General features: G+C 40.2%; 3 long non-coding RNA genes, 1 other non-coding gene and 1 pseudogene across 6 annotated transcripts; 4 read left to right on the top strand and 1 right to left on the bottom strand.

Annotated features, from left to right (window-relative positions):
• Nucleotides 1-18129: 18129 nt before the first annotated feature.
• Nucleotides 18130-41506, bottom strand: LOC106730718. The gene is made up of 5 exons (XR_001367179.2): nt 41421-41506; nt 41172-41321; nt 40454-40602; nt 22862-22922; nt 18130-18834 (listed from the first exon to the last, which is right to left on the bottom strand). It is a non-coding gene; the product is annotated as an uncharacterized LOC106730718 (long non-coding RNA).
• Nucleotides 41507-44431: 2925 nt separating this feature from the next.
• On the top strand, nt 44432-44555 carry LOC116657357. The gene has a single exon (XR_004312476.1). It is a non-coding gene; the product is annotated as a small nucleolar RNA SNORA18 (small nucleolar RNA).
• Nucleotides 44556-75148: 30593 nt separating this feature from the next.
• Nucleotides 75149-83671, top strand: LOC116657060. The gene is made up of 3 exons (XR_004311987.1): nt 75149-75160; nt 76696-76711; nt 81555-83671. It is a non-coding gene; the product is annotated as an uncharacterized LOC116657060 (long non-coding RNA).
• A 5265-nt stretch (nt 83672-88936) lies between these two features.
• On the top strand, nt 88937-100139 carry LOC116657300 (annotated as a pseudogene).
• Nucleotides 100140-100311: 172 nt separating this feature from the next.
• LOC106730772 lies at nt 100312-124945 on the top strand. Of its 3 annotated transcripts, XR_004311984.1 has the most exons (9): nt 106742-107020; nt 108170-108289; nt 108560-108782; nt 109541-109675; nt 114781-115106; nt 118149-118282; nt 121052-121161; nt 124453-124566; nt 124753-124945. It is a non-coding gene; the product is annotated as an uncharacterized LOC106730772 (long non-coding RNA). The 3 variants fall into 3 exon arrangements; XR_004311985.1 differs by lacking the exons at nt 106742-107020; nt 108170-108289 and adding an exon at nt 100312-100837 and having other exon boundaries at nt 124756-124945; XR_004311986.1 differs by lacking the exon at nt 108170-108289 and having other exon boundaries at nt 106744-107020; nt 124756-124945.
• The last annotated feature ends 7453 nt before the right edge of the window (nt 124946-132398 follow it).

The following is a 132398-nucleotide window of genomic DNA, read 5'->3' as shown; positions in this document are numbered from 1 at the left end:
CACTGGGGACCTTAAACAGAAGGAAGCAAGGATCTGTGGGATCCTACAGAAACAGAGTAATAAGGCAGCTGAGTAAGTGATAAGAACAAACGCTTGCTAAGGCAGAGGAGCAGGGCAACAATCCTGACAGAGGGAAGGCACTGACAGACGGAACCCCTGTGGAACTGAGTCGCATCAAGGATCATTAGTACAAGTGGCAAACATTTTGTAAAATAACCCAAGTCCAAGGCATACAGTTACAAAAGTTTACAAGGGGCAACATTAATGTTAGAACTGTCATCAAACAGTGACTAGATCTCAATCAATTCTTATAGCTGAATAAATTTTAATTACTTCCATTTACTTTCAATAACTTGCTGCTTAGTGATGAGTTTTCCAAAAGTTTTCTTTTCCTATGCCTGTCAGCTGTGAAAGCTGAGCTATTAAAACATAAACAGATGGCCAAAAAGACATTAGTACAGACACTCCACAACAAGGTAAAGAATAAGCGTGGTTGTTCAAAGTGTCCAGGGTGTGAAGCCTGAGGAAGGGACACTTTGGGACCACTGTAGCCCACAAGGATTTCAAGAAACACAGGAGCTCCACTTCCCCTGGAAATCCCTGCTGTTCCTCCAGCCGGAGCTTCCCAGAAAAGCTGGCCAGGTGGATGGGTCTGCGGGGCAGTCCCTCACCGCCACCACTCTATCTAAATAAACGATGGTGAAGCTTCCAACAGGAGCACACCTTTTCCTCGTAACAAAAGGACAGCCCTGCTCTGACACGATTATTCTGACAGTTAACACTAAGTCTCAAACACTATGCTACTCTTTCTTAAGTTTAATAAAGTTATCATGTTTTATTCGTATGTTGTAATAGATGATGATATACTGAGTCTGCAGAATGATAAATAAGTCATAGGCATATATAAATTGGTTTGATTCAGCTATGGTACAAAGCGTATTCTAAAAGAAATCCTAATTAGCACATAAGTCCTGAATTTAAATTATTTAAATTTTTCTTGATGAAAGACATATTTTGTTTGAAATTTACCAGAAAGTAATTCCTATCTTCACAGCATCACTTTCAAACTATTATGTATTAGGAGAACTGATCTAAAGGAAGTAAAAATTAATATTAAACAATATAGACTTTCAAGTCTACCAATTCCTTCCTGTATTCCAAAAGTACCAGGCTAATCCCGAGTAAATACATCATTATTTTTCTTTCCAGAATTTCCACAGGAAGTATAAAACAATCAATCTCATGCTATAAATATTTCTTTTTTAACATTTTTTATTGATTTATACTCATTTTACAATGTTGTGTCAAATTCCAGTGTTCAGCACAATTTTTCAGGCATACATGGACATATACACACTCATTGTCACATTTTTTCTCTGTGAGCTACCGTAACATTTTTTGTATATTTCCCTGTGCTATACAGTATAATCTTGTTTTTATCTAGTCTACAATTTTGAAATCCCAGTCTATCCCTTCCCACCTTCCGCCCCCCTGGCAACCACAAGTCTGTATTCTCTATGAGTCTATTTCTGTCCTGTATTTAAGATTTGTTTTTGTTTGTTTTTGTTTTTGTTTTTCAGATTCCACATATGAGCGATCTCATATGGTATTTTTCTTTCTCTTTCTGGCTTACTTCACTTAGAATGACATTCTCCAGAAGCATCCATGTTGCTGCAAATGGCATTATGTTGTCGATTTTTATGGCTGAGTAGTACTCCATTGGATAAATATACCACTTCTTTATCCAGTCACCTGTTGATGGACATTTAGGCTGTTTCCATGTTTTGGCTATTGCAAATAGTGCTGCTATGAACATTGGGGTGCAGGTGTCATCCTGAAGTAGGGTTCCTTCTGGATACAAGCCCAGGAGTGGGATTCCTGGGTCATACGGTAAGTCTATTCCTAGTCTTTTGAGGAATCTCCACACTGTTTTCCACAGTGGCTGCACCAAACTGCATTCCCACCAGCAGTGTAGGAGGGTTCCCCTTTCTCCACAGCCTCTCCAGCATTTGTCATTTGTGGATTTTTGAATGGCGGCCATTCTGACTGATGTGAGGTGATACCTCATTGTAGTTTTGATTTGCATTTCTCTGATAATTAGTGATATTGAGCATTTTTTCATGTGCCTTTTGATCATTTGCATGTCTTCCTTGGAGAATTGCTTGTTTAGGTCTTCTGCCCATTTTTGGATTGGGTTGTTTATTTTTTTTTTTCATTGAGTCGTATGAGCTGCTTATATATTCTGGAGATCAAGCCTTTGTCGGTTTCATTTGCAAAAATTTTCTCCCATTCCGTAAGTTGTCTTCTTGTTTTACTTCTGGTTTCCTTTGCTGTTCAGAAGCTTGTAAGTTTCATTAGGTCCCATTTGTTTATTCTTGCTTTTATTTCTTCTAGGACAAAATTTTTGAAATGTATGTCAGATAATGTTTTGCCTAAGTTTTCCTCTAAGAGGTTTGTTGTATCTTGTCTTATGTTTAAGTCTTTGATCCATTTTGAGTTGATTTTTGTATATGGTGTAAGGGAGTGTCCTAGCTTCATTGTTTTACATGCTGCTGTCCAGTTTTCCCAACACCATTTGCTGAAGAGACTGTCTTTATTCCATTGTATATTCTTGCCTCCTTTGTTCAAGATTAATTGACCAAAAGTTTGTGGGTTCATCTCTGGGCTCTCTATTCTGATCCATTGGTCTCTATGTCGGTTTTTATACCAATATCATGCTGTCTTGATGACTGCAGCTCTATAGTATTGTCTGAAGTCTGGGAGAGTTATTTCTCCAGCCTCTTTCTTTCTCTTCAGTAATGCTTTGGTAATTCTAGGTCTTTGATGGTTCCATATAAATTTGATTATGATTTGTTCTAGTTCTGTGAAATATGTCCTGGGCAAATTGATAGGGATTGCATTAAATCTGTAGATTGCCTTGGGCAGTGTGACCATTTTAACAATACTGATTCTTCCAATCCAAGAGCATGGGATATCTTTCCATTTTTTAAAGTCTTCTTTAATTTCCTTCATCAATGGTTTATAGTTTTCTGTGTATAATTCTTTCATCTCCTTGGTTAGATTTATTCTCATATATTTTATTACTTTGGGTGCTAATTTAAAGGGGATTGTTTCTTTACTTTCTTTTTCTGTTGATTCATTATTAGCGTAAAGAAATGCAACTGATTTTTGAACGTTAATTTTGTAACCTGCTACCTTGCTGAATTATTCAGTCAACTCTAGTAATTTTTGTGTGGACCTTTTAGGGTTTTCTATATATAGTAACATGTCATCAGTATACAGTGACACTTTTACCTCTTCTTTTCCAATTTGGGCCCCTTTTATTTCTCTCTCTTGCCTGATTGCTGTGGCTAGGACTTCCAGGACTATGTTGAATAGGAGTGGTGATACTGGGCATCCTTGTCTTTTCCCAGATTCTAGAGGGAAGCTTTTGAGTTTTTCACCATTGAGTACTATGCTGGCTGTAGGTTTGTCATATATAGCTTTTATTATGTTCAGATATGTTCCCTCTATACCCACTTTGGCAAGAGTTTTTATCATAAATGGGTGTTAAATTTTATCAAATGCTTATTCTGCATTGATTAAGGTGATCATTTGGTTTTTGTCCTTTTTCTTGTTGATGTGATGTATTCTATTGTTTGATTTGCATATGTTGAGCCACCCTTGTGTCCCTGGGATGAACCCCACTTGGTCTTGATGTATAATCTTTTTTATGGGTTGTTGGATTCTATTTGCTAAAAATTTGGTGAGGATTTTGGCATCTATGTTCATCAGTGATATTGGCCTATAATTCTCTTTTTTTGTAGTGTCTGCCTGGTTTTGGTATCAGGGTGATGGTGGCTTCATAGAATGAGTTTGGGAGTATTCCCTCCTTTTCAATCGTCTGGAAGAGTTTGAGAAGGACTGATATGAGTTCTTCTTTGTATGTTTGGTAGAATTCCCCAGTGAAGCCGTCCGGTCCTGGACTTTTATTTGTAGGGAGGTTTTTAATTGCTATTTCTATTTCCTTTCTAGTGATCGGATTGTTCAAGTGTTTAGATTCTTCTTGATTCAGTTTTGGTGGACAGTATGTTTCCAGAAACTTGTCCATCTCCTCTAGGTTATCCAGTTTGGTTCCATATAGTTTTTCATAATATTCTCGTATGATATTCTGTTTTTCTATTTTATTTGTTGTAATTTCTACATTTTCCTTTCTTATTTTGCTAATTTCTGCTCTTTTTTCTTCTTTGTGAGTTTGGCCAGAGGTTTGTTGATTTTATTTACTTTTTCAAAAAACCAGCTTTTGGTTTGGTTGATTTTTTTCTATGGTCTTGTTAATCACTATTGTATTTATTTCCTCTCTGATCTTTATTATTTCCTTCCTTCTGCTGCTTTTTGGGGCTTTTTGTTCTTTTTCTAATTCATTCAGGTGGTGGGTTAAATTGTTTATTTGAGATTGTTCTTCTTTTTTGAGGAAGGGCTGTGTCACTATAAACTTCCCTCTTAGCACTGTCTTTGCTGTGTCCCATAGATTTTGAGTGGTTGTGCTTTCATTGTCATTTGTTTCAAGGTATTTTTTAATTTCAGCTTTGATTTTGTCATTGACCCATTGTTTTTTCAATAACATTTTCTTTAATCTCCATGGTTTCCTTTTTTTCTCCTTTGTTTCTCTGTTGTTGATTTCCATTTTTATAGCACTGTGGTCAGTAAAGATGCTTGAGATAATTTCTATCTTCTTAAAATTGTTGAGGTTTCTTTTGTGCCCAAGTACGTGATCAATCCTGGAAAATGTTCCATGTGCTCTTGAAAAGAATGTATATCCTATTTTGGGGGGGTGTAATGCTCTGAAAATATCCACTAAATCTAGTTTTTCTATTGTATTATTTAATTTCTCTGTTCCCTTGTTTATTTTCGGTCTGGAAGATCTGTCTAGTGATGTTAATGCAGTGTTAAAATCTCCAAATATGATTGTATTCCCATCAATATCCCCCTTTATCTCTGTTAGTAATTCTTGTATGTACTTAGGTGCTCCTTTATTGGGTGCATATATATTAATGAGTGCAATATCCTCATCTTGTATCACTCCTTTAATCATTATAAAATGTCCTTCTTTATCTTTCTTTATGGCCTTTGTTTTAAAGTCTATTTTGTCTGAAATCAGTACTGCAACACCTGCTTTTTTGGCTTTTCCATTTGCATGGAATATCCTTTTCCATTCTTGCACTCTCAATCTATATGTGTCCTTCTCCCTAAAGTGGGTCTCTTGTATGCAGCATATTGCAGGTTCTTGCTTTATTATCCAGTCTGTCACTCTATGTCTTTTGACTGGATCATTTAGTCCATTAACATTTACAGTAATTAATGATATATGTGTGTTTATTGCCATTTTGAACTTATCTTTGCAGTTGAATTGGTGTATCCTCTTTGTTCCTTCCTTCTTCCTTTAGTTCTTTGGTAATTTTCCTTTGTATTATCATGGATTTTATTTAATTTTTCTGACTCCCTTGTAAGTTTCTGGCTTGTGGTTACCCTTTTTCATAAATTTATTAGCCCATTACTGTAAGTGTTTTTATTAAACTGATAGTAACATGATCTTAAACCCATCCTACCGTTAAAAAAATTTTAAAAAGAAAGAAAAAAATATATTCTATATTTCCCTGCCTCCCTCTCTCACTCTCAGTGATTTTTATGTCTTCTTTCATAATTTCATATTTATTTTATTTGTAATTCATGAGTTATCACCTTTCCAGTTGTGAGTTTCTCATTTCTGTAGCATCCTGCTGCTTTTCTATTTAGAATAGACCTTTCTATATTTCTTTTAGCATGGGTTTAGTGTTGCTAAACTCCTGCAGCTTTTTCTTGTCTGTGAAATTCTTTATTTCTCCTTCTATCCTAAAGGATAGCCTTGCTGGATAAAGTATCATAGGCTGCAACTTTTTTCATTCAGGACTTTGAATATATCTTGCCACTCCCTTCTGGCCTGTAGTGTTTGTGTAGAGAAATCATCTGAGAGCCTTATGAGGTTCCCTTGTAACTCACTCTTTGTTTTTCTCTTGCTGCCTTTAGAATCATTTCTTTATCCTTGACTCTGGCCATCTTGATTATGATATGTCTTGGTGTGGGTCTATTTGGGTTCTTCCTGTTTGGGACCCTCTGAGCTTCCTGTACTTGGATACCTTATTCCTTCTTTAAGTTTGGAAGTTTTCAGTCATGATTTCTTCAAACCTTTTCAATCCCCTTTGATCTTTCTTCCCCTTCTGAGACCCCTATTATGCGAAGATTGAGACACTTTATGTTATCCCATAGGTCCCTTATGCTATTTTCATTATTTTTTGTTTATCTTGTAGCTCTTCTGAATCGGTGCTTTCTATTGTCCTGTCTTCTAGGTCACTAATTTGTTCCTCTGCATTATCTAGTCGGCTTTGCACAGCTATTAGATCATTCCTCATCTCTGTCAATGAGTTTACCCATTCTACTTGGTTCTTCTTTATAGCTTCAATTTCATTTTTGACATATTTTATATCTCTAAACACTATCTCTTTTAATTCCTTCAGCACTTTGATCACTCCTATTTTGAAATCTTGATCTAGTAGGCTATCGATATCTATTTCATTGATCTTTCAGGGGATTTCTCTTGTTCTTTTAATTGGGAAAGGTTTCTCTGCTTCTTCATCTTGCTCATACCTCTCTGGCACTGTGGTTCATGGAGTATCAGTTTTCTATTTTGGTCCTTAAGGAGTTTATCTATCTAATGCCTATTTAGGAATAAGACTTAGGAAAAAAAGAAAAAATAAGAGAGAGAGAGAAAGAATTTTAAAAGAAGAGAGAAAGAAGGTTTGAAAACAGTGTATAATGAATAATAGAAGGGCGAGTTGAAGCAGAATATCAATCAGGTTGAGACAACATTTTAAGACATTTAAAAAAAGGGGAAAGATGAAAAGATGTATTTGAAACCTGTGTCTAATCAATAACAGGACATCAAACCCCAAGAGAAATAGAAATGAATTAAGAAGTAAAAATTAAGAGGGTAATAGAAAATAGAACAGGTGAAAACAGATTTTAAAAAGGGGGGTTGTCAGTGTTCTCCTGGAGTCTGTGTGCTTTTAATGTGAAGTTTTTCTGTCTTTGTCCTGTTTTGGAAGCTCAGCTTGCTGTTTCCAGAGGTCCTCCATTGGCACCCTCTTCTGTGCTGCTCTCAGTACCTGTTGGCAAGCAGGTCGCCCCTCCTCCCAACACTGGGTCAGGTGCAGCTCTCCTTTGCTGTGGGTGGGTGTGTCACTGCCCCTCCGGATGCCGCAGTCAGATGTTGCAGACTGGCCAGGTAGGAGGGCGGGTCGCGCCTCCTGCCAGCACCATGGTAAGGGGCTGCATTCCTGCCCAGAAGGCAGGGGTCTGCCCTCCCTCTCCCGGTGCCGGTAGCTCCACTGCTCTGTGCGGCTGCATGCTCCACCCTAGTCGGCGCTCTGCAGGTGGGCTCGAGGAAGACCGAAGGACAGCCTTGTCCCTGCTCCAGGCCAAAACTCAGCTTGTTTGTCTTTGTGGAGCAAGTTCTCTGAGTAACCAGGATGGAAGAATCCTATCTGCCTCAGGCTCTAGACAAGTCTCAGTCTGGCCTTTGAGGCTGCTAAGCCCTTTGGTGGGGATACAGGTTTCGCCCCCGCCCCCACCTGGATGCTAAGCGCTGGAGGATATGGTGGCTGTGCCTGAGCCCCGTCTCTCTTCCCCAAAAAACTGTCCATAAGTTTTCAGAGATGGGGGTATGTACCCTTCCCCACAGGGCACATCAACCGTGTTGTTTTATGGAGGGCCCAGGTTGTTCTGCCCTGTACACCCACAGCCACGGTGTGCAGCCCCTTGCAGTCCCCTGGGGCTGCCTCCGTGCATCCGCCTCCATCCTCTGCCCAGCTTGGGCAGCCTGGTCCTGCCTGCTGCTGTTGGCCCGCATCTCAGGACTGGGTGTCGGGGGGACCCCCTGTTCCTGTTTAACTTAGTTCTGTCAGTCAAGGGCTCCTCTGTACAGATCTGAGCCTTGGAGGCTCCCCCTCCATCCTGCTGGCCTCTCAGTTGGAGAGGGAGACCCAGCAAATGAGCGCCAGTCCTCCTTTGTCTCTCTCTTCCCGCGGGACCTGTCCCGCTCTGCTTTGCCTTTTGTTCTTTCTTTTTTCCTTTTCTCCTACCAGATTTTTGTCATCTTTATCTTTTGAAGAGGGCGATGTCCTGTCAGAGTTCTGCAGGTGCTCTGGTTGGCTGAGTGGGTTTGTGGATGTGAGTCTTGGTGCATTTGTGGGAGAGGGTGAGATACAAGAGTCCTTCTACTCAGCCATCTTCTCTCTTCTATCTAGAAATATTTCTTAATCTCTTACATCCATCACTTTCAGCTAGATTAAAAAAAAGTTCAGACAGACATGTGGGATCAAAAACCCAGATTTACTAGAATTATTTTCCTTATTTGCTCTAGCACGTGTTAACACATTGAAAATAAGTGTGCTCTGAAGTAGACTATTATGGATTCAGTTATGAAAATTGTTCAGTATATATGTACAAATGCTACGAATCATCACCAGTTTATGGAGCTGTTAAAAGAAATAGATGATGATGAATTTAATGACTATGTATTCCTTACCAATGTTCACTGGAAGTCATGGAAGAATTTAACAAAGGTTTACTGTACTGTTAACTCTAATTCAAGATTTTCTTGAAATAAAAGGTGCACTTGCCAATATTCAACAGAGAGAAAACATCATAGTGTGATTTACACTTCTCACCTATATCACAACACACACAACTGAGCTCACTTTAAAAATCCAAGGTGACAGGAAAACCTTGTTTTTGACCTAGCTAGACAGGTACTAGAACTTTTATTAAAATTTAAACTATTCATAATATAATCAATAATGATTTTTACACACTTTAACATGGTCAAATACACATAAGATTTTACTGACAGCAGAATCTACAAAAAAAAATGAAGAATGCTTTGTGATACGGATAAATTTAGAGGTGATTTTGTTTATATAATAGCCCTCAATAATACTGAGTTGTTACAAGAGTTAGTGGATTTACTCAACTTAGATACAGTTTTGAAACTAATATGCTCTTGCTTCAGAGTCAAATCAATTATTCTAATAAGATGAGTCAGTCTTGTCAACACAGATGCAAATCCAAAAAAAAAAAAAATGGGGTTTTCTGGTATTTACTCATTAATTGGAAAAATTTTAATAGTGTTTGTAATCTACATTTTTAACTGCAATTTTAATGACTGTAAATATAGATCAAGCATTTCAAATGAAAAGTTAGCATCTGAATGGAGACACACCGCATGTATAAAATACACACTGGATTTTGAAGGCCTCATAAAAAAAGATGCAAACTATCTCTAATATTTCTATATAAATTACCATGTTGACATGATAATACTTTGGACAACTGGGCTAAATAAAATATACAATTAATATTAATTAACCTATTTATCTTTGCTTTTTTAATGTGGCTACTTGAAAATTATAAATTACATATGGGATAAATTATTTCTGTTGGACACCACTGCTAGTCTAAAAAATATCTAAGACACTACCTGCCGAATATCATAAAGAGGTAACAAATATAACAACTTAATTATAAGAAATCAACTTTAACTGGACTTATTTTCACTGGCTTAACACATTTAAGTTTTTGCAATTATCCCTATTTGTCAAGAGTCAATTTTAGGTCTTCTTACATTCACTATGAAGGACATTTACTGCTAAGATTATAAACTGCATACTGCCTGAATCTACTGTGCTCTGTGTTAGCTGTGATAATGAAAGGAAAGCACCTGCTTCTATGGGTCAAAACTTCCAGGAGCACCAGGCACGTGGTAGAGGGTGGATACATGTGAGCTTCCTTCCATGGAGGGCCCAAGAGCTGCTTCACAGCACTCTCTCCTCTAGCTGCCCCCATCCTCCTGTTTTGATTTCTTCTTCCTCCCTGACCCAGAGGTGAAAAGAAAATAAGTAACAAAAGTAGGAATTAAATAAGAATTTAAATGCTGTCTGTTTGCCTTAGTCTTTAGCTGAGACATTGACTCAACAAGCTCTAAAAGGTCTCTTCCTGGTTTACCATTGTGTTGAAGCTACTAAATCAGAATTATGCTTTCCTCCAACACCTGAAAACAAATGTAGCCACTCTTCTTAGTTTGCCCTTCAGAAAGGTCACACCAGAACAAGACATACAAAAAATTAATGCAACTTGGATGTTGTGTTTCAAAAGCTTCTAGATTTGTCCTCTGAAACATGGAATGCTTTTTCCCATTTTGAAAGAAATATTGTTATATGTTGTAAAGTGAAAATACACCTGGTTCCCAAAATGTAACTGAAATAATATAAAAAGCGCCACCCTTTTTCTTCTTTCCACTGAGAAACTGGAGCAGACATCCAGGTTTTGGTGCCCCTTCATATAAACAGGACTTCAGAAGTCTATCAAACAAAAGTCAGGAACTACCTATATTATGCGACCAATGTTTTGGCTATTAAATTAACACCTAGGCAAGTTTTAATTTAGTGATTTTAGGTGATCCTTCTGGAAAAGATGAGCTCTGCTTCTAACAGACCACTTGTCAGGTAAGGAAAATATTTTCTTCTGTATTTAGTAAGAAGAGAGAACTGTGTAAGAAAATATAGGCAAACTGAACACTAAAGACAAAAAAAAAAAAAAAACCTAGAAATCGTATTAGGCAACATATTAGAGACATTAGACGAGGAAACCAGATATAAAAAGGCAGGAGGAGGACCGGAAACTTCCTCTACGCCCAACACCTTGAGACAAACTACACCATCATCTTAGCTACGTACAACTAAGCCTCAAACCAAATTTCTTGAGTCAAATATGATCCTAAAGTAATTTTACATTACTTTAAACCAAAGGTTAACAAACTCATTAAATGTAGAGTATTACATACTGTTAAGGGCAGAAGATGCACAATTAATTTGACTACCTTGTGCTGAAAGTGTATCTACCAGGTAGCAGGTAAATTTTCATAGGAAACACAAGTTATTTACACTATTATATAATTAGGTTAAAAATTGATAAAAACCACAGCTTAAGTTATTTTAAATTCTGCTTACCCTAATAAATAGCAAAACTGTCCAATTTTTTTTATTACATTGATTCTTTATGTGTACATCTGTAATTCTGATTTTTTCTAATTTCTAGCATCTAATCATACCTAATCCTTTCTATGTTTCTTTATATAATCTCCCCTAAACTCATCTTTTTTCTCCTCAATCTCAACTAATATTCTGTTCTATACCTTAGTTACTTCCTTTGGGGTGATATCCCCCACCCCCCAAATACAGTGACTTTCAAATCCACAGATACCTGTATCTGAATTAAGCTACAGTGCTTGATGGTCTGCGCAATGTCAACCTCACCTCAATTTTCTTCTCTCTCACCTTTCCCCTCAAATCTTCCCTTTCCCTTCAGCATTACCTGCTTTACGTTTAGATTTACGCTTTCGTCCCATACACCACCAACTCCCTTACCCTCCTCAGTATTTGCCAAGTAGCACCACTTAGTTGTTTTAATAGTAAAAATTATTCCCTACGTGGTCACCCCTATCTGTACCCTTTTCCCCGTTCTCCAAAAATTAAAACATGCAGCACAGCTCAATCACTTGCTTGTCCTACAATTTAATGTAGATTTACTTCCTTTTAAAAATTCTAATTTTAGAAGCACTTGTTTCCTTCCTATTTTTGCCCTGCACCTCATGCCCCCTCTAATTGTAAAAGACAAAACACCAATGGCTCCTAATCAAATTATTGTCAGTGGCTCCTAATCAAGTTAAAAAATAAGCCACAAAACTGAGCATCCACCACACCCAATATGTTTGTACTAATTGTAATATATATGCAAGTAAATCTAAAATAATACACGTATAGTTAAAAAAGAAACATTTTAGAAGAACCTAGAGATGAAATAAACTTTTTAAAAATTTCTTGCTATTCATGGTATCTTCAGAGCATTATTAAACTAATACCTCAAAGTACAACCTACACATAGGGTGATATTTAACACTAATGATAGTGGATGTAATTTCCTACTTCATATGATCTCTTGAAATTTTTGCCCCATTTATCAGATCTGACTAGTATGTGTTTTTATCAGAGAGCCAATATCTTTACTTTGCAGTACACGTCTGATGATCTCAGAATAACGTACATCAGCTTGCCTCTTCCTTGTTCACCAGTATTTGCCTTACTACTGTTACTGTTAGGTTGGAGGATTTTTTCCTGTGCAAATCTTTAAAAATATGTATCCATTTGATGAGGGTTGATTTGGTAATATCAAGTAAATCCACATAGCTAGGCAGACAGAAACCATAACACACTGGCCAAGGCCAGACGTCAGCAAGGGTGAGGACAACACGTGAAGCTCCGAGGCAGGACCCTCCGCGTTTGGTTCACGCCACGTAACCGTCTCTCCTACCGACCACTGGCAGTAGGAAGACTAAATATTTGCAAAGCTTTTTTTTTTCTCTTCAGATAAAAGGTTTTAATAGAAGTTCTGTTATTTTCTTCCCATAGCCCAAGTACATTATTTTAGAGACCACTGCTCTAAAAACCAGTCCCCTAACACATAGCAGGGTCTCAATGAATATTTACTGAATAAAAATAACTCACACTATTCTGATTTTCTTAAGATGTTGCTCACATTATGTTCGAGGACCTTGTCTCAAATACAGGTTTTGAAGGTAAAAATCTGGGGGAAGAGAAAGGTACTGCTTATAATGCCAAGTTTTCTTCATAAAGGATCTATATCTTTGCTTTGTCTCTTTAAAACATTTATTTCTAGATACAGTTTATAGTTCTTGTCATTATATGAACACTTTTTTGTTTGGTCATTTCTGCTTTTAACTAATGAATGATAATGAGAGAAAACTATTAGTTTTTGTATATTTATCATTCACTGTTTCAAAATTTCTTACTAATTCTACTTGTACTGAAGTCCTCGTGTTTTCTGGGTATTCTATTATGTAATTTGAAAGCAAAAATAATTTTTCTTTCTTTCCAATATTTATAGCAATTAGTTATTTATTCTTTGTCTTATTTCAATAGTTAGAACTGCCAAAGCAATGTTTAAAAATAGTGACAGTGATGTAAATGATGACAGAAACATTTGTCTTGTTTCTGATGTTAATAGAAAGGGCTTTAATATTTCACCAATTAGTACATGACAGCTGCTTTCTTTTTGGGGGGTACTATCATATTTTTATAGTTTCCTTTTATTTCAATGTTATCAGTTTCTTAAAAGTCAGAAATGGTTTATTTATAAATGTACTTATGCTTCTAATGGTACAATAATCTGAGTTTTCCTCTGAAAATGAATATATAAATAAAGATGAATATGCACACTTATGAAATTAAATCAGTAATTATATAATTTGTGTTTTTGACACATCTCACTGGATTAGATTTGCTTTAAGTTAAACTTACAACTATTTTAATTAGCAAAATTGACTTCTTTCTGGAGTTTCTATCAGATTTTTGTCTTAAGGTTTTGAAAGTTTTGTAATAGTAATATACTTAATGTTAAATTTTAAGTTTGAGGCCACGCTCTCTCATATAGTAGCTCCCAACCATGTGGCAATTTAAACATAATAATTAAAATAAAATAAAATAAACACTCAATCCCTCAGTCCCACTAGCCACTCTCTTTTACAGTAAGGTGACTCAGGTATACGTATTTATATAAACACTCTTTTCCCAGATTCTTTTCTGTTAGAGGTTATTACAAGAAACTGAATCTAGTTTCCTGTGCTATACAGTAAATCCTTGTTGTGTATCTATTTTATATACAGTAGTGTGTATCTGTTAACCCCCTACTCCTAATTTATGCTTCCCTTTCCCCCTTTGGTAACCTGTAAGTTTGTTTTCTATATCTGTGAGTCTCTTTCTATTTTGTAAATAAGTTCATTTGAATTATTTTTTTAGATTACACATATAAATGATACCATATAATATTTGCTTTTCTCTGACTTAACTCACTTAGTATGATAATCTTTAGGTTCATCTATGTTGCTTCAAATGGCAATGTTTCATTCTTTTTATGGCTGAGTAGTATTCCACTGTACCTACATCTACACTACATCTTCTTTATCATCTGCCAGTAAGACACTTAGGTTGCTTCTATGTCTTGGCTGTTGTAAATGCCCACTAGTGACATTTAATTGCTCATCTGCTACCAAATTGTACAGTACAGATGTCATGCCCAAAACAGAACTCTCTGTTTTAAAATTCTGAAGCTTTTTCTGTGCCTATTTTTAGTGCTACTGAAGCTACCCGAGTCGTAAGGCTCCATATCAGATTCTTGAAGAACTCAGAAAATATTCTCAGACCAAACCATTTTTTACTTACTTGAAACAAGAAGCAATCAATGCAAATTAACCTGATATTTTAAGCAACAGGAAAGAAACAAGTCCTTTAATGTGCTGGCTACAAAGTAATCTTTATACAGTAAGTCATGTGTAATACTAGTATCCAAAAAAAACTTTTATGTAAAAAGTAACCCTCAAGAAATGGCAAGGGAAAATAAATCATTATGTTTTAAATTCTTTTTCATTCCCCTGTTTAATGATAATATCATCATAATAAGATATCTAGAGGAAACTTTGACCTCTAGTTTTATTATAAATGATAAGATACAGATACAGAAAAAAAGAAAACAGGCTGATGTTCTAATGACTTCATCTATTTCAAACCAAGAATAGTTAAAATCTAAAGAACTCTTTTAGAAAATGAGGTTACTTTTAAATTCTCTTTTATTCAATTCTAATGTATTGCCATCAAATAAGCCAATTCTGGAAAATGAGAATATCTGCAGAGAAAATCCATTTCCTTTGTTAAAAGCAGACAAGCACCAGCTTATTAAGGAAGAGACTTTTGTTTGCAGACCATGTATTAAAAGGTTTCTTTCTACTAAAATTCCAAAATACTTTTTTTAAATTTTAAAAATTCTTCCTGTTATCTAATCTTTATAACATTGAAATTTTGTGTCCAAAAGTTTACAAGGCTAGTCAACAAAAGATCTTCCAGTTTGTAATCACAACCCCCTCTGAATATGATTCAGTATCAATTTAAGCCCACAAATAAGAGTTTTATTTTTATTAATTTTAATTAAAACTGCCATTCATTATAGGTGTTTAAAATCTGAACTAGAAGTCCATTTTCTAGACAAATCAATTGACTCACATTTCATAATTCCCTGTTTGAAGGAGTGCTTTAAATCATTACCCTGCCAATGAGGAAAAATTCTGGTAATTTAGTTTTAATATCCCTTTCATACCTTTGAATGCTCAGAAATTCAGCTATTATAAGTTGACAACGCTATGTCAGGTGTCAAAAATTATTTGTTCAGTATTTTTTAAATATACTAAATCTAAATGTCTGTCTACATAAGAAATCAAAGTCCCTAATTTTTAATTTTTTTGATCCAGTACTGTAAACCACATACAATTCCATTTGTGTTGACCAGAGGAAGGGAGTTGAGATGGGAGGAAAGGAAATATCACTGAATACACAGTAAACTAAACACTTGCCCTTGTGTGAAAATCTTTGTGATTTTCATTTTTACTCAAACCTTCATTTGTCTCCCAAAGCAGTGGGTCTGTGTCAGATCAGAATTATTCCCTTTGGTGTTGTTTTCCCTCTTCTGAAATAGTGACCTATTTTATGCTATCCTGCTTGGTTGATACATGCCACTCCTGGATGCCCTCCTTACATCAGAAGTGAAGCGAGCTGCTCTGTAAGGGTATCCCTCTTGGGAGGTAAATGGAATAGCTCACAAATGCTATGATTTTAGGTCTGCAGGAAAAACGTTCTGCAGCCCTTCAGTCCTCCAAGAGGATCAAGAGGGCACAGTAATATAAACTGGGTATAACCTTCCCCATTTTTGTAAGATAGTTAACAAAACTCAATCTTTCAAACATCTTCTCCCTGCTCTGCACCAGACACTGAGTACTGTGGTTGATACAAAGATGTGACATATGGCTCCTGCAGGCTCCAGGGACATTTACAAATAACTAACATGCAGCAGGAAATTACAAGTACCTCAAGAACTCTGAGTTTAGGGGAGATCACATCCAGCTACAATTGGAGCTGGAACGGGGGTGAGGGGTGGTGCAGTGTGGACAGCTCAGTGATAACTTCATAAAGGATCTGCACAGATACACAGGGCCTCTTGGAAAAGGGAAGATAAGGACAGAAAAACTGTCAGCCTCAGAGCATGTTTCAAATTCCTCAGAGCACAGAGCACTTGGAAAAGGTGCTTCAACATTAGCTATAGTCAAAATCTTTTGACTACAAGGATAATAATTAATAATCAAACAAGTTCAACCTAATATACCAGCATTTTACCTCTGAAGCAAACCATTCAGTCTAACTATAAGAAATTTATGCACAAGGAAAATTTACAAATTAAAGTGAAAATACTAAAGTATGCTGTAAAATCACACACACACAGACACACACCCCATGCAGGAGAAAGCCTTTTTTCTCTTCATCATAGTGAGGTGTGGGAAATGTGAATTTCAACTGCAGCCTCATTAGTCTACCACTCTCACAGGTTCCTTGTAGGCTGTCAGTATCATGCTAGAGGAACAAAAGTCCCTGGCATTTTGTTCTAAAACCACAAATGGGATGGTTCTGGGACCAGCTGCAGCTCCCTGCATTTCAGAAGTTCTGGGTGTCCACACACTCACAGCTCTGTACAGCTTCACAGAAAAGACTGGCAACTGGCCCAGAAGCCTCTGACATTGTGTCTATTCCCCAAGATTCAAGATCTGCCATTTAATTCCAATTCGGCTGTGAAACAACTTGTACTTTAGCATGCTAAAACAAAATAAATTAAATATGAAATAAATTAAATTCCATTTCTAGTTAAATAAAGGTATTCCTCTAAAATGCAATATACAAAGACATTAAAGTAGATAATCCTTATCTTCAAAGAGAACTATGAATAGAATTCCACTCCATTAAGAAAACTCTAAGGTAATTCTTTAAATTTCCCCAAAGAGTTGCTATTTCCTCATAATCTCACCAATAGCAAGAAAACCCACTGCACACAGAGATTTAGCTGTATTTACAAACTTCCCCAATAAGCATTTTATGCACATTGCTAACTGAAAACCAAGAAGACTGAATGCTTTCAACATCTGGTATGAGCAGGATGCCATGACCTACACTGATGACTGTGAGACAGACACTTCAAGAACGATCTTAATTTCTGCTGTCTAAGGAGAAATACTTACAACCTTACAGAAACACACAGTTCTGTCAATTAGGTAGACAGGGAAAGGGGGGGAAACAAATGAAAACACTTTAATAGCCTGGCTAACACTTAACTTTTATAGGAAGGAGTGTTTTATGAGAACAAATAACAATAAACTGAGCACTGGACCTTGTGTGAAAATCTTGAGGAGACTTTCACTTTTACTGACATTGCCATCTGCCTCTAGCTTCTCTCTCATCCAGGTCTGGACACCTTCTGCACAAAGGATCACCAAAATGGTAGTGATCTGGATGGCTAGCCCTCACGATGATTTACTCAATCATTACAACAATGTTAAACGTATAAAAATATCAACTTGGGAAACCACCAACCTTTCTTTCCTTCTTTTTGATGGACAGCTTTCTACAATAATGAACTAAGGATGATACAGAAAGTATCAGCACACAACTTCAGTACAAAGTATGAGTCAAAAGTGGGGTTTGGACTTTAAATCCCCATCCCTGCCCAGTATTACCTGCGGCCTTTGTGTGACATTCAAGGGCTGTGTGGCAGCAGCAACAACAACAACAAATCCAAAGAGATCCTTTAAATAGCTTGTTTTTTTTTCTCCTTTCAGTATCAAAAACTTTTTGAATTCAGTAAAGTGACTTAAAACAAGTAAAGAATTGTTCATAATTTACTACACAAGGGAAGAAATTTGCTTCACACTAGAGTTAAAACTGTAAAGCACACTGAATTTTTGAGCAGACCAAATGGACAGTGGGTTGTTAAACATCACTTGTAATCTAAATAACCTAGTTCTACGTAGTCACAAAAACAGATACTAACTTTACTGTCATTTATATGAAACAGATAGGTAGACTTTATTACAAGGAGAGAACAGGGCCCCTGATAGCTTTTTAAAAGATGTGATACTTTAAACAAAAATTAGTCTGAAAAGCTACACACAAAATTCTTGATATGTGTCTACTGAGGAGGAGAGGAGACCGGAACTGTGTTGGGAGAGGGGAGACTGTCAAAATAATTTTTAAACAAAGAAGTTATAATTCTAAGATTATATAACAAAATGTTAACTGGACAATAGGAAAATGGTTTTTTATCTGAGGTGGGGCATGAGTTTTTAATCCTTTAATTCTTCAATTGAAAACAAAACAAGAAAAAGAAAAGGACTTACAATGAGCAACAACAAATAATAGTAACCTTTCATCTCCCTGGAGCCTACGGGGGTGGGAAAGAAGAGGCAGCTGAGAGGCTGAAAGGGCAAAGCAACGTGAAATCGGAATGAATAAGGACAGGCGGTCCTGGTGTCCCCCATTCTCTGTGAGTCCCCACAGAACTCACAGGCAGCAGTGGCCTGTCTCGACTGCTTTAGAGGCTGGGGCAAGTGGGAAAAGTGAGATGAGAAAACACTTGCACTCACATGGTAAAGGAACACTGTTTTCAGAAAATAGTAATATTACCAGTACGTACTGTAGCTACTGCAATCCTTACACACCATGTGCTGAGCTTTTTCTTGCTTTTCTGACTTCTTACAGTTGATTAAGGGTATTTGTGCATCTTTGTAATTTTTTTTTTGCATGACCATTGACATACCTTACAAAAATCAAATGAAAATTTATTTTAATCTAAATATTGCTTTGGAAGGTAAAGTAGTAAGAGATGATAATAAAATTAGATTGTTATTAAATCAGAAATGAGAAAGAATTCTTCCTAATAGCATTCATTCCTGTAAGAGCATTCTGTCATTTAGTGATTTATTAAGCCGAGTACTTAAAATATGCTCTTCTTTTGCAGCAATGTATGACAGTCAGCTTTTAGTTATACACAAGACTGGGTCCAGGCAAGGAAGGTGTTATCTATGCAAATCAGTTTCAACACCAGTGATATTACCACTTGTCAACTGCTTTGCTAGATCCTTCTGCTACAGCTTTTTTCTTTTTTTAAAGTGTTTCTCAGATGGCTAACCCTGAACTCAGGCTATTATCAAAGACAAGTTCTGTAAACTAAATTACTCAGTCACTGCCCACAGGGTCACATGCCCTGCTTAATACAGATATGAGAATCAGACAGTGAAACAGGACCACCTCCCATCCCTCTCTCATCAGTATGGCTGCAAATCTTTTATTTGAATGCCTGCACAATCACTCCACTCATAAGAAATAGGTTTGTTTAGAAAAAATCCAAACAAAACACAACTCATGTTAACCTTATATAAACTGTTCTTTGTCTACATGGACAAAGACAATCAAAGGTTGACTACAGTCATAAACATTAACACTTTCCAATTCAGATTGAATAAATCATTTTATCACAGTAAGCAAAATGAAATTGAATTGAGGGTTCACATGCATATGCTCTGCACACAAATTCACCTACATCTTCACCTAAATGTACAAAGTCATAACCGACCACTACTTGAAGACCCTTATAAAACAAAAACTAAAACTCCCCAGTTTCTAGAAAGCAGCTAATTTGTAGAAGGCAAGGCCTAATTGAAAACTCAGAACAGTTAAAGTGAATGCTGATTTAATAGCACCAAAATAACTCTGCTCAAAGTGTTAAGGTGACATTTTTGTCACAAGGCTTCTTAACTGTACAAGGAGAAACACTTTCCTTGGGGAAAGCTAGGGGAAAGTGAGGAGGATCAACTGCAAACCCAGCCTCTGTCCCCAGGAAAGCTGGAAGCATGAGAGGCACTACCAACCTCCACACAACTCTGACTTTGGTCATGGTTTTTTCCCACATTTTTTTCTTTGTAATAAACATAGCCAACACTTGTGAGTACAAGGGTCTTAAGTTTACAAAAGTAGACTAAAATGAATTTTTAAAAAATGATTAAGTATAAACTCAAAAACTAGACTGCTTGGGTTCAAAAGTAGGCTTTGTCACATGCTGGCCAAGGGAGCCCAGGTGAGTTAACCTCTCTGTGCTTCTGTTACCTGTAAAATGGAGGTAACAATACTTATACTGTTGGTTGTTAGGTGATTAAGTAATCCATGGCTCAGAATGCATGAATGCATGAATGAATGTTAGCACTTTTTATTCATATTTTCCTTTATATGCTTAGCTACTTTTTTTTTTTTTGGTGGAGGGGGAGGTAATTAAGTTTTGGGGGTTTTTTTGTTAATGGAGGTACTGGAGATTGAACCCAGGACTTCATGCTTGCTAGGCACATGCTCTACCACTGAGCTATATAGCCTGCCTCCCTGCTTAACTACTATTTATTCAGAATCCAAACAACATAATTGCTTAGAAAGTCATCATATTAAATCCATAATTTGAGATAACACATTGCACAGGTCAGGAAACACCCCATATTTAATTAAAAAGTAAACTCCAGGGAGGCTATAGGTTCAATACCTAATCAGCTTAATTTCCTATGCTTATATGTATTTATACTGCACCATGAAAAACAAAGAAATATTTGTAATGAGTACCATCAGAATCCAAGAAAAGGCAATATGCAATGGTAATAAATGCATTACCACTTTCAAATCTTTGAAAACTGGTTATATTACATATAGTTCATTTACACACATACTGTAGTCTCCAAATGTACTAAATGCTCATATGTCAATGTCAGTGACACAGTAGGGCTGCTTTACTGCTGACATTAAGAGTAACAATGTTTTGGCTAATACTCAAAACATCAGTCAGAAGTTAACAGACACGTATAAACTGGCTAACTTAAAAATAGATATTTCTCTCATCCAGTTTTAGATTTTAACTAGACAATTTGGTCTAAAAAGGAAAAGTGCCAATATACACATCACAGATTTTTTAACAACAGCAAAATTTGGAAAAATGGCTTAAATGGGATGGTGTCATGAAGACTAATAGGATATATAACTCAAATACACTACAGATAAACTATGCTTCCTAGTGGAAAAAATACTCAAGACTTCCCTACAGACAAGTGGGCTAAATCACTAAAAAAAAAAAAAAAAAACCCAAAAAACAAAACAAAACAAAACAAACAAACAAAAAAAACCCCAGAATCCTTGGGAATCAGTACCCAGGATTACATGATAAAAGAATATTAGCCAATCAGTTATGTAAAGTGAAGGTCTAAATGCAGGCTCTTCTCCTCATCTGTGTAATCTACTTAATCATGTATCTCTGCACCATGTCAAGTTTCTAAATTTAAGATTGCTTACAACTGGAAGCATGCTGCCTACAGAGACTAGAAAGTTTTCACTTTCTTCTTTTCTTTTCCTTTTTCAGTTTTATTAGGTAGAACTATCACAGCTTGATTATTTCTCCTAAACCTACTTAGAGAACTGCTTGTTGTCTGCTGTTAAGGACATTAATCTCTCCAATTTTTTAGTTTGTCAGGTCTTTTTGTTGACATATGACCTTCAAGATTTAGGCTGTAGAGCACTATGAGAAAACTGGAGAACAGAATTATATAATTTTTATTACATTATAACTCTCACCTCTCAAAATCTAAGAGAGGAATCTGTCTCTTCAAAGTGCAGAATTTAAGTGCTTCTACTTTTCTTCTTTAAAAAAAAAAAAAGTTGTCTGTATAAAGTATTCTCAGGTTCCCCAAATCCTAGAGATTTCAAAACCACAACAATCACAATTAAGATATGCAGTTAACATTTTCCAAAGGTACTGTTAAGTGGACATGGAAAAAAATACTCAATTCCAGGACTGAAAATAAGATGCTCTCTTCATGCAATGAAGGTTTGTAAATAACAGTGGGGAAACAGTCCAAATAAATGCAATATAGATTTCAGCATGTGCTACTTGGTATGATTTCCCATCTCCTTGCTGCTGGGCTATTAACTTCTAAAGTAAATTCAAAGTGGATTTTCTAAGTTAAAAAAGTGACAGAAATAAATGTGCTACTACAGGCACACAAAGGCTGATCTTTATTTGAGTTTGTGTTAGAAGAGTTATTAACATAGTTAATATTTAAGTAAAGTCATTTTGGAGGAAGTGCTCCGGCATGGAACTGGGGTTGGGAGTGCTAAGCCCCTAGAAAGCAAAAATTTCTTAATGGAATGAAACATTTTGTATATTTTAGACAGCATTAATAACCCCACAGTGAGATCATTCTCAAGGGAATTCCTTTATCTGTAAATATTCTAGTGTTTTGTTTTCAGAAAAATAATGTGTTATCCAGGATCTGATTCAAAAGTCAGTAAAGGTAAGGGTGGCATAGGTAATAGGTGGAAACAAAATTGGCCACCTGTTGATAAGTGTTGAAGCTGGGTGGTAAAAATACAGGGTTCAATTAATTATACTCTCTACTTCTGAGTATGCTTAACTTTAACCTAATAAAAGGAATTTAAAACAATCATAAGACATTAGAGTTCCTTATTTCATATTCTATTACTAGCAGACTGTCAAATATTACTAGTAGATTGCCTTGATCATCAAATTAATTCTTCTGAGTATCAACAAAAAAGGGTCCCCCCTCTAGATATTCCTCAGTTCCATCACTGAACAGGGATTCTATTAGGAGGGGGAAGCCCTATGGAGAATTATGTACATACTATGATTAAGCAGTGGTGCTAAATAAACCCAAATAAATCAAATTTTGACAAAAAGCTTAAAGGTAAATTGAAAAAAGCAAGTTGGGTAGTGAAGTAAGGATAAGTATGTCACCTACCTTCCACAGAGGACACCTGAACAAGTCAGACAGACCCAGGGGCTTTTGCTGGACCGGCACACTAATAAAAAGAAAAATACACAATATACCAATTGTATCATGTTATTTGCCAGTTTCTCCCCTAATCTATAATATCACATCCTGTGGTTAAGTTATAAATTCCATGGCTGCTGAGGCATACTGAAATCACAAATCCCTGCTCTGTGAGTGCATTTACACAAAGTGACTGCCTGAATTAAAGTTACACCAAAGAGAATTTAAACTCATGTCCACAACAGCTGCTCATTTTAATTGTTGACTTAAATAGTTTCACCACAAATTAAACACATATACACTTTTCTCCTCTATTACTTATTCCCTTTTACCACACTCTCCAGTAAGTTAATGACACTCTTTTTTTCTCATTAAAAATGTTTTAAAGTCTAATTTTTCAATCACACCTTTGCCACGCAGATCATATACTTCCACAAACAAATGACAACTCTTTCAGTTTCTTCAGTGAGAGGCATAACCTAAGGATACAATTAGAAAGACTAAGCCCAGTTCTTCCCAAATTAATGTCTCAGTTGGATTAAATGTAATTCTAATATGACAATGGCATATAATTCTTGCTGAGGGTACAATCAGGACGTTATTTTTAAGGGGTATGGAAACTTTAAAAATATTGATTGCAATTTTGCTTGCTGTTTACTCATTCAATTCCTTTTTAAAAAAGTCCAATAAACACAACAATAATTTTTTAAAGGAAAAGGATATAAAAATCACCTGTAAAGGTTTTTCTAAACACATATGCTCTACTCAAGCAGGGATATCTACATTGAGATTGGGACAGAAGGATGAAGGACATGTCTATTTTGAGAAAAGCAACTTCCCAGGTGACTCCCTAACACAACCACTTGAGAACCACCATTGGGCCTCCTAGGGGCAAGGGAGGGGCACCAAAGCACAGTCACACACTCAGGATTATGACAAATCCACTGCCTGTCACACAGTATGTGCTCAATAAACAGTTGTTGAAAGGAGGTTTAAATTTCTTAGTTTAAGATACCAACCTCTTCCAAGAGCTGATCTCTACTATATTAGTCTTGCTTAATCATACATCACAAGAGGCCTTTCTTATTAAGAAAAATCAGCCAAACCTGGAAATAAAGTGAATCAAGAACTACAAGCACTTTCCATGTGTGATAAAACATACTGTACAATAAATATCCCAAAGATATTTAATTACAATATCATTGTTTAACCTGCTGTTTACTATTGATTAGGACCCAAATTCTGTAATGTTACAGGTAAACTTGTAGATTTTATTTGGTAGAATTTCCGTCCGGCAGACTCCAAAGTTTATGGTTTTACTACCTGAAGGACGTTAACCAATTTTGTATCTGGTCTAGTAATTTATTTCAACATTCATTCTTCAGTGCCTGCATACATGTAATTTCTCAAATGCTCTTGGAATTAGCTTTACCATCCTGCTGGTTCCCTCATTAAGGCAGACAAATAAATTTTTGACATACATTCATTCTATGCTTGAGAGGGAGGAGAGGGCAAGGAAGACTAGGAGAGTGCAGTGATGCACTGCCTGTCTGGCCAGAACAGGGGCACTAACTATTTTTCAATAAGAAAGCTTTCAGTGGTAAGTTTCTCCCTGTAGTTAGCCCAGGGCCTTGCCTTTCCCAGGAGCATTAGCACATTTACATTAAACGATAGCAAGGGGGAGTGGAGGGGGGCCGAGAGTCAGGGTTGGGAGATGGGGAGGATTGTTCAGTGGTACAGTGCATACCAAGCATACCTGAGGTCCTGGGTTCAATCCCCAGTACCTCCATTAAAAAAAAATAGGGCCTTCCTAAAGGCATTTTGAGATTTTTACTCAATTAGGTCCAATTTTGTTATATGTGCATGTAAGCCACATGACAAAGGCTAACAAGTATGCCAAACTGCTAACAATTATTTTAAGCAGATACAAAAGAAGACGATTGTGAGGGGAGACTGGTAGCTTTTTATTTGTACATCCTTGTGGTATTTGATTTCTATCAACAAGAATATGATGTTTTTACAGTTTGAAAACAAAGTCCCACGAACTTCATTTTTAAATGAAAAATACATTAGAACACAGCTTACTTGAAACAGCTGTTCATGATCTGAGATAATTTGGAGGGTTGAAAAACTACAAATATTATGTAGTTCTGTTCCTCCAGCAAATCTTTTTCATTTAAAAATTACTAAAAAAAAAAAAAATTGTACTCAATCCAAAAGAAGTTAAATACTATCCTGAAATAAATAATTATGTTATAATAATAGTAAGTTTAGGCCCAAGCTTTTAAATATCTAGAAGTTTTTATTTTTTTGTGTGTGTAATTATGGGAAGATTTTTCCCCCTCCTTTAAATGAAGAAAAGAATCTAGAGCAAAATCACTGTTAACTTTGGTGTGTTTCCTACCGAGTGTTCCTTTTTCCCCCTTATGGTTGTAAATATATACAAAGTATATACAGTTTTGTGATCTAATTTTACAACCATTATAACAGACTAAATCTAGTCTTATATCAATTATAACACAAAGTTTTATTAATTTTTTAATTTCTCAATTTCAAATTTTATAAAAGGTACCCTAAGCTAAGGGGAGGAAGGAATGGGGAGTAACTGCTTAATAGGTATGGGATTCACTTTGGGGTGATGAAAATATCTGGAAACAAGATAGAGGTGGTAGGTGTAGATGTATTAAATGCACTGAATGAAACTGTTCACCTTAAAATGGTTAATTTTATATTATGTCAATTGCATTTCAAATAAATAAATAGGCACTTAAGATAAGGATGAGGAAAAAGAATAAAAAGAAATAAAATAGTACTGACTTTCTAAAACATTGGAAGTAAGTGTGCCTTTAACCAAATCTCAAAAAAGACCTCACTTTCTGAGTTAAGAAACCCAGTTTCTTCTATCATGAATATTTACAATAAGAAAATTAAGACAATATGTGTTAGGACAGCTGATCTTGGCTATTTAAATGACAGTACTCTCTGAAAGCTTAATAATTTCCCACCAGAAACACATTTGAAGGCCAGGAAGCTATAGTGATGGTTATTATGGGGCATTCTGAAGCCATTTATTACAATGCTTTGGAGAATATTCACTCTGTATATATACACCTTATCCAGATTTGTACCCAAAAATAGAACAAAAAAATATTGGCTTTAAACTCTCAATTTTTAAATTTATCTTTTTACTTTAAAATCTCAAAAAACTAAGAATAGAACAGGGAATACCATGAATAAAAGTATACTACAAATAATCTTACAATCATTTATTTTAATCACCTTAATGGGAAATATCTTTTTTTCATGAAATCTTTAAATTTTTATTTAATTTTCTGATTACTTCAGAACAAACTAATAAGAAAAATATGAAAGCCTGAGTTTGGGAGAGAAGAGCTGAGTGTTCAGGGCGGGTTTTGATCTCACTTCCCCATGGACTTAGGACCACTGCACAAAACGACCACCACTTCTATATGAGGCACAATAATAATCATCCTCGTCCTTGGACCAGAGCCCAGAGACGGTCAGGGAGGCCAGTGTTGCTAGACTTGGAGCCAGAGGAAATATCTTAGCATAAAAGGTAGTCTCAATTTGTAGGCTTGAGACAAGTTCCAAGTTTATCTGTAGAATGAACACATTTCCTATTATGGAAACTGCCTTAGAATTTTCCAGGCTCTTCTATAAAACACTACAAGAATCATAGTATAACTGAAATATTATATTGTGTGTGCATGTGTGTGTATATAATAAAACTATAGTCAATAAAGTGTTTTTAAGTTATAAATACACTATCTATTCAGCAAAACATAAAAATATTAAACTGAAGCTTTTTATTGTTTTAATCTTAAATGCTGGTACTTGAAAGAAAGAGGATAATAAGAATGGAACCTTGTAGAAGTTCTAACAGGTGTCTGAGAACTTATAAAGGCTCTTTTTATCATGCCTAATTACACTTCAAGGTGATGTCAAGGCCAGGAAGCCAGGCAGTATATTTCTCCCACGTTACATGTGGCCACGACAGGGTTCTGGATCTCATAAACAGGCTTGTCTTCTTTCGATCAGATTATAAAATGCCCTCAAAGTTACTCTCCTCCAGCCATCTCTCCCATATACTTAAATTCTTCCAACCCCCAGCTCGGTGTCTCCCTTCTCAGACCCTGGCCCTCGCAGCCTTGGTGGCTGGTACTGTCAAGCTCCCTCCTCTCCCCTCCTCCTGCTGCAGCCTCAGGAGCCTCCCCAGCCCTGCTCTCCTCCTCATCACAAGCCCTGCAAGTCAGCAGCTCCCCTTGGGAGGGAGTGGGGACTCCTGATCCTCTCATGAGCTAGGGCCATTCCCCACAAAGGAGAAGCGGGGAGAGAGGTGCAGGAGCCCAGCCTCCAAAACACACTCACACTCATGTCCTTTTCCTAAAGACTCCCCCAACCTGAAGCTTTAACTCTCCTGGAAATCAGGGGGTGAGAACTGCTGGGTCACAGAGGCAGAGGGAAGGCAACCAAGTGATCTACCTTCCAGAAAACAGTAGTCTGCTCCTTCATCAAGAGATCGAGAAGGGCAGAAAACCAGGGAGCTCCATGCTTAAAGGGGCCTATTTACACACTGAACATTTTTGAGTGGTGTTCACAAGACGAAGCAGGCACCCTCACTGAATGTAACGTTCCCCCACATAACCACTGGTCTTCAATATCCTTAGTATTCACTACACAGAACCAAATAATACAGAATACATGTGCTATCCAAAGCCCATCACAATTCTCCTGGAATTCTAAAGTTTTTCTTATAAAACACCACACACCAGTGCTTATGATACAACTTAGTCACTGTCTCTACACAAAAAACAGTTCAAGCACCCAGCAATGACAGGTAAGCCACTTATAGTGCATCCATTATTCAACAGCTGCTTCAACTGGTAGAGAGGCTCCTGAGTTTCTTAAGGATGCAGACAGGGAGGATCTGAAGACCAGAATTCCAGTCCTGTCTCCACCATTACTAGTGATACAATGGAGAACTTCACTACTATTCTAGGTCAATTTCTTCACCGTAAAATGAGGACTAGGTAATTAGCAGGTCCCCTCTAATCATAAAATTATTCAAAGAAGATAAAGCAAAAAGTAGATTAAACAATCATGTCATTCCCCCATAGATATAATTCTGCCAACTCCACTCTCCTAATTTTCTTTAAAGGCTTAGTTAGCAAAAAGATCAGTTGCTAAACAGTATAATCTTCTAAAGGCAAACACATACCTATCTCATTGTCCATCAGTAACAGCAACTCATTGCAACTGCAAGGGTGGGAAGCCTGTGGAATCGCTGTACAAAACCAGTACAGACATGCTGCTACAGCAGTGAGACTTGGAACACTGTCCCACCCACAACACAGAGGATGTTTTAAAGTGCAACACTCTTTAAGCTTAGCAACTTAGCAACTCTTAAGAAGATTAGCAACTCTTAAGAAAACATCTGTAATATGTGTTTTTTTAAAGGAAGTTCATTTTTATCTGGTTGGTATTTATCTAGTACATACAATGTGCCAACCACCACTACACACTCGTTATAACTATTACTTCATTTAACTCTCTACAATCCAAGGAAGTGCGTACTATTCTTTGGCCTGTTCTATAGATAAGGAAGCTGAGGCACAGGAGTTACACACCTTGCTAATAAATTAGTAAGTGACAGAACTGGGACTCAAACTTGGTGTCTGAAGGTATAGACTGCTGCAAAACAGTAAGTCCAGAAACTTGTCATTTTTGCTTTAAAAAGAGTCCATACTATGTGCTTCTGTGTATGTATTATATACCCATATATAAAATGTTTTAAAGTCTAGGAGGGTGTATAGTAACTGTTATAAGTCATGTAAAAAGAATGGGATGGGGGATTAGAGCCACATGGACCTACTTTCAACTATACACTTTGAATTTTTTCAAAAAGCATTACTTCTATAATAAAAATAAAATTTTAATGTCTTAAATTAAAAGATACTGATATTAAAATGTTGTCCTAATGAAATAAACTTATTCTAAATTATTAAACATGTGGTAAGATCCACCAAAATCCAAGATTACAACTCAACAGGTTTGTAAAAACATGATCAATGAAAAAATGTTTGCAGCAGCTATTCAAAACACTGTCTCTCTCTCTCTCTCTCCATAAAAGCATCAGTAGTAAAACAGTTATTCCTCTTGAAATCGGAGGACAGGGCAGAATTAGCATAAAATTCTATAAATATTCCAGTACATATGTAAGTAGAAACATATTCCAGGAGTAACCCAGCTTGCCCTCCAACTGACATATTTTTAAATCTTTGGGAGAAAGGCATGTAATCTTCTTTACACCATGGATGCTCTTTGAACCGAATGTTCACAAGCCTGTTCTATGCTGAAAGTTCTGAATTCTCTGCTATCTTCAGCTCGAATCTTCTGAAATCACAGGGGGAAAGAGTGGTAATGTCACATAGAGAAAGCAGGGACTCGGCCATAACGTAGTCCAGGGAAGCCAGCTACACTGAGAAATGCCAGAGGTGCCAAAGCAGCCTGAGGGCAGCCAGAACCACTGCCTGTTGCTCAGTCACTGGAACCCAAGGCTGCTCATTCTGGGAGTGGGTGCTGGGTTCCCTGGATCAGGAGAACAGGAGAGCTCTCACACAGAGCAACGGGAGGTGCCCAGGGCCCAGGAAGGGAGCCAAGGCAGAGCCTGGGAGACTAAGCATGAGCCCCACACCCACAGTGGTCAGAAGTGGCTGGCTGGGACTCACAGAGATCACACAACCCAGTGTCCAGGGCCAAGGCAGGAAGGCAGTGGTGAAATAAAGCTTATCTTGGTCAGAAAGGCAATCTTCTCCACCTTCCTCCTTCCTGCCACCTTCCTGGCAGTTTTCTCTTGCCTCGGTCCCATTCTTATTCAAGGCGAGGAATGTTGATCTCTCCTGAGTCATTAGATGAGTAAATTGTTTTCTGGTGAGGTCACAGTTCAGGATTTCTCATAGCGATTCTCTCCTGTTTAAAGGCCCTGCTACAGATTAAAGATGACCTCAAAGTCCTTGACACGCCTCCCATCAGAGGCTCATCTGTGCCTCTTCCATGCAATCTGGGCAGGCTCTGCCATGTGCCCTGATCACCTGAGTATGGCTGAAGGGACTGCATGTCAGTTTGCAGGTCTAGGTTTTCAGGAAATGATGGCTTCCTCTTTCTACTGCTTGGAATGCTTGCTCTTGGGAAAGCCAGCCACCATGTAAGAAGCCTAATCACCCTGAGACCAACATCCTATGAGAAACCAGATGACACAGAAAGACCTTGCAGAATATGATACCACAGAGGCTGGGGAGGGGAGGGGTAGGTAGGAAAGGGAGAGGGGCAGAAATGGAGACCAGGACACACAGGCACAAGACATGTGAGTTAAGAAGCCATCCTGGAAGTGGATGCTCCAGCCTCAAGTTCTCCAGCTGATACCACACCAGCCAAGTTCCTCCTGAACTCCTGACCCACCATAAGATCATAAGCAAAATAAAATGGTTGCTGTAAGTCACTAAGATGTAGGACAATTTGTTATGCAGCAAGAGATAACAGGACACCTGGAGAAGGAGGGGCATCAGTGATAGAGCTTCCAGCATTCACCTCTGCCAAACAACTCGCTGGAATGACTGATGCTGCTGTTTAGCAGAAGTGAGGATGAGAGCCTTCAAGAGGTTCTACCCCACAAGAATCAAAACTGAAGACCAGACTATCCTCTCTGCAACAGAGGTAACGAGAGTAAAGCATGCCAGCCCATCACCAAGCTGCCACCATCCTTGAAACTGGTTCTTTCTTTATCCCATCAGTATTTTAAACCCAGATTTTAATACCATATGACAACCTAATTCTTTCTTGAGCAAAACCACACTCATAATGTTGCCCTACGTTGTAAAAACAAACTTCAAAAATCTCAGAGACACTATTCCCAAATTCTTGATAAAAATTCTTTAAAAAATGTCATTGGCACTTGCAGGAATTCCTTTTCTCTTCATTTAAAGCTGTCCTTCCTTCCTTCTGCCTCTCTGGTTTATGCTCTTTAAGAAGCACTCTGGGAAGCCTCACATTTATTGAAGGCTAGACTTGAAAAACTGACTGTAGGTAATTCTGAGTTGAGAACAGCCTACTCCATCTCTGTTTCCAGTTCTCTCTACTACGAGCCCTGACGTGGTCCTCAGCCAGCCTGGCTTGATCCCCATCACACTCTATCAGCAGTGTCTGATCCCAGGCCTCTGTAGCTGGCTCAGAGCCCCCATCCTGACCAGACTCCCAGGATTTCTGAGGAAGTACGTACACTTTTAAAGTTCTCAGAAAAATGGTGCATAGCTAGCCCAGGAGGAGGAAGCAGGAGACGGGCACAGTGACCAGGACTCTGCTCTATGTCATTTTGGTTGAACTACACTGAGGCCTTGATCCCTGCCCTTGGCCTCTAATCCTGCCAAAAGAACTCCTTCCTTCTTTAATACAAAAGTGTACCAAACTGACTTGGTTACCCTACTAGGAATGTAACTGTTACTCTGTGGACTCAAAAGGAACACATCAGAGATCATGTGGGATAATGAAGCAAGCACAGGCTCCAGAACCAACAGTCTGAGGCTCACCTGCTGGCTGTGCCAGTTGCCAGTCTCTTACTCTCCAGGCCTTAAGGAGGTGGTTCCAGAGCCTGCTTCTTCATCTGTAAACAGATGACAGACACCACCTCTGCCTCACATGGCTATGGTGAGGGATTCATGAGAAAAACGGTATCCAGTACACGACAAGAGGCCTAGCAAAGAGAAAGCACCAGTGACTCTCAGTTCCCTTCCCTTAAAACATACTAAAAAGAGTAAAATGGCTGTCAGGGTTAATTTGGTGACTGTGATTCTATACAAAGCAGTTAACGTATGTCCACATATACCATGACTACTAATTCTCAGAACTTCTCCCCTGAGTTTACACTCATTAAAAGGACCTGCAGCTGACAATTCCTTTTCAGAGAAAAATTCCAAGTATCTAAGCCAAAGTCAGCAAAAATCCCTCAGAAACTCCTCTTTTATCTGACCTAAAATTAAATTATATTGAAAACATCAAATGAATGAGATAAAAGTCTGTTTTAATAAGCTTAGTTCAAAATTGATAACAACTATAACTACCTTAATGTCAGAATCATTAAATTTTATATGTTTAAAGTAAAATAAATACTTCAGAAGCACATTTTGAGAGATGTGCAAGAGGGTTTAGACAATGAGATACTACTCAGATAAAACATGTAAGCAGAGAAGCAACTTAGGTGTCAAAACTATACTGAAATATACCTAACTGAGAGATATTCAGAACAGAGATTAAATCATGGTGCACCAATCTAACCAATCAAAATATACCTTGGGTATTCCAAAATCCATATAGTGGGGTTTCAGGCCAAGTCATTAAAAATTTGTTTTTTCCAACTTCTAACTTTTGTTTTAGCAAAGAAGTAAACAGAAATGATTTCAAATCACACCAGATTTAAGATATGGTGATCAGCTTATTTTTACAGATAGTAGGTTTAATCCTCTACTCTAAATAAGTCAATTCTTCTCTAAGGGGCACTGTCCTTGGCTCTTAGAGGCTAATTTGAGATTGCTTTAGCCTACTTTCCTAACCTTTTCCATATCAGTACACACATGAAAAATGGTAACATCTGTATAGAGCATGTGCACAAATTGAAGCATTATCTCAGGGCCAGAAGTGACCTGCTTGGAGGCTCCAGGCAACCCTAAGTTGAGGGAGTCATTATCTCAACATATACATAATCCTTTCATGGCCCTTCTGACAGGAAGCTGTGTTGGCGTGGTTATCCAGCAACTACAGGAGGAGGTCCCCCTTCTACCTCAATGCCCATTTGCTAGGACAAAAGACTGGGAGTCATCAACCACCTAAGATGGCCAGCAGCATTATCTAGGAATCCAAGATGCGCCCCTGAGTTTATGCTACTCACTAATGTGCTCAGACCTACCAGAGAAAATGGACACCCAAATCCTTGTTTCTATCCTGTGTATAACTGTCTTATCCAACTGCCATTCTATAACCCCAGGAAGCAGCCAGTTAACAGCAGGACAGGAAGGAACCCTGAACATGAATTAAATTAAAAGAAAAAAGCACTAGAAACAGCTGGGTCTGAGTACTCAGTGGTAAAAAGCACTGATCAGTATGTAAAAGGAATAGCCAGTTGCTTAAAATGAACCTGGACCTAGACCAGAAACACTTCCAAGGCCATTTCCAGCTCTCTAATTTCAAGGTTTCCCGCACAGAAATCTAAGTACCATAAATTATTTCATGTCCACAGCCTTAAATACATTTGTAAGATCACAGTAGATGGGAAGATAGGAGCTGGCAGATGAATAGTTTGAAGTATTATTATAAAATCACTTACTCATTACTGCTCAATTAAAAAGTTAAAAAACTTTTCTTCTTCCCTGATGATACCTAATAATACAAATATATGTGTAAGGCTATTAGCTGCAGCATTGTCTGAAACTGTAAAATCCTGGAAACAACCTAAATGCCCAAACATAGGAGAATGTTTGAATTCACTGACATCACAAATGGAATACTATGAAGCTGTTTAAAATAAGGAGAATTACTACAAACATGGAGTGATAAACAGAATATACCATTAAATGAAAGAAGAAAATGCCAAAAGAGTATACTTAGTTTGCTACCTTTTGTGAGAGAAAATAAGAAATACTCATGTACCTGCTTTTTATTTTTTTCTTAATAAAAAGAAACACAGGAAGGATAGATCAAAGGAACTGGTTTGTCTACCGGGATGGGTAAGCAATGAGAGGAAGGATCAGGTAGTGACACTTCTTGATACAGTACTTTATAGTTTTAACCCTTTAGAGTTTTAACTCTGGGGACCATATTCATGTTTTATACACTTAAACAGTAAAATCAGCAAGGACAAGGTGAGAAAAAATCTAAAATGGATATCAAACACAAACAAATGAAGCTAACTGTAAATCAAGTAATTAAGTGTATTAAAAGAGGGAAGGAAACTAACCCAAACAACTTCTGAACATAACACTTTTATATACTTGTCAGTATATAGACAAAAAGAACTATAAACAAATATTGATCTCTAGTTAAAAGGTATGGGTTAGCAGTTTGGAACTAATTTCTCTGCTTATGGAACTGAGCAAACAAGTAAGAATGTTGAGGATAATGGGAACCAGATTCTCATTGATGGGGACAGAAAGAGCAAGACTAGACCTGTAGGGTTGAACTGGAGTTCATGTATCAGTATGAACTCATGGTCACACACACACCACACACACACACAGAGATACAGACATGTCTGTTTATTTATGTTTCTTAGCTCTTATTTGCTGAGAAATCTTAGTTTATAAATCTTACCCCCCACTAGAAAGAATGAGGGCTACCTGGAGAAGTGACTGATTCCAAGACTAGGGCAGGCCATGCCTGGGGCACCTTGCTGTGCCAGGAAGAAAGGGCTCCAGGAACAATGGCAGCATCTCAAAATTACGACTTAAAGGGGCTCCCACTAGCCAAATCTAAAACAATTTGAGCCTCAAAATAAGTAACAGAGTATCACAGTATAAAATAAAAATCTATGAGTCCATGTTAATAAAATAAATGAATAAATAAACAAATGGGAGAGAAAGGAAAGCTCTTCCCTAAATACACTGAGAAATGAGTTAGAAAACCTACATCTTGGAATCATCCCTAGTAACAACTGATTCAGTCAAGAACCATCAATGGATGCTAAATTACTGGGTACAAGTCTGATGAGGAACAAGACATTCCTAAAATCTCAAAGCATCTTGTGTAAGTTACTTGTTAATAATACAGGGGAAAAGAGTAATTTCACAGTGGAATAACATTACAAATACTACCTTAATAAAATAATAGAAGTTAACATCACCAGGAATGAGACAAGCAACCTCACATGCCTCTTGACACGGTGCCCTGAGAAGACACATTACTTCTGTAGTACGCCCACCCAAACAACCCATAACCTGAATCTAATCATAAAGCAGCATCAGGAAAACTCGAATTGAAGTACGTTCTATGAAATAATTGGCCTGTATTCTTCAAAAATACCAAGATGTGAAAGACAAAGAAAGGATAAAGAACTGTTCCAGATTAAAGGAGACTAAAGATTGATCTCAACTAAATGAAAAGCATGATCCTGGATTAGATCTGTGGGAGGTGGGTGGGAGGACAAAAAAGGGGAAATAGCTATAAAGGACACTATATAAAGGACATTACTGAAACAATTGGAGAACTCTGAATATGGAATGCATATTAGGTAATACTATTGTACTAGTTATTAAATGTTATTAAATGTCCTTGTTTTGACCAATATCCTGTACTTACTGAAAAGAAAGTCTTTGTTTTTGGCCGGGGGGGCGGGGTACCTAAACTATTAATGGATGAAGGCTGCATTAGGTCTGCAAATTACTGGGCAGTGGGGAGGGGGTCAGGGGCTGGGGGTGGGAAGAGGTGGATAAAAAGAAGATGCACACATAACACAAGTGTGGGAAAATACTGACAACTGGATGGGAGTTCTCTGTACTATTCTTAATGTTTCTTTAAGTATGAAATTGTCTCAAAATAAAAAGGTTTTTTGAGATTAAAGAAATTTTATTCTTTACTTCCAATTAAGAACATGTTTTTTTTTCATTATAAAACACAAGGGAAAAGGTTAAATTACTATCATGCAGAGCCAAAGAGTACCACAAACCTGACATTAATTTCCCCTTACTGATGGATGATGAACTAATCCAGTAAAAATAGTACAACATGTTAACTGCAGTAGTCCAAGTGGCTTTACAACTATGTTTCTGTTACATACCCAGCGTCTGGCTTGTAATCTGGCTTCCCAAGCAGAGTCAAACCCTTGGGCTTATCTGCTCTCTCTGCTGACTCTGGTAATAGCAACAATACTTTGCTCTGTTCATTGGGGAAGGTAAATCTGAGTGAAATTTTACTCAAACACAGTACTGCACAATTTCAGTTTGAGTTACCTCTCTCTCTGGAGGGTAACTAATCAGACCCATTTCTTAGCATTTTGCCCTAAAAACCAGATTAAAATATTTCATTTAAAAATAGACACCAAGTTAAATATGACAGACCAACTTCTTGCTTCATTCTCTTCTCCATCCTAACTTCCCACTAAACCGGACAATAAAGAAATTAAGTTGATATTAACTCCCAAAGATAAAGAAAACATGTGAGGCCAGAAAAGCAGATAAAAGATTTCAACACACTTCTGAGAGTCAGGAAGAAGTTAGAGGAGCAGTAACAACCTAAGTAGTGTGAAGGAAGCTACAACCTAAGTGCCGGCAGAGGGAAGTGCAGGTGGGAGGGGGCTCTGGGCTCAGGGACACTGAGCACAGCAGACGGCAAAGGTACAGATGGGACTGAACACAAGGGGTCCAAAGGCTGTGATGAACGACTGATTCACAGAACTTCCTACATCCTGATGTCAGAACATCAGTGGCCAAGTGTACAGCCCCCGGAAGGAAGACTGAAAAACTAAATGTTGCAAAAAACAAAAACAAAACCCCACAAAGATGTCTTCCTCCAATGAAGAAGGCAGCCTGCTCCCTAACCTCACAGTGAAGCCCACTGCAGACAAGCCTCACCCTTACAGACAAACTTACAGAGCTGTTCAGACAAAGATAAAACAAGACCCTTGAAGAAAACATCTCGTCTGAGAGAATCATTTTGAAAAGAAATAGAGGAACCCAGAGGAAACAGAAACAATGCAAGGAGCACAGAAAAGCTTCAAAACAAACTCTAAAACCCAGAAGTAATAAGAAAAGATACAGCAAAACAACAGAAACAGAATGGATGGAAAAGCAATGGTCAGAAAAATGAGAAAAAGCCCTTAAATAAAGAATATTATTATCAAAATTCAATAGAAAGAGTGGGAGGGGAAAAAAAGGAAATAGCTCAGGAACTCGAACCAAAAGGCAAATAAATAAAAAGATAAGAAAATTACAGGTTCCACCCAGGACGCTCAACATTCAATTAACAGGAGATGTACAAAGAGAAAGGCAGTAATGAAGAGATTAAGTATGGGAGGATGAGTGTAGTCTCCAATGTACAAACTGAAAAGTCCCCTAAGCATCCATGACAACAAGAGAAAAACTAACCACGTGAAGACACATCGTTCTGAAATTCCAGAACACCGAGGCTAGAGGGTATATCCTAAAAGTTTCCAGGAAAAAAGCAGAAAGACCTATATGAAGGAACAGTAATCAGGAGGGCATCAGGTTTCTCAACAGAAGCACTGGAAGCCTAAAAACAAAGGAACACTGCTTTCAAAACTCTAAAAGGAAAATATTTTCAAATTAATAGTCTATAGTCAGTCAAGCATTGAAGTAATAAAAGTAAAATCAAAATGTCAGACTTGCATGGGGTCAAAAATTTGCCTCCCCTGAGAAGGGAGCTAAATGATGTATGCCAGCAAAATGGTCTAATAAACCAAGAAAAATACAGACCTGGGATCCAGGAAATAGGAGATCCAACACAAGAGAAAAGCAAGGGAATCACAGGATAAAAACTGTCCAGCTGGCCCAGAGAAGACTCAGCTCAGATGGGAGCCAGAGTGCTCCGGGAAGATCTTCAGGGAAAAAAAAAAAAAAAAAAAAAAACTAAGAGATTATGTGTTTAAAGTGCTTGGAAAATAATACTCATAGACATTTGACAGATTTATAGGTTATACTCGGGAGAAAATGTATGGAAGGCAAAATGCAATTTTTTTTTAAAAGACAGTTATTAACTCAAGGAAAAAATAAAATACCAGACAAAAAAAAAGCAATCACCATATTAATCAAAAATTATAATCTAATTATACTGAGAAATGGAGAGGGGGCAGGGGGAGGGTAACACAAACACTCATGTCCTCATTTACCATAGCAAGATGTCAAGAGATGATACCTAAAATGGATAAATTAAGAAATAACAGTATATTACTTAGATGGATGTAGGTAAATATGTTGAGAAAACTAAATCGAGCTGAAAGTGGTTGTCTGTGGATAGGAGGACTGGGGGTGGCAGAGGAGATTGCTGTTCTATTTTAAACCTTTTGATACTATGACTTAACTTTCAAAAACATGAATTATTCTTTAAAAAGTAAATTGATGTAACAGTCATATCAATTCATGAAGTTGCCCAAACCATTTTTTCATCTTAAAAAAGAAAAATGCCTAAACTCTATTATATGAAATAAAATTACAATAAGCAGTTTATCATTTGGGGCCAGGCACTTACTGAATTCCCTGAACACTGCAAGGCTAATTTGCAGAGCTAATGATATGTTTCCTCTGCTAAAGAATGTAATTTCAAACCTGGTCAAAATTTGTCATCTGTATATTAACAGATCCAGATGCCTACAGAGCCAGAAAATAGAGGGCAACTGGTCCTGCTGACTTCCTACACAGAGTCAATTTCTGACCCGTAAGTCTGATCCCCTCACTGGCTCAAGCACTCTATTCTATTTTGAAATGGATTTCTGAGATCAGTTTTCAATATCAAATGGAAATAAAATATAGAAAGAAGGTATGTGAAATTACATAGTCTCAAAAACTGTAAAGCACTAGACACATTTGTAATCATTCAATCACAAACTCAGACCGGTTCAGACCCACTTTGGTGAAAACCACCTAATGAAGCTAGTATGCTTTATCTGTCCTGCAGTCTTCAGCTAAATGCTGGAACTGTGCCCGGACTCCAAATGAGAGGAAACAGTATTGGGGACAAGGATTAAAACTACTGAAGTCAAAGCAGACGACTAAATCAGAGTCAAAATGGGCCACTTTTGCCTTTAAATGACCAGATACAAATTAACTACAGAAAAATTTCCAAGAGTTGATACTGTTTCTAAAAGAACTCTCCCTAGGAAGCTGATGATACAGAGAATGAACACAAAAGCCATGAATCACTTCTGAAAAATTCCAGCATCTAATATTCCCATCTATTTAACATAGCAAGATCTGATGCAGTTCCACACTTTTGCCAACAACCTGAGTAAGTGAATCCATGGTTAAACAGGATTTTCAAAAGAAATGAATGTAAACACCATACAACTATTATTTCAAAACAACAGCAAGTGTATGCAATATAAGAAAAGAGTATATATATATTTTAGAGGAAGCACCACCTTCCATAAATAAATAAAACAATTAAGAGGCTTAGGGAGCTCTTATTATCAAAGACTTCAGTTAGAGTGCAGGTCTAGTATCTACAGTGCACAGTTCTCTTCCCAGTTTTTTATGGTTATATAATAAAGGTTGCACTAAAGCACAAAGTAGTGGTGGAGGAGGCAGGGAATTACCACAGTTGTACTTACTGGTGTGCTAGGAAGCTATTCTTTTAAAATCAATGGGTCTTTTTATGAAGATATGGAAAGAAAAAACATAAACTGGGCACATGCTTATATTCTGCATAAAGGGCTAGAAACCCAATATAACAGAATATAGGCACATAAACTCCAATAACTGTTTTAATTATTTAACAAAAACCAAGAGTTGGAAAAATTTTTTTACAACCAATAAGTACAATGTTTAAATCTAATCCACACTTCCCCCAAAATACCTATTAATTACTCAAATAAAAAATACACTAAAGCCTGAAAAAAATTCTTAAATGAGGTTCTTAAAAAACTATACACAAACAAAACATTTGAAATAACTGAAATGAAATTGGTGCAGTTAAATTAGATTGGAATTAAATTCTTACAGCATGAATTTGAGCTCTGGCAGCTGCTTCACAAACCTAAGGTGAAGACTGAGTCTTTAGTTGTACAGAACAATTTCTCCAATCAACATTTCCATACATATTTAACAATTTCCCCAATCCACATTTGCATCCATTTCACAATTAACATTCAAAGTAATTCAGATGGGAAGTAGAGTTAATCTCAATTTTACTGGGTAACACTAAAATAAAAGAAAAAATCAATCAACAATTTAAGTGTCAGCCCCAGATTATCTAAGTTAAGTTGTTTTTTAAAAATATTATATGAGAATATTTCTCCAATGTATTATCTATCAATTATCCCAGGGAACCAATCTGTGGCAAAAAAAAAAAAAAAAAAAAAAAAATTGCTCCCTAGAAATTTCAGCATGGTCTTCACAAACTTTGACCAAAATCTTACCATCCCAACATTGTGCAACAAATGTTGAAAACAAAGAATGAACAATAATCTATTCTTTAAAAAAAAATATCTGAGCATGTTTAGAAGGACAAAGATTTAAAGAAGCTAAAACAAGTGTACTATCATAGTTACATTAAACCTGAAGGGACATGACAGCTAATCACCAGCCTGCTCATCCTGGTGATGACATAATATAACAGTCCATAAAGGTCTTCAAGGCGGGTCAAGGATAAGTAGGCAAGCAGATTTCATGACTCAGGGGATGCTACTGGTATTCAGTGGGCAGACTCCAGGGATGCTACTAAGCATCTCACAATGCACAAAAGAATCCACTCCCTCCATCCAAAAAAGAATTATCTGGGCCAAAATATCAAACATGGTGAAGGTGACAAACCCTGGGCTAACATTACCTGGACCTCTGATGCTGTTACACAAGTTGAGGGTGAAGTCATCCAGGATCCTGGAGAGGGACACAAAATCTGCTACATTGCATGGCGTGGGGATCATCGGGATCTGCTGCAGTCATCTTTTAATCTAGCTTCATCAGCATTTTTAATACCTTGGAAAAATGGTTGCATACAAATTAAAAAACAAGTCTCAGAAAAAAATCAATGGAATAAAGCCAATATTTCAAGGGCTACCCCTATGTATTCAATACTAACTAGAACATAGATATGATGTTCCTCAATAGTCAGATGACTACATATCTCTAGTTATAAAAGAGACACAAAAAAATAGTATTAACCAAAGACTATTTTGTTTACATTCTCCTAAATGCTTCTAGCACCAATTCCCCACCAAAAGTGTCTCTTCAGTGTTTTTTCTGTAAATTAAAAATAACGGGTATCAAAAATAATCACAGCACTATGGAAAGTCAAACAGAAATTTTCCTGAATCCTATTTGTCCTCTTGACCCATTACTCTCTTCCAAGAAGCCAGAGTTTCAGATCATTACAAGGAGAAAAGAAGAAAATGAATTAACGTCCTGACACAGCATTTTGATAAATTATATAATAGTGAAAATGTTTTTGCTTGTTTGTCCATACTTCAGAAAATGTTATTAACTTCAAAACTATCCTCAGCACACTTGTACGCGCTGGGGACACAGCCAGTCTCTTCAGTGCATACCAACAGCAAACAGCTCCACACCTTCATCCTTGAGTTGCTCTGACGGGGCCTCAACATCATCAGTGATAAGAACACCAATTTATCAATCTTGAGGCCTCATGCCAGCTTGGGTCTTGACGCTCTGCTGGCAAATGAAGTTCAAAGCCATACCTAGTGGGAGTTTTAAAAGAGAAGCCATCACATAGTTATTCAGCCACAAGCTTTGACCACAAGCAAGAGCTCCAAGCATTGCCAGACACTTTTACTCACCTGTGAGGGTCCTGCCTCCTTTGTGAGGTAAGTTCGCCACAGCCTGCAACAAGCTCTTCTTGTCTCTATGAGCATTTAAGTGCCCCTATAATAGTAAGGTGAATTCAAAATATCTAAGGGATATACACAGGAATCATTACAAACAAAACAGTTCAAAATATGTATTTATAAAATGGTTAAGTCAGAAAACATAAGCCATCATAACCAATGAAAATTATCATAACAGAGCGCTGCCCAAGTGGAAGTATAAAGGGTATTCCCAATTCAGAAGATTAGTTTAGCATGAGGACATTAATATGTAGAATCATTTTAGCAGGAATTAGATAGGTAAAATCATGTGCTATTTAGGCATCCTATCTAACCATTATAATGTAACTCATTACAGAATCAGTTTCAGACATTTACAAAGGAAGCAGATGTATTAAAATCTCCCTTTAAAACATTACATGCTTTCCCCCAAAAATTATCATTTTATAACTTTCATGCCTGATCCTTGCCTAAGGTTCCCCTCTCCTGTCTTGCAAACTGGGAGAACTGTGATGTCATATGTGGTCTGGGGCTGAAGCCGCTTTAACACTGGGGAGGTGACTGTGGGTGGCACTTTGACCACTAGGTGTCTCCTGCCCCCACAGGGTGACACACAATCCGGTAGCTGATGACTTTCCCAGGTGCTGGTTTCCAGGTGACTCTTGTGTTTTGTTTCTTCATCCAGTTTCAAGGTTTTCTAATCTTCCACCACTGTGAGATAAAAGGAAGATGACAGTGTTACACCATGTGAAAGAAAATGTTTATGCCCGCCTCCCTCATTTATGTGAAAAGACACTATCTAGTTTCTTAAGTGTATACACTATTCTGTTACTTAGCATTGTGATCTCTCATAAATTCAGGATGGTGTGTAAGCCTAATCTCAGTGAGACCACAGAAAGATGTTTTCTCTTTATCTGGCTGATAAGTAAAAAATGGAAGTAAACATTGCAAGGATTTCCTATTTGCATTCCAAGAAACTTTAGTAAAGAAAATATCCATTTCTGGAGATAAGCTTTTAGAATTTTTATTCTATTTCCATTTGTAAAGAGTTCCCATAGCAAACACATTGTGGGGAATACTAAAAATTGTGAATACAGGGTCAGAAATATTACTTGAGTCTTTTCAGAAAAAGGTACAATGAATAAATGACTAGTCAGAGTGTCTATAGTTAACTCTATTCTTTGTGATTGCCATGAACATGTTAACACTATTGACACAAAGGAACAGGAAACTCTGACACAGAAAAATATCTCAAGGGCCCTGGAGATAAACTGCGATATGCTGAGTGGGTGTAGGAAGCACTATAAGTAAAAAGTGTTTGATTAATATATAAAGTATTTATTAAGTTACCTTTTAATAACAATCAAAAATGGGTGACCAAATCCACAAATAGCTAATCCATCCCTTTTTTCATACATAATTAGAGCCTATAAGCAGGAGCATTTCATTCAGTTCAGTCATCTCAGCATTCAGAGGTCATAAGCATCTGCCATATGGAGAGACTAAGCTGAAGAAAACACTGGGAAGAACTTGCCTTGATTCTAAAAAAAATTTTCATGCTCAAACAGGCAAGGACCACTCAAAACAACTAAAAAAATCCCCAAAAATTTTAAAATATATATACACACATATATATGACCATTTTTCAGACACTGGACATCAGGCAGCACAGGACTGGGACCCCTGAGTGATGAAACAAATGAGAATGAGCCTGACCACTACCCTGACTCACTGCTTAAAGGGCGTTCCCAGCCCCAGTACAGGAAGGGGGAACCCAGATGGAGCCTGGTGGTCTCCCGTAATTGAGGAGGTGGTTTTTTGAGTCTGCAGTCCAAGGCAATTAGAACTCACAGAGTAAGTCCTGCAGAGGAGATGGAGTTACAGAGGAAACGTTTCCTTGAGTCTTGAACCCAGTACCAATCAGGGCACAGGAATGAAGACACTACCAAAAACTAAAGAAAGAACCACCTAAAAGGAGTAGAAGGAACAATTCCTGGAGTTCACACAGGGCCAGAAACATTCCCCCTCGCCAGAGTACAAAACCTCAAAGTCCCCAGAACGTTATATAAAGCACTAAGTAGGTTATTGCCCCAGGAAGGGAGCAAAATGAGCCCTGAACTAAAGGTTTCTCTGGTCTAGTGCAGAGTTTAAAAGAAAGCTTCAAGAATATCAAACTTTCTCCAAATAAGTTAACTGCATCCCAGAACAAAGCTTAAGGATACTGTGAAGAACATAAAAATAGCTGGCACCCAATAAAGTAAAGCTCATATTGTTTGACTTCTAATAAAAATTACCAGGAATGCACAGAAAGAAAAAAATAGGATCCATATTGTGGACTGAATGATTGTGTCTCCCCACTATTCCTATGTTAAAGCCTTAATCACCAATGTGATAGTATCTAGACCTTTGGGGAAGTTATTAGTATTAAATGAGACACTAAAGGTAAGGCCCTGATCTGATGGAACTGGAATCCTCATAAGAGGCAGGGAAGACATTAGAGAACTTGTGTGCTCTCTATATCTCTCTGTCTCTCTGTCTCTCCCCACATACACAGAATGAGGAAAGGCCATGTGAAACCAAATTCTAGCATCCAGAACTTTGAGAAAATAAATTTCTTGTTTAACTCACCCAGTCAACATTATTTTATTAGGGCCATTAGAGGTAAGATACCCATAATAAGAAGAAAAATGAATCAATAGAAACAGAACTAAAAACAAATGTATGGTTACCAGTCGGGGTGTGGAGAGTGGGAAGGGATAAATTGGGAGCTCGAGATATGCAGATAGTACTATACATAAAAGAGATAAAAAAAAGAAGTTTGTACTGTACAGCAGAAGGAACTGTATTCAATGTCTTGCAGTGACCTATAATGAAAGAGAACATGAAAATGAATCTATGTGTGTATACTGATGACTGACCTATTCCACTGCACACCAGACATTAGTGCAATACTGTAAACTGACTATACTTCAATTTTTTTTAAAAAGGACACCTGATGGGGCTTTTTGTGTAGACCTACACTGTTGGAAATGACTCATAGGGTAACTGTGATTTCCTTTCCTCACAGAACTATGTGTTAGGTCTGTGGGAAAGAACTACAAGACAGAGCTGGTAAATAAACTATGAGAAACCTAACAAGCTTTTTTATCTTAGGTGCTGGCATATCCCAACAATCAGTACTGCTCCAGGGTGTGATAAGCTTAGGAGTAAATATGATTTGAACCTAATCCGTGTTCAGAGAGTGTCTAAAATTCAGAACCAGGCAGATGTTATCTTCCCAGACCCCAAGTATGTAATAGTCCTAAAGTAAATTGCTTGAGGAAATTGGATCCCAAAGATTACAAGGGAGGAGTTTTTGAAGTGTGTCTATGTTCCACTGGAGATCAAAGAAGCCCACTTTTTAAAAGAATTATGAACTGACTGACATGACAACTGCTGACTGAGCAAAAAATCTTTCTTAAAGGGCTTTCTTGAAGATTAAAACTCAAACATTGGAGGAGCGAAGGTGATAGGGTGATGGGCAGTGGAAGGAATCAGAACATGTGAAATTCTTAAAAAATGTATTGACAAATAATTTTGCCTATGTTACACAATACTTTACACTTAAAGAAAAGAAACTGAACTAGAAATAGCATGTGTGACTTTACACTAAAAAAATTATTCAAAAGGGACACTAAATAGCTATTATAACCATATTCCATATGTTAATGATAGTAGAAAAATATTAACCATACTAAGTAAACACATAGAACATATAAGAAAGGTTCAAACCAAATCTCTGGAGGTGAAAAATACAATATCTAAGATGAAAAATGCACAGGATGGTATTAACAGCAGTTTAGAAACTGCAGGAAAAAATACTAATGAACTTGATGGCATGATAATAGAAACTATCCAAAAGGAAACACAAGGAAAGAAAGAAAACTAAATAACAGCACAACAGTGAGTTGTGTGGTAACTCCAAGCAGACTAATACATGTAGAACTGGAGCACCTGGAGAAAGTAGGGGTAATAAATAAAATATTTCAAGGAATAATGGCCTCAGTACCATACTGCCCAAGACAATATACAGATTCAATAAAGTCCCCATCAAATTACCAACGACATTCTTCACAGAGCTGGAACAAGAAATGTTAAACTTTGTATGGAAACACAAAAGACCCCAAATGGTCAAAACAATCTTGAAAAAGAAGAACAGAAGTGGGGGAATCATGCTCCCTGACTTCAGACAACAGTACAAAGCTACAGCAATCAACAGTATGGTACTGGCACAAAAACAGACACATAGATCAATGAAACAGGACAGAAAGTCCAGAAATAACCCACACACTTATGGTCAATTAATCTACAACAAAGGAGGCAAGAATATACAAAGGAGAAAAGACAGCCTCTTCAATAAGTGGTGCTGGGAAAACTGGACAGCTACCTGTAAAAGACTGAAATTAGACCATTTTCTAACACCATGTACAAAAATAAACTCAAATGGATTAAATACCTCAATGTAACACCAGATACTATAAACTCCTAGAGCAAAAATAGGCACAACACTCACAGATATACATTACAGAAAGACATTTTTTGAACCAGCTCCTGGAAGTATTGGAAATAAAAGCAAAAATAAACAGATGGGATCTAATTAGGCTTCAAAACTTTTGCACAACTAAGGATACCATCAACAAAACGAAAAGACAACCTACAAAAGTGGGAGAAAATCTTTGCAAATGATGTGACTGATGGAGACTAATTTCCAAAATATACAAATAGCTCATACATCTTAATATCAAAGAAACAAGCAACCCAATCCAAAAATGCACAGAAGACCTAAACAAACAATTCTCTAATGAAGACATACAAATAGCCAACAGACACATGAAAAAATGCTCAGCATCACTAATTGTCAGAGAAATACAGATCAAAATGACAATGTGATATCACTTTACAGCAGCCAGAATGGCCATCATTGAGAAGTCTACAAATGACAGATGCTGGAGGGGGTGTGGAGAAAAGGGAACCCTTCCACACTGTTGGTGGGATTGTAGATTGGTGCAGCCACTATGGAGGTTCCTTAAAAAAGTGAAAATAGACCTACTGTGTGATCCAGCAATCCCACTCCTGGGAACATATATGGAGAAAAATAAAGTTCAAAAAGACACATGCACCCCAATGCTCACAGCAGAAATATTTACAATAGCCAAGACATGGAGACACCCCAAATGTCCACTAACAGATGACTCAATAAAGAAGATGTGGTACATATATACAATGGAACACTACTCAGCCACACAAAAAGAAGAAAATAATGCCATTTGCAGCCACACGGATGGACCTGAAGATTGTCATTCTAAGTGAAATTGGCTGGAAAGAGAAAGAAAAATGCCATATGACACCATTTATATGAGGAATATAAAAAATAATAATAGTAATAAGGCCACCAATGTACTAATTATCACTTTGACTTCTTGAATATGTGTAAGCAGATCTGTCCTTTATGATTGGATTACCATATTCTGTTGATTCTTATTTTGTAGTTGGCTTTATTCCTTTAATAACTATGTAAGTTTAAAAATGTAATCTCTTCTCAGAATCAGTAAGTAGTACATATATGTAAGCTAAAAAAAGTACAGTATACTGTATCTATGTGTCTACATGCAATATAATGGGTATGTGCAGTCGAACTGTAGTAATTGTAACTAATAAAACTGGAAAAGGAGGGAAGAAAAAAAAAAACAAACAGACAAACGGATCAATGAAACAGAATAGAGAGCCCAGACATAAACCCACAAACATTCGGTCAATTCATCTTCAACAAAGAAGGCAAGAACATACAGTGGAGAAAACAGTCTCTTCAGCAAAGCATGTAGGGAAAACTGGACAGCTGCATGTAAATCAATGAAGTCAGAATACTCCCTCACACCCTACACAGAAATAAATTCAAAATGTCTTAAAGACTTAAATTAAGACAAGACACTATACACCTCTTAGAAGAAAACATAGGCAAAACATTATCTTACATACATCTCAGCAATGTTGTCCTAGGGCAGTCTACCCCAGCAATAGAAATAAAAGCACAAATAAACAAACAAATGGGACCAAGCTGAATTTATCTGCTTTTGCACAGGAAAGGAAACCATAAGCAAAACAGAAGGACAACTTACGAGATGGGAGAAAATATTTGCAAAAAATGAGGACTGACAAGGGGTTAATTTCCAGAATACAGAAACAGCTCATACAACTGAATAACTGAAAAACAACCCAATCCAAAAAATGGGCAGAAAATCTAAACCAGCATTTCTCCAATGAAGACATACAAATGGCCAGCAGGCACATGAAAAAAGGCTCAATGCTGCTAATTATCAAAGAAATACAAGTCAAAACTACAATGAGGTATCATCTCACACCAGTTAGAATGCCCATCATTCAAAAATCCACAGAGGAGAAATGCTGGAGAGGCTGTGGAGAAAAGCCTCCTACATTGTTGGTGGGAAAGTAGTTCTGTGCAGCCACTGTGTAAAACAGGAGGGAGATTCCTCAAAAGACTAAAATGACACTTGTCAAAAGCTTTTGATCTCAGGGGCAGGCTAACAGACACCCAAAGGGCCAGGCCTCGCCTGTTATTCTGCCCAAGCTCGCCTGTGCCCCACAGGGTCTGGGGTGGCCTCCATTCCCAGGGCAGGCCCACCCATGCTGGAAGGCCATGGCCTGAGGGCCAGTCTGAGGTGGTCCAGGGTGGTCCAGCGCCCTCCCATCTCCCAGGGCTGCTCCAACTTTCCCAAACTCGCATATGAGTGATGGCCAAGAAAGAAGCGGGGTTCAGTGACTACTAAACAACTGGGGCTGCGGGCCTGGGACCTGCCTTAGGGTCCTAACAGGACGCGCAGCCTGGACTTCACCCACGCACCCCTCCCTGTGCACCTCCCCAACTGCACAGCCCAGGCCTCACCCGCCGGCTCCCCAACCTGCTCGCCCAGACCAGCGCCCCCTTACCTGCTTGGCGATGGCAGCAAAAGCGACAGCAAACGGCGGGTGGCCCAGACCCCAGGAGGCGTTCCTCATTTGGGAGCTGATTCAGGAGCACCCGGCTCCCGCCCAGCGTTCACACGCTCTGGGTGCGCTCCCGTGTCCGCGTGCATGCGCGTCGGTGCGCTCCCCTCCCCCTCCCGCCCTCCGCACGGAGGCTAGGCCAAGGCTCCTGCAGTAGGATCCCTGCGACTGGGGCCTGGCGGTGGGGCGATGAGGCGGGCCCACCTCGCGGCCAGGGTCAGCCAAGCCCCTAACCCCAATGCCCCCACCCCGCCATCCACAGGGTCCCGGCACCCAAATAGAATCACCACAGGTTCGGGCCAGGCCACACACCCCCAGGCCCACACCCCCTGCTCAGTCGCTGCCTCCCAACCCCCTGCCAGGCCTGGTCTCCGACTGATCTCACCCCCAAGACAAGGCTCCTTCTCCTCACACCGAAGTCCCCACCTCCAGACTGTGCCCCACTAGCTCCTAAGCTACAGCCCCCACAAACCTAGCTGACCTCTTATGCCTTACCCCAGGTCCCCCACCTTACAGAGACAGTCCCCTCACCCTTCACCCTGGGATTACCCCCCACCCCTCAGCTGGGTCCCCCCACTCCAAGTGGCCCTCACCCTGGGCGGGACCCCCTAATCCCTCAACTGAGTCACTTCCACTCCTAGTGACCCCTCACCCCTCAGCCTGTCCCCTTCACCGTGGGATCCCCCACACCTAGTGCACCCCTAACCCAGCTGACCCCCTCACCCCTCACCCTTCACCTAATGGGGTCAGGGCCATCCAGGCTCTGATCACCAGGGCGTCAGCTGCCATACAGGGATCCTGGGCAGCGTGTGGGCACACAGCCCTGAGTTCCAGGCTCCCGGGCCTGGGCGGGTGGGGCTGGAGGATGTTCCAAATCCCGCCCGGGCGCCCTGCCCCACTCCCGTCCCCCCTAAACCCCCCTCCCAGTACCTCGTCTGAGACAATGGGTCAGGGTGCTCTCGGGCTGCACCCCGCTCGCCAGTGGGCCCTGGGTGGTTGATGGTGCTGCCGGGTGGGAGCATGCAGCCTGGCCCTAGGATGGATAACAGGCAGCAGCGGCGGTGACAGCGGGGGAGGGAGGCTGCCCTGGGAGATCCAGTCAACTTGCTACCATCCCCCCCCCCGCTGCCTGGCCTGGAGCAGCCTCTGCTACCCCAGCTTCCTGGAAAGAATTCCTCCCTGTCAGCCTGCTCCTGGGAGGCAGGCTCGATGTGGTCAGGGAGGTGAAGCTGCAGCGGCGGTGGCCATAGCGGCAGATGCGGCGGCTGGACTGGGGCTGCCCCATTCTACAGCAGGGATTCGCTTCCATTTCCTGCTGTCCCTACTCACACTTCAAGAAGCCTGCCTCCCAGGAGCAGATTGACCCCTATCCTGCGTCCCAGGAACCTGGGGCAGTAGAGGGCGCCACCAGTTCAGGCTGCAGGAGAGATGGAAGCAAGTCCACCAACAGCATCTGGGACAAGGCCTTCTATCCTCACAACTGCTGTGGCCACCACCAATTACTCGACCCCTGACCACACCCCGCAGGCCTCCCAGGAGCAAGCTAACCACCAAATGTGTGTCCCTCTAGTGGGGGAAGATGCCCACAGTCAAGCCAGGGCTCAGGGGACATGGGAACAAATCCAGGGGTTCACACCTGGCAGTCCCCCTTCCGCCTCAGCAGCCACCACTCCCTGACCAAACTGCGAAAGGATCCTGAGATGGCTGACCTGGGGATGTGCCTCCGTTCAACCTGGGGCAGCAGACACTGCCCCCATGGCAGGGCACAAGGAGTTGGGAGCAACTTCACAGGCTCACACAGGGTACCTCCCTTATCCTGCTTCCACAGCTGCCAAAACTGCCTTCACCCCAGCTCCCTCACTGGACCATCCAGGGCTCTAGGGAGCAGTCAGACCTAAAGATGAACCTGGGGCAGCAGAGGTGAGATGCCCTGCAGGTGAGATGCCCCCAGGTCAAACTGCAGGTGGGATGTGAGCAAATGACTGGCTGGCAAGGGGTAGCCCCTCTCCTCCTTCCACCACCGCTACTGCTGCTGCCATCCTCCCAGGCCCCTAAACATACTGAGCCCCTGTTCTTACTAAAGTCAAATCGAGGGAAAATATCTTAACATAATAAAAACTATGACATCCCTAAATCCACCACAATAACCTACATTAAAAAGCTGAAAGCCTGTGTGCTAAAATTTGCAGCAACACAAGGACGCCCACTCTCACCACTTCTATTCAATATACTTTGGAAGTCCTAGTAGAGCAATTAGACAAGAAAAAGATATAAAAGACATCCAAATTGGATGAGAAGAGGCAAAATTGTCCTATATGTGGATGGCATAATACTATATGTGGAAAATTCTAAAGGCTCCACACAAAAATGACTAGAGCTAATAAAAGAATTCAGCAACATAGCAGAATACAACATCAACATACAGATACCAGTGACACTTCATTACACGAAAGTAATACTCCCTTTTAAAATTGCATCCCAAAAATTAAGACTCAGGAATAAATCTGATCCAGGAAGTGAAAGACTTACATGCGGAGACCTACAAAACACTGAGTAAGGAAATTAAAAGAGGACTTAAAGAAATGGAAAGATAGCCCAGGTTCTTGCATTGGAAGAAGTAATATTATGAAAATGGCCATACTACCCCAGAGCAATCTACAAATTCCTATCAAATCACCCAGGACATTTTTCACAAAACTAGAACAAATCATCTTAAAATTTTTATGAAATCACTAAAGACCCAGAATGACCAAAGCATTACTGAAGAAAAAAGAACAAAGCAGAAGGAATAACCCTCCCAGACTTGAGACGCTACTACAGAACTACAATCAAACCAGCATGATATTGGCACAAAAACAGACTTATGGATCAATGGAACAGAATAGAGAGCCCAGACATAAACCCACAAACATTCCATCAATTCATCTTGGACAAAGGAGGCAAGAACACACAATGCAGTGAAGACTTTAGCTTCAGCAAATGGTGTAGGGAAAACTGGACAGCTGCATGCAAATCAATTAGAATACTCCCCCACACCATACACAAAAATGCATGCAAAATGGCTTAAAGACTTAAATAGAAGACAAGACACTGCAAGCCTCTTAGAAGAAAACATAAGCAAAACATTATCTCACATAACTTCTCAGCAACATTCTCCTAGGGCAGTCTACCCAAGCAATAGAAATAAAAACAAAACCAAACAGGACCTAACTGAACTTACAAGCTTCTCCATAGCAAATGAAACCATAAACAAAATAAAGGGGCAACCTAAGGAATGGGAGAAAATATTTGCCAGTGATGAGACTGGCAAAGGCTTAATTTCCCCAATGTATAAGCAGCTCACAGAACTTAATAACAAAAAACAAACAACCCAATCCAAAAATGGGCAGAAGACCTAAACATGCATTTCTCCAATGAAGACATACAAATGACCAGTAGGCACATGAAAAAATGCTCAATATCTCTAATTATCACACAAGTGCAAATCAAAACTGCAATGAGGTATCACCTCAAAACAGTCAGAATGGCCATCGTGAATGATAAATGCTGGAGAGGCTGTGGAGAAAAAGGAACCTTCCTACACTGTTGCTAGGAAATGTAGTTTGGTGAAGCCATTATGGAAAACAGTATGCAAATTCCTCAAAAAACTAAAAATAGACTTACCATATGATCCAGCAATGCCACTTCTGGGTATATATCTGGAGGGAATTCCAACGTGAAAACATACCTCCACCCTAATGTTCACAGCACCACTCTATACACCAGCCAAGACATGGAAGCAACCTAAATGTAGCAACAGATGACTGGATAAAGAAACTGAGATATTTTTACACAAAGAAATACTACACTGCCATAAAAAAGAAGAAAATAATGCTATTTGCAGCAATGCAGATGGACCTAGACAACATCATTCTAACTGAAACAAGCCAAAAAGAGAAAGAAAAATACCATGTGATATCACTCATATGTGGAATCTAAACCAAAAAAAAAGAAGAAAATGGAAAAAGAAAGAAAAAGGACACTATGAACTCATCCACAATACAGAAACAGACTCATACACATAGTAAACAATCTTATGGTTACTGGGAAAGGGGGTGGGAAGGGATAAATTTGGGAGTTTGAGATTTACATATGGTAGCCACTATATATATAAATAGATTTTAAAAAAAAACTTTCTTCTGTATAGCACAGAGACCTACCTATGTTCAATATCCAGTAATATCCTATAATGGAAACACTGCTACAGCTGCCACCTGAGGAAGCAAGAGAAGAAAGGCAAGGAGAGTCCGTTACCCCAAGCTAGAACACTGTCCTCTGGGAGTCCTTGCCCGTGGTCAGACACTGTCCACTCAGGGCACTGTGCCTTCCTCCCAGGAGCTGGCTGACCTGAGGACGTACCTCCAGTGAACCTGGGGCAACTGAGGCCTCCCCAAGTCCAGGCTGCAGGGGAGATGGGAGCAAATTCACAGGCTGGCACAGGGCAGCCCCCCATCTCCTGCCCTCGTGGCTGCCACCACTGCAGTCTTCCCCACTCTCTGACCAAACCACGCAGGCCTCCAGGAAGCCGGCTGACCTAAACAGGTGAGTCCTGCAACCCTGGGGCAGTAGAGGCTTCCCCTAAGGCCAGGCCCTGGGGAGATGGGGATAAATTCAAGGGCTTGCACAGGGTAGCCTCACTCCCACCACTGCCACCATGGCCCCCTGAGAGCACTATGCCAGCATCCTGGGAGCAGAATGACCTATAGACTTGGATCCAATGAGCCTGGGGCAGCTAGCCCACCCCAAGGCCAGGCCACAGGGGGAGATAGGAGCAAATGACTGGCTGGCAAGGGGTAGCCCCTCTCCTCCTCCAGCCACCACTACTGCTGCTGCCATCCTCCCAGGCCCCTGAACACAATGAGCCCCTGCTCTTACTAAAGTGGGTATGGAGGGAGAGGGAACATATCTCAACATAATAAAAGCTATTTATGACAAACCTACAGCCAGCATCATACTCTACACTGAAAAGCTGAAAGTCTGTCTGCTAACATCTGGAACAAGACAAGGATGCCACTCTCACCACTTCAATTCAATATAGTATTGGAAGTTCTAGTAGAGCAAATAGACAAGAAAAAGATACAAAAGCCATCCAAAATTGGAAGAGAAGAGGTAAAATTGTCACTATATGTGTATGACATAGTAATATATATGGAAAACTCTAAAAGCTCCACACAAAAATGACTAGAGCTAATAAAAGAATTCAGCAACGTAGCAGAATACAAGATCAACATATAGAAATCAGTGGCATTTCAATACATGAAAATAATAAACCTTTTAAAAATGCATGCCAAAAAAAAAAAAAAAAGATTCAAGAAAAAATCTGACCCAGGAAGTGAAAGACTTACATGCGGAGACCTACAAAACACTGACTAAGGAAATTAAAGAAGACTTAAAGAAATGGAAAGATAGCGCAGGTTCTAGCATTGTAAGAATTAGTATTGTGAAAATGGCCACTGGCCAGAGCATCTACAGATTTAATGCGATCCCTATCAAATTACTTAGGACATTTTTTCACAGAACTAGAACAAATCATCCTACAATTTATACGGAATCACTAAAGACCCAGAATTTCCAAAGCAATACTGAAGGAAAAGAACAAAGCAGGAGGAATAACCCTCCCAGACTTCACACAGTACTACAGAGCTACAATCAAACCACCATGGCATTGGTACAAAAACAGACCCACGGATCAACAGAACAGGATAGAGAGCCCAGACATAAACCCACAAACATTCCATCAATTCATCTTGGACAAAAGAGGCAAGAACATACAATGCAGTCAAGACAATCTCTTCAGCAAGTGGTGTAGGCAAAACTGGACAGCTGCGTGCAAATCCCTGAAGTTAGAATGCTCCCTCACATCACACACAAAAATAAATGCAAAATGGCTTAAAGACTTAAACATAAGACAAGACAATACAAATCTCTCAGAAGAAAACATAGGCAAAACACGATCTGACATATATCTCAGCAATGTTTTCCTAAGGCAGTCTACCCAAGCAATAGAAATAAAAGCAAAAATAAACAAACGGGACCAAACTGAACTCACAAGCTTTTGCACAGCAAAGGAAACCATAAGCAAAACAAAATGACAACCTATGGGATGCGAGAAAGTATTTGCCAATGATGCGACTGACAAAGGCTGAATTTCCAGAATATAGAAGCAGCACATACAACTTAACAACAACAAAAAAAACCAAACAACCCAATTCAAAAATGGGCAGAAGATCTAAACGAGCATTTCTCCAATGAAGACATACAAATGGCCATGCCGACTGAAATAAACACACAGCCTAAAAGTTAAAAGTTACGTCTTATTTGGCGGGAGGACTCGAGCCGGGATGACAGCCTCTCAGATCGCTCTGAGGGACTGCTCTGAAGAGGTAGGGGAGGAGCTAGGATATAGAGGAGCTTTACAACAAAGACCAGGTAGTCAGAACAATAAAAGATTACTTGTTATCTAAAGAAAACCAGGATCTCAAGTTAAAGAATGTAGTGCTTTTCTATGTATGGGAGGAAGCAAACATTTGGGCTTACTGAATTCATTCCTTTGACAAGCACCTAGCTATCTAGGGCCAGCATCCGGTCCTATCTTATTCTGAGTCTGCTCAGAGGGCACCAGTGTGAGTGGCTGCAGAGGCTGGGCTGCAGGCCTGTCCCCCACTGGGGGGTGGCGGCAGCTGCTGATGACTTGGTTTCAGTATTCTTTGTTTACTGATATGGTTGCAGTATTTTCACTCACATTGCAGTATTTTCAGTTCACAGCCAGTAGGCACATGAAAAAAACTCAATATTGCTCATTAACAGAGAAGTGCAAGTCAAAACTCCAGCGAGGCTTCACCTCACACCGGTCAGAATGCCCATCATTCAAAAGTCCACAAACGAGAAATGCTGGAGAGGCTGTGGAGAAAAGGGAACCCTCCTAAACTGTTGGTGGGAATGTAGTTTGGTGCAGCCATTGTGGGAAACAGTAGGCAGATTCCTCAAAAGACTAAAACTAGACTTCCAAAAGCTTTTGATCTCAGGGGCAGGGCGACCAGCTCCCAAAGGCCCGGGCCTCGCCCGTTATTCTGCCCCAGGTTGCCTGTGCCCCGGAGGGTCTGTGGTGGCCTACTCGCCAGGCAGGTCCACCTAAACAGGAAGGCCTGAGGGCCGGTCGCAGGTGCTCTGGGCCCATCTGGCGCCCTCCCACCTCCCGAGGCTACTCCGCTTTCCCAAACCTGCCTATGAGCTGCTGAGGAAACGCGGGGATTCAGTGACTACTAATGTGCAGAGGGGGGGAGGGCACCACGAACCAGGGCGGTGGCCTCGGACCCGCCTCAGGGCCCGAATGGGACGTGCGGCCCGGACCTCACCTCCGCACCCCGCCCTGTGTGCCTCCCCAATGCAGCCCAGGCCTCACCCGCAGGCTCCCTGACCTGCGCGCCCCCTCCAGCGCTCCAGGCGACAGCAGCGGAAGTGACAGCACGCGGCGGCCCAGACCCCAGGCCGTGTTCCTCCTCAGGGAGCTGGTCCAGGAGCTCCCGGCTCCCGCCCAGCTTCCCCTCGTTCTGGGCGCGCTCCCGCGTCCGCGGGCGCCCCTCCTCCTACCGCCCGCAGTGGGGAATCGCCACCTGGTTCTGCTGCAGTGCGGGGACTTGGCGAGTGGGGCCCAGCGGGGCCGACCAGGGCCTGAGCGGGACCGGGCGGGGCTGGGTGGTGGGGCAGTCCGCCCTGGGGCCAGGCCTGGGCTTGGCAGGGTCCCCATCCACAATGCCCCCACCCCTGTCACTGACCGGCCTGGCAGTTAACTAGATTCACTACAGGCTTTGAGCCAGGCCGCACTCCCTAGCCCGACTCCCCCTGCTAGCCTCCCCACCCCTGCTTGCCTGTCCCCCAGCCCCCGTGACTGCTCCCCCAACACCTGCCAGTCCTGTCCCCAGCCAAACCCCCAATACGGGGCTCCTTACCTCACACCGATGTCCCAGCCCTCACACTCTGCCCAGCTTGGTCCTACCCCATGGCCTCCACACCCCAAACTGACCCCTCATGCCTCACCTGGTGTACCCCCACCATTCCAAGTTGGTCCTTTCACCCCTCTCCCCGTGATTATCTCCCACCCCCAGCTGGGTCCCCTCAACTCCGAGTGCCCCTCACCCTTCATTGGGGTCACTTTCACTCCAAGTGGCCCCTCACCCCTCAGCCTGTCCCCCTTCACTGTGAGCTCCCCTGTCTCTCTGAGTGCACCCATATCTGGAGCTGAGCCCCTCACCCCTTACCTCTCACCCTGCTGGGGGCAAGGCAGTCTAGGCTCAGGTCACCAAGGCGACAACCGCCAGAGGAGGATCTGGTATACTGTGTGTCTGCACAGCACTCTGTTCAAGGCTCCTGGGCGCAGTGGGCCGGGCTGGAGACTGTTCCAATTCCTACCCAGGTGCCCTGCTGCCCATGCCTTGCGCCATGTCTCAGTAAGCTGGTCAGGGTGTCCTGGGCTGCTTGCTGCTGGTCTGTGGGCCTTGGGTGGATGATGGCGCAGTTGGTGATCCAGACCTCCCCACTCCCAGAGCAGAGGCTCTAGGCCCAGGGTCCTGCAGGTGTAGGGAGGGAGTAGGGTGCAGCAGAGCCCTAGGATGGAGAGCAGGTGGTGGGCTGTGTGCATGTTCTGGGCTAGGCCCAGGTGGATGCGGTGACCCTATTTGTTTTTGCCCAAGTAGAGGGAAGAGGGGCAGGAGCTTTGAAAGTGTCCACATTAGGATCCCAAAGCTGGAAAGCAAAGGGGGCAGCTGCACCGGCCAGGGCAGCTGCACTGGCCAGGCCACCTTGGAACCCACCAGGATGCTGGTCCCTCACATTCAGGAAGACTGACCATTGATAGGCCAGTGAAATATCCTCCCCCAACCCACCCATAGTGTAGTTTACAGGCAATTGAAGGGAATTTGACAAGTAATTTTAATCACCAATAACTGTTACTTTCTCTGCAGGAGATCAGGCCCACAGTCATGGTGAATGTGGCAGGGGTCTGCCTGAACCCCAGCCTGGGGCAGAGGAGGACCTGCCCAGAAACATCCTCTTACCTCTCACCAAAGGCACTGTAGTAGAAAAGAATAAATCTGGCTCCATTTTAAGTCCGTTCCTTTTCCTTTAACCCCGTGACTTGTTTTCTGGGCTTGGTCTTGCTAGCTCAGCACCTTTTGTAAAACAGTGTTGCCTTTAGCCTGAAATACACAGGAGAGTCTATTCTTGGGGCTCTGACCTTTAAGGATATTAACACTTTTGCATTCTTATAAAGATAACAAGTTGCAGAATAGAAAATAAGTTTGTTTTGTTGGAGGTTTTACAGGAACACCATGAGCAGCCCCAAGTGGGCAGCTGCAAGAATAAAGGATTCCAAGAAGAAAGAAATCCTACACCAAGAAATTTGCAACAACAAATCACACCCCCCTCCCCTTTTTAGTAGAAAAGGAGCCTTAAGTCTGATTTGGGGAAGATGGTTCTACAGGACATTAGTCAGCCATTATCCTGGTCTGCTGGCTTTCCAAATTAAGTCTCTATTCCTTGCCCCAATATCTTGTCTCCCAATTTATTGGCCTGTCATGCGGTAAGCAGAACTCAGTAACAGAAACAGGAATTGCATAAAGTAACACCTTAGAATTTCTTTTAAACCTCCTCCATGCTTAAGTTCCAAAATGCCACCTTTGCCTAAGGGGGCGAAAGGAGCACATGCTTTATCCTCCCATTCTTGAAGTGAGTTGGCTGCAAGTACACCCAGCTATGATGATGCCTGGGGATAGCAACACTATTTTGCAAACACTTGCCTGAGGAACAGAAGCCTCAAAACCTGCTTCTCAGCACCCCCCTTTAACCCCAGTCTGCAGCTCCCAGTGTTCAGATCGATTAGATTAATCCAAACATTCAGTTCCATGTTGATAGGGCTCCTGGACACTTTCATCTACACATTCTAAAAATTTGTAAAAATGAAAAGGAAAATGGGAGGATTCCCAGCTGGAAAACAAACAAAGAAGACAAGGAGAAGAAAGAAAAGATACAGACTAGGGCTTAGTTTCCTCGCAAAGTACTTAAGTCCCTTCATAAATGTCACATGTTTCCATCATGATTGCAAAATATAAACACCTTGGGTTTGCCGTGTTAAACAGCAATCAGGCCATGGCTACCTGAGCGGCTCCTACAGGGATCCAGTAACCACCTTCCTCTGGATGCAGCCCCGAGAAGGTGTCTTCCCAGTGTTATTGAATCTAACCCCATTCTGCTCACCACACGACAGGCCAATGGGAGATGAAGTGTTGTGGCAAGGAATAGCTACTTTATTAGGAAAGCCGGCAGACCACAAGGATGGCAGGACTAATGTCTTGGAGAACAATCCTAACTCCAGTCAGAATACAGGCTCCTTTGATACAAAAAGTGAAACAAAACAAAGCAAAACAGAAGTGGTATGGTTGGCTGTTGCAAACTTCTAGCTGTAGGAATTCAGTTGTTCTTGCAGCCGTCCATGTGGGTCAGGCCATGGTGTCCCTGTAAACCTCCAACAAAACAAAGGTTATTCTCTATTTTGCAACTTGCCATCTCTACGTAAGTGCAGAAGTGCTAACATCCTTAAAGGTCAGAGCCCAGAGAATAGGCTCTCCTGTATATTTCAGACTAAAGGCAACATTGTTTTACAAAAGGTGCAGAGCCAGCAAGCCTTTTGTAAAGCCTAGAAAACAGGGCACAGTGGCCAAAACTAAAGGAACAGATCCAAACATAGGGTCAGATTTGTTCTCCTCTATTACACCAGCTCAAAGTTGGATAAACTGTTTCCAGGAGGGGCCGTGGCCAGGAGACCCCAGATAATACCTGATCTGGTCCCTCCCAGAGACTTGGTCCACGCAAGTCAAGGCTCGGAGCACGCGTGGTGGGTACGGAGGGTGAGCGCAGGTTCCCACAGCCTGGCCACAGCCTGAAGCCACCCTCCAACCTTCTGTGAAACTCCGGGGCGCACTTGCCTCTTGCCCCTCGCCCAACTTCCTGCTACACACAGGCGCACAGTCAAGTTGGTTTTCAATTAATCAGAGACATTAGCAGGGGGCGGGGCAGGGGGATGGGGAACCTAGGGCTGGGCAGAGATTTTTCTGATTTGTTTACTGAAAAGATGAGGGAGAAAAGGTCCCCACCCCATCCTCAAAGCACCTGGCCACTCTATCACCATATTGGCCTCTTTGCCAATGATTTTTTCACCTCCATTTTTTTTTTTAATAAAGTTCTTTTTCCTTTACAGGATTCTGGGAGCCTCTGGAAAGGGCCGTCAGGGTGGGAGTCACTTGCAGCACTTCGCTGAGTGCCGAGCCCCTGACCTGCAGAGTGGAGCCAGCTCTCCTGGAGACAAGGAGCACTGGGCTGCAGCAGAAACGGAGTGAGTGAGCCAGAGTTTTGAGGTTCTTTTGAGAGGTTGTGGTGGAGGTGGGGAGATCCCGGGAAAAGATGTTCCAGAAGAGGCAGGTGACTGCGCTCTGTGAAATAGAAATAAAAAGATGCAGAGTGCAGTGCTCCCAGCGATGCCTGCCAGAGTGCCAGCCCTGAGAGATCCAAGCTCGGATTTGGGGAACCTGGGGGCTTGGGAGAGGCTGAGGGTTCCAGAACTTTGTTTATAACTCCATCCCTTCTTAAAATTGTGATTGTTGTCTTGAGGCATGTTTTAGGGAAGGAAAAAAGTATACTTGGCTGTGTGTGTTCTTTCCTACCTTCCATTTTCCCCAACAAAGTCAGCTCTAACTATGCACATGATGGATCCATAGGGGCAACCATTCACCACCTGAGGTGCGAGCCTCGGAGATCCAACACCGAAAAGACCTGGGGCTATGGTGGGGACCCTCTTGGAAAATTCAAAGACAGAGGCCACGTAGGGAGACCAACATGATGTGCGAGACTGGGGTACATCCTTCTGAGTCTCCCAGGGGCTGTAACCCAAGGGAAGGAGAAGCAGAAACTTGCCTTTGGACCCAAGGATCTTGCCGACCTCAAGGGCGCCCAAAGGAGAGTCCTTCTTGGCAGCTGACCAAGGAGGGACCCCGGAGGGAGCTCCACGTCCCCTATGCCCCCTTTCAGGGAATCCCATGTGAAAGTGAGAAGGCCTCTTTTGGTCAACCAGGTGGCCCCAAGGCAGCCAACCCAGGAGCTGAACTCTAGGGCCTCTGCCCCAGGTGAATTATACTGCACCCCCTAGAGGCTTGGAGAGTCTCCAGGATCTTTGAGGAGTAACCTACTCTGAGATCAGGGAAGCAGCAGTATCTAGCAACAGTCTTGTGCATAGGCCTGAGGTGACAGTTGCAGCCCTATAATTCTACACTCCAGTGCACTGTGCTCCAAGGTCAGAGATCAGTCCTATCTTGGTACAGTCCCATCAACAGGACTCCAAGGTCAGGGGTGCAGACCTATCATCATACAGTCCACTGCACAGGGCCCCAAGGTCAAGGATACAGCCTGTCCTGTAGCTGGAACAGTCCTTTGCATAGGGCTGTGCAGTCAGGGATGGAGACCTGTCCTGGGACAATCCTGTGCACAAGTTTCTGAGGTCAGGGATGCATCCCTATTCTGGTAGTCCTGTGCACGGGACTCCTGAGGTCAAGGGACTATCCTGGGACAGTTATGTGCAAAAGGCTGTGAGGTCTGGGATGCAGCACTCTCCTGGTACATTTCTGTGCAGAGAAACTGAGGTCAGAGGTGCAACCCTATCCTGATACATTCTTGTGCACAGGGCTTTGAGGTTAGGGATACAATCCTATCCTGGTACATTCTTTTGCACAGGGCCCTGAAGTGTAGGATGCAGCCCTATCTTGTGATAGTCCTGTGCTCAGGGCTCTGAGGTCAGGGGTGCAGCCCTATCATGGTACAGTCACAAGCACAGGTCCCTGAGGTCATGGATGCAGCCCTATCCTGGTATAGTCCTATGCACAAAGCTCCCAGGTCAGTGATGAAGCCATATCCTGGGATAATCTTAGGCACAGGTCTCTGAGGTTAGGGATGCAGCAATATCCTGGTACAGTCCTGGGAAAATGGCTCCAAGGTCAGGGATTCAGTCCTAAGCTAATACTAGCCTGTGCACAGAGCCCTGAGGTCAGGGAGGCAGCCCTACACTGGTACTGGCATGTGAACATGGCCTTAAGGTCAGGGATGCAGACCTACCCTGGCACAGCCCTATGCACAGGGCCTTGAGGTCAGGGATGCAGCCCTATCCTGTTACTGTCCTGTGCACAGTGCCATCAGGTCAGAGATGAAGCCCTATCCTGGTACTGGCCTATGCACAGCGCCATGAAGTAAGGGATGGAGACCTATCATGGGACAGTCTGGTGCACAGGGACTTGAGCTCACGAATGCATCCTTATTCTAGTACAGGCATGTGCACAGGGCCCTAATGTCAGGGACAAAGCCCTGTCTTGGTAAAGTCCTCTGGACAGGGCCCTGAAGTCAGGGATAGAGCTCTGTCATTGTACAGGCCTATGCACAAGGCCTTGAGGAAAAGGATGCATCCCTCTGTTGGTAGAGTCCTGTGCACAAGACCCTGAGGTCAGAGATGCAGCCCTATATGTTGCTGTCCTGTGCAAAGAGCCCCAAGGTCAAGGATGTAGCCCTATACTGAAACACTACTGTGCACAGGACTGTGAGGTCAGGGATGTAGCCCTCACCTAATACTGGCCTGTGCACATGGCCCTGAGGTCTGGGATGCAGCCCTATCCTGGGACAGACCTCTGCAGAGGGCCTTGCGGTCAGGGATGCAGCTCTGTACTCTTAATATCCTGACAACAGGACCCTAAAAGTCAGGGATGCAACTCTATCCTGCTTGCTCTGTGCAAGCCCTTGAATTTATCCCCATCTCCCCAGTGGACTGATTTTAGGGCAGCCTCTGCTGCCCAGGTTTGTAGGACTCACCTGTTTAGGTCAGCCGGCTTCCTGGAGGCCTGGGCAGTTAGGTCAGGGAGCTGGGGAAGACTGCAGTGGTGGCAGCTGCCAGGGCAGGAGAAGGGGGGCTGCCCTGTGGATTTGCTCCCATCTCCCCTGCTGCCTGGACTTGGGGAGGCCTCTGCTGCCCCAGGTTCACTGCAGGCGTGTCCTCAGGTCTGCCTGCTCCTGAGAGGCAGACACAGTGCAGTCAGTGTGCAGTGTGTGTGTGTGTGTGTGTCCGCAGCGACAGCAGGAAATGGGAGCAAATCTCAGCTCTAGCATGGGACAGCCCCAATCCTACCTTAGCCTCCACTGTGTCCCCTGACCACACCCTGCCCGCCTCTCAGGAGCAGGCTGAGAGAAGTGCTTATAGGAAGCTGGGGCAGAGGAGGCTGTCCCAGGACAGCCCCCATCCCCCTGCCGCCACTGCCTCTGCCTGCTGTCCATCCCAGGGGTAGGCTGCACACAACCCTCCCCCCCCCGCCGTCGCTTGGCAGCACCATCAACCACCCAAGGCCCACTGACGACCCTTATGAGGCTTGGGACTACCCTGTCAGCTCAGACCAGGTGGTGGACATAGGGGATAAAGTGTCTGGGCAGGAATCGGAACCGCCCCCCAGTCCCGCCTACCACGCCCAGGAGCCTATGACACAGGGCCGTGTGCCCGCACAATGCATGGAATTCGTGTCTGGCAGCTGTCGCCATGGAGATCGGAGCCCAGACCGCCCCGCCCTCGCGAGGTGAGGAGTGAGGAGGTCAGCTGGCGTAGGGGTGTACTCGGGGTGTGGAGAGATCCCGCGGTGAAGGGGGACAGGCTGAGGGGTGAGGGTCCGCTGGGAGTGGAGGTGACCCAGCTGAGGCGTGGGAGGTAATCCCGGAGTGAGGGTTGAGGGCACCATCTCTGGATGGTGGGGGGACCTGGGGTGAGGCATCAGGGATCAGCGTGGTTTGCGGGGGCTGTAAGTTAGGACCTAGTGGGGCAGAGTCTCCGGGCGAGGACTTCGATGTGAGAAGGAGCCTTGTCTTGGGGGTCGGATGAGGGACCAGGCCTGGCCGGGGGTGGGGAAGCAGTGACTGGGTCTGGGGGTAGCGAACAGGGGGAGTGGGGATCGGGGGTGTGTCCTGGTCCGGGGCGGTGGTGGTTCTAGGCGGGTGCCGGGACCCAGTCAGTGGCGGGGAGGGGGCAGTAGGGATTGGTTTCCCACCCAGCTGGGGCAGCAGGGAGGGCCCGCCCCCACCCCCGCCCCCGCCCCACCCCTCAGCTCCACTCGCAGCGTACGGCACCAGCGTCCGTGCTGCGGGCGGTAGGAGGAGGGGCGTGCGCGGACCCGGGAGGGCGCCCAGAGCGACGGGAAGCTGGGCGAGAGTCGGGAGCCCCTGGACCAGTTCCCCCAGGAGGAACACAGCCGTCGCCTCCGCTGCCGCCGCCAGGCAGGTAAGGGGCGCTGGTAGGGGCTCGCAGGTCGGGGAGCCGGCGGGTGAGGCCTGGGCTGCGTTGGGGAGGCGCACAGGGAGGGGTCGTAGGTGAGGTCCGGGCCTCGCAGCCCGTTAGGACCATGAGGGAGGTCCGGGCTGCCGCCCTGGTTCGTGGTGCCCCCCCCACCCCACATTAGTAGTCCTTGAACGCTGTCTCCGCTACCGCTCTTACACGGGTTTGGGAAAGCGGGAGCAGCCCTGAGGGGTGAGAGGGAGTACCTCTGACCAGCCCTCAGGCCATGGCCTGGTCGCGGGAGGCGGGTGCGGTGCGGTCGCGGGGCCCCAGCAGCGGCTGCGGTAGGATGGGGGCTGCCCCGTGCGAGCCCCTGGGTTTGTTTCCTATACCCCTGCGTCCTGGACTGGGGTGACCTCTGCTTCCCCGTGTTCACGGGGCGCATGTCTCGCAGTCAGCCTGCTCCTCGGAGCCGGACGCGGTGTTCTCAGGGTTTGGGGGCAGTGCTATCCGCGGCTGCGGCGGGGAGAGGGGTCTGCCCCTGGGAGCCTGTCCATTTACTCCCATCTCCCCCGTGGCTTGTCCTGGGCTCAGTCTCTGCTGCTCCACGTTTGCGGGACTCAGGTTACAGGTCAGTCTGCTACCCGGAGACGGGCCCGGTGCGGTCAGTGCAGGGGCGGCTGTGGCGGCAGCGACAGCGACAGCAGAAATGGGAGCAAATCCCCGCGCTCGCATGGGGCAGCCCCAATCCCGCCATCGCCGCCGCCTTCCCCTGACAGCACAGCGTCCGCCTTCCAGGAGCAGGATGACCTGTAACCTGAGACCCGCAAACCTGGGGTAGTAGAGGCCAAACCCAGGACAGATTGCGGGGGAGTTTGAAGCAAATCCACAGGCTCACCTGGGCAGACCCCTAACCCGTCGCTGCCGCCGCTGCCTCCAGCCACACCCTGGGAGCCGGCTGACCTGGGGATGTGCCTGGGGAGATGGGGACAAATCTACCAGCTCACCAGGGGCAGTGCCCCTCTCCCTGCTGTTGCCCCAGGTTCACAAAACGCTTGTTTCCAGGTCAGTTGGCTCCTGGGAGGAGGGCGCAGTTGGGTCAGGGGACAGCGTCAGCAGCCTGTAAGGAGTTTAGGAGGACTAGGCTCTGGCCCACTCTCCTAAATCACTCTCCTTTCTTTTGTTTCCTCAGTGGATGTAGCAGCCTTTCCATCATAGTTTATTACCAGATAATGAACATAGGTTTCTGTGCTATACAGAAGGATCTTTTTTTTTAAATCTATTTTTATATATAGTGGATAACAACCTATCCTCTTTCTCTGGTAACCGTTAAGACTGTTACTAGGTCTGCAAATCTGTTTCTGTTTTGTAGATGAGTTCATAGTGTCTTTTTTTGGGGGGGGTTGCACGCATGAGTGATATCATATGGTATCTTTCTCTTTCTGGCTCACTTCACTTAGAATGACGATCTCTAGGTCTATCCACGTTGCTGAAAGTGGCATTATTCTATGGCAGAGTAGTATTCCATTGTGTAAATATACCACAATGTCTTTAACCAGTCTTCTGTTGCTACATTTAGGTTGCTTCCATGTCTTGGCTGTTGTATAGGGTAGTGCTGTGAACATTAGGGTACAGGTGTCTTTTCGCATTGGAGTTTTCCATAATGGCTACCCCAAACGACATTCCCAGCAACAGTGTAGGAGGCTTCCTTTTTCTCCACACCCTCTCCATCATTTATAATTCATGATGGCCATTCTGACTGGTAGGAGGTGATAGTTAATTGTAGTTTTGATTTACATTTGTCTGATAGAGATATTGAGCATTTTTTCATGTGCCTGTTGGCCATTCATATGTCTTCATTGGAGAAATGCGTGTTTAGGTCTTCTACCCATTTTTGGATTGGGTTGTTTTTTGTTATTAGATTGTATGAACTATTTATATATTCTGAAATTAAGCCTTTGTCGGTCGCATTATTGGCAAATATTTTCTCCCATTTGTCGTTTTGTTTATGGTTTTGTTTGCTGTGCAGAAGCTTGTAAGTTCAGTTAGGCCCCATTTGTTTGTTTATTTTTGCTTTTATTTCTGTTGATTGGGTAGACTTCCCTAGGAGAAGATTACTGAGAAATATGTGAGATAATGTTTTGTTTATGTTTTCTTCTCAGAGACTTAGTGTCTTGTCTTATCTTTAAGTCTTTAAGCCATTTTGAATTTATTTTTGTGTATGGTGTGAAGGGGTATTCTAACATCATTGATTTGCATGCAGCTGTCCAGTTTTCCCTACACCATCTGCTGAAGAGATTGTTTTTACTGCATTGTACGTTCTTGCCTCCTTTGTCAAAGAGGATTTGAGTGAAAGTTCATGGGTTTATGTCTGGGCTCTCTATCCTGTTCCATTGATGCATAAGTCTGTTTTTGTACCAAGACCATGCTGGTTTGATTGCAGCTCTGTAGTAGGGTGTGAAGTCTGGGAGGGTTATCCTTCCTGCTTCATTCATTTTCTTCAATAATGCTTTGGTAATTCTGGGTCTTTTGTGATTCCGTGTAAGTTTTAGGATGATTTGTTCTGGTTTTGTGAAAAATGTCCTGGGTGATTTGATAGGAATCTGTAGATTGCTCTGGGCAGTATGGCCATTTTAACAATATTAATTATTCCAATGCAAGGATCTGGACTATCTTTCCATTTCTTTACGTCTTCTTTAATTTCTTTGATCAGTGTTTTGTAGGTCTCCACATGTAAGTTTTTCACTTCCTAGATCAGATTTATTCCTAAGTCTTTTAGTTTTTTGGAAGCAGTTTTAAAAGTGATTATTACTTTCGTGTAAATAAATGCCACTGGTTTCTGTATGTTAATGTTGTATCCTGCTACCTTGTTGAATTCTTTTATTAGCTCTAGTCATTTTTGTGGGGAGCCTTTAGGGTTTTCCAGATATAGTATTATGTCATCCACATATACTGACAGTTTTACTTCTTGTCTTCCAATTATGATCTCTTTTATTTCTTTTTGTTGTCTAATTGCCGTACTAGGACTTCCAATACTATATTGCATAGAAGTGGTGAGAGTGGGCATCCTTGTCTTGTTCTAGATGTTAGCAGACAGGCTATCAGCTTTTCAGTGTAGAGTATGATGCTGGCTGTAGGTTTGTCATAAATAGCTTTTATTATGTTGAGATATGTTCCTTCTATACCCAGTTTAGGAAGACCAGGGGCTCAGTGTGTTCAGGAGCCTGGGAGGATGGCACCAGCAGTAGCGGTGGCAGGAGGAGAGGGGCTACCCCTTGCCAGCCAGTCATTTGCTCCTATCTCCCCCTGTGGCCTGGCCTTGGGGCAGCCTAGCTGCCTCAGTTTCATTGGACCCACGTCTTTAGGTCAGTCTGCTCCCAGGAGGCTGGCATGATTCAGTCAGGGGCAGTGGCGGGAGTGAAGATGCCCTGTGCAAGCCCTTGAATTTATTCTCATCTCCCCAGGGGCCTGGCCTTGGGACAGCTTCTGCTGCCCCAGGGTTGCAGGACTCACCTGTTTAGGTCAGCCGGCTTCCTGGAGGCCTGCACGGTTAGGTCAGGGAGTGGGGAAGACTGCAGTGGTGGCAGCTTGAGGGCGGGAGAAGGGTGGCTGCCCTGCACCAGCCTGTGGATTTGCTCCCATCTCCCCCACGGCCTGGCCTGGGGGCGGCCTCTGTTGCCCCAATTTCTCTGAAGGTGCATCCTCAGGTCAGCCTGCTCCTGAGAAGAGGGTGCAGTGCCCTCAGCGGGCAGTGTTTGGGCATGAGCAAGGACTCCCAGAGAACTGGATTCTAGCCTGGGGTAACTGACTTTCCTTCCTTTTCTTTGGCTTCCTCAGGCGATAGCCAAAGCGGTTTTTCCATTATAGGATATTACTAGATTTTGAACATAGGAAGGTTTCTGCGCTATACAGAAAAAACTTTTTAAAAACATCTATATACATATGTAGCTAACATATGTAAATCTCAAACTCCCAAATTTATCCCTTCCCACCTCTTTTCCCTGGTAACCATAAGATTGTTTACTATGTGTATGAGTCTGTTTCTGTATTGAGTTCAGGTGAGTTCATAGTGTCCTTTTTCTTTCTTTTTTTGGATTCCACATATGAGTGATATCACGGTATTTTCCTTTCTCTTTCTGGCTTACTTCACTTAGAATGATATTCTCTAGGTCCATCCACGTTGCTGCAAATAGCATTATTTTATTCTTTTTATGGCAAAGTAGTATTCCATTGTATAAATATACACCAATTTCTTTATCTAGTCATTTGTTGCTACCTTTAGGTTGCTTCCATGTCTTGACTGTTGTGTTAGGGTGGTGCTGTGAACATTATGGTGCAAGTGTCTTTTTGCATTAGAGTTCCCTCCAGATATATTCCCAGAAGTGGGATTGCTGGTTCAAATGGTAAGTCTGTTTTTAGTTTTTTGAGGAATCTCCATGCTGTTTTCCATAAGTCTACACCAAACTACATTCCCACCAACAGTGCAGGGGGATTCCCTTTTCTCCATACCTTCAGCATTTATCATTCATGGACTTTCGAATGATGGCCATTCTGACTGGTGTTAGGTAATAGCTCATTGTAGTTTTGATTTGCATTTCTCTGATAATAGTGATAGTGAGTATTTTTTCACATGCCTGTTGGCCATTTGTGTGTCTTCTTTGGAGAATTGTTTATTCAGGTCCTCTGCCTATTTTGGGGTTGGGTTTGTTTTTTGTTATTCGGTTGTATGAGCTGTGTATATATTCTGGAAATTAATCCTTTGTCAGCCACATCATTTGCATATATTTTCTCCCATTCGTAGGTTATTGTTTTGTTTTGCTTATGGTTTTCTTTTCTGTGGGGAAGGTTATGAGTTTAATTGGGTCCCATTTGTTTATTTTTGTTCTTATTTGCATTGCCTGGGTAGACTGCCCTAGGAGAACGTTGCTAAGATTTATGTCTGAGAATGTTTTGCCTGTGTTTTCTTTTAGGATATTTATTGTGTCTTGTCCATCTGCATCTTAATCGTAGACTCTAGACCTGTTCTTCAGTTTTGAATTTTGAGCTTCTTGGAGAAAACCTACTCTTAGCTCACATGTCAGATTCAACATGTCTTAAACTGAATTCATAATCTTTTTCATGAACTGACTTCCACTTGCAGCATCTCTACTTACTCAGTGGGAGAATCATTCTTCCGGTCCTGGATACCCAAAGCCTTGGAATGGTCTTCAATTTCTCTGTCTTGCACCATCCTCTGCATTTTGTCAGCTCCCAGAAATGCACATTCTTGGTTTCAAATGTCCATTCTGATTTCTGATACTCTGATGAAGAGCTTTCATCCCTGATACATGAATTTTTCCTTCTGTTAAACTCAGATGCTCTCTCCCCACCTTTCAGTCCACCTACAGTTTTCGACCCTCCAACATCTAGAGTCAAGTCAAAGACTTACCACAACCAGATCTCTCAGCCAGATATTCTCGGCCCCCGATCATTTTGGCCTTGCCTTATCTGTTCCAATCATTATGTACCTTAGCCTCCTAGGGTAACCTGTGCCTTATTAAAAGCCAGGAGTCTCCAGCCTTTTCCTATCCAGTCCTCAGTTAAAACAGCTTAGAATTGCCCCAGGAACCAGTTGGAGCCCCATCCCCTTCATAGAGTCTTCCCTATTTACTCCAACTCCTTCTAGCTCCTCTTTGTATTCCTGTACTGTTTATGATCGGTAGCCCGTAATCTTGGCTTTGAGTACTGACTTGGTAACATTCCTGGGTGGTTTCCAATGTGCCTCCTCGCTTAGCTGGTAACTGGAGAAGGCTCCTGCGTTCAGCCTTCTTAACCTGCACCCTGCTTATTAGCATTGGGCAACAGCAGGCATCCAGGCAGTGCTTACCTACTTGATTTATTCACAGGGGTGATGGTGTGGAGTATAGCTAATAACTTTTAATTCAGTGTTACAATTGAAAATGAAGAAGGCCTAGAAAACCCATAAAAGTGTATCTCTATGTTGAGTTTAGCATTTAACCTCAATGATTTTCTTAACTGTGCATTTACATTCACATACTGTTGAGTGCTTGTAGGTTTCCCTGAGGCAGGTAGGTGAGATGTTATGTTTGACTTTCACATTACATTTCATATTGGATATATTTGTGGAATGAGAAAACTTTCTTTTATAACTACACAGCCGGAAGCCCAGAGAGACTGAGACCCTCATCCAGGGTCACCTGGTCGGTGTTGGGCACAGGCCAGGACCACGGTTCACATCTTCCAGCTGATGCTGCTTCTCTTCCAGTGCTTTTTCATTCCAGTGCTGGGAAATGTAGCCCCATCAGCCACATGGCCAAGTCACATTGCTGCCCCCTTACCTGCCAGTGATGGCAATGCTAGGAAAAGTGGCAAAAGAAAGGTCAGAAATAGAAGGGATAAAAGACATGGAAGAAATGGATCCTCAACCTCCTTCTCCCTGTTTGAGCACCTCACAAGTGTCCCACTCTGACAGTGCTCTTCACTGTTTATAACATAGTGTTTATAATCAGACTGATCTTGCATAAGACATGATTTTACCTTGGTCCCTTTCCTGCTAGTCTTCACTGTCAGGGACAGAAGGTGCCTGACTGTGCTCTGTTTGTCATGTAGGTGGGAGGGAACACGGGAAAGGGAGCAGGTTGAACTGAAGCCGAGCTTTTTACAGCTCTGTTGTTGTAGGATCAGAGCAGTTCCACTCCTGCTTTCATCATCTCTCCGCCTCCGAATCCCAGCCATCCCCTCCCCACATGCCACATCCTGGGGGAGGACAGGTGGTGGGTAATGCCCCTGCCTTACTCCACTCTGACTCTCACTGACAAGCCACGTGCCTTCTGTCAACAGATCTTGTTAACACCACTTTTAATATCTATCTGGAGCCCAGCCACTTCTCATCATGGCTCCTGCCTCCACTGCTGCTTCCTTGCCCTGGGCCACTGTCCTCTCCTCCTGTACAGCCCTCCTCATTGGCTCCCCTCCTTTCATCTCTGACCCATATTGACCATTCTCACCTGGCAGTCAAGTGAGCCTTTGAAAACCTAAATTAGATTGTGTCATCCTTCTGCAGTGCCTCCCCATTTCACTCCGGGTAAAACCACAGTCCTTACAAAGCCCTCCGAGGCCGTACAGGATCTGCACTGCCCTCTCCCCACAGCCCCAGCCCTGCCCCCACCCTGGAACACACGAGGTGAGTGCTAGCCTCAGCGCTGGTTATTCCATCCACCTGGGCCTTCTCACCTCCTAGTCCTAGTTCTAACCTCAGTCCTCAGTTTGGCTTGCTCTGATACTTAATAATCCATCACCCTCACCCATCCTCCCGACTGTCTATACCCTGCCCTTTTTCTTTCTTCCATGGTTCCTCTTTCCTAACGTGCCACTACTCTTCTGCTCTGTTGTGTGAATTGTCACCTCCACCCCGCGCCCCAGCTGGACTCCAAGCTCCGTGAGGACAGGACTTCTGTTTTGTTTATTGATACATTCCAAGTGTCTAGACTACTCCTGGGTACGTAGTTGACACTCAGAAATTATTTGCTGAATAAATTTAAAAAAGGATATTTTAAAAATGAATCATCCTTTCAGAAACAGCGAGGAAAGGAAGCGACATGGAGGGAGGTGGTGCAATAAATAATATTTGCCTGTTCTCTGTGTGATATATATGCAAGTGTTTTTTAGGCTTAATTCAGTATCCCAGTTTTTTAATTTAACAGCTGTATTAAGGTATAATTTACAGGCCATAAAACTCACCCATTATGATTGTACAAGTCGGTGATTTTAGAAAATTTCTAGAGTGGTGCAACCACCTCCTCAAAAAGTCCCCTTCTGTCTGTCCATATGCAGTTAGCCCTCCCCCCAATGGCACCCTGATTTTATTTGTTTTTTATTTTTTGGCTCCCAGGTCTCAAAAGAATGATTTACACAGCAATGCTTTGTACTTTTAGAAATTACACATTTAAATATGAAATAAACTGTCATTGCTGAATGTAGGTAACAGTAGTGAACATCAGTGAGAATAATGGACTTGTGTGTCAGGCTGGCTGTGGTCTTATCCAGCTCCACCATTTACTAGGTCACCCCAATTTTTTTTCTGCCTCAATCTGTTTATCAGTTATATGGGGGTAACAACAGTAGCTTACAGAGTTGCTGTGAGGATTAAATAAACAATGAAACAAAATTTAGTATAGTGGCCAGCTTACAGTTAATCCCTGGTTTGTAAATGTGTATGCCTACTGCAGAATATAAAAGCAGGTTAATTTCCAACAGAGAAGATCATTTCTCAGCATTTTTTGAAAGGTAGTTGCAGAGCCATTTTTACTAAATTTTCTGTGCTCGTCTTTGACAGAGCTTTGACACCAGGGAGATAATTATCTACTTTTGTGTTAAATTCATGTTGACTATCAGAAAGTGTTCTGAGTTATGTTTCAGTCTTTATGTAGGGAGATACTGTGAGACTTCCTCTAAATGAGTGGGGGAGGGGCATTCATTGTAGCTCTTGTAGCTTGATAAGCCTGCACTAAATTATCTTTTTAACTTTTAATTAAATCAATCAATTAATTTTTGCAGGGTGGTGGTAATTAGATTTTTATTTAGTTAGTTAGTTTAATTTTTAGAGAAGGTACTGGGAATTGAACCCAGGACTTTGTGCATGCTAAGCATATGCTCTTCCACTTGAGCTATACCCTCCCCACTAAATTATCTTTAATAAGATCTTTTTCTCTGTTTTGTTATTTCTTTTATGTACATATACACAAAGCAGGGTCATCAGAAGCCTCTCGATTCCACAGATGATAATACTGAAAAACACTGCCCAGTGACAGTGAATCCTTGGCATATGAAAAAAGCTTTTAAAGTCATGAGTGAATTAAGACTGTATCGTTACATTAACATACATGTAACCATGGATCTCTTAACCTTTATTTTTCAGTTTATAATGAAGATATTCACCACATGTCAAGGTTGCTTTGTTTTATACAGGGAATATTTAAAGTCTTTTCCACAAGTTTTTTAAATAAGGAAGAGAGCAGGTAAGTTATCAGAAGTGTGAATGATGTAATCTGCCCTGTCTAGTATGGTAGCCACCAGCCAAATATGGCTAGCATGAATTGAGATGTTCTGTAAGTGGAAAATACATAATGGATTTTCAAGACTTAGTACAGCAAAAAGAATGTATACTGTTTATTACTAAGTTTTAAAAATGTTAATCACATTTTGAAATGATACCATATTGCATATTTTGGGATAAATATAATTATTACTGGAATTGATTTTATTTGTTTCTTTTTATTTTCTTAATGGAGTTACTGGTAAATTGTGACTTGCATTACATTTCTATTGGGCAGTGCTGGCTTCTAACTTACTGCAAGGAATATGAAAAGAAAACATTTACTAAATTCTTTTTAAATTGAGGAGTTGATTTACATCATGTTAGTTTCAGGGGTACAACACTGAGACTCAACATTTGTGTAGATTGTATTCCATTTAAAGTCACCATAAAATAATGGCTGTGTTTCCCCATGCTGTACAATACATCCCTGTAACCTACCCATTTTATATGTAGTACTTTGTACCTCTCAACCCCCTACCCCATCATGCCTCTCCCCTCCTCCTTCTCCCCCTGGTTACCACCAGTCTGTTCTGTATACCTGTGAGTCTGTTTCTGTTTTGTTATATTCATTAGTTAGTATTATTTTTTAGATTCTACATATAATTTAACACATAGAGTATTTGTTTTTCTTTCTCTGACTTATTTCACTTAGCATAATACCTTGTAGGTCCATCCATGTTGTTGCAAATGGCAAAATTTTATTCTTTTTTTTTAAGATTGAGTAATATTCCATAAGATATATAAGTATGTTTATATATATACACAAACATATATACCACATCTTCTTTATTCATTTGCTGATGGGCACTTAAGGTCGCTTCTATATCTTGGCTTTTATAAATAATGCTGCTATGAACTTATGGATGCATGAATCTTTTCTAATTAGTTTTTTGGTTTTTGGATATATATACCCAGGCATGGAATTGCTGGATCTCGTACTTTAATGTAGGATCAGTTGGTTTCTTGTTTAGAGTAAAAGTATAATCACCTTCATTTCCAACATGTGCTATTTCATGGCAAAGTGTTCTATTTTTCTTAACATGTTTTAATGATTTATAATCATTTTACAATGTTGTGTCAAATTTGAGTGTAGAGCACAATTTTTCAGTTACACATGAACATATATATATTCCTTGTCACATTTTTTCTTCTGTAAGCTACCATAAGTTCTTGCATATATTTCCCTGTGCTATACAGTATAATCTTGTTTATCTATTCTACAATTTTGAAATCCCAGTCTATGCCTTCCCACCCAGCATCCCCTTGACAACCACAAGTTTGTATTCTATACCTATGAGTCTATTTCTGTTTTCTATTTATGCTTTGTTTGTTTTTCAGATTCCACATATGAATGATCTCATATGGTATTTTTCTTTCTCTTTCTGGCTTACTTCGCTTAGAATGACATTCTCTAGGAGCATCCATGTTGCTGCAAATGGCATTATGTTGTCTGTTTTTATGGCTGAATAGTATTCCATTGTATAAATATACCAACTCTTCTTTATCCAGTCATCTGTTGATGGACATTTAGGCTGTTTCCATGTCTTGGATATTGTAAATAGTGCTGCTATGACATTGGGGTGCAGGTGTCATTTTGAAGTAGGGTTCCTTCTGGATATAAGCCCAGGAGCAGAATTCCTGGGTCACATGGTAAGTCTATTCCTAGTCTTGAGGAATCTCCATCCTGTTTTCCACAGTGGCTGCACCAAACTGCATTCCCACTAGCAGTGTAGGAGGATTCCCTTTTCTTCACAGCCTCTCCAGCATTTGCCAGTTGTGGATTTTTGAATGATGGCCATCCTGACAAGTGTGAGGTGATACCTCATTTTAGTTTTGACTTGCATTCCTCTGATAATTAGTGACATTGAGTATTTTTTCATGTGCCTATTGATCATTTGTATTTCTTCCTTGGAGAATTGCTTGTTTAGATCTGCCCATTTTTGGATTGGGTTGTTTGCTTTTTCTGATTAAGTCGTATGAGCTGCTTATATATTCTGGAGATCAAACCTTTGTCAGTTTCATTTGCAAAACTTTTCTCCCATTCCATAAGTTGTCTTTCCCTAAATTGTCTTTTTGTTTTACTTATGGTTTCCTTTGCTGTGCAGAAGCTTGTAAGTATCATTAGGTCCCATTTGTTTATTCTTGCTTTTATTTCTATTGCTTGAGTAGATTGTCCTAAGAGAATATTTTTGAGATGTATGTGAGATAATGTTTTGCCTATATTTTCTTCTAGGAGGTTTATTGTATCTTGTCTTATGTTTAAGTCTTGATCCATTTTGAGTTTATTTTTGTGTATGGTGTAAGGGAGTGTTCTAGCTTCATTGCTTTACATGCTGCTGTCCAGTTTTCCCAACACAATTTGCTGAAGAGACTGTCTTTATTCCATTGTATCTTCTTGCCTCCTTTGTCAAAGATTAGTTGACCAAAAGTTTGTGGGTTCATTTCTGGGCACTCTATTCTGTTCCATTGGTCTATATGTCTGCTTTTGTACCAATACTGTGCTGTCTTGATGACTCTAGCTCTATAGAATTGTCTGAAGTCTGGGAGAGTTATTCCTTCAGTGTCTTTCTTTCTCTTCAGTAATGCTTTGGCAATTCTAGGTCTTTGATTGTTCCATATAAACTTTATTATGATTTGTTCTAGTTCTGTGAAATATGTCTTGGGCAATTAGATAGGGATTGCATTAAATCTATAGATTGCCTTGGGCAGTGTGACCATTTTAACAATATTGATTCTTCCAATCCAGGAGCATGGGATATCTTTCCATTTTTTAAAGTCTTCTTTAAATTCCTTCATCAATGGCTTGTAGTTTTCTGTGTATAATTCTTTCACCTCCTTGGTTAGATTTATTCCTAGGTATTTTATTACTTTGGGTGCTATTTTAAAGGGGATTGTTTCTTTACTTTCTTTTTCTGTTGATTCATTGTTAGTGTAAAGAAATGCAACTGATTTTTGAACATTAGTCTTGTAACCTGCTACCTTGCTGAATTCTTCAATCAGTTCTAGTAGTTTTTGTTTGGACCTTTTAGGATTTTCTATATATAGTAACATGTCATCTGCATATAGTGACAATTTTACCTCTTCTTTTCCAATCTGGATCACTTTTATTTCTCTCTTGCCTGATTGCTGTGGCTAGGACTTCCAAGACTATGTTGAATAGGAGTGGTGATAGTGGGCATCCTTGTCTTGTCCCAGATTTTAGTGGGAAGCTTTTGAGTTTTTCACCATTGAGTACTATGCTGGCTGTATGTTTGTCATATATAACTTTATTATGTTGAGATATGTTCCCTCTATACACACTTTGCTGAGAGTTTTTATCATAAATGGGTGCTGAATTTTATCAAATGCTATTTCTGCATCGATTGAGATGATCATGTGGTTTTTGTCTTTTCTCTTGTTGATGTGATGTATTACATTGATTGATTTGAGTGTGTTGAATCACCCTTGTGTCCCTGGGATGAACCCCACTTGGTCATGATGTATAATCTTTTTTATGTGTTGTTGGACTCTGCTAATATTTTGGTGAGGATTTTGGCATCTATATTCATCAGTGATACTGACCTATAATTCTTTTTGGTAGTGTCTTTGCCTGGTTTTGGTATCAGAGTGATGTTGGCTTCATAGAATGAGTTTGGGAGTTTTCACTCCTTTTCAGTGTTCTGGAAGAGTTTGAGAAGGACTGGTATGAGTTCTTTGTATGTTTGGTAGAATTCCCCAGTGAAGCTGCCCAGTCTTGGACTTTTATTTGTAGGGAGGTTTTTTATTGCTATTGCGATTTCTATTTCATTTCTAGTGATCAGTTTGTTCAAGTGGTGAGTTTCTTCTTGATTCTGTCTTGCTGGACTGTATGTTTCCAGAAACTTTTCCATCTCTTCTAGGTTATCCAGTTGGCTTCCATATAGTTTTTCATAATATTCTCTTTTGCTATTCTATATTTCTATTTTATTTGTTGTAATTTCTCCATTTTCCTTTCTTCTTTTGGTTATTTGGGCTCTCTCTTTTTTCTGCTTTGTGAGTTTGGCCAGAGGTTTGTCAATTTTATTTACTTTTTCAAAAAACCAGCTTTTGGTTTATTGATTTTTTTCTATGTTTTTTTTTTAAATCTCCATATTATTTATTTCCTCCCTGATCTTTATAATTTCCTTCCTTCTGCTGCCTTTTGGAGTTTTTTGTTCTTTTTCTAGTTCTTTCAGCTAGTGGGTTAGATTGTTTATTTAAGATTGTTCTTCTTTTTTGAGAAAGGCCTGTATTACTATAAACTTCCCTCTTAGCACTGCCTTTGTTGTGTCCCATAAATTTTGTGTGGTTGTGCTTTCATTCTCATTTGTCTCAAAGTATTTTTTAATTTCAACTTTGATTTCCTCATTGATGCATTGATTTTTTAATAGCTTATTGTTTAATCTCAATGCTTTCCTTTTTTTCTCCTTTGTTTCTCTGTTGTTGATTTCTAGTTTCATGGCATTGTGGTCAGTAAAGATGCTTGAGATAATTTCTATCTTCTTAAAATTTTTGAGGATGCAAAGGGTTCTTTCAAACTAAAGCAATGAGTCATTTTAAGACAAAAGATATTTCATATATACATAATTTTGCTCTGTATTAATCTACTTTTTGTTCTCCATAAATTTTTTCATGTGCCTATTGATCATTTGTATTTCTTCCTTGGAGAATTGCTTGCTTTAGATCTTCTGCCAGTTTTTGGATTGGGTTGTTTGTGTTTTTCTTATTAAGTCATATGAGCTGCTTATATAGTCTGGAGATCAAGCCTTTGTCAGTTTCATTTGAAAAAATTTTCTCCCACTCCGTAGATTGTCTTTTTGTTTTATTTATGGTTTCCTTTGCTGTGCAGAAGCTTGTAAGTATCATTAGGTCCCATTTGTTTATTCTTGCTTTTATTTCTATTGCTTGTATAGACTGCTGTAGGAAAGCATTTTTGAGATGTATGTGAGATAATGTTTTGCCTATATTTTCTTCTAGGAGGTTTATTGTATCTTGTCTTATGTTTAAGTCTTTGATCCATTTTGAGTTTATTTTTGTGCATGGTGTAAGAGAGTGTTCTAGATTCATTGATTTACATGCTGCTGTCCAGTTTTCCCAACACCATTTGCTGAAGAGACTGTCTTTACTCCACTGTATGTTCTTGCCTCCTTTGTCAAAGATTAGTTGACCAAAAGTTTGTGGGTTCATTTCTGGGCACTCTATTCTGTTCCATTGGTCTATATGTCTGCTTTTGTACCAATACTGTGCTGTCTTGATGACTCTAGCTCTATAGAATTCTCTGAAGACTGGGAGAGTTATTCCTTCAGCCTCTTTCTTTTTCTTCAGTAATGCTTTGGCAATTCTTGGTCTTTTGTGGTTCCATATAAATTTTATTATGATTTATTCTAGTTTTGTGAAATAAGTCCTGGGCAATTTGATAGGGAGTGCATTAAATCTGTAGATTGCCTTGGGTAGTATGACCATTTTAACAATATTGATTCTTCCAATCCAGGAGCATGGGATATCTTTCTATTTTTAAAAGTCTTTAATTTCCTTAATCAGTGTTTTATAGTTTTCTGTACATAAGTCTTTCACCTCCTTGATGAATGAACAGAAAAAGAAAGTAAAGAAATAATCCCCTTTAAAATAAATTTACTTTTATAAGATAAAATAGCTTTGAACAGGCTACTAATCTGAAGTTGTAACTGTTTTTATTGTGCTTACCAAGAAGCAAAGTTTCAGTTACCTTGATTGCTGTATTTTGCCAAACACCTTTTTTTAACCTATTCTTTTGTATATGAAAATATGATTTATCCACTGTGAGTAGGAAAACTTCAAGCTATTTTTACATTATTAGTAATGAACTTACAATAAGCATCCAACCTCCCATACCGAGACCCCTGGTGATCAACTGAATGCATTAACTGGATCACCAGCTGATATTACAATGTGTAATCTGTGGCTAGGTATCATAGATTACTCTGTGTAAATTTAATTTACTCTTATGAAGATCAAAAGCTCATTAATACTTCATTCTTTCCAATTGAGCTAAAAGTTTGAAGCAATTAGTATTTGAAAAAATATTTTATTCCATTAATTTATTTTTTCACTATGTAATCTGTGTTGGTTCCCTTTTAAGTATTGATAGAGTGTATTGTAAAATAGAAATGTATGGACTATATCTTAGGTTTTCTTGTTGTTGTTGTTATTGTTTTGGATTACTATTCCCTAACAACTTCTATTCCCTAACAGTTTATACAGCAACTTAAACAACAATAATGAAAAAGTAGCATCTAAGTGTTCATTTTATCTGCTTTCCAAATGAAGTGACCAAACACTTCAAGAGGATCTAGATTTTTCCTGCAAGGAAGAAATGAGAAAACATTTTTAATGATTAACAGAAGAGAGTTTTGCCACTTCTTAGTGAGGAAGACATTGCGCACTAGCTGCTTTAGCCTGAAGGCAGTTAATAGTCACACAGATGTGTCAGAAAGAGGGCTCCTGGCAGGGTTTGTCATGGCTAATGAATGAGTAAGTGTAAGTGCAGGTTTTATGTACTTCACCAAGGCATTATGTTATTTTTATCAATTATTATATGCAAGTAATTGTAAGTCTGTGTGGTTACACAGCTTCTTTTATATCCAAACATTATTCATAAAGAAAATACTCATGAATGGAAAGAGATGGTAAACACTGGTGGAAAACAGCCAAAGGTTTTTGTTTTTGTTTAAAACTCTGACATAATTTGAAATTATGATATATTACTAAGTCTTTTCCTAATAATAGCATGTTGACAAATGTTAATGTGAATAGACAATATGTAATGCTACATATCAAAGATTAGGGAGACTTTTGTATAATGAGTTAGAATCATTATTTCATTAATATCCCTCCTTGGTAGCACATCAACTCTTTTGACTCATTAATGCAACGTTGAGGATTTTCGAGTGATGGTAAAAAATGGAGAAAATAAAACTACACTGGCCTTAAGAAAGAATGTCTTTATAAATGCTTTAGTAACACGCTTCTAACACTAGTAAAATGGAAATTGGAAAAGTGATTAATTTGTAATTAAGCCTTTTAGAAAGTAAAACTTTTCGACTACTTTTTGATATTCCTTTTCCTTCATAGAAGAGAATTGCAAAATGTGTCTTAAGAAAATAACATACAAACTTTTTTTATCAGCGAGAATTTTTTTCCAGCTTTACTGAGGTACAATTGACAAATCAAATTGCATTATTTAAAGTGTGCAACATGATGGTTTTACATACTTATTATACATTGTGAAGGGAATCCATAGTTAATTAGCAATACCACCACCTCACATTTTATCTTTTTTAAAAAATGAGAACCTTTTAAGTTCTAGTCTTCTAGCAAATTTCAGTTAAATACAGTGTTGTCAGTTATAGTCCCCATGTTATACACTAGGTCCTCAGACTTTATATTATACAGACTTCATTTATCTTAAGTTGGAAGAACTGAAGATGATTAATTGGGGGCAAACTGGTGACACCGTGAAGATGTTTTGCTTCTTCAGAAAAGTTGCTAAGATTTAAACTAAGCTTATTTTCATTATGTGAGGAAGCATCCTTCAGAGACAACACACTACCTTCTGCCTTGCTCTAAGTTAACTAGAATTCATGTCTCTGTAAGACAACCCTTAACTCCTTCTTACTTCATCTCTTTATTGAGATATCCAGGGAGACATATAACCCCCAGCTCTTCCTATTGTGACCCCTGTTTTCTATATATTAGGTTGGGAATCTCATTGATGTCAAATGTGTCCTAATTCTGGTCTAAAATAAAATAAAATTGTTTAGCAATTGGAAAGCTGTGACTTAGCCACAGCCCTGTGGCACAATTTAGAAGAAATTTCATAGCTACAATTTATTGAAGCTAGACATTGACCTAAATGCCTTATATTCAGTGCATTATTTACTTCTTACAATAAGCTAATTTATCAGGTAAATAAATACCAATATTTACCCATTTTAGAGATGAGAAAATGGATATTTTGAAAGATTAAGTTATTTGCCTGAAGTTACACAACTAGTTATTGGCAGCATTGAGATTAAAATATTATAAACTCCACTTTATTGTAACTACTGATATCAAATTTAGTTTTTTTAACAAGCTATATTGTCCAAAATGTAATCTACATATTTTTAATGCAGAAGTTTAACTGTAGACTTACTTCAACACTGGAGCATTGTCTCCAAAGTTTTAATATTTTAAATAAAAGTATCTAGCACATGTATAGTTTTTACATGAAGGGAACAGAAATTAACTGTGATCCACATAAACATATAAAATAAAAGTTTAATGTGATTATTTGAAATAATTTTCTGCTACCTCTTATTATTTCCTTTGGAATAAAGTAGAATGTACACATAAGATAGAGAAGAAAAAAATTTAAACTAGGAAATAGTTTATATTAATTTACCTGAAAGAGTTACATTTTACTTCTTCACAACTTATTGTCTTCACTTGTCTTCAAATAAACTTATACTTGAAGTAAAAAATTTCACAATACCTACACATAGTAAGTACATGATAAATACTAATTACTCAGTTGATTACATATGATCAATTAGAGTAAACATTGTGTGCCAAGTGACTACCCAAGGAATTCTAGAGATCAATTAAAATTTTTATGTAGTGCACAACACAAAGCTTTATTATGTATTACTGTGACATTATACCTTGGGTTATTTATTGTGCTAATCACTAGGGTTGCAAAAATAAAAATGTACAAGAATCTCAAATATAGCAAGAGTTGCAACCAAGCAAATCACCTCACAAAAATAAATATGAAGTTCAGAGGAATGATCTTGGAGGCAGGGAAGTATATTAAAAACCTCATAGAAGAGGTAATGCCATACCAAATTCCTACTCACCCTGGAAACCAAACTGGTTTTGAGGTTGAGTAGGGATTTGGCAAGGCCATATACAATTGAAAGCTGTGTGTGTGTGCGTATATATGCATAATTACTGTGTGTATGTGTAAAGTTATGTTAGGGGCTGGAACATTGTGTTAGGCAGAATAATGATCTCCCAAGATATCCTGGATCCTGGAACCTGTGAATGATACCTTATAGGGCAAACAGGACTCTGCAGATGAGATTAAATTAAAGATCCCTGAGATGGGAGAAGTTACCCTGGAACACCCTCATGAGCCTACCTGTGATCACAAGTGTCCTGATGAAAGGGAGGCAGAGGGAGATTTGACTATGAAAGGGGAAAAGGTGATGTGATGAGGAAAGCAGAAACTGGAAGATGTGTTTTGAAGGCGGAGAAAGAGCACAAGCCAAGGAACACAGGCCATTGGAAGCTGAAAAAGGCAAGGTGATTGGATTTCCCTCTCAGCCTTCACAAGGAAGCATCCTTGCTGATAATTTGATGTCAGCTCATGTATCTGATGATTTCAGACTTCAGGCCTCCAGAACTGTAAGATAATGAATGTATGATTTATTAATACCAACAAGTCTGTGGTAGTTTGTTACAGTGGCAATAGGAAACAAACACAAACATGAGCTCTCACCCTGAAAAGCCTCACTAGAATCACAAACCTGACTCTAGCCCCAGGGGTTATCTTAGACTCAGTCTTCAGCATTATAAATTTGACTAATGTTATCATTCAGATGCTCACTTCATATTTTATCACCTATATGCTTTAAAGTCACTTCTCTTTGTTTATAGTTCAATCTTCAACCTGATTTAGAGTTACAAATATGCATTTCAGTGTTCCAGGAAAGACCACATGGCCCAGGGTTCTTTCTTTGGAAAATTACTGAATTCATACATAATAATGTAACTGTTTATTTCTAAGATCCTTAATGAGTCACATGCTTAGATTTGAATTTCAATAATACAATTTTAGCATCAATTCAGAAGAATAAAATAGTGAATGAGAAGTGGTAATAAGAGGACCAGTGAGAAAGAGACTAGATTACATATAGAAAAGGTTTGTCCTATATGGGAGCAATAAAAACATACTCTAAAGATATTTTGGATCCAAAATCAATTTTGTGATTGGATTACTGGGGGTTTTAGAGCCAAAGATAACTCTGAGATTTATAACTTGGTCAACTGAGTCATGAGGTAACTGAGCTAGAAAATACATGTGTAGGAACAGGTATACAGATTTAAAGCTAAATGTAGGTTTCTATTGGACATCTACATGGAGATTGATATTTTAAAATGTAAATGGAATGCAGTAGGGAAGCCAGTGTGCCTGTATGGAGTTTGGAGATAAGTGAAGCCACCTGGAGGTCTTTTGGAATAGCATGCTCCCAAAGAGCATGGAATAGGAAAGAGTTCCAGTTCCAGAATCCTAGGAAACATAAACATTGAAAACTCTGCATATAGAAGATCCAATGAGAGAGACTGAAAAAAAAAATCAAGGGAAAGTACATAAAGAAATGATGATGTTGAACCCAAAGGAAGAATTGTTTAGAGATCTGTCCTCTCTTGCATACCAGAGAGAGAGAGACAGTAGAGATAAGTGATTGCAAAGCAGTGCTGACATTCTGGGTGAGATTATAATTCACAAATCTGTATTTGTTTTTCTACCAATATTTGAGTTAATGGAACTAAAAAATCAAATGTAATGGGAATATATACATCAAAAAGGGTATGAACTTGCAGGATTTTATAAGACACTTCATATGCTCTCCCTTTTGTACTTTAGGCTATTTATTCTAAATTTTATTTTATTATAATTATATGATAGTAAGTGCATTTAAACCTGGCCCTCAGTTACCATGAGGCTTAAAAATAACTCTACTAATTCTTTGTCATTAAAAACAAATTCTCAGCCATTTGGTTTTATAGTATTCATGCATATTGGTGGGTCTTCTCACTGCCTCTTATAAATAAAATGCTATTAGGTTTCTGGTTAGAGGTTAAGAATTTTCATTCTCTGGAAAATGAAATTAAAAGAGATGAAACACATTTATACACACTAGAAACAAGGATACCAGTTCTGTGAAATGTGAAGTTTCTGATGCAATCACTAAGAAAAAGACATTTAGAAAGGAAAATGTTATCTACATTTGCATGCCCTTTTAACTTGGTCATGGTGTCATTGTGGTTATTACTCCTGAGTAGTAAGGTTATTAATCTCCATTTGAATAAAAATCAGGAGCCAGACTTGTTTGTATGAAACCAGAAGGCATTCTAAAATTCATATTTTCCTACTTCATATCTCATAGATAAGGAGATTCTTTGATTTAATCAAATGCTAACAAAAATGACTGTTTTCTGTAAGTTTTATTCACATACAAAGTTTAATTTTGGTAGACCCTGCTTTTGAACTAAATATAGCCTTTCTTACAAATCGTAAGTCACTCCAAGTTGAGCTGTTATAAGATATTAAATCAATTTTAATTAATCTCCTCTAAGGATGTAAAAATGAGATATATCTTTTCACTTGCTTTTTTTTTTTTTTTGGTCCATAGTCAGTTTACAGTGTTGCATCAGCCTCTGGTGTACAGCATAATGTTTCAGTCATACATATATATATATGTATTCCCTTTCATATTCTTTTTCATTATAGGTTACTACAAGATATTGAATATAATTCCTTGTGTCCTTTTCACATTTTTAGCATATGTATCACACCAAACCTTATTCCATTTATAAAGGACTTAGATCTTATTTCCAGTGTTGAATCATGGAATTCTAAAGAACCAAACACTTCTCAACACCGTTTCCCCTCCTCACCAATGACTTGGGCAGGAGCAGTTCAGGGTGCAGTTCGGGATATGTGGTGATTCTCTCAGAGATTTCACTATTTTTTCCATCAAGACCCTCTTGATGCACAAGCACTTGCTACATGACTTCAGTAAGTGTCTCCTTTCTTAAGATATTTAAACATACTTTACTGAATTAGAGACTATTGATAGGTCCCAATAGAGTGGGTGGTGAATAAAGAGCATCTCTCTTTGGCTTCCAAGAAAGTTTTATAAAGATGTTTGGTTTCCTTGTCTGACTTACTTTCTGGTTAGATGATACACTGAGTGGTGATGGTTCTGTACCTGCCTGTGATGGGGACAGTTGACTGCTAGTGTGTTGTGATGGCTGCTCTAAGCTGGTGTTATAGATTCTCTTCAAATCCAGGATTTGTCAGTAACTACTCATGTAAATTGGGGCAAAGATTAAATTTTGTGTACATCAGTTTTGTCATTTGTAAGTGGGGATGGTAGTACTTATGCATGAGTAGTTTAGAGATTTATGAAACCGTGAAAATAAAGTGCTTAATACAGAGCCTAAGTTAACAGCAGGCATTTAGTAAGTAATAGCTATACAAATTATTATATAATGATATGTGTATTATATGTTATATAAAATTATATATTACTAGTGATTTATGGAAATGTAGGCCTGACAAGTTAATCATGGAGGAAGCCTCCTTTATTTCTTGCTATATTTTTTAATCTTCTAAGCCCAAAGCCTGGCGTATCTGAGGACAGAAACATAGTAAAGGCTGTTATGATTGCATCAGTTGACTATTTTGATTCTACTTTCACAGCATATAATACAGTATTCTGATAGCTCACCTTTTTAATGCAGACCTTGGGAATGATTTCAGCAGTTAAAAAAAGAAAAAGAAAAGGCAGGACTTGTGCTAACATCTTTAGGTTCTTGTATCATTGACTGAAGTCTACAGATAATTGAGCAGAGTCTTTGTGCTGGAAAAGGTTGCAGGCACTAATATCATGCTGAGTGTTTTGTGAATTAATTCCCCATCACTTGAAATTAAAATCTTTTAATGTAATAGTACAGACTGGCCTACTGTCATTAACAGTTACTAAGGAAATTTACAATCTGCCCTCATGAAAGAGAGAAGACAATACTATTGAGCACTTATAATGAGCTATGTATTTTCATTTATAATAGCTCAACTAACTTACTTATTAAAAACTGTAATGCAATATTTTATACATTAGATGAAGTAACAGAAAATCATAGAAGTTAATGAACTTTTCCAAAATTGGACACATAAATGAATAGTGTACCTGAAATTCTTCCCAATATAATATTTCAAGTTTTAGGCATTAAACATTAACATAAACAAATTAAAATATGAATTTGTTATTATTCATTTTACATATTCATAAAATGCTTGCAGCCAGTTCATGACTGTTAGAAAATAGAAACAAATAGTTGGATATTAGAGGTAGAACATGTTTTGCAGGGAGAGAGTATATCATATCTCTTTTCTTTTTCTCTTTTGTAGCTTCTTTTAAGAGGAATTAGGAAAACAGTATTTTAAGATGTTTATCTGATTTCTAAATGATATCTTATGTCTCAAGAAATAACAAAGTCTTAGAAATTGTAGAATGTGTTAATAAATACAAATGCATCATAATCAGTAGTGTAAGAAAATCATGCTCCTGATGTTACATATTCTGAGGGTGATTGAATGTTTCTTGGAATTATATAGTCTGTTTAGAGATTTATGTTATAAGACACAAATTTTTAGTTTCAGTTCTACTAACTCCAACTTGGTGACTTAGAAAATAGACATATACATAGATAGATAGCTAGACACACTAGCCTCCTCCTCGATTAGATAGATAGACACATAGACAGATAGACAGAGAGACACACTACCCTCCTCCATTAGATAGAGACATATATAGACAGTCACACCAGCCTCCTACTCCTCCTCTATTAGATAGATAAATAGATAGATACACAGAAAGACAGACAGAGAAACACACTAGGCTCCTCCTCCTCCTCCATTAGATAGCTAGACAGACAAACTTCCTCCTCTTCCTCTGTTAGACAGTTACAAAGACAGAAGCAGACAGACAGACTAACTTCCTCCTCTTCCTCTGTTAGACAGTTACAAAGACAGAAGCAGACAGACAGACACACTGGCCTCCTCCTCCTCAATTAGGTAGATAGAAGGATAGAGAGATGATAGATAGATACAGACAGACACACATACAAACAGACAGACACACTAGCCTCCTTCTTCTCCTCAATTAGGTAAATAGACAGACATACTAGAATCCTCTTCCTGTATTAGATAGATATAAAGACAGACAGACACACTAGCCTCTTCCTCCTCCTCAGTTAGGTAGATAGATAGTTAAGACACACTAGCCTCCTCCTTTATTAAGATAACTAAACTGATGCATAGATAGGCTGAAAGACAGATAGACACTTTCCTCCTCCTCCTCAATTAGATTGATAGACATACAGATAGACAGATAGATAGATAGACAGACAGACCGACACACTAGCCACCTCCTTCTCCATTAGGTAGATAGACAGACAGAAAGACACACTAGCCTCCTGTTCCATTAGATAGACACATATATAGATAGACACACTAGCCGCCTCCTCCTCCATTGCTGGGACCTGTGGTAGTTCTATTTTTAGTTTTATAAAGAACTTCCATACTGTTTTATAGCAGCTGTACCAGTTTACATTCCCATCAACAATGTACTAGGGTTCCCTTTTCTCTGTATCCTTGCCAACATTTGTTATCTGTAGACATTTTGATGATGGCCATTCTGACAGGTGTGATGTAGCATCTCATTGTGGTTTTGATTTGTATCTTTCTGATGATTAGCAAAGTTGAATGTCTTTTTAGGAGCCTGTTAAACATCTGTTTATCTTCTTTGGAAACATATCTATTCAGATCTTCTGCCCATTTTTTAATCAGTTTTTTTTTATATTGATGGATATACATTCTTATAACTACCACAGAGCCCAATACACAGAAATTTGCCAGCTCTCCCAGAAGCTTCTCCATGTGCTCTGACTCAATCATAGCCCCTTCCTTTCCTTTAAGTAAGTCCTTTCCTCTAACTTACTGTTACAGAAATCACTTCCTTTTGTTTATGATTCTCTTACCCAAGTATGTCTCCCTAGGTACTTGTGTTTAATCTTAACCATTTACAAAGAGAGTTGCTGTTCCTTGTAAGTCTGTTTTGGTCTACAGATTTATTTTTCATACCTTCCTTGAAATATACCTGTTTGATCTGTTTTTCATAGTCTGGATTTGACTGATTGCATACAGGTGGTACAGTTTAGCACATTCATCCATCCTTTTACTTCCCTCAAGCTGGCAACTGGATCCAGAGGCATGATTAGGCTTGATTTGATCCTCTGTCAGAGTGTGGTGTGTTATTTCATAAAGAGTCACCTAGTGTCTTGTCTCTTTTTTATGATGTTAAAAGCTATTGATATTTGATGCCTCCATCCATTAATTTATTGGAAGTTGAAAAGTGTTATTAGTCTTTGAATTCTCTCATTTCTTTTTCATTTACTAACAGAAGTAATTTTATAAAGAGATGCTTTCCCTTATTTGCTATTTGATTCCTTAGTGCTACAATACAGTTCACTTAGGAAAATTAGTAATGGTGTATTTTTCCAGCATTCACTAGTTTAGCTATGAGGGCCATATTTGAAAGCCAAAACCCTAAAAACTGTTGATGATAATTAAGCAGCTGTAATTTAAAATTTTTTTAATTGGAGAAATAAAAATTTGTCAAGCATATCAAGATTACAGATTTTTCCAAATAACATAACAGCAATTATTAAACTTGACTGTCTTATACAAATGCCTTTCAGAGGTAGAGCTTGTAAATGCTATTCTCACCATTGGTATTTTTACACAGTAGAAACTATACAGCAGTAAGAATGTATAACAACAAGTTATGCATCTTAAATACATACAGTTTTCAATTGGCTACTTACACATCAGTAAGAGGTGGGGGATGTTTCTTTTTTGTTAATTTTTTTCAGGCCCTTTGCCTTTCCCATATAAATGTACGTTAGAACTGTATATAAGCATAGATATATGTTGAGGTAAGCCTACTCTTGTGTGTAAGAAGAAAATCATGCTTGTCCTAGATATATGGTTATGTAGTCTTTATATGTAAATATTTATCTTTCTTTCATACAGATTACATATGATGTGAATATTTTATTAATGTAACCATACAGACTTCTCTATATTCCTAATATGTTTTTCCTTCTGTGTTATTCCAGTAGTGCTGCTTGGCTCATTAGACTCTGTTGCAGAGGGCAGCCTTGATGAGCAGGATAAAGCAACAGCTAAGCCGAAGGCCCTGCCAGGTGTGACTGATAATGAAATGACAGGGACGGGTGAAAGTGAGAAACTAGCTGTTCTCTAGTATGTAAGAGTCTGTGACTAGTTGACTTCATTTCTAGGGAAATACATATAATACATAATAATATATATAATAACTATCAACAATAAAACTTCACATTTCACATTTTCTCCCTCTTTCTGTTTAATCTGAACTTGCTAATGGTGACACTTAATGCTAGTAGTCTCAGTGAAGTGTGTTTTTAAATAAATACTTTTAAAAAAATGAATGAGTGCTGTTGGCACAAAGTATAGTGCTGTAAATGAATATTAACTAATTTTCTGTGACCCCCAGAGTATTCAGTTAAATTTTCCATGTGTAGGATAATTGAGACTTTGGTTTTGGGCTTTTCCATAGTTCTCTCTGTACAGGAAAAAGCTAGCGCACATCCCCAAATTCTGAAATGTCTAGGACCATCCAGACTTCACCAATGGTTGTAAATGTCTTTAAGACAATGCCTTTTCAGACTTTTTGAAAAAACAATGGAACCCTATTCTCCAAATGGAATCTTAGACAGTACTCTCTTTATAGCTAAAAATGATATTTTATCAGTATAAATATAAATGTTTACATTTGTGACATTTACTTAAAAAATTAGTGATAACAATTGAAACAGACCACTACTGTTAAAATTGGGAGTTATAGATATTTGTTATAATCTTATATCATCAGACTTAAAATATGTTTGTATATTTTGTTTTTGTTGTATAATACAAAAATATTCTTGGTTGATCCCTTAAATAGGTGCAAATGGGAACTTTTCAACTTTCTTTGCAAGTCCCAGTTGACTAGTTTGGTCAACTAAACCAACCCAGACTCTTGAAAAAAAGATCAATAGAAATGATAAATCACTAGCCAACTCTGAACATCTGCTTGCATTTTATTTTTATTTTATTATTTTTTTAATTCTTTAGTCAAACTATAATATGCTTGTAGAAGAATTCATGTATCATCATAGTGCAGATGATGAATTTTCAAATACTGAACACAGCCATGTAACCAGCAACCAGATCATGAAAAACAAAACATGATCAAAAGCACAAAGTCCACACAGATCTCTTATTTCTAGTCACTGCCATTCCAAGAATCACCATCTAGTTTTATCCACTTCCATTTTAAAATGTAAATATAAAAGTTAATAAATTACAGCAGAAATTTTCCATCAAGACACATCAGTCACTTACTTGTTATCACCCAATTGAATATTCTGCCATGATGAAAATGTGTGCTGGGCAAGTGCTCCTCAGTCTCACCGCTGGTTAAGTACATGTCACATATGTTCTGTGATAGTCCGCTTACACTGTTCTCAGTGAGCAGATATGAGTTCTTGTAAAAGACAAATATAGAGCTACAGCTTTTCTAGTCAGTGACCCATTATGGGAGATTCATTTATGCACAGGACGGCCAGAGGAACTTGATTCTGTGATGTGCATGAAAACAAAGCTGGAGACCAAGTTACCATGCTGGTGGTCTTCAAAATATTAGTTACATAAAAGGCACATCTGAGTGTGCAGATTACTTTCTATTACAGTTTTTATGTTTTAAAATGAAATTCCAATGAAATATCTGTGGACCCCATGATTTTCTCTGAAAACTATCATTTTGTTAAACCCAATATGAAAACCACTGCTATAGATTATAAGAAAAACTCAGAAATAAAAATGCTGTTACTGAATTTGTGAGTTCAAGATTTGCAGATACTAACTACTATGTATAAAATAGATAAACAACAAATTTCTACTGTATAGCACAGGGAACAATATTCAATATCTTTTAGTAGCCTATAATGAAAGAGGATATGAAAATGAATATATGTATGTATGTGTATGACTGAAACATGCTGTAGACCAGAAATTGACACAGCATTGTAAAATGACTATACTTCAATTTTTAAAAAAGTCAAAAAGAAGTATTACTGAAAGAAAAAGTCTATTAAGATGATCTGGGCAGCCATATAATGCTAATTTTTTAACCTTATTTCTTAAATGTTCTTGATTCTGAAATAATTTGATGAGTCACTTACTAGAAGAGTGTACAGTATGAGTTTATTGTCTTGTGGCCTTGGATTTGTATTCCCAGCCTTGCCAGTTAGCAGCTGGGTGACACTGGACAATTAATGCCTCTAAGCCTGTTTCCTCTTCTCTAAAATGAGACCGTGGGATGATCAGCTGCAATAAGGTACAGTGCCTAGTATATTGCTGAGATTCAACAAGCAGTGCCAGCTGTGTGGTTCTCATTATGTGCATCAACCTCTATTAATAGTACAGATTATGTCAAAGAACCTGAGGGCATGCATATAAATTCCTATTGGCTGTGACCTGTTAAATTTACCTAGTATTTCAAAAATACACTTGAAAAATCTTCAAATCAGTATATGAACTTAGTTTAAAAACTGAAAAGATCAGTGGGTAGGTTTTTTTTAATGATTTGTCTTCTGGGATTAAGCAGGCCTGGTTTAGGTGATATGTTGTCAAAGATTATCTTTTTTATTAATATGACTCATGAAATTCCTTGTGCTTTATTGTCTTTAAAAAGTTGATGACTATAAAATGAGGGCCAGATCTAGCCTTTTGCTTGTTTTCATCTGTCTCATGGGCAGGTGCTGTTTTGTGCTGTGGCCATGTGACTGGTGCAGTCACTGGATGTGACAGTATTCTACACATTGGGACCCTTACCACTGCACAGTAGAATTTGACACTTCTCAACTTGTAAATGGGAAAAAAAGGAAGCTTTTGACCTGTAATAATACACAAAATAATGACACAGTATTTTCTCTTCTAATGTAAAAGGTGAGAAGTCAGCCCTTTATTTTTCTCTCTATAAAATACATGAATAGAGATAACATACATGACCCTGGGATTATTTTTAATATAGGTTAATGACTCAAATTAGGAGAAACATACCTTTCTCCTGCTCAGTTGTCTGAGCAGTCCCTGATGCCTCTCTGCCTTCCATTTCTAATTTCTGACTTTTAGGTCATTTGCTTTTCTGCGTGTTTGCTCTGCTGTTGCTTTATGCTAGAACCCCTTCTTTCTGACACCTCTCACCTGTTAAATTAGGTTGAGTGCTCAGTACTGCTGTGCTAGTTACCATTGGGGTCACTTATTTTATCCATACTAAGCGATACTTACACCCCCTGGTATTTCTGTAGAGGAGAAAAAACACATTGTGCCTTTTTCTTTTGTTCATAAAATCAATTCTATCCTTCAGTCAGGCTACTCTGAGTCTGAATCAATGGTTTAGGGGGCAGGCAAGACCTTTTCCCTTAAGTCCTACTGAATATCTCTGCCACTTAGAGACTCTGCTCTAATGATATACCCTACTTTTTTGTTTTTAGTTTATTTAAGCAACTCTATTCCTTTTTGGGCATGCTTCAAATAGCAGTGATGACCTTATTACTGAGTCCAAACTCATTCTGATTGCTACAAAACAGGCCAGTAAATCAGGAGACAAGGTGTTGGGACAAGGAAAAGTGATTTTATTCAGAAAGCCCACAGACTGAGAGGATGGCCAACTAATATCTTGGAGAAACATCCTTCTCCAGTCAGAATACAGACTGCTTTTATATGGAAGGAAAAAAAAAAACCCACAGAGGAGGGGGTGTGGTGTGGTTGGTTGTTGCAAACTTCTTGCTGTAGGAATTCTTTGTTCTTGCAGCTGTCCAGTGTGTGTCCCTGTAAACCTCCAACAATACAAAGGTTATTCTCTATTTTGCAACTTGCCATCTCTGCATAAGTGCGGAAGTGCTGACATCCTTAAAGGTCAGAGCCCAGAGAATAGGGTCTCCTGTAGATTTCAGGCTAAAGGCAACGTTGTTTCACAAAAGGTGCAGAGCTGGCAAGACTAAGCCTAGAAAACAGGGCACAGTGGTTAAATCTAAAGGAACAGACCCAATGTAGTGTCAGATTTTTTCTCCTCTGTTACAACCTGAAGCATTAGATAGAAAGATAGCCCGTTGTAAGGCATTCTTACACAGTCACATGTAGGACTTGGCTATGTCTTAAGTTTAGAGTTGAAAATTGTCCCTCAGAATTTTATACTATGAGACTCACAGGTTATGTAGAGGAAGAGGAGGCTGTATATACTGTCTTATTTTTATGTATTAATTATTTAGTCATAGGTATCAGGAGAAAAGGAGACTGATCACCCTGCTTCTCTTCTTTTTTTCCACTCTTCTATGATAACTTTTATTCTTTTCTCTAACTTTCAAAATTCCACTGTTAGTAATGAAAGGTACAAAATGAGTTAAGAAAAGACTTATCAAAATCTTAAACCATTATTGTCATTAGGTCCTTTGAATTCTTTTTACCAGAGTTTGTCTCTCGGTGGGAAGAGGAGGAGTTTAATAAGGATGGAAGAGTGAACAGTGACTTCAGGTTTTCTCTTGTGGATGACTGGGTGAATAATCATGCCATGGCTAAAACAGCGGATCCTGGGAATAGAACTGGTTTTGTTGGGGAATATAATTAATTCACTTGGAGTTATGTTAGATGTGATTTACTTATAGAACAGTCTGAATGTCTATTTGGAAATTTAATATTCAGAAAAGAATTAAGGACAAAAGATAGATTTGTAAGTCACATGCATATGGGTAATAATTAAGTGAAGAGTCTTGATGAAATTATCCAGCCCTCTTCCCTAAAAAGAGAGCTTTTAAAAAAGAGGGCTAAAGATGGAGTCCTGAGATGAGGGATGTACCATAAAAGATGGAGAAGTAGCCATCAGAGTGGTGGAGAGAGGAAGGCGCTGTATGGAAGGAACAGTTCCCAGGAAAAGGGCTGTGTCAGATGTCTCACAGGGTGAAAAAAATTACAACAGTTGAAGAAATTTAAAGGCTGGATTTGGCCACTAGGAAATTACTTTTTTGTTACAGCAGCTTTAACACAGGATATTGGAACACATATTGGATGGCAAAGTTGGAGGATTGAATTTCTGTGGAAGAAACACAGAAGATGAGGTGCTTGGTAGCATCAGGAGGCAAAGAAAGAAAGAGAGGCAGAGGAGAGAGAGAATCCTTACAAAATTATGTCAGTTTGAGAAATTTAGGAGTAGTTTTATCCAGTGCAGAGATTTGTTATGGATGGTAGGAAGAGACAATAACTAGTGGAGTGAGATTTTACAACGACCACGTCAGGACACATCTCTGCCTGCTGACAGGGGTTACTGAGCCTGCTGTGATTTCATGCTGGTGGGCTGTGCCACGTGCTAGCAAGTTTATATTTCACCCTGTCTTTATCACATCAAATTGTCCCACAGAGCCTTGTTCACCATTTCTGGTAGATTAAGGGATGATATTAGTGTTTTATATTTTCATGTATTTGTGTGGCCATGCTAGAGATTACATTTATTTCAACAGGTGTTTCTTATGGACAGAGCAGCAGTGACATTAAAACTCTACATCAGACGCATTGTCATGTAGCCCTTTCTTGGGAAGATGCAGATGAACAAGGAACTGAGAGTGATGCAGGGGGAAATACCGAGAGCTCACTGAAAGAGCATCCTCAAGAAGATGAACGGTCCTCAAAAACATCTCTACCACGGAATGTGGTAAAAGCTTCCTTTGAGACCCTCTCTGAACAGTTTCCAGTGTGGTGTAGTTTAAATACAATTTACTGTACTGATTGTTTCTCAGTCTGTAAATTTATAGAGTTTGCTCAAATGGAATCTGGGAATCTTTGGTTTAACTATAAATTTAGAGCTGAACATAGGGTAAAATTTCAGTTCCTACTATAGTATGTCTTCCCAAGTTAAGAAATCATTTAAGTATTTTCACATTATTTATGCTTTTCCATGAACATATGCTAAAGTTATTTTTTAAATAGAGAATGGTATTTGGGATCAACTAAATAAATATTTAGTGTGTGTGTGTGTGTGTGTTTGTGTACACACATACTCATATATTTGATGTGTGCAGGGGGGATGGAGAGAAAATATATAGATATAGAATTCAGATATAAATACCTAAGAAGATTTTCTTGTACAAGCAGGTTTACAGTGGGAAACTGGGATTATTATATGTGCCATTTTATTAACTGTCAAACAGAGACAGTGTAATTTTGGTGGTAGTAGACATTAAATTAAGCAATTTACATAAAATTTTTGGTTGCTATTTTAACTTTTCTCCCCTCTTAGATCTGCCCACGGTAGAGGAGCTGATGACCTATCAGAATAGATTCCTTTGGGGTTGGTGGTTTTGATTTACAATCTGTCAGGTAAGAGTTTTTTGGAATGGATTGTGCAGGGTGTTTGTTTATTTCTTTGTTTTGTCACTGGAAACTTCTGGGGTCATTTGTCCTGTGTAGCCACCCCTAGTGAATGATTAATTGGTAGCTAGTATGAGTCTACGTGTGAGACACTCCTCTCTTCCCTTAATATTAGTCTTTATCAAATTGTTTATCAAAATTCTTCTAGTGCTAAATTTTTTTTTAAATAGATGTTACTAAAAATGGTAGAAACATTAGGTAGGTAATCTTAAAGCTTTTCACTGAAAAAATAAAATCTCATCAGCTTTAATAGCTCAGGGACAGTTGATTCAAATGGTGAGAGAGAACATGGATTTTATTCTGTATATGAGTCATCCATTTGCTTCTTTTTAAACCAGTTAGTTTTGCACTTAATCACAGACCAGCCATCATCCCCCAGGGTGAGTTCTTTGGTCACAAGATAGAGGCTTTGTGAAAACGTTCCAGCTCCAGTAGCTTTTAATGGAAGCTTGTGGGACCTTGCTGTCGTTCACCAGCGCAGGGTACCATATCACAGTAACCTTGTCATAAGACAAATGTCACATCCATTATCTCATGAGATCTGCACAAAAAGTAGGTCAGGCATCTTTATCCCCATCATTCAAGTGATGAGACTGAGGTGAACCAACTTAGTGGTGGGGTGCTCACAAGAACCGGATGATGACAGCTAACACTTTTACCCCTCGCTTACTGTGGGCTTGATACCGTGCTAGGTTCTTTACATATTAGATTTCATTTAATCTTACAGCAGCCCCATGAGTTATATATATTCCATTATCACCCCCATTTCATAGATAAGAAACCTAGACTTAAAGAGGTTAAATAAATTGTGCAAGATCACATAGACATAACTCAGCAATTTACTCTGTGAAATATTTCTGTGAAAAGCCTTTCATCCATTCCTGTGTTATTTGTTTGTGTTTTCAACAGACAAGTTTTTGAGCCCCTCCTTGAACCCTATGCTCATCATGAAATCCACCTGCAGTGATTTCCTGGCCTTGTTTGTACTGAATGTGCTAGTTGAGAGAAAGAGATGTGCTGTGGGTTACCGTAAACCCCATCTACTTGACTGCTAAGTCTAGCGTTCTCCCCTGGCCTGTGGTGCTAATTAGTGTTTTTACAGGGCCGATTGGGCTCCTTTATCACTGCTGTTTGTGGCTACACTTGTGTCACTGAAGAGAGTTTTCTACACATCTTGTGTCTTTGTTGGCAAAACTGACACCACTTTAGTAATGTGAATTCTAAATAGAGGTGTTTACATTTGTGTTTAAAAGCTGAAAACAAGTATACTCACATTAAAGGGATAACAATAATTATAGGAATGTCAGTAGTAGAAAGTTGAGTACGCATATCCAAAATCTCTTTAGTAAACCATAGGATAAGTAATCCTAGCTGCTGTAACAAATAATCCTTAAAATTTTAGTAGTTTAACATCATCAATTACTTATGTCTTGCTCACATCCTAATTCCCCGTGTCTCACTGGGGTTGAGGGTGGGATTCTGCTCCACATAGTCATTTAGGGACCCAGGAGGCTTTCTGTCATCAATACATGGTTTTGAGGTCCTCCTGGCCTCATCAGTCAATAAGGAAAGGAAATATATGGTTAGCATGTTTCCTTTTAACTGCCTAATCACAGAAGTGTTAACTCCCTTCAGCCCACATTGTGTTGGTAAGAACCAGCACATCCAGCTAAACTAGGTCCAAGAGGGCTAGGAAGTGTGGTTTGCTTGTGTGCCCAGAAAGAAACGTGAATGCATTTGGTAGGCATCTAGCCAGTCTCTACCAGAAACTTCCCTTCTAACAGCCAAATATCCATTCCACTCTTCCGTGAACAAAGACATACTCAGCCCTTCCCCAAAGCAAACAGCCCAGAGCCCCATTCAGAATGGTATCCACCTGGAAGACCAGGATTTCCAGGTGAAGCACAGTTCTCTGTCAGGTTTCAGTGTAGCTCCTCATTGTCTACTAATCAGTGAATTAAAAGGCAAGTTTCATCCTCCCTTCCCCACCCCAATGTGATGGTGAGACTAAGACTACTCCTAATCAGAAAGGAAAAGGGTGAGGAAGCTACAGCAATCAGTAGTGCAGCTTTGAGGTCCACTGAAAGGCCTTATGAAGACCCCCTACCTTCAAGTTGGGCATTTTCCTTAATTAGGCCATTATTCTGCTCTTATGGAGGAACTACTTTATAAATATATTGTTCCGTGTAGCTCCTGGTTCCAGTGGTCTTGTGTTTCTTCACCACTGGCTTCAACTGAAGTGGGTAACAGGGGGAGGGGATGCCCATCTTTGAGGATACACGCTTTTCTCCATCCAATTTCTGCCTGCACGTAGGTGGTTGTAAGGCTTCCTGACAAGTCTCTAGCCTTTTTTTTTTTTTAAGTAGAGTTGTGGTTTCTTTGTCATCTTTGTCATTACAGCTCCTTCAGAAAGTTTTTTAGGCTTCTGACCTATTTGGATCCAGTCAGTCCCATGTGCTAGTAACTACATTTAAAGAAAATTAGTTTTTTTTTCCTCTCTCAGTTTAATTGCAGCTATCTGGTTATTATGAGGAACAATAATGTTAAGTTTGAAGATGACACCTCTAACGTGATATTGGCATTGCCAAGGAACTGAGTTACCTCTTCAACCAAGAATTCTCATGAAATCTTACTTCTTCATAGCATTTTTCAGTGCTGAATCTTAACTGTTTGAGTCCAGATGCAGAGAGTGAACCTAAGAGGCCCTGAGTTTCTAGACTCTGTTCCCTTGGATTCCTTTTTTAAAGACCAGCTCATTCTGTCTTGAGCTCATTTTTTTCCTGCAGTATCTTGTCAGCAGTAGCCAGTAGTTGCTGGCACTTCAACACTCCCTGTCCTCTCCTACCGTTCTCAGACTCTGCTGAGGACCCTAGGTTCAGGAGCCAGTCGTTGGCCTTAGAAACCACTGTGGGTGACAGCTTAGCAAATGTTTTGTCACTTTTCATAAAATGTGAGTTTGCCCCCTCTCCAGCCTCTAGTATCAGTTTCCTTGCCACCCAGAACCTAACCACTAAGCCCATGACATGTATTTTAACTTCTGGTCACCGTCGCCTCACATTCTAAAGGCTGGAACTTGTGATGGTCCCGTGTAGACTGGAGGTGGAGCGGAGTGCGGTTCAGCTGGTGCGGGGCACATATGGGGAGCAGTTAGTGAGCGGCCGGCCGGGTTCTGCCACCATGAAGAAGGAAGAGCTCTTAGGTTTTCTGATGATTCCAGCTACTTCTCAGAGTTATTTCTAGCAATTATTGAGAAGCCAAACTACCTTATATGAATTGGTAGCCTCTTAAACTTTTCTTTAATCTTATTTTGTAAATTACAAAATTAGGTGACCTCATTGACCATGATTAAGGTAATTTGAAAATGACAATATCTGTATTTTTTGAGCTCCCATAATATGCTGATGTTTACCCATATTTATAACATCTCCTTAAAGGATATTTCTCATATTTTAAAAATGCAGTGTTCTGAAATGTCACATTGCATTTAAGTGTTTTAAGCCACAGAAATGATTTCATTTAAAAATCCTAGTGATTTTGTTTTAAGACTTCATATACTGTGATGAAATTCATGCATTTTAACATTTATATTTTATGCTTCATCAATATAAATTAAGGTTGCTTCTTTAGTTTCTACTGGAAATGTATGAAATGTTTTTCCTGCCTCAAATGTATGCTGACTTTATAATATGGATAAAAGATATATTACAAAGGGCCACTTAGAAATTCATTTTTTATGTTTCTTAAACAAAAGCAATCTCAGTCTTGTTTGGTTTGGCTTTCCTTTGAACTATTTCTTTGAATAAACCATGAAATCCCTTATATTATACTGTATTAATATTATTATCTGAAATTTAAAACAATTATGTAACACCATGTGAGTATACTCTGTTAACCAGAATTGTAAGTAATATATTTAACATTAATGACCTAATCTGAGAGTTACAGGTATTAAATATATTTTTTAGTATTATATGTTAATAATATAAATGTTTCCATGTATATCATGTGTATACATATATAATAATAAAACTAATATTTGAGGAGTCATATAGGGCTCATTCTCTGTGTCCTGTTTTGTCTATAGTGACAAGAAACTGGCTGAGAATAAAGAAACTGAATTTGTTAATGCTTTACCCCTTAAGATGAATCCAAATTTTATGTCTCAAGAAACAAAATGTGAACCAATTTTTGGACAAAAATGAGTAACTTATAGTTTTACAAAAGTCAACAAATGAAGGTACAGAAAATAACTGTCCAAGAGTAAATACTGTGGAAGAACAAATAGATAAAATGTACCTTGATATTTTGAAGAAAAAAATACCTGTTTGTCCTTGATTATTACCCCAGGATGACAAAATACATAAGGTAAGTGTCTATAGTTTATATTGATCAGACATAGTGATCAATGAAGTTACATAAATACTGCTGATAGGTATGTACTTTGTGAGCCAGTGGGACTGATTACAGAGTAACCTCCACGTGGATCCTGGGCATCTGTGAGCAGTAGCTGTTACAACACCCTGTTGTCCCCAGATTTAAAAATGCCACTGTAGCATTAGCTTTCTTTTAGAAGCCACTCTTTACATTTTTTATTTTTTAAGTACACATAGTCCAGAATTTGAGTAGCATAAGAAAATTAAGTTTATTCTGGTGCCTTTTATTCAATCTTACCAGTAGTCTGTGTTGTGCAAAAGGAGGTGAGTTGGCATTTCATATAAATGCTGTTAGCAACTGTTGAGAAACTTATACATCTCTGTTCCTTGTTTCTGTGTTCTTGATTTATTCTGTTTTATAGACACGTGACCACAGTATTCCATTTTTATTTTATGGTTTTGATTTATGTGTTTACCATAAACTAACCATAAATTATCTCCAGTTCCTTGTGGAAAAAAGCAGAGTGCTGATCAGTTTTTACCTTGAGAAATCTGGAGAAAAAAGATAAGATTTTAAGTCATTTCAATTATGTTCTTCCCCACTCTCCTCCATGATCATTCTTGTAATTACATGTCTTGCTTTCTGGCAAGCCTATTTTGTTTTATTATTTTGCTATTTTTGCTCCTGACTTTGAAGATGTGCTTCAGAATACTAAAATTCTGATGAATTAGGCTTGGAGAACTTGAATGTTGTGGCTCACCTTCTACAAACTGTGTTCTTCAGTAAGCAGTATGATTTTGCCATCTGTTAAATCATATTTACAACTGTCACTGATCTTTAAGTACTGAAGAATTTGTACTTGTGCACAGACTCTTAGATCTCAGCTGTGTTCCGGAGAAGCAGGGGCTGGTTGGTACACAGCTACCACACAGGAAGGCCAGACATGCCCCTCCTTTATTTAGAGAAAACCCCAGAGTGGATTATGTGCATCAGTTAGGAGCTCAGGCTAAGGCAAACCCAGTTCACCATTCAAGACATTTTCTACTCTTGAAAAAAAACTTCAAAGGACACTGCGAATAGCAAATACTTGAGATCCATCCCTGCCTCAAATCAAGCCAGGAAAAAAGGTAATTATACACACTTTTCATAATAAAATTCTGTACATATAACATATTATTTCATTTTCCTTATTCTCTACTTTCCCTGTTTCCTTGTCTCCTTCTGAGAACTTTCCTTATTTGTAGAAAAAAAATTAATCTTAAGGTGCTACATTCCATCTCTGAAAGACAGATTCAGTTCACTTCAGTTCAGGGAGTTTGTCATCACTAATTCTAGGTTTTCCTGAATGAGACCCAGAAAGTATGGGAGGTGAATATAAGATAGGAGAGCCAAACCCTCCTCATCTGGTTGGCTTTGTAATATCCAAAATGTTTGCCAGAAAAGAGCTATAATTCAAAATGCAAAGGGTAATATACAAATGAAGGTGGATACAGAGAGAAATATCTGGCTGTGAGTTCAGTCTAGTGTTGGAGAGACCGGATGTTTTATCAATCACCTGCATGCATTTATACAGCACCTCTGTTAGTTATTTCCTGGTGGAGTCATCCATCTTGGTGGGAGGAAAGGGCAGTTTCCCACGTAGGAGCCCATGCCACTATTAATAGGAGTAGGAACTCTCAAGTCAGACCAGCGGGGCTGGGAGAGCAGTAGAGCCAGAACTAATTCATGCTTTCCTTTGTGGTTCAGCCAAATAGGGAACCGAGCCCATCGCTGCTGCCTGCTGTGACGGAGGAGAGCTAGCCTCACTGGGAAACTCATTTCCAGCTTAAAGTGCCTCCCCTGCCTTTCCCTGCAGCGATCCATCCCGGGACCACCTGGACTGTATTAGAATTCTTTCAGCAGTGAAGTCTCTCCTCTTTTGTCTGTGTGGCTGTGCATCCCCTGCAGCAGCCTGTGTATGTCAGATGTAAGGCTCTTCTCTGTGTATGTCAGATGTAAGGCTCTTCTCTGTCCGCGTACAGGAGAGCAGCAGGAGGGGTGGCTGTTCTGTACGCACAGGAATCAGGTTCTGCTGGCTTAATGCAGCATCCTTTTCTCCTGTTCTTAATGTGGAGACCTCAGATCCTTTCCCCTAACAGCTGCCTGTGTTCTCTTACTTTCTTTTCCTTTTCTGTGGAGCAACTGCTTGTGCTGCTGTCATCTGTTCATTGTTGTTAATAACTAACCCTCCGCTGGATCTAGTGCTTAATGTTAAGAAAAACACTCGGAACATTTCCCAAATTTTAGAATCATCAAGAGGAGTGTGAAAGTTTTTCATTAATGTTTTAGGAGTATTCATCCTGTCTGTACCTTTGAGAGCAAGAGAATGAAGTTTTGTTTTTAATATTACTTTATTATATTTATTTTAGATAAACTAACCCCCAACATTTTTGAAGTTTACTTTATCCAAATTCATTCATATAACAAGTGTTTTTGGGCACCGACCTGGGTCTAGGCACTGTTGGATGCCCTCCAGGTACATTGGTAAGCAAGACAGTGCCACCTCCCCTCCCCCATCTCATGGAGCTGTCATCTGATGAAGAGAGACAGACACTTAACAATGAGCATACAAATGAGTAAATAATGTTACATGTTAAGGGGAAATAGAAAGCAGAGGAAGCGTGTCAGTGGTGGAGTCCAGCAGGTCACCATTTGAAATAAGATAATGTTGGCCTCGGTGAGAGAGCCCTTTGAATGAAGACTTGTAAGAGGAATTGGGATTGGCTGTGTGGATGTGTGGGGGAAGCATATTCCAGAAAAGTGAAACAGTCAGTGCAAAAGTCCTGAAGAGGGGGGAATGCCTGGCATCTTGGGGATCAGCATAGAAGCCCACATGGCTGGGGCAGAGTGGGCAGAGAGGTGAGGGGGAGGGGAGATCGGGCATCACAGGGACAGGCACGGTCAGCTTTTCTAGGGCATGAAGCAGCCTTGGGCTTTCACTCAGTGTGGAAAGGTGAGCGCCTGGGAAGCTGTGAGCATGGCAGTGACTTCACCTGATGCATCCTTTAGACAGAGTCCTCGGGCTGATGTCATTGGACTGTATTCACACAATACAGGCCCACACCATAGGGGCACAGGAAGAAGCCCGAGACCAGTTAAAAGGGGATTTGAGGAATCTGGGCTGGGAGTGATGGGCTCGATCCAGGGTGGTGGCAGTGGTGGTAATGAGGAGCTATTGGATGGGGTTGTATTTAGAAGACAGAGTCAAAAGTCTAAAAGGTTTGTTCGGGGTTGTGAGAGAGGCATCATGGATGATGGCAGGGTTTGTGGTTTGAGCAGCTGGAAGAATGTGGTTCCTCTCCAGCTGGGATGGAGGGATAGGTAGAGTGGGCTTGGAGGTGGAGAGAGGACCAGGAGTTGAGCTGCTGAGATGCTAACTTTGAGATGGATGTCTGTTCTGTGTGCAAGTGGAGATGGCAAGGAGGCGGTTAGATGAGAGAGTCTAGGGCTGAGAGGGAGGTGTGGACTGTAGGTATCAAGTGTTGTTAAAAATGAATATTTTTGAAGCCATGGGTTTTTTAAACTGAACTATAACGGGCTTACAGTATTGTGTTAGTTTCAGGAGTACAGCAAAGTGAATCCATTTTTTTGCAGGTTATATTCTGTTATAGGTTATTACAAGACATTGGATAGAGTTCCCTGTGCTGTGTGGTAAATCCTTGTCGCTGAACTATTTTATGTACAGTAGTTTGTGTCCATTAATCTCATACCCTTGATTTCTCCTTCCCCCCACCTCCTCTTGTTAACCACAAGTTTCTTTTCTGTCTGTGAGTCTTTCTGCTTTCATATATGTTCATTTGTGTTATTTTTGAGAGTCCCCATGTAAGTGATACAGTTTTTGTCTTTCTCCATCTGACTTACTTCATTACACATTATATTCTCTGAGACTTGACAAAGCTTATCAAGGGAGCATATCTGGAGAGAAGAAGAAAACCAAGGCCTGAGCCCGGGGCGTGCTGACCTAAAGAGGGCAGGAGGGAGAGGGCTAAACTGCAAGGACAGAGCAAGGTTGAGGCAACCTGAGCATGTGCACTCCTGAAGCCACGTGGGGAGAATATATAGAGGAGAGTAGATCTGCTGTGTCCGCTGCTGCTGAGAGAGATGAGGACTGACAGCTGACCTTGGAGTTTAGCAGGAAGGAGGCCATCGGCACTGGACAAGCAGTTTCTGTGGGCAGGTGGCTGTGAAAGGCAAACTGGGAACAGAAGAAGTGGAATTGGCTACTTCAAGGTATACACTTCCTGGAGGAAAGGGTGTAAAAGGTGGGGGGGGGCAGTAATTGGCAGGAGGGTGGAGTCAGCAGGAGCCTTTTATTTTGCCTTGTTTTGAATTTAATGAGAGAAATCATGGTATGAATGAACAATAGAATGTTTGCACTTTTTGGAAAGATGCAGTAGCCGGGAAGAAGTGCATGATGAGGGGAGTCGTAGAGCAGAGTCCTCGAGTGGAGGGGCTGTAATGGGGTCCAGGGCACAGTGGGAGGGTTGGCTTCAGGTAGGAACATGGGCAGTTCATCTGTGGAAAAGCAGAAAGGAGGAGGGGAGAGGTGGGTGTGGGTACTGGTAGGGGCAGAATTGGTGAGGGATGGGGGTGATTTCCTCCGGTTGCCTCCACTTCCTCTGAGAAGTAAAACATGCTGTGATGAGGCGGCAGTGAGGATGGGGCCAGGATGCTGGAGGGGAGCAGGTGTGGGGAGCTCTCCTGGAGGGCTGGGCTCCCAGCAGCAGGAAGTCTGCTCCAAGTTGGTGACCGTGAATGTGAGCTGGGACCAGACAGGCAGGGGTGTGTATGTGTGTGTGTTGTGTGTATCTATGAGTGCACGGCCACTTTCTCCCACACAACTGCAGGTGTTGGTAGTTGTGTAGTTGGATTTACCAAGAGGACTGGTTTTGCCAAATGAGTGCAGCGGACTGAGAGAGGAGCAGGAAGGAGCTGCCTGTGTGTATAGGATGTAAGTGGAGTCATGAAGGAAGAAGAGACATTGGGGGTGTGGACAGTGTGAGACACACAGGATCAACAGAGTGTGTCCCAGGGGCCAGAGCGCTGTGGGCATCCAGGTGCCAGAGGGCACACCTGGTGGTGGGGGAGTAGGACTGCCAGAGAGCAAATGCCTAAGGCTGAGATTCGGGCGTGGTTGTGTTACTGGTAACAGAAAAAGAACTGGAAAACCCGTGGGAGATAGCAGCTGGGGCGGAGAGATGAGCACAGGGAAGGAGTTGAAGGGCCTCTCGTGAGCAGTTGGAAATTACTAAGAGTGAAGCCAGATGTCAGGTCACAGTCAATGGAAATGAGGGGGATGGCATAGAGGTTGATAGGTGAAGGCAACAATATTTTTAATGAGCATTTTCCCTGACTTCAAAATTTCATAGAATTTGTGACTGCCAAAATAAATAAAAACACATCACTAAAATTCATATTTATGTAAGTACAATGGCAAACTAAGATTATCTGTTTTTGTACTGATCTAATTTTTCTCATTAGAGTGTCTGTTAAGTAGGATTTTTTTTTTAAATCTCTGTCTTTTTGTTGGAAAATTGCCCAGAGTGATTTTAGTTTTATTCCAAAGAACTGGAATTCCTTGGGGGTCGTTGTTACTTGTGACAGGATGGGTGTCAGAGAAGCAGCCTCTGAGCCGGAGGTGCATGTACAGAAAGTCTAGAGACTGTACTTGGCATCAGCACTGGTTCCGAGGGAGCAGCCTCTCATGACTGGAGCTGACGCCAGTTCGAAGGCTTCACTTTTTCACATAACCAGGAAGCCTGGGCCAGTTAATTCAGAGCTGGCACCTGTGCAAGGAACCAGACCCCCTTCTTTCCTGCTGCAAAATCCCTAGTCTGTGACTTTAGTCTTCCTTGTCACAAGATGGCTGCACAACCTCCAGCCCTTGCAGGAGGAGGAGAGGTGAAAGGTAAAAGGTCCATGCCTGTTAACTCAGCAGCATAATCAGAAAAGTAGTCGCTGTCCTGGATGCCTTGTGTTGGAAATTTTTGCTTTCATCTTACTAGTCAGAACTTTGATCCTGTGCCCCTGCCCCACCGCATGTGCATTGGTCCAGGGAGAGAGGTGTTTTTAACTGGCACATTGCTGCCCGGTGCAAAATTTTAGTGGGGAGGAAGAGGAGGTTGGCAGCTAGCAGTGTCTGCTGTGTGGTGATTTTACTTTCTATTCTAAATTAATTTTCTTTGACTTGTCGACTCGTGTATCTATTTTTAGATTAGTATGTTTATTGTCACAAAAGAAATAGTTGCTCATTAGTTAAACTCAAAAATACAGAAAAGTAAAAAGGAAGCAATAATTTAGCCAGAAACAGCTGGTGTCATAGTGGGTGAGCCTCATTCCATGCCTCTTGTGTGTGTGTCCTTCTGCAGATGGAAGGAAGCGGGATGACAGCTGGAAGGAAGGAGAAAGGCAGGCATGTGGACAAATAAAAATGGATGAAGCATTGTATAAGAACAGATCACACTTTGTCAGTTCTTTTAAATAAAACATTAGGTTTCATTTTACTTAAATCTGTAAGAAGAAAAAGAAACTTCATCCTGAGAAATGTTACACCCGCAAAAGGTCCCTTCAAGAACATAGATTATGAAAACCCCTGAAAGACTGCCAAAGCCGTATTATTTTAAGCTGCATTTTCTAATTTTATACACTATCAATTTTCCCTTCTATTAAATATGTAGTAAACATCTTATATCCCCTACTTGCATGACTCCTACCATTTTTGTTGGTTTTATTTTTAATAACTATATTGTTTATAAATTTATATTATATACTATACATAATACATGTGTTATATATAATATAATATATATTTATATATGATTATATTATTTATAATCAATACATTTATTATATTCTCTCCAGTAGTTGTAATTCCCTTAAGCATTTAAATGTGGATCTTGGTTCTGGTTATTACAGAGCCAGAATGCTTTTCACCAGTCCATTAGCCATTGCTCCTCCATTCTGGAATTATTTTGATTGCCTTATAATTTGACTGAATTTTATGAATCCGTTGTTTTTTTAAGAAGGGCTCAGAAGTCCCAAATTCTGCAGTGTTTTCATGTTTGAATTTTATATCTAAGCAACTTTTCTTTCCTGTGTAAAAGGAAAAGATGCTGTCCATGTACAATTATTGAAAATAACAACTTAGGTCAAAATGAAGAACTCAGGAAGGGAGAATTCTGGTGTGAAAGCACTGGCTGACTGCAGCTGGAGCAAGAACCACCTGCCACACTCATGGCCACCGGGTCCTGGGAGAATCACCGTGCTGGCAGGTCTGACCCCTTCACTGGCCATGTTAATGGTCCTCCAGTGACTTGGAGGGATTAATGGCCTGATTTTACAATGACTCAAACAGATCCTTTATGATGCTTTAAGAGGTTTCTACAGAGAACCTTCTACATCAAACTGTCCAATTAAATATGATTACTACTCTATAAGGAAAACCTGGAAAAGATTCAAAGGAAATCTTGGGGTGAGGTACTTTTGGGGACTTGTTTCTTCTTTTGACTTTTCTGTAGTTTCCAAACCTTTAAGAACCGTTTCACTTTTAATGACAAAAGTAAACTTTACATTTAAAAAGTTAATATCCTAAAGAAATTATATTAAAAAAATTTTGATTCTTCACTTATCTCGAAGGCAGTCAGGGAAACGTTCACTGGGAGTTCAGTTCAGGACCTGTAGGGTTTGAATACAGGCCTCCAGATCTTTTCTAGGGATTTCCCTGAAACTTTTTTTTGTATTATTAACTGAATAATTATTGGCCTTAGAACTATTTCTGCTGTTTGGGGATATATGAGGTAACTTAAAAGCCAAAAATTTGACCAAAATATACACGAATAACATTTTTTCTAATGTAATGTATGATATCACAGTATTAGAGCAGGATTATCTTTTTTTAATCAAACTTATACTAGTTGTTATAGTTTCCATGCAATTTACATTATTCCAGTGATACTATACCTTGATATAATTTATATAGAAAAATGTGATTTAAAGCCCACTTAATCTGAACTAAAATGCTTCATAAAGTTATCAGCTGCTCTTTGATTCTTCTTTTAGATACTTTTAGTTATTGCTGTGAACATTTAAAAGAATAATGTGATGAAACCTGAAATTACCCTGATCCACATTCTCCTCAAATGTATTTAGCTCCATGTGTCATTGGAGAGGAGCCTTGGGTCAGTTGGCCTCTGAGTCAGATGGAGTGGAGGCCGGTACCGGGCAGGGGTCCTGCGTGCGGGGTCCTGCGTGCAGGGGAACAGCTGTGTGGGGGCACTTTTTACTGCACCAGCCTGCTGTGAGATCCTCACTTGTCTTAGTGCTCCCGTTGTATTAGTGCTTCTTGTTACATAATTGCTGAATACACATTCAAACGTAGTTTGTATTTGTGGTGCTTTTATCTATTGTTTTATAATACTTAGGAATATCTGGAGCAAGACTCACTAAGCCCGCTGCTCCAGCTTCCCACGGGGAAAGCTTCGTGGCTCCCCGAGAAGTCTGAGGGCCCCACAGAAACTGATTCCTGTGTTCAGTTTCTGAACGTAGGTGTTGAATTTCACAGTAATATTCATAATGGTTGTATGGTCTACAATTATATGTTGAAATTAAGTTATAAATAATGAAATACATGAAATTTCTTCTGCACTGAGTGATACTGCAGTCATTCAGTCTTATTGAATATTTATTGAATTTTCTTGTGTAGTAGAACATTGTTAACAGTGTCATTTTCATTCTTTATGGTTTTTTCCCTAGCCCCATGTTGAAATCTAATATATAACTCTACATACTGAAGTAATGCTTTTCCTTAAAAGGATTCTTCAGGATAAGGTGGTGGGAACAAGGAAGCAGAACTGACTATGTTTGAAAGAGTTCAGGAAGCAGAGGGAAAATGCAGAGGGGCACAAGCTCTCAGGGAGCGGATTAAAGTCACATTCTCAGAAAAAAAAGTTGGAAGATAAGACGGAGGAACTACAAAGACAGCAGGAAAATGAAGTCTTCAAAATGAGTCAAGACAATTATATTCTTTGAGCCAAGGTACTAGACACATTGTCCTATTTTTCCTTCTATTTATGAAAAATGAACTTGTACTCCCTGCTAAATGCACTATCATCTACTGTCCCCATGGCTCTTTGACTTGATGCATTTGCAGCAGCAAACATGAACATGGTTCCCGAGAGTGCCTTCTAACAGAAGAGCCTAAATCAAACTCCTGGGGGAAAAATCAGAATTTAAATTGACTCATTTTGATAGTTCTCTTGTTAGCAGTCCTTTTTGAAAATAAATACCTTAGTTCATGGTGACTTTTGTGAACGAAAATACTACAGTGTGAATGAAATTACTGCAACCATATCAGTAAACAAAGAATGCTGAAACCAGGTCATCAGTGGCTGCCACCACCCCCCAGTGGGGACGGGCCTGCAGCCCAGCTCTGCAGCCACTCACAGTGGTGCCCTCTGAGCAGACTCAGAATAAGAAAGGACAGGATACTGGCCCTAGATAGCTTGGTGCTTGTCAAAGGAATGGATTTGGTGAGCCCAAATGTTTGCTTCCTCCCATACATAGAAAAGCACTAAATTCTTTAACTTGAGATGCCTAGTTTTCTTTAGATAACAAGTAATCTTTTATTGTTCCAACTACCTGGTCTTTATTGTAAAGCTCCTATATATCCTAGCTCCTCCCCTACCTCTTCGGAGCAGTCCCTCAGAGTGATCTGAGAGACTGTCACCCCAGCTCGAGTCCTCCCGCCAATATAAAACATAACTTTTAACTTTTAGGCTGTGCATTTATTTCAGTCAACAGATTTGGTGACCACGAAGGGACCCAGAGCAGACTTCTCTCCACCTGAACTCTCCGAGTAACTGGAGCCTTGGTACAAGCAGTGGCCCTTTGTGCCCATCGGCCTCCTCGGGGAGTCCAGATGAACTTGGGTGAGTCTCTCCTGGTTCTCGGATCTCCCATGTTGGTTGATGATCCTGAGTTTTATTTGGCGGTGTATCCAGGTAACTGGCCCTCCAGTTGAAACATACTGGGGGGAAATACCCACCCAGGTGGAGACATGCTGGGTGGGGCCTGGTTGAAAGATACTGGCAAATACCCACTCAGTGGAGAAGTCCTGAGTGGGTCCCAGTTGATAGATACTGGGGCCTGGACTGAGTGGTTAGGTAAGAGGCTGGTCTAAAGCTTTCCTCAATTTGGCTACCTCCATTAAATTTGTCAGGGTAAAAGTAAAACTCTTATAAGAAACCTTTCAACTCCAGAAATGGGACCCTCCTCCTGGCTGGTAACAGCTTTCTCGGGTGACAGAGAAACTTGCAGGAGCGGTAGAGGCAAAGACATGCCGTGCAGGTGTCCCTGTGGGAAAACCTACTAGCAATTTTATTCTGACAACCTGACCTTAGAATGGGGAATAGAACTTTCAAAACAGAAGAAAAAGAAATGACAGATTGCCAGCCTCCAACTAATAACCCAGCCAGGTCTATTTACTTACAAAACTTACAAATTTAATTGGGAATTTAAAAAACAATCTCACTCTGAAAGTAACTAGCCAGGCCTGATAAAACATTTTCTGGAATTCTGACCTTATAAAAACAAAAGCCCCTTTAGGGGGAACTTGGATTTCTCTTCCTGTGTCCTTGAAATGTAGATGTTTTGTCTTTCTCTGGGTGGTGTGTGTGTGTGTGTGTGTGTGTGTGTGTGTGTGTGTGTGTGTGTGTGTGTGTGTGTGTGTGTGTGTGTGTGTGTGGTGTGTGTGTGTGTGTGTGTGTGTGTGTGTGTGTGTGTCTGGGTGGGGGGTGTGTGTGTGTGTGTGTGTGTGTGTGTGTGTGTGTCTGGGTGGGGTGTGTGTGTGTGTGTGTGTGTGTGTGTGTGTGTGTGTGTGTTTCCTCTTATTTAAAGGAAGGCTTGGTCGCTGCCATGACGCTGCCATGCAAAGGGTACAAGTATTGTGTGCATGTGGTGGCCAAGCATATAAATTGGGATTTTCGGCAGTTCTTTGTACGAATTCTCAGGCATTTTGCCATTTTGACCTTTGTTGCATCAGCCTGGGCCACAAAGGCCTTTACCTTTTGGGAAGTAAACTTTTGAATTTTATTTAGGCAACACCCCCACTCTCATGTGGAAAATCCTCTTTATCTTATTGGTTTAAAATCACTATATATATATTAATTGATGGCCATATGATGGATCCTTTAATTTGGAAAAAACTTCTAAATTGGTGAAAGTTAAGAGAGCTCTCATTATAAGCAGAGGTTTTATTGGTACCTATTAAAATCAATCAAGTTTAAAGGTGGAAAAATATAGCTAAGAACTTAGTTTAAAAGAGGGAAAAGACCAGTTTTGAAATCTACATTTGTCTTTTCCCTTTCCCTTAATGGTTTTAGAGATGCTAATAAAAACATTAGAATAATTAATGTTAATTAGGTTGAATAACTTAAAAAAGGAATGTAAAAATGTCAAAAGGGACTTATCCCAAATGGATAAATATTTTAGATGGTTATTTTGAAGGGATAAATAAAATGGACATTTTTGGATCAAGGTACAAGGTTTTGATACTACACTATGTAAAGTTAAAAAAAAAAAAAAAAAAAAAAGGCCAAAGAGATCACCTACTGGTCCCCAACATTAAAGTTCAAACAAGAACACTTTATTTACCCCAATTTAAAATGTATATATTTATAGGGCTGGAAAAATATATATATAGACTAAGATACTTGATCAGTGATTGGGGCAATAGAGCAATTAATCAAATGAAAATTTACAAAGACCTAAGTCCTTTGGCTCAAACTTGGTGATCCCAGAGACTTTTATATAAAACTAGATAAAGTGGACAAGAAAAAAAAAAAAAAAGGCTTCTGGCACTCCTTCTAAAAATAAGAAATATTGATTAGACCTAATGAATGTTAAAATTAAAGGTATAAGAGTTAATAAAATTGAGACAAAATTTTGTAAAATTGGTATATTTAAGTGGGCTTTATATAAACCTCTTTTGCTTATTTATGTTGTGGGATAGATGTTTCAATGGAAAAACGCTTCCCCTTCTTGGTATTATAAGGCTAGACACATACCTGTCCCTCAGAAAATATTAATTAAACAAACATGAAGGAAAACAATAATGTTGCCTGAGCTATCCAATATAAAGTAAAACTAAAAACTAATATTCAGTGGCTAAAAAAAAAAAAGTGGTTTACCCTGGGTTTAACTTATAACTAACTTATAACTCAAGGAAAACAGATCTTACTAAATGCCTTCTGGAAGCATTTGAAGACATGATAAAGTAAACCTTAAAGTTTTAAAACATGGAATTCTTTGCTTACAGCTCTTCTCACTGATACAGAAAAGCAAATTAAGGAGATACAATTGGGCCTGCGTGACAGAGCAGTTCTCTGGGGAACTGGACGCGTGTGTCTTTGTCTTGCAGATCAGAAATGTAAATACAGCAAACAGTGACCTAGGACTGAGCCTAATTAGCTCAACAAGATAAAACTTAAGGCCAAAGAAAATTTTGGCATTTTAGAACTCAGAACTCTGACGGGTCCTTCAGACTTTGTCAAGAAATCTTAAATGTCTTTTTCATCAATAGTAAGCCTTAGTGATTTGAGCAAGCAAATTCAGCTTACTCAAACTGTTATTTATAAGCAGTAAATTTATACTGTAATACCTAACTCCTAAGTAAGTTTTAAAGTGAAGCTATGAGATCTCTAGCTTTTGTCTGTTTATAAGTCTGTGTACACATTATAGATATGAGATATTTCTACTGCTAAAAAAAAAAAAACAAATTCAAAGAGCTCTGCTTAATTGATGTAAAAATAAGAGCTTACTAATTAAGTATTTTTAAAATAAAAACTGACCAAATTGACTTTCAGGTTCACATGAACTGGAAAATATTTAATATTAAGTTAATGTTTGGTATTGTTTAGTTTAAGTTTGTTCTAATTAATAAAGACTTATTTAGAGTCATCAATATTAAGTACAATATCTTTACTGTACCTAGGTTTAATGAAAGTCAAATAAGATCCTGTTATATCTGTTGCAGATTTGTCAAAAAAAATAGTAATGTGGTGTGATAAAATTCTAAGTAAGTTAAATGCAAATGAGATGAGACATTTTGGGTTAATTCTTTAAAAATATTATTTTCAATGTATGCTTAAAATAATCTCTAAATCTTTGTTATCTTTAAATTCTAGATTTGTGCTAAATTAAGTTAAATGATGGGAGTTTATTAAACAGCTATGCCATTTTCAGATAAAATAAGATTGAAATATCACTTACTCAACATTTGACTTCCTCTTACAGAGAAACTAAAGGTGTTTAAAAATATTAATAAATGTTTGGCACCACCCTGAAATATATTCTCTACTGTTAAGGGAAACATCTCAGTATCCTAGGAAAATAAGGTGAATGTGTAAAGGAATATATAAGGAATGGACTTATATTTTGTTAATGGAAATTAGTGACTTTGTCCTGAAGCTGGTTACTTCTGAATGAAAGAGAAAATAAGAGACAAAATAATATGAGTATAGAAAGTTGTGGAAGGCTTGTGGCAGAGGAACCCTGAGGAAAGAGTTTTGTACATGGTCGGGATTGGCTAAGTTTAGAGTAAATTTGGTCAAAGTAAATGAATCTTAGAAGTAACCTGGTAAAAGACTAGATTTGGTTTTCTCTATGTTAAATGGACAAAGTTTTCTTAAAATGTTAATCTCCCTTCAGTAACAGATTGTAAACTACTTATACTCCCTAAGTGATCTGTTCTGCCTTTACCTTTGAAATATTTACTTGTTAATGAATAAGTACTACTTTACAGTGATCTATACTTTTATCTGACCAAGTGTTCTGAAACCTTTTAACAAGCTTCACAAATATCAATTTCTGATTAAAGTTCTTTTGACCTCCAGTTAACTTTGGGATGCTACAGAGGGCCCCTGAAACATCCCAAAGAGAGATTTTAAAGTAGTAAGTTTCATTTGGTATGTTAAATAACATGAGAAGTATTGTCAAATGAATAATAAATCTTCCTAGGTTATATTGTATGAGAAAACATTATTAATATAGATATTCTAGAATTTATATGGACTCCCTAAAATTCTGGTATATCTAAAATGTTGCCAGTCATAATTCTGGTTATTGTGACCAGGTTTATTTATCGATTACAGTGTAACATGTTTAACCATGCCTTTAAATCTTTTCTCATTTATAGACAGTTATTGTTTTATTCTGATGATTTTACAAAATGCTTTCTTTTCAAGGAGATTTACTGGTTTCTAGTCAATTTCAAACTATAGCACTGAACTAAACTGGGTAAGAAATGTTAAAGATCTAATGAAAACTCTGATTTCATAACACTGTTAACAAAAGGATTAGTTACATGGGACTGAGTAAACTGATGAATATGGTTATAATTTTTTATTTTATCTGAAATATTACTGGCTTTAATCTGTTTCCCAGACATAAAGAAACTCTTCTCTTTAAGCTAGTTATGACTCATAACAATTTGATGAATTATACCTATGTAAGCAGACTTGGAACAGTTATCTTTTCTCTCTATCTGATCCCTCCAGAGAATGGAAACTCTTTAGGTCACCAGTGGCTCTATCAGATAAATTAAAAAGTTCATCTCCTAACAGATATACGAATCTCAAGATATTTTAAGGACCTTAAAGAGAAAACAATTTACCTAAATCTGTAAGGCAAAAATCTGTGACAACCCCTTGACATGGCTTTCCTGGTCTTAGGAAACCTTATTTACATTTTAGCCTGAGACTCCTTATTAAAAGTTCCAACACAGCCAATTTAGAGCCTATGTGATCAAATAATTAGACTTAACTTGTAAACAAATTAATCTTGATTTGATTATATTTCATAAAAATGAGGGAACTTTAGAGAGAAAAATATTATATTTTAGTGGATATTAAATTCTAGTGTTGTTGAGGTCTATATTTACTAAGATACTTTCCAAATCATTCCTTGCTATTATGTTACATTGATGCAAAGTTTAATTGAATTATTAAAAGGACACACTGTATGTTTGTTTCTGAAGCTAAGTAATCTCCTTGGATAAAAATCCGATGCCCATGACCTGCGGCCAGGGGATTATACATACTGGAATAGACATGATGTAAAGAACTGTCTCCAACCTGAATGAAAGGACCGTTTACCAGGTACTCTTAACTAGACCATGCACAGTGAAAGCTAAAGGAAATTGACTTTTGGATTAGTTTCCAGTCAGAAAGAGCCCCTGCAGTGCACTGGCCTATAGAGCACTGCTCACCTTAAAACAATGCTCAAATGAAGAAAAATCTACCAGGTCTGGATGAGAAGAAGATGACATCTGAGGTAGACAGCTGACCCAAGACACCGGACCAGGTCTGTATATACCAATTATTTTGATATTTGCTTACACCTTTAATTATGAACTAATCCAATTGTTAGGTTTATGGTAAATTACCTATGTCTCGTACTTCTGTGTTACCTTGGTGGGTTTCCCTACTCCAAGGCTCTAACTAGATAGCCTTCAGAAAATTTATTCTAAAGAGGAATGATAGTCTGTTTAGGCCACTATTGACATTATAAGGTGGGAGACCTTACCTGGCCAATTAATAATACCTGCTCTGAACCTGACCATAAATATAAATTTCCTTATAAGATCACTCAAGCTCAATCAGAAACACAAGCAAAATTTTAACCCCGAAATGTAACTTCTCAACTATTAAATCCTTACTTGTGACTTTATTAACATTACTAGCTATATTACTTATATCCTGTCTATTTTATAAAATTGTTCTTTCCTCCATTTCCCAGTGTGTAACTAGGCCTCCAACAAGATTGATGATGGCTAAACATCTTGAGGAAATAGATAAAATTTATAACCCTGCATAAAATAATTGTAATAGTGTGATTCTAGGTATGGGAATGAGCAATGAGGGGTAAACATCTCCTGGATCATAATAGACTAGTAAGACAGGCGATCCAGAGAACTTTTAATATCGACAGGGCCTGATCCAAAACTGGCACTTTGAGTGGCATGTCAACAGATTCTTCACCTGATCTTGTGAAGGAAAAGCCCAGATGGGCTAACGAGCTAAGTCACAAATCTAAGTGTGATAAGTGCTGGTTTACTGATATAAGTTCTGCTGGGCTAACTCGTAAATCTGAAGTTTAGTGTCAGTTTACTGGGCTAACAAGCTAACTCGTAAATCCAAGCTCAACAAGTGTCAGTAACAGTGATCTGTTCCAAATTGATAAGCTCCAGTGTACTGATTCCTTGCTTTTTGTTGTTTGAACCTTATTGGCCAATAGCCCCATACTTGTAATTAACCCTATAAAACCTCATGCGCACGTCTTGGAGGTGCTCAGAGCTTTGGAGCAGAAGCCCCTCTGAGCCCGCCGGTGTAATAAATCTGAGTACTCCAACCCTCCGAGTGGTGCTTGTTTCTTGGCTGGCCTGTCATTTCCGTAACAATCTAGGAATGAGCCATCCTAGCACCGTGGGACAAAATTGTTCACGAAATATCTCCCAAAATATTGGTCGAATTTAGGACCAAGAGGGAGCATTGTGAATGAAAATACTGCAATGTGAGTGAAAATACTGCAACCACTTCAGTAAACAGAATGCTGAAACTAAGTCATCAGCGGCTGCCGCCTCTCCCAGTGAGGACAGGTCTGCAGCACAGTCTCTGCAGCCACTCACAATGGTGCACCCTGAGTGGACTCAGAATAAGAAAGGACAGGATACTGGCCCTAGATAGCTAGGTACTTGTCAAAGGGATGGATTAGGTGAGCCCAAATGTTTGCTTCCTCCCATACATAGAAAAGCACTAAATTCTTTAACTTGAGATGCCTGGTTTTCTTTAGATAACAAGTAATCTTTTATTGTTCCAACTACCTGGCCTTTGTTGTAAAGCTCCTCTATATCCTAGCTCCTCCCCTGCCACTCTGGAGCAGTCCCTCAGAGCCATCTGAGAGGCTGTCATCCCGGCTCGAGTCCTCCCGTGAAATAAAACATAACTCTTAACTTTTAGGCTGCACACTTATTTCAGTTGACACCCACATCTGTTTTCCTGCATCACAACCACACTGGAATAAGCTTAACACCAGCGACAGTTAATTCATTACAGGATGTTTTGTGTTGATGGTTCTGATGTTGGAATTATCTCTGAACTTAGCCCTTCTACAGCTATCATTCTGAAATTCTGTCTTCCTTGAAGGTGTCGACTGAAATAAGTGTGCAGCCTAAAAGTTAAAAGTTATGTTTTATTTGGTGGGAGGACTCGAGCCGGGATGACAGCCTCTCAGATGCTCTCTGAGGGACTGCTCCAGAGAGGCAGGGGAGGAGCTAGGATATAGAGGAGCTTTACAACAAAGACCAGGTAGTTGGAACAATAAAAGATTGCTTGTTATCTAAAGAAAACCAGGCATCTCAAGTTAAAGAATTTAGTGCTTTTCTATGTATGGGAGGAAGCAAACATTTGGGCTCACCTAATCCATCCCTTTGACGAGTACCTAGATATCTAGGGCCAGTATCCTGTCCTTTCTTATTCTGAGTCCACTCAGGGTGCACCATTGTGAGTGGCTGCAGAGGCTGTGCTGCAGACCTGTCCTCATTGGGGAGAGGCGGCAGCCGCTGATGACTTAGTGTCAGCATTCTGTTTACTGAAATGGTTGCAGTATTTTCATTCACATTACAGTATTTTTGTTCACAGGGGCATGAGAAGGGCTGTGTCTCAGGTCTCAGTTGAGCCCCTGGGACATGCCCCTTGAAGTGTGGGTCCTTGGCTTCATGCAGTAAAGGATTCAAGAGCAAGCCACAGTTGAGTAAAGGTAGATTTATTCAGACAGATACATTGAAAGGCAAGAGAAAAGCCTCAAGGTGTGGGGGTTGGGTGCTCAGATTAAATTTAGGTACACATTCCATGGACAGAATTCCATCTCAGAAGAGGAAGAGAGAGAAAGGGGCCATGAGGCACTGTGTTGCTGGTTTTTATGGGCTTGGTGGCTTCATATGCTAATAAGTGGAAGGACCAGTGTAAGGGGAAAGGGGCTGGGATTCCCAGGAAGCTGGCCTATTTTCCACTCTTTGACCTTTTGTGGCTAGCCTTGGGACTGCCATGGTGCCTGTGGGTGTGTTATTCACCATGTTAATATATTACAATGGGCTTATAATGAAGCTCAAGATCTACTAGAAGTTAAATCTGTCATCATCCTGAGCCTCAAGGCCTCCTGGGGGTTGAATCTTGCACTATTTTGATGTTAATTGCTGTAGCATTCCTTGAATGGCTGTGCCCTGCCCCCTTCCTGTCTCAGTTGTAAGACAGGTTAAGGTCTCTGCATATTGTGTTTTCTTTTATTCTTCCTCACTTCATCATTTCCTTTTCCAAATAAAACAATTACTGTGTTTTCTCAATGAAGTAGCTTTGAAGAATCAAACAAAAATCACACGTGGTTGCATCTTGAGGGAACATTGGCTCCTGTCACTGAAGAAAAATTGAAGCAATTCCAAAAACAAATAGGAACAAGAGACACTTTTTCAGGGATGTCAACAGGTATGGTTCTTCAGCTCATAATGAGTTGCTATGAGATCTTTGGTTTTAAAAATAAGGCATTTAAAAATATTTGTGTCCATTTAACATGTAATGGGAATTCTGGCAGTATGAGGAAGTAATCAATTGACTGGTATGCACATTTGTCATGGGCAGAATTAAAGTGGTTAACAGCATAGGTTCTGGATTCAAAAAATCTGGCTTTAGGCTTTGCTTCACCACCTGCTGTGCAGCCTTAGGCAAATCACATCCCCCCTCTGTGTCAGTTTTCCCATCTGTGAAATGGGAATGAGACTGACAGTACCTGTCTCATAAGAATGGTTGTGAAATTAAGATAAGACAGCACCTCATCTCCCAGAGCTCTGCAGCAAAGGCAGGCTGATTCTGCCTCCACACTTCCTGCCTGGGGAGCCACCCTTCCCTAGTCAGAGTTAAAAGGATATGGATTAAGGGGGTTTTCACTGGTGTAGTGAGCCAGGGGCTTAGATGGGCCCATGCCCCTGTGGGAAACCAGGCTTCTGAAGGTGCAGGTCCTACACCCTGGCTCTCCCTGAGGGACATGGGGCCTTTGTCACAGCTGCTGCTAAACCTACCTGTCAGGGCCTGGCTGGGCCGACACAGCCTTCCACAGGCTCAGAGAACAGAGACCTGGGTGGGCTTTTCTTGGCTACCCACGTTTTCTCTTGCTTTACACTTAAAAGCCACTTGTGTGACATTAAAGCCACATTAGGAAGTATATATATTTAAGTCATAAAAATAAAAGACAGTGCAGACCAACCTGAGTGCTCTCCACACAGTAACCAGTTAAAGCATATTTCCTGTAATTAATTTTATAGCCGTGTTTCCTTAGAAACTGTCTTATTTTTTCTTTCATTTTCCTGTAATGTTTTTCAATAGATAATATTGGCTATCTTTGGAATTATGTTCAGAAATATGAATCTGAAATCAATTGCCAATGTCCTGAGATTGAAAAAATTTGACTTAAAAGTGGGAGAAAAGTGTATTTGTCCTGTAGAAGTCAGACATTTATTCTGTGTGATGGCATCTTGGTGACGCTGACCTGACAGGCTGGCAGAACAAGTTTTGTGATCTCCAGCATGAGACCTCACCTTCATTTACTCCCCACCACTCACCCCTCTTTTTTAATTTCCTCCCATTTTCCATCTCACTACCATTTTCTCCCTTAACAATAGTAGCCTAAGCCTTGAGGCTGCCAATAAGAAGCATTTTCACTCCAGGGACATCCTGAGAAAGTGTTACTGCATCAAAGATGACAGCATTTACTGCAAATGAAATGGTATTGATTTTGCAGGACACACAGCCCTAGAGTTAGTGACAGCCATCCAGATCCTCTGCCTGCCATTCTGCGATTGCTGCGCAGAGCATGCCCTTTAAGGAACAGACCCATAAGTATGCCAGCCACCCCTCACACACACAAGAACACAAGACTTGTATGTTAACATATGTACGTATGTTTCTGGGTTTCAAGAATTCTGCAGATAATTAAGCACAGACTATCTGCCAGGCATTAGGCCAGGCATGGTGAGACAGTTCAGAGTTTCATTAGATTTCCGAAGGTCCTTGGTTTTCATCAGATTCTTAGTTTTAAAGAGGTTAATAAGCCAGAGCAACTAAGCACAGATTGCCACTGATCTCACTGTCTGAGTCCCTTTTAGCTCAAGCCAGGTGCTGAGCTGGGTCTAGGCTTTGCTTTGCCTCATCCTGATCTTCCAGAAACACCTAGTCTCTACCTCCTTGCTTACAGAGAGTTCCAGAACAATCCTGACTACCCAATGTGGCTCCATCCAGTTTCCTCACGCTAGAAAGATGGGCCAAAAACAGAAAAAAAGAAGATACAAATGTCACCAAGTCCAAACTAATTCTGCTCACCACACAGCAGGCCAGTAAATTAGGAGACAGTGTCTTGGGGCAAGGAGTAGCTTCTTTATTTAGAAAGCCATTCAGAAAGCCGGCAGACCAAGAAGATGGCAGGCTAAAGTCCTGGAGAACCACCTTCCCCAAGTCAGAATTCAGGCTCCTTCCTACTTGCTTGGTTGTTGCAAATTTCTTGGCATAGGAATTCTTTGTTCTTGGAATCCTGTGTTCTTGCAGCTGTCCACGTTGGTCAGATCATGGTGCGCCTGTAAACCTACAGCAAAATAAATGTTATTTTATATTCTGCAACTTGTTATCTTTATATGAATGGAAATGTATTAATACCCTTAAAGCTCAGAGCCTTGAGAATAGGCTCTCCTGTACATTTCAGGCTATTGGCAACATTGTTTCACAAAAGGTGCAGAGTTGGCAAGACTGAGCCTAGAAAACAGGGCGCAGGGTTAAAGTGAAAGGAACAGATCTAATATGGAGTCGGGTTTGTTCTTTTCTATCACACAAACAGCCACCCTGGTCTTTCCATCCCTGGTGTGCAAAATCGGGACGTGGTTTTTCTTGCAGTCACTCACCCACCTACCCCTGTGAAATGCAGTAAAATATACTGACAGGCTCGTTGGCTTTGGAAAGTTCTGCAACTTTTTTGTTTACTAAGTGTTTTGAGCATTTTGGAAAGAATTGTTTTCAGCTAGCAAATTGTCTTCTGAGAAAATTGAATCAGTTTGTAAAAGATTTTAAGTCTTACTCAAAAACAAGAAATTTAAAGGCTAAAAACATTTAAAGGATGTATCTTTCATGAGCACATATGCTAAAGTTATATAGGTCCTGCTGACTTAACTAAAATGTAACTTAACTAAAATGTAACTTTCTATTTATAAAAAGGAAAATGAAAAATTGTGTAATCAAGTGAAAGATCTCCAAGAACAAAACAAAAATGAGAAGCGAATGTTCAAGGAAAACCAGAGCTTATTCAGCCAATTAGTTTCCTTAAAGTAAGTCCTTTTTAAATACTTAAAATTAAATTGATTCATCTAATTGTTATATTAATAATACATTTAGTTACACTTAGAAATTTAAAAAGCTATACAGATTTTCAGTTTTGTAACTTTCATAATTTTAGTTTTCAGTGGATTTTCTTTCGGCATTAGATGATTAGTACACACTTCAGTATTTTCAGCATATTCATATTTGAATTTGACATCAGTTTAAGGAAATTGAACAGCCCTCTTGATCAATCATTAAGCCTGGGACACATGTAATGCATCTCAGTAATGATGCTTTTAGTAATAATAGTAAAATAAATATACAGTATCATTTACTGTCTTAGGTCGGGTTCCGAATAATTAGAGCCTGAGCTGGGGGTCCTTGTGGAGGTGACTTCCTGCAGGATAACTCTCAGGAGAAGGGGAGTGGGAGAAGCAAGGTGGGGTTGGGCAGGGGGAGGGAGGGTGAGTGACACCATGGTCCCAGCCAGAGGCTGGTGTCATTCTTCTCTTATCAGGAAGCTCAGGAGAACAGACTGCACACCAGAGTTGGTCCCCAACTGAGGCAAGTGGGGAAAAGCCATTTGCGCCCCCAGCCAGTCAGTCTCTGGCTGAAGTGTGCCCCAGGAAGTGGGTGGGGCTATCCTCTGGACCAGGGGCAGGGGCTGCCATTTGGCAAGGGCATTTCTCCAGAGACAGGGAGACTGTGAGTGGTGAGAACCAGCACTCCCTGTGGCAGCTGGCAGAGCACCAGCACCTACTTAGGAATCATGCTCCACACTGTAAGGGCTTTAGATGTTACTACATCCACCTTTAACATGTTAAGTGAAGAAGCTGAACCGACAGCCATGGGCAAGCTAGGGTCCTGTCTTCTTTAGGAAGTGACTGATTATTTCACCTAGACATTCAAATAGGACTGCTGTCAGAAGAAACTTCTTTGGCTGTGAATGTCATGTGTGTTACATTTTTTCACATACTTCTTCCATTTTTTTGTAAGATAACTTAGGGCATAAGAGGAAGGGCTGCTGGTAGCTCACACTGATCTTTCATGCAAAATAGAAAAAGACACACATCGTACAGACAAAGCTAGAAAGGACACAGGTTGGCAAGTGAGGGCACTTTTGTATAAAATGGGGGGGGGGTGGAAGGGAGTTCCTTTCCCCAGGCCAAGGCTAATGATCTGCCCAGTTCTGATGCATGAAGATTTACCTCTGCTTTCTTTCCAAATGCTTCAGTAAAGTCTTTCAAAATTTCACATCTTATATTGCCTGGTTTTTAAAAGAGAAGATCTATTCCAGGGTCCAAAACTGAAGCTCTAAATACTTTTCATAATGAAATAAATGATTTCTTTAGTACATTTGGGTTAGATGATCACATATGGAGTCCTAAACTCCTTTTACAATGTCTCTGGAAAAACAGAAGAATTGATTCTAAGGTTCAGGTAGTAGACTGTATTTGGTTGGTTGGTTAGTTTCCACATGTATGACTGGGCAATTTTTGTTTCTCAGAAAGGAGTCTAGAATGATATGACAGGGGGCACAGACCCCACAGGAAAAATGCTGCAAGTCTTTCTGGGACATTGATTTGTTTTTTATCTGAGAATTGGCAGGAAGTATTTTTATATTCCTAATAAACCAATACTCTTAGGGTTTCTGTTCTTTTAGATTCCACATAAACATTTCCCTTAAAGTATACCCCTCATTTACTATTTTACTCTTTAGAGAAAGTAAACTTTTTATCTTCAGTGACACAGAGTTCCACTGTGCATTAGTTTTTAATTTTTAAGAACTGAATGTTTTGTACTGAAATGAGTAAGGACCAGAGTGGTGGACAATAAGGTCAGAGAGGCAGCCAGAGGCCCCTGAGTGTGTCTCCACAGTAAAATCTTGAAGAACCTCAGGGCTCTACTGAAATGACATACACAGAAGGTCACATGGAAGATTCAGCAATTAAATGATGCAGCCAAAACCCATGATTATACAGGGCTTTATGGATGGACTTATTTTCTTGGTAAGACTGGATTTTAACGTAGTGTGATACCAAACTTCTGACAGTTTTTATTTTGAAACTGAACTGTACCAAGTGTCCTGCCATGAATCTGAGAGTTCCTTCAGCAGTTCTGAGTTGAGTCCCATGTTCATTTACTGAGCACCTGCCCTCTGCTTAGTGCCGTCAGGTAACAAGGTGGTGACATCAGTCTAGGTCCCCACAGAGCTTGCAGCTTGTTAAAGAGAAAAGGCCTGCACACAGGTCAGGGTCATGGGAAACAAAGCCCTGAGCGCTGTGCTGGAGGGACATGGAAGGTTCGTGGGGATGTGGGAGGGGGGATCAGAAAGAGCCTCACTTGAACTCAGTCTTGAAGTATAAGTGTGTCTCTGTGAAGCAGAGGAATGAGGGTACTGAGAGGTGTGTGGAATGTTGGGCACATTGAGATTTTCACTTTTTTTCCTTGATGGGCCAAGCTTTGTGTGTGTGTGTGATACAAGGGTGAGCAAAATCAAGTTCTGCTTTCAAGTAAATATATACTGTGTCAGGTGCTGATGAGTGTTTTGAGAAGAAAATAAAGCAGCACACCTGGGGGCCAGGTTGGGGGCTGCCATTTTAGAAAGAGGGATCAGGGAAGGCCTTCCTGGGGCCGCACCTGAGCAGAAGTCCTGAGCCAGTGCAGGAGTGAGACACCTGGCTCTGGGGGGCAGAGCTGCAGGCAGGGGAAGCAGTCAGTGCAAACACCCTGGGGTAGGAGTGTGCTGAGCGTGTTCCCAGCCAGCCAGGAGGTCTCTGCAGCCCGAGTGGAGCAGGAGGGGGAAGATGGTGCGTCAGAGGAGCGGGCAACACTGGGTCGTGCGACACTGAAGGCCATGGTAAGAAGGACTTTGGATTTACCTTAAGAGAGGGGAGCCACCAGAGAGTTTCAGATGGAGGAGTGATATTAGTGGACTCTTCAAAACAATTCACCTCTTCCTGTGTGGAGGACAGACCACAGGTGCCCAGAGGGGAAGAGGAGGGCTAGTTAGGGGGTCGTCATCATCCGGGAGCAGTGAGAGTGGCGGTGGGAAGGGCCCTAAAGCTTGTGCTGAGCTACATGCTCAGAGCTGGCTCCGGTGGGCTCCAGTGGGCTCGGGGAAGCTCTGAGAAGCTCTGAGAAGCTCTGAGACGCTCGATATCATTTGGAGGGGGCGGGGTAAAATCAGAGCTAAAATTTAGGGAGGATAATCAGCAGCAGAACAGGATGAATGGGGTAAAAGGGAGCCTATAGCACAATCTGTTGTGGTTAGGAATAATTTGCTTTTATATTTCTAGGAGTATCAAGAAAGAAAGCCTGTTTATTGGAAGACCTCAAAAGACTGAAGCAAGACCAGCAAGCTCTTGAAGCAGACTTGGAAAAATGAAGAAAGAGACCAAGCCAGAGAGCAGGTGCGTGCACCGCAGGGAACATGCCGAGCTGGGATGGTTACTTTATACTTGTAACTGTGCTGAACTTGAGTTCAAGTAATAGCAATTGTATAACGTAAGCAAAATTCTATTCCTAGAAGTATATTGTAATTTTAGAAACTTTTAAAAATTAGTTATTAAGAGGTATTTGTATTTGATTGGTTTCAGCAGCAATAATTGCAAGATTGAAGAAATTCAAAGATTATTTTGAATTTGAAACACTGTGTGCGCAGCTGTTCGCAGTCCTCCCAGCCAGATCGCGACCTCCCAGGGCCGGTCTCCCTTTTTATCCCTGGGCCTGAAACGTAAGCTCTCAAGTGCTTGACAGATGAACAGACAACACCATGCTGTGTTTGTAGAAGACACGAGGGTGAATACGGTGTTCCCCACTGGGGGAAACAAAGGAGGAGTAAGCCAAGGATGCAGAAAAGTATAATATTAAAAAAAAAAATAGAAATAAACAGGAAGGTTCCAGCAAGGATTTCAGGGAGGAGAAGCGTCTGAGCTGGGTCCTGGCAGGTGGAGGGCTTCAGGAGGGGAGGCGGGAGGCCGCGCAGCTGTGTCTCGTGGGCGTGTCATTGAGCGCACCTGGGCCGCTGGCGGGCAGGACACAGGGCCAGAAAGGTCAATAGGACGAGCCCTTGTGCCAGAGGAAGGATGTTTTCTCTGTGATTTTATGATCTTCATTGTAAGATACGTACAAAGTCCTCTAACCTGTTTGTAAGAAATGTACTTTCCTCGTCTGTAAAATAGAACAGTAATCATTGCTCCCATCATGTGTTTGTTGTGTTAAATAAAATCATAGAAACTTTGAGAATTGTGACTGTGAACACAGCCTTGTTTTACTAACACACTAGACTTGACACAACGTTGCATTTTTTTTTTTTGCCTGTTATTTTTTCATAATGTTTTCATTAGATAGGCATTGGTTTTCATGTGGAATATTTTTATTTAGTTATTTCCATATTTTGAAAAATTACATTTGGGTTATTGAGTTACTTTATCTTATAGGTGAAAAATTATATGAAATAAAAATTTTAGAAGAAACACATAAGAAATGAGTCATCTGCAGAAAAGATTACAGTAGTGTGCTGAAAATCATGAGCTTCTGGGTAACGATGCAGTTCAGCTTAAGGAAGCAAGAGAAGAAACTGAGAAGCTCAGACCTGAGGTGATAGATCGCTCCAGAATGTGCTCCTGTAGGTGAACGCTGTTTGCTGTAACAGTCAGCTCTTAGCCCTGTGTCACTGAACCAGGGCTCTAAATTCTGTTAATTAAAACAGCTGATTTGGGTTTGGTTTGCTTTTCTTTGTGTAGTCTGTTTTAGATTAGACTGAGAATACAGTCCACTGTCCATATCTAGGGGCTCCCTATCCAACAGATTCAACCAACTGTGGATTGAAAATATTCGGGGAAAAGCAGAAAGTTCCAAAAAATAACACTTGAATTTGCCACACACCAGTAACTACTTATATAGCATTCACATTGCCTTAGATACCATGAGTAATCTAGAGATGATTTAAAGTACACAGGAGGATGCATGTAAGTTCCATGCAAGTCCTATGCCATTTTATATAAGAGGCTTCAGCATCCATGGATGTTGGCATCTGGGGGGTCCTGGAACCTCTGAATGCTGCCTGTACCACACTCCCCCGGTCTCTCTCCTCCAGCCCTGCCAGACTGCTTTCTGATTCTTGAACAGGCCAAACTCACTGCACTTCACGTTTGGCCCCTAGAAATACCCATTACTTTCTGAGCATGGCTCTGCTTCAATAGGAAGGGCTGCATTGCCACTAGAGAAGACAGTATGGAGGTTTCTTAAAAAACTAAAAATAAACTTATGATCCAGCCTTCCCACTCCCGGGCATATATCAGGAGAACTCTTAATTCGAAAAGACACATGCACGTCAATGTTCACAGCAGCACTATTTATAATAGCCAGGACATGGAAACAATGCAAATGTCCATCGACAGGTGACTGGATAAAGAAGTAGTGCTATATTTATACACTGGAATACCACTCGGCTATTAAAAAGAACAAAATGATGCCATTTGCAGCAGCATGGATGGACTTGGAGGTAGTCATTCTGAGTGAAGTAAGCCAGAAAAAGAAAAATGCCATACGATATCACTTATATGTGGAATCTAAAAAAAGACGCACATGAACTTAACTACAAAAGAGAAACAGACCCACAGACATTGGGAAACAAACTTTTAGTTACCAGGGAGAGAAGGGGATGGGAAGGGATAAATTTGGGAATTCGAAAATTGCCCCTCTTTGGGAGTGATGGAAATGTTAGCTATCTTGATTGTGGTGATGGGTTTCTGGGTGTAGACATCTATCAAATTCATCAAATAGTACATGTGAAATATGTGTAATTTACTGAACAGGAATCACCACAATAAAGTTGTTTTTAAAAAGAAAAGATTGGCGGCATTGTGTCCTCCGTTTTTATGTGTCTTCAGTGAGTGGGTCTTCAAGTTTCTGGTCTGCCATATTTTTTGAACCAGAAGTGCCTTCCTTCCCTTTCCTTTGATAAACTGTCAGTGGGTGGCATTTATTCCCGTGGCTTCAACCGCTCTCTGTCCACTGATTAACTGTCAAATCTTTTCCAGCATGGACATCTCAGTTTAGTCCCAGAAATACACTTATAATTGACAAGTAGATATTCCCACTTGATTAGCCCATAAAAATCTCAAGCTCTGTATGTTTGAATTTACACTCGCTCAGAACTAGGTTTACTTCTTCAAACAATGGCATCACTATCCCATCTGTATTCCGTGCCATACATCTGGGAGTTTTCCTTTACTTTTCCACTCCCTCACCCCCGTCAGTACTACAATTCTATTCCTTAATGTCCCCAAACTAAGACCCTGCTCCTCGCTCCCCACTGCATTAATTCACACCCCTTGCTAGTCTCCCCAGTTCTGTTCTTTAGAGTGAACAATCCACTTTGCTCACTTTTAATGACTAACATTTGTCACTCTCCTCCTTAAAACCCCAAAGAATTCCACACTGCGTATGTGAGGAAGTCCACGCTCCCTGATTTAAAATTACACCTTCTCATCACCTAGTTGCTGCTTTTTTTCAGCCTCAGCTTCCGTTAGTTCCCCACAGCCTCTAGCCTCACTGACCTTCCTTCCCTAAGTGCAAAGTGCTCTTAGACATGACCAGGCGTCTGCACGAGACACGCAAGCTGCTGAGAATCCCGTCCCCACCTCGCACTCTCCTGGTCTAGAGATTTGCTGGCATCCTTCAGATGTCAGTGCAGGAGGCATTTCCTTTCTGACACCTTCCCTACCTTCTAGAACCCTGCCCCAGGCAGTGCAAGGGCCCCTCTGAACATACAGTATACATGATGCCAAGTGACTCTTACCACATTGTTTTGAAAACCTATTTAAATTTGTCTCTTCCACGACACACTGTGATCTCCTTGAGGGATGGGGGGCTGTGTGGTGTTTGTCTAGACAGCTAATGTCTGGCACAGACCCCGGGCCATCGGAAACAGTCTGCTGAATCATCAAGAAGAACTGTCGTCTTTGCGACGTAAGAAAGACTACATGATCTCTGATCTTACACCATCCGGCAAGGGTCCAAATAATTTCACATAGAACTACACAGGCAAAGTATGTGCATTCTTTTCCTCTTTGTGAGCCCTAGATCATAGGCATCCTGGAATGTAGGTGTCACTTGAAGCTCTCCGTCCCCTGGGCTTCCACGTCCAGATTCAACATACTCTGTAGAAGTCAGAGAGATACGTGTACATCACCCTGTCTCAGAGGAAATGGCGCTTCAGCCTGACCAAGTTTAATGTCCATGTGAAGCCCGGAAATGTTCCAAATTGAAGCCTGAAGAAACATTTCCCATCTCTCCTTCCAGTCTGTCTGCCATCTGCATCCCAAATCCCCACCGTTCACCTGCATCTGACCAACTTCTATCTAGAAACCTCATTCTCTGTGGGACACTTGGATGAGAACTAATTGCAGCAGTAATGAAAATGGTCCCATGACCATAGACTCTGCACAACAAGGATGCTTTGACCGGAGGCCTCAGCCGTGGCCTGCAGGGTCTGTTCACGTGTTCTGCCTGGCTTCCCTGCAGACGTTCTGCAGAAAATCAAGCCTGTAGTTAAAGTCATAGAAGGCCCAAGAAACCCAGAAAAATAAAGAGCCAGATTCATCTCCTTGGGAACATTTCTGAAAACCATCCACTAATGGGAAGAAGAGATTTTTAAGAGGTTCGTTTCAGAGCAGATGATGTCCAACTGCAGGTGGGTCAGGCTTGTCATTGTTGCTCACTAGTTGGCTTTCTGCTGCTTCTAACACGCCTCTGTTTAGAGAAGTGGTCTGAGTCGTCCCTCAGAGCAGAAAGGTGAGCTGGGCCGGCGACAGCCAAGCTCCGCTGCTGTGTAGTGACCCGCTGAGAAGGAAGGGATGGCCCAGGGCTTCCTCTGACTCTCCCTCAGTTATAAACTCTCTGAAGGAATAATGGAATAAAAAATCTTAATTCAATATGGTATTGTCAAAGTATAAAAGTAATCGGCTTTGGAGGGGAGGGTATAGTTCAAGGGGTAGAGTACGTGCCGGTTTCAGTTCCCAGTACCTCAATGTAAAACAATAATAAGAAAAAAATTTTTAAAGAAAAAGAACAAAGAAAAGAGATCTCAAACAACCCAACTTTAAAAAGAAAAAAGTTTTTAAAAAAGTAATCAGATTGGTCTTTTGCTAGATGAGGAGTTTGGGATTAACAGATACACACTACTATGTATAAAATAAATAACCATTAACTCCCAGGTTCTTAATAACCTAGTTCAACCTGAATCCTTTGTCTTTTCTCCTCTAGGAAACCTGTGGAACCCTCTTTAATTCTCACCTTATAAAAGCATTCATTTAAAGGTGGTTTGAAAGTTACTGGTTAAACCTGTCATTTGTGGTTCCATGAATATAGGTCTAGTAAGAAAGATAGACAATAAACCAGTCAGTAAATAAATATATTATGTACTGCCAGGTACTAATAATTGCCACAAAGAAACATAAAGCATATTAGGAGAGAAAATGATTGAATAGGAAATATGTGCATCCTATTTTAAATACTGTGGTCAGATAAGTCCTCTCTGAAGGTAAAATAATTTGAACAAAGTCCTGAATGAAGTAAGAGAATAAGCCACGTAGGTAACAGACAAGAAAAGCCTCCCAGGCCGGGAGAAGTGTAAGTACGAGACTTGGAGTTACAAACACAGCTGTCCTGGTGGGGACCATCTGGGCGGTGAAGATGGGCTGGAGCAGAACGGTGAGAACTGAGGCTGCAGAGACGGGTGAGGGACAGGATCACACAGGGCCTTGGTAGGGACTCTGGATTTCCTTCTGAATACAATGGAAAATCACGACAGTATTTTGTACAGGGCAGCAACTTGATCTGATTCATCCTTTAATAAGACCATTGTGGGTGATGTATTGGGAATAAAAAATGGGAGCAGGGCAAGGTAAGCTGATGGGAAGCCAGTGGGAAGAGTGCTGCTGACCTGGAGAGAGACACCGAGGTTGGGCTCGATGACGGTGGGAGATGGGCTGAAAGGGGGACACGACTTGACAGTAACAGTCACAGGTCTTGGTGCTGGATTTGGACACAGACACAGAGTGGTTCAGGGTGATGGGTATGTGATATCTGGGGCTGAGTCACAGTTTGTGTCCAGGGCTCTGACAGGAGAAGAAAGTTGGGACGTTGATGTCGGTAAGAAGGGTTGGTGGGTGTTGAATTCCCCGTAGAGCTGCGTCTCTGTTTCTCTGTAGATGAAGTCAGCAGAGCAGGGATGGGTGTTCCTACTTCTGCAGAGAATTGCATGTCCTCCTAATCGGTAACTTTGAGAGGCCGACCTGCCCATCCAATTGCAACATCTTGAACCTGCTTCTTTCTATCTAGGAGGAGGTTTGCAACTAAGATGCCAATCAAAAATTCCCGTGTCCAGAGTCAGAGCTGTGTGCCTTTGGGATGATCTCAGAGCTGCCTCCACAGAGGCTCGGTGTGCTCTCTCTCCCTCAGAGAACACAGTTCCCCTTCAGCCTGGTGGGTCTTAGCAGAGAAGGTTTCACAAATAGCCCCTCTCAGGCCCTGGGGACCAACCTCCCTCCGGGCCAAGCTCTGAAAGCAAGCATGAGGTCCAGGCAAAGGAGCTGGCCATGTGCGACCTTGGGGAGTGGCTTTCTCCAGGGAGCCATCTGGAAGATTACATGAAGACAGTCTACAAAAGGATGAGAGGGTTGATGGTGTAAATGGATTTTAATTTTTGCTCTGAATCTGATTCTGTCCTTCCGTTTTGTTAAGGAAGTGTTCTTAGGCTAGCCATGATTCTCCTTTGTCTTTCTTTTTATTTGGTCATCCAAGAGGTTTAGATAGGATATTTGTTTTAGGGTAAGAACCTTTAAAAACATCCTTGCAAATAGCATTCTTATTGGGCATTTGGACAAGACAACCAGTAAATTCTCCCAGCTCTATTGAACCCCCTTGTTCCTCCAGGGAGTCTCCAAAGGTATACATGTTCCAAATCTGACCCAAAACCAATGAGCCTTTTTTTTTTTTTAATCACTTCACCATGGACAAAAGATGTCACTAAAGAAGGTGAGAAAAGAGCAGGTCCCCATCATCCAGAGTCCCTCCCAAAGAGCCCACAGAAATAAAGAGGAGATGAACGAGAGAAACGGTTTATTTATACACACACAGGAGCCAACCAGAAAAGTAACTACCATGTTAAATAGTGAAAGTTAAAGGCTTTGTTATCAACCTAACTTAATAGGGCAAAGGGAGAGGAGAGAATTGGCTTCCATGACAGGTTTTCTTCTACATCTATTGAACCTCAGGTATCTTCAGCTTAAAGAGCTTTTGTATCAACCGTGGGTTCCATCTGGCTTTCCATTCCTCGAAATTTGTTCTTCTTTTTCAAGAGTCACTCATCTGTTCGGAGCCCCTGGATTTTCCACGTGAATTTTAGATTGATTGTCAATTCCTGCAAAACATCACCTGGGACTTGGGTAGGCATTCTTTGAATCCTTAGATCTATTTGTGGACTATTGTCATCTTAGTAGAACGAAGCCTTCTGCTCCATGAATATGGGATTATTTTCTGTGAATGTAGGTCTTAAATTCTCTCAACAGAATCTCTCGTCTATTGTGGTCTTCAGTGTCCAAGTCTGGTACTTCTTCCTCACCTCTATTGGATGCTGCTTCAGAACAGACACGACCTCCTGGAGAACATCCACTGCCACGGAGCTGACATGGAACTGAGTCCTGAGAGGTCTTTGTTCTTTAAGGATTCTTAACTCCTGTAGAATTCATATTTTACTCTCATAAATGCTTATTGTCCTCATAATAAATCTTTTAAAAATAGAATTAATGTACTTTAATTACTCCATAGATGAGTAATGAATGGGTCACACTAACATAGGACTTTAATCCTTTTAGAATTAGTGGAGCAATACAGACACATTACAAAACATTGAAATGTTGCTTAAAAGAGAAGAGAAGAGATTTGTAAGTCCCATGCACGGAGGTGACTGTCATGAACGGTTTGGTGCTCACCTCTCAGTCTTTGTGTCTCTCAGTCTGTCTCTCTCAATCTGTCTCTCACACACTCACAATCAGATTCACTTACATCTATGTTGTTTTCACACGTATGTGGTCGTGCAGATGGGACCCGGATGCAGAGTTGGGTTCACATGCATCCACCCTAAGGCCTCCATTGACATCAGGTAGAGAACAGACACCCACTTTTTCAAATGCACAGCATTCATTCATCCACGTGAACCAGAATGAATGGACCC

Source organism: Camelus ferus, chromosome 17, assembly GCF_009834535.1.
Source record: "Camelus ferus isolate YT-003-E chromosome 17, BCGSAC_Cfer_1.0, whole genome shotgun sequence".
NCBI classification, from domain to species: Eukaryota; Metazoa; Chordata; class Mammalia; order Artiodactyla; family Camelidae; genus Camelus; species Camelus ferus.
This window is presented reverse-complemented; position numbering and strand designations above follow the sequence as displayed.